This window comes from Erythrolamprus reginae, chromosome 5, assembly GCF_031021105.1.
Source record: "Erythrolamprus reginae isolate rEryReg1 chromosome 5, rEryReg1.hap1, whole genome shotgun sequence".
NCBI classification, from domain to species: Eukaryota; Metazoa; Chordata; class Lepidosauria; order Squamata; family Dipsadidae; genus Erythrolamprus; species Erythrolamprus reginae.
In genome coordinates, this window is record NC_091954.1 from 18,364,308 (window position 1) to 18,508,486 (window position 144,179).

Consider the following 144,179-nt stretch of genomic DNA (forward strand, 5'->3'; position numbering starts at 1 on the left):
TATTTAGAATATATTGATAAACATGGTCTGAATCTTCACTTTGTTTCCTTGGCATTTAAAGTTTGGGATCAGTTTTTAATAGATATTATATGAGAATGATATGGGAGAAAAGCAGAAAGCTATAGACTATGATAACATTGATAGAGAAGTAACCATTACAGTTGTTAAAACACAAAACAATTGACTTGAAAGATGCCAGTTCTGTTGCTGAAGATACCAATGTAAGGATTTGTAGCCAAACTGACAACCAACATTTCCACCTAAAAGTCTGATGGATTATATAATAGTCCTCTTGCTTTGCATTTTTAACATGTAAGATTGGATGAAATACTGTTTAGCCACATAAAGCATTTTCTGTGTTTATAAGAAAAGGTATTAATAATATTCAAGATTTTTTGTTTTAATTGCTTGTCCACCAGATTCTTCTGAATAATTTGTCAAATGTGATAAATTGAAAGTTTGTTGCCTGTTTTTGCTAGTAAATGTTATGTATGTAATAAATGTCTTGTGGGAGATAGCAAAATAGATTTCATTCTAGGACATGTGTTGTGTCAGTTTATCTAATTGAAGGGCAAATAATGCTGGTAATCTTTTCTACTTTGTACAAAATTTTGTATAGAGAAGCACTTTTTTAGGTTTATATTAAAAATGGAAGTAATTTAGATCCATGAAGAGAGCTGTTTTTTGGTTGAGCATATTTGCATCAAGGCTTGATGCTCAATACTATAGAGAATTAATTATGAGAATTGAATGGATCATAGAAAAATAGAAAAGACACAAATTTATATTCAATACTATGATTCCACAGCTAAAAATGTTGATTTGTAGATAAGCTTTATTCTCAGTAAAGTTTGTACAGACAGCAGCCAGGTGTGTCATAATAGACATATTTGATTCTGAAGATACACTTTCCTGTTTGAAAATCTTAGGTTCCTTAACAGTTTTACAGAATAAATGAAATAGGAAAAACAAAGATCAGATCTTTAATTTCTGTTTGATTTTCTCCATGCACTGTCTTCCAAAAAGAATATTAGAAGGTGGTTTAGCAAAATTAATTTAAAGTTTTTAAAACACTAATTTCAGGGAGGCAATTTATTGAAGTAATGTAGTTCTTACTTGGTATTGTAGTTCTTACATGGTAGTTCTTACATTACTAGTTCTACCATAAAGACTAAATTATGCCTTTTTTCCTCTATAGCAGGGCTGTCAAACGCATGTGGCGATGTAACATACTGGGACTTTCCCCACCTTAAATAAACTGGATGTGGGCGTGGCCAGCTCATGATGCATCCAGCCCGCAAGTTTGACAGCCTTGATATACTGTGTATTATTGGATCAAAGGGAGGGTTAAAACAGCTTTGTTTGAATACAGTGAGTAAATAGGAGCCTTAATAAGGAGCCTCCCTTAGTAATAGGTTCCAGTGTTGAACACTCAAGTATTAGAAACAATCCTAGCTTTCAAGTGGCATCTGCCTCAGAATTACTAAGCTTGTCACACTCTCCGAGGCACTTGAAAAGCTCTCTTGACAACCCCTAAGGCTTCCTCAGTCTCTAATCATCCCCATTGTCCTGTCATTCCAGTTTTCTGCAAACTTTTTCAAGTGTACCCCAAAATAGACACTGTTCAAGACATTTGTTACTACAAGGAACTTACAGAGGGTAATGTATATTAACAGTCACACCAGTCAGATTCAGAATGATGTGGCCGTCAAAGCAAGGACTTCATTATGTAAGCCTCTGATAACCAATATATTGATTCTTTGGCTCCAAAGAGGCAAGTGGCATGGATCATTCTAGCATCAGTTTCATTCTAAATAAGAGTGCATTCTAAGATTAATGCAATTGAATCAGGTTCCCGCACATTCAGAGTATCAATATCTGTATGAAAAACTATTATTTTCTACATCAAGATTTCTTAACATGTGGCATTAGCATGATTCATAACAATCTACCAGTCCCTTAATGAGATTACTTTTTGTAAACATTAGTGCTATACACTGGGACCAGTAAATCTGTTATAAATGTTTCCCAAATTTACCAGAAAGAAGTGGGTTTTTTTTAAAAAAAAAATTAATGGCCATATGTGTGTATCAACTGCTATTGCACAAGCAGTTTACATAACAAAGTGAATGATTTGAGCACCAGGACAAGCTGAAATTGTTGAATATTTTTTCCAATGTTTGCAAGCACTTGTATTTTAAATTAATCAAATTTTATTTATGGTCATTGATCAAAATTTTATGTAAAATACTGAATATTGAACACATAATAAAGTAAAATGCTAAAAGACAAAAACTTTGCTGACATGGAACGATATCAGAATAGATATAATTATATAGTTACTCAGTGTTTGTTTCAGCAATTGTGACCGAACACTACTTTCTTTTGAGATTTCTAAGAATTTAGTAGCTGATAGTATAATACATTTCACTGTACAATTAAGAGTAAATTACAAGAAAGGGTGGTATTAATTCAGAGCATCATGCACAATAGTAGGTGTGGTGGTGAGTGGATGGTACCCTCCAAGCAATTATTTAAGGGAAGAAAAGGTTGCTAGGCTTCCTTTCCAGAAATCTTTCAGACAATAAGCCTGGAAAACCTACAACTACCTGTAAAGACAGTTGAAAATGTGGTGTAAATAAAACACTTTTCCAAAGGCTAATGTTAAACACCAGTAAGAAATTCTGCTTCCTTCTGTAAGTCTAGACCCAGAATGCATTGCCTGATGTCTTTAAGAACTCCTCAGACCCAAGGAGTTCCAGTTATTGGTTTGAGAATCTGTAATAGCCAATCCTGAAGCTGTGCTTTATTTTTTTTTAAAAAAATATTAAAACCTTTCAAAATATTACAAAATAAATCTTGGTGTATTTCCACTATAGAAATTAAAAGCTTATTCTTAGACAATGTTTGTACATAAGCCAGTGTTTCCCAACCTTTTTTGAGCCGCGGCACATTATTCATATTTTCAAAATCCTGGGGAACACTGAAAGGGGGGGGGCGGGGCGGGGGGCGGGCTAAAGAAAAGTTTGGACAAAAAAACCCTCTCTTCCTCCCTTTCGCTCTATTTCTCCCTCTTTCTCTCTTTTCCTTCCTTCCCTTCTTTCTCTCCATCCCTCTTTCTTTCTTCCTCTTTTTTGCTCTCTTTCTCTCCCTCCTTCCCTTCCTCTGTCTTTCTCCCTTTCTCTCTCTCTCTGTCTCTTGCTATCTCTTTCTTGCTTTTTTCTCTCTCTCTTGCTCTCTCTCTCTCTTTCACTGTCTTGCTATATGTCTCTTTCTCTTTGCCTCTCTTGCTATCTCTCTTTCTCTCTTTTTCTCTCTCTCTTGCTATGTCTCTCTTTCTTTCTCTCTCTCTCTCTCTTTGCCTCTCTTGCTAAGTCTCTCTTTTTCTCTTGCTATGTCTCTTTCTTTTTCTCTCTCTGCCTCTCTTGCTATGTCTCTCTTTCTCTCTCTATCTCTCTTTCTCTGCCTCTCTTTCTTGCTCTGTCTCTCTTTCTCTGCCTCTCTTGCTATGTCTCTCTCTCTCTCTGCCTCTCTTATATGTCTCTCTTTCTTTCTCTCTCTCTCAGCTGACTGCAAGTGGGAGCCCTGACGGCGGCAGCTGGACGTGCTGCTGGACACCGTATATGGCAGGCCCGCAGCGCCAGCATGTATGACGTCTAGCAGCACGTCCAACCGCCACCGTCAGGGCTCCCGCTTGCAGTCAGCTGAGAGAGAGAGAGCGCTCCCTCTCGCCGCCGCCATCTCCTTACGACTGCCTGCGGCCACTGCGCCCTCCCCCCCCCGCTCCCATCGCCAGTGCCCTCCCGCCGGGCCACAAAGGACACTTGCCGTTGACGCCAGAGAAGCTCCAGCTGGGCGGGGCGCTGCCGGTACTTCCGTCCTGGGGCTCCCGCTCGCAGGAGAGCGCCGAAAACTGCGGCATCGAGCAGGAGCCGGGGGACAGCTGCGAGCGGGAGCCCCAGGACGGAAGTACCGGCAGCGCCCCGCCCAGCTGGAGCTTGGCGGCACACCTGGCCATGTCTCTGCCGCGGCACACCGGTTGGGAAACGCTGACATAAGCAATGGATAATCAAATGAAATTTGATGAAGATTCTAAGCTCATATTCCTTCAAAGGCTGTGTGGTTTGGAGTTTGGTCCAAATTTATCACCTGATATAAAAGAGCTGATTTTACAGCCAATAAAATTACTTACTTGGAATCAGTTGCCCAAGTATTTCAGAGCCTGTCTGCAATTATTCAATATATGTGTGTCTTTTTCTCAGAATTGTACCTTTCTTGCAAACCCAAGTGTCATGTCGAAAGCATGATTTGGGAACTGAATCTGAACCACTTCACAGCCCTGCTGATTAAGCAATAAAATGTAACCATCTCACAACTGATGGGGAGGGGAGAGTGATGAACGATAAAGTTAAGCTTGTAATTATTAGAACATTTATTAGAAAAATGGTTATATGGTTGTTAAGGCTTACTTTGACATTTTGATACAAGAATTTCAGAATTATCAAGTTGGAAATGACCTTTCTCCCTTAAAAGTGTCCTCACTGAATGATCCAGTAGAGTTTCTTGGCTTCAGCAGCTTGGATGGGTGGCCTTCAACTCTCAGAATTCCCCAGCCAGTGGTACGAATCCAGATTCTCATAACTGAGAACTCACCCATTCATGTGGTTGCCTGGTTCTATGCCAACAGCTTTTTACAGACAGGGAGTTTCCCAGTAATTTCTTGTACTAACTCAAACCTATAAAAGGGTTATCGATGTTTTAGATAGTATCGCTTAAATACTGAAAACTACTTAAAATTGCAGAACACAACATCACTGCACCACATTTTATTGACCTTAGTTTTATTGACCTCATATTTGCCTTTCATGGATCCTATACTGATCTTATAATGCAACTCCATATTTTTTAATACATCTGGAAGGCACCCAGTTGTGAAAGAGGAATCAAAAAGAGGAAGATTCAAAAAGGGGTGGTTGGTTTAGATCGATCCAACAGAAAAAAACCGCATTGTTGTTTTTCAATAGGCAATGCTTTTTTTACATTAAAAACTTTTTTAACATCTATTAGAAACAACCCATCAGTACAACAAGACTACCATTTTTTTAAATTACACAATTTTTCAAGTAAAATTGTTAATTACATATAGTGGTTTTACAAAAAAAATGACTAGACTAAGGAATCTTTTTTTCACTTTCCTACGAGCAACACTATCCTGGCCTGTTCTGTTAACAGCTTCATTTGGCAATTGGCTATTTTGTAATTTATATTCCCTATAGATCATTTTGAATAAGTTAAGTTTACAAAGAAGTGCAAATAGTTTGTGCATAAGTATAAAAGCTCTATTTATACAAAAAGTCCAGCTAGGCTTGTCTCTAAATCTTGGAGACAAATTTTAAGATACATTCTTTTTGCAAGTCTACCCCAACCAGTCTTATACAATATATGAAGAATTGTACAGTTGCTACACTGCCAAACGTTTTATGTGGCATCACTTGTCTGAAAACCACTGCAAAGGAAAGAGACATCCTTCAAGTGGGCCTACTACCCTTCCTTGATATATAAAGGATTATTTTGCAACTATTGTAAGGGCTGCATGTTAACCAGTTGGGGAAGTTGACCATGGATTTTGATGCCAGAGATTTAACACTAAGAGACCCTTCTCTCCCTAACCTTTCTCATCTGAACCTCCAAATGGAAATCATTCAGCCCTCAGCTGTCTGATCTAGACGGATCCTGAACGTGAATTTCCACATGAGAAGCAAATCTTTCCATCTTGATAAACTAGATTCTCCAACCTAATGCATTCAATATAAACCTGCATAAACTGTTGCCCAGAAGCTGGAATTGGAGGCCAACTTGTGTAGAGACACCGGAGAGAAAATAACCAAGTTCTGCCACCATATACATTTGTTTATAATTTGTCTAATTCATCTTTGCCCACACTTAGGCAACAATGCTTTTTCAGTGGAAGTGTCAGGGAGGATAACAAACTACACAAATAGTGCCGTTGATGTTAACGTTATCCAGCTCCAATGTCAGCTTCTCGGCTTCCCTGTTCTCAGCATAAAGCTTTCATTATAAGGTCAATTCTGTACCACATACTAGAATAGCCCTCTGGCAACATAAAATAGCAGAAACAGAACTGCAGAGCAGATGCATTTCAATAATTGCCACAGCACAACTGTAAAAAAACAAGACTTTGATTCTGGTATGGCAAGATGGCACAAAGATGTAGTGACAAAGTGTTTCCATTATTTTGACATTAAAGGCATTAATTGCAGTAATACATATATATACATAAGCAGCCAACACGACAGCACTCATTCTCATAGTGAGAATCTGATAACTTCTGCAGAAGACTTAGGGCATATTGGAAGAACACCTTTGTATGAGTAGTGCATGACAGGAGTCACAGACACGAACCGGCTTTGGTGAAGATGGCAAAGGCAACTCGTTGTCAGAGCAGGCATTGCAGAAAATTTCACCACAGTTTCTACAATGATGCTAAATTTAAAAAAAAAAAAAGATTTTTATGCCAATATAATTTGTGTACTAAGCAAAAACCAATGATAACTTTGGTCTACCAGCCTAGCTACATTTTTTGTGGGTGAAAAATGTTCTGTACCAAAACTTGAAGACATATTATTTGGAAAATCATTACAGGAATTCTCCCAATTTATTGATTGCAATGGTAAAACAGCTACTCTAAAATTTCTACATCATATTTTCAGAGAGAACAGAGCCAGCTAGATGGTTGATAAAAAATGCCTATTTAGTGCAGGGGTGTCAAACTCGATTTCATGGAGGGCTGCATTAGGGTTTGACCTCGGGCTGGGGTGGGCGTGGCTAGCTCGCCATTACTCATGCCAGGGCGCCTGTGGAGCCTGAGCGCTTTCCCAGCAAAAATGGCCTCCCATGGCCTGTGTTTGCTCTTCCTGAGCTCCATTTTTGCTGGCAGACACCACAGGCTGTTAGTTGCTTTGCTGTTTCTAGGATAGCCCCCGGGCCTTGAGTTTGACACCCCTGATCTAATGAGTGAAAATATGTATTTAATTCATAGCAATTGATGACATTTACTGCATGTAATGAGCAGTACGTCTCCTGGCACTTTTCCAGGTTTTAATCATTTTTAATTAATGAAAGAAAAGACAAATTTTAATATAAACTCACCTTCCTCTTGGAAAGAGAAAATTCTTTTTCACATAATTTGCAGTGCGTAGCTTCTTTGTCCTTCAACCAGACCAGGCCCTGGTGAGGAGAAAAGACACTGTCTGAACCGAACCACGGCAGGTGCAAAACTATTGTTTTATTACACGCCATATTGGATTTACCGAAGGGCAACATTCGCAGAGTAAGCCTTTCCAAAATAGGGCAGAAATCTTCCAGTAGAAATTGTACTCTTTAAAACCAGAGTTCAAATTAAGTTCAGAGAAAGGAAGTGGACTTAACTGCAAAAGTCATGTGTGAATTTGTTGACCCTTATCTAAATTATATTGAAATAGCATTTTTAAAAAAATAAAAAATAAAGCAGAATAAAGATATACCAAAACATTTAAAATTTGAAATAGGTATTCCCATTTTAATTAAAAGTTAAGATACTCTTCTAGAAAAATTGAAACAACGGTGTAACCTTCTAATGCATTTGGAGTAGCACAGGAATATTCTGGTAGCATCAGGCCAATATATCTCAAATTGAAAATATTTTATATGTGCTGGAATAGAACCCAAATGCACAGTGACAATTGTCATATAACAATTTATGCTCCGATTTACAAAGTAAGCATAAGGCAGAAAAACTAATATTTTAATGAAACAACCAACTCAGGTTATCAGTTATCATCCCAAATATTACTAACCTGAAGTGTTTTGTTTGCTTCTTTTATGTCTTCTATTTTAAGCTTTGATCTAAAGAGAAGACGCAATTTAGAAATTATGGGTTTTTGGAATGTTTATGTTCATTATTCCTATATTTGCTTTTCCCCGTTTTGTTATTTAAATAAGTACTTGTTCATTTTTGTGATGACAAACTGCTGGAGGTTCTGGTCACTTTAATATTTAAATTGTAATTCAGACACACGAAATAATTCAAAATGAAAGCTCAGTAACATCAAGATATGAAATAAAAGTATATTATTGTCTGTTTTAGAGGCCAATCTTAATTGTGGGACCATTCAGAAGTAAATCTCACTTGGACATTAATCTTGCAAGTACAAAAAAAATAAGTAAAGGTGGTTTGGTGTTTTCAAAGTAATTTTTCCTTAGATCATCTTATTTTTACTGTTTCTTTATATGTATCAATAAACTAATTCAGTTCTGAAATTCTGAGGCTGAATTCTTTGTTACAGAAATCACACTACTATTTTGCTTAGGGTTAGGTGGTCTGTATAAAACTATACATTATAGGCTTATCTTGAATTAAATTCATGGAAGGTCTAATAATACTTGGGAAACGTACTTCCTTCTCCACACAAAGAGGTCAGGGATGCGTTCCCCCTGGTTCACCTAAACCAGTAGGGACCTGCTGGTGACAACATGATGACGTCGCCAAACCAGATCGGTTAGTGCCTGTCCATGGACGCTGCCATTTTTAAAAAAAAATTCCTTCCTTTTTTTAAAAACTTTTTTCCTTCTGAGCATGTGCAGAAGCCGAGTTTCAGCACTGCATGCAGTTGCCATCTTTTTTTGGCTTTTTTCCCTCTCGATTTTTTTGTTATTGCGCATGTGCCCGTGAGGCATGCCCATGCGGCATAGAAGGGAGCAAAACGGCAGCGAGGTAAGTTGAAACCCACCCCTGAAGTAGGTGTACATGTGACATCTGCTACCTATGGAAGCTTCTGAAAATCTGGATACTTAGCAAGCTGACTTGGCTGTTAACATACACAATGGTCTCAATACGTGTAGTATGTCGATGGAGCAGGAGTGGACAACTATGCTGGCTCAAGAATCTGGGAATCCAGAGGTCATTATTTATTTATTTATTATTTGGATTTGTATGCCGCCCCTCTTCGCAGACTCGGGGCGGCTAACAACAGCAGTAAACAGTAAATAACAAAATCCAATATTAAAAAACAGTTAAAAACCCATTATATAAAAAAACAATCATACGTACAAACATACCATGCATACAATTGTAAAGGCCTAGGGGGAGAGTGTATCTCAGTTCCCCCATGCCTAGCGGCAGAAGTGGGTTTTAAGCAGTTTACGAATGTTGCCCAACCTTGCAACAGAATATGAAATACTTAAATTATAAATATGATTCCTAATTAATCCATTCAGCATTGGGATACTGGATAATGATGCCCCTTCCCTTTAAAAAAAGAAAAAAGAAAGAAAATTACTCGCTAAGTTTGCCGGCTAATTCTTGGAGAGCTTCTTCTTGATCATGACAAAGGTTTCTCAACTGCTTGTTTTTCCCCTGTAATTTTAGGAATTCCTTAAATAGAAACAAATATAATTACTTGATATGTAAAAAATGACAATAATGGACATTGAGAAATGTATATCAGGCATTTCTTTGGTTCAAACACAGGCTCAATGAAAGCCGGATTATCACATTGATACCTACAAACTTATTCAGAGGCAGTGAATGAATAAGGATTCGTTTTATGTCAGAACAGGATAGATCATGTTTCTCAACCTTGACAAGTTTAAGATGTGGGGACTTCAACTCCCCAAATTCCCCAGCCCAGCAATGCTGACTGCAAAATTCTGGGAACTGAAATTCATGTACTGTATCTTATTTTTGCCAAGGTTGAAAAGCACTGAGATAAAAGAAAACAGAAAAAGTGTCTGAACTGAAGCACAATTGTTTCTAGAGAGTAATGTGAAACAATATATCTTCAGCCGGCACCCTGAGACTTCAAATCCACACAAAAAGCAAGTGATTTCTCTTCATTCCAAAACAGAATGATTCTGACTTATCAAATGGCTGGCTGGATGACCATAATTTTCATGCAACTCAACAGAAATATTTACATTGTGGGCAGCTAAACATAAGATACGTCTTTGAATAAGACCAATCTCCCACGAGGCTTTTCACACATGTTCCTTGTGTGGTACACACCTCTTCTTGTGCGGATCTAATCAACTGAGCCAAGGACAGCATTAACAATATTGGAGAAATACTGTACTCTTTAGTCATAACAGGTAAAAAGGTGGGTGGAGCAAAAGACAAATGGAAAAACTTTTTTAAAAAAGAAAAGAAATATAAAATGATGACCATTTGCTCAAGCTAAGTAATGTGAGGAATAGAACATGAAATTTTTTAGAGATAAATACAGCAATAAAATAAGACATTCCAAGTATGTCCCAATTGAGAGCACACTCGTTTGTGTAAATTTGGAACTTCTGTGAATCACAGCCCCAAAGTAATGAACAGATAGCAGACTACAGTATACAGTGATCCCTCGATTTTCGCGATCTCGTTCTTCGCGAAACGCTATATTGCGATTTTTCCACCCGATGACGTCACTCTCTTCCTTTCTCATCTTCCTTTCTCTCTCTCTTTCTCTATCTTGCTTCTTCCTCTCACACTCTCTTCCTCCCTCTCTCATCTCTTTCTTTCCTTCTCTCTCTCTATCTCTCCCCCTCTTACTGGCGGGCGGCGGGCGGGCAAGCGGGGGCATCAGCGAGGAAGACCCAGGGAAGGTTCCTTCGGCCGCCCAGCAGCTGATCTGCTGGGCGGCCGCAGCAGCAGCGAGCAGATGAAGATTGGGGTTTCCCCGCCGCCCACGCAAAGGGGAAACCCCGATCTTCGTCTGCTCGCTGCTGCTGCGCTGCCGAGCAGATCAGCTGCTTGGCGGCCGAAGGAACCTTCCCTGGGTCTTCCCCGCCGCCCACGCAAACTCCACCATCTGCGCATGCGCGGCCATGAAAAAAAGGGCGCGCATGCGCAGATGGTGTTTTTACTTCCGCAACCCTACATCGCGAAAAATCGATTATCACGAGGGTTCTTGGAACGGAACCCTCGCAATAATCGAGAGATCACTGTATGCAGAGATTGTCAAAAAAAAAGTCAAGATGGCTCTCATCCCCTGACTGGCTTTCAATCATAAGTTAAGGCCATCTTTGTTTTTAATGGCCCCCTGCGTGATGCCAAATTATAAAAAATAAGAATTCTACATTAATTCTGTAAAATATCTAAAACCAGAAGGAAATGCTAGTAAGCACTGATCCTTAATGTGAAGGTTGATAGGCTTAGAAATAAGCTTAGTATATCATTTCTGAATTCACATTTGTTGAAAGCAATTTCATTCCCACTTCTTGGTGAAACAAAGGCCCCGACTTCTAAACAAAATTTATCAGCTCGCCTTATAAAATGGACATTGAGTGAATATTAGACATTTTTAATATATGTTTGGAAATACTGATCAGGATCAGGATTCTGATCAGGATTCCCCTCTTCCCCATCTATGTACAAATGGTTAAAAATAACATTTTTGTTTGCCATCGCAAAGACTCAGTTTTCTACATCTTCCAGTTTTCCATGTCTGCAAACTCTGTCAAGGAAATTTCAGGCAAAAAAGCTCTTAATAATAATAACAACAACAGTTGGAAGGGACCTTGGAGGTTCTCTAGTCCAGCCCCCTGCTTGGGCAGGAGACCCTGCACTACTTCAGACAAATGGTTATCCAACATCTTTTTAAAAACTTCCAGTGTTGGAGCATTCACGACTTCTGGAGGCAAGCTGTTCCATTGATCAATTGTTCTAACTGTCAGGAATCTTCTCCTTAATTCTAAGTTGTTTCTCTCCTTGTTTAGTTTCCACCCATTGCTTCTTGTCCTACCCTCAGGTGCTTTGGAGCATAGCCTGACTCTTCTTTGTGGCAATCCCTGAGATATTAGAACACTGCTATCACGTCTCTCCGGTCCTTCTTTTCATTAAACTAGACATGCCCAGTTCCTTCAACCATTCTTCATATATTTTAGCCTCCAGTCCCCTAATCATCTTTGTTGCGCTTGTCTGCACTCTTGCTAGAATCTCAACATCCTTTTTACATCATGGTGACCAAAACTGAATGCAGTACTCCCAAGTGTGGCCTTACCAAGGCATTGTAAAGTGGTATTAACACTTCACAAGGTCTTGATTCTATCCCTCTGTTAATGCAGCCTAGAACTGTGTTGGCTTTTTTGGCAGCTGCTGCACATTGCTGGCTCATAGAAACATAGAAGACTGACGGCAGAAAAAGACCTCATGGTCCATCTAGTCTGCCCTTATACTATTTCCTGTATTTTATCTTACAATGGATATATGTTTATCCCAGGCATGTTTAAATTCAGTTACTGTGGATTTATCTACCACGTCTGCTGGAAGTTTGTTCCAAGGATCTACTACTCTTTCAGTGAAATAATATTTTCTCACGTTGCTTTTTATCTTTCCCCCAATTAAAACTTCAGATTGTGTCCCCTTGTTCTTGTGTTCACTTTCCTATTAAAAACACTTCCCTCCTGGACCTTATTTAACCCTTTAACATATTTAAATGTTTCGATCATGTCCCCTTTTCCTTCTGTCCTCCAGACTATACAGATTGAGTTTTTAAGTCTTTCCTGATACGTTTTACAGTGATCCCTCGAGTTTCGCGATCTTGATCTTCGCGAAACGCTATATCGCGATTTTTCCACCCGATGACGTCACTCTCTTCCTTCCTTTCTCATCTTTCTTTCTCTCTCTCTTTCTCTATCTTGCTTCTTCCTCTCTCTCACTCTCTTCCTCCCTCTCTCATCTCTTTCTTTCCTTCTCTCTCTTTCTCTATCTCTCCCCCTCTTGCTGGCGGGCGGCGGGCAGGCGAGCGGGGGCATCAGCGAGGAGCTGGGGTTTCCCCTTTGCGTGGGCGGCTGGGAAACCCCGATCTTCGTCTGCTCGCTGCTGCTGCGCCGAGCAGATCAGCTGCTGGGCGGCCGAAGGAACCTTCCCTGGGTCTTCCCGGCCACCCACGCAAAGGGGAAACCCCGGCTCCTCGCTGATGCCCGCCGCTCGCCCGCCCGCCAGCAAGAGGGGGAAGACCCAGGGAAGGTTCCTTCAGCCGCCCAGCAGCTGATCTGCTTGGTAGCGCAGCAGCAGCGAGGAGCCGAATCGGGGTTTCCCCTTTGCGTGGGCGGCGGGGAATGCAAACTCCACCATCTACGCATGCGCGGCCATAGAAAAAAGGGCGCGCATGCGCAGATGGTGTTTTTACTTCCGCAACCCTACATCGCGAAAAATCGATTATCGCGAGGGGTCTTGGAACGGAACCCTTGCGATAATAGAGGGATCACTGTATGCTTAAGACCTTCCACCATTCTTGTAGCCCGTCTTTGGACCCGTTCAATTTTGTCAATATCTTTTTGTAGGTGAGGTCTCCAGAACTGAACACAGTATTCCAAATGTGGTCTCACCAGCGCTCTATATAAGGGGATCACAATCTCCCTCTTCCTGCTTGTTATACCTCTAGCTATGCAGCCAAGCATCCTACTTGCTTTTCCTACTGCCCGACCACACTGCTCACCCATTTTGAGACTGTCAGAAATCACTACCCCTAAATCCTTCTCTTCTGAAGTTTTTGCTAACACAGAACTGCCAATGCAATACTCAGATTGAGGATTCCTTTTCCCCAAGTGCATTATTTTACATTTGGAAACATTAAACTGCAGTTTCCATTGCTTTGACCATTTATCTAGTAAAGCTAAATCATTTACCATATTAAATGGTTGTCCACTAGGACTCCAAGATCCCTCTCACAGTTACTACTGTTGAGCAAGGTACCTCATATACTTACCTGTGCATTTTGTTTTTGTTGCCTAAATATAGAACCTTTCTTTTTTCACTTCCGCCTTACCTTTTTCATTTCTTCTCTTCTGCCAGCTGCCACCTTGGAAGCCTCCCACAGCCCACCTGTTTGTGGCCCCTCACACAAATCTCTCATGAAGCATGCAAAGGCACTTTCTGGTCTACCCAGTCCCTCTATTGTTTTTAATCAGAATTCAAGTTTTGAGAAATTACTTTTTTAAATGTAACGATTTGCTGAGCCTCTGTTTGTAGAAAACAAGTCGTTTCTTTTTCCTTCTTAAGGTCATCTTCCATGGTTTGTCTCCATTCTCTTTCTATTTTCAAATCTGTCTCCAACTGACACCTAAAAATATAGAATATTTTAAAATTCATTCAAGTTAGAAGAATATTTTTTTAAATTTATTTTTATTTTATTTAACATACAAACATTTAAACATCATACAAAACGACATTAAACATTTACGATTTATATATATACAAGATTTATCTTTTACAATTCTATTTGCTATACCTTTTTCTTAACTTCCACCCAGTTGTATATTTTCTCCCACACTCTGTAATAGTCCTTATTTTGTTGGTTTTGTATCTTGTATGTTAATTTGCTAAATTTGGCGCAGTCTAATTTTTTTTTAAATCACAATTTCTTCATTTGGAGTCTTTTCTTGTTTCCATACTTGTGCATATGCTAATCTTGCAGCTGTGAGTAAGTGATGTATTAAGTAGTAGTTTTCTTTACTATGTTTGCCTCTGATTATGCCTAATAAATACATTTCCGGTTTTATCTCAAGTTTATAATCCAATATTTCTTCCATCCATGTCTGAATTTGGGTCCAAAATTTTTTTGCTTCCTTACATTGCCACCAAATGTGGTAGTATGTTACAAAGCACTAACTTCATTTTAAATTTATTTAATCTTTTCATCAGTGCCATAAACTACACGATAAAATATTTCATCTCCTTTATATCACAGCATAAGTCTAATTGTAGATACTTGATATGATCAATAGAATTCAATCTGATGGAGACATGACAGCCCTTTTCCTGTGCTTCCCAGGCTGTCACAGGAAAGAAGTTGTGGGTTTATTCTCTGTAAGGACCCAAAGTAGGACAGGAACCACTGTGTGGGAGTTGAAATAACTTGAAATAAGGAGGATTTTCTTGGCCACGAGAGTTATGAAACGGTGGAACATCCTGATTCCTGGAATCATGGTGTTTTATTTATTTAATTTGTTTTTATTTGTTTGTTTGTTTTGTCCAATACACAATAATACACAATGAGGGTTATAGAGGATATATTCAGGTAGAATGCATATTAAAGGGAGAATAGAGGAGAAAATATAGGAGTAAAATATAACTGAGAGAATAGCAGAAAAAGATATATATATATTTTTATTTTATTTATTTATTTTGCCCAATACATAATACACATTGAAGAGAAAGATATGTAATAATATAAGTAAAGAAAAGAATAGAAGAAAAGATATAAAAGTATAGGTGAATATATTTGAAAGGAAGAAAAGATAAATGAGATAAGGAGAGACAATTGGACAGGGGACGGAAGGCACACTGGTGCACTTATGCACGCCCCTTATGTTCTATCCCCAGAAGTTTTTAAACCAAGTAGGGCAACAATTTGCCTGGGATAATCCAAAATTCTTATTCTGAGTAGAGGCTGAACTAGAATTAGAAGACACTGAAAGTCTGTTCACCATTTAATCATAAATGACTGTTCAACTCAACATACATTACTGATGTACTGTTGGAGAGTCAGTCTGCTGTAGTGATGAAAGTGCTGGCTTGGAAATTCTTGAAAGCCAGTGAAGTGACTTTGGGCTATTCTCTCTATCTCTCAGTCTAACTCACTTCACAGGTTATTGAGTAGGGAAAATAGGAGGATGGGTTATTAGGTAGGTCTAGAATAGAATAAGAATAGAAATAGAACAAAACAGAATAGAATTCTTTATTGGCCACGTCCTTCAGAATTGGGCGGGACAGAAGTCGAATTAATAATAAATAAATAGAGTGTGACTGGACACACAAGGAATTTGTCATTGGTACATATGCTCTCAGTGTACATAAAAGAAGAGACACATTTGTCAAGAATCAGGAGGTACAATGCTTAATGATTGTCATAGGGTACAAATAAGCAATCGGGAAACAATATTAATATAAATCGTAAGGATACAAGCAGCAAGCTATAAGTCTAATATCCTGAGTTACTTATAAAGTAATAAAGGATGGACAAAACTGAATAAATAATTCATTGAGGCAGGGTCTCCAAGCTTGTCAACTTTAAGACTTGTGGACTTCAATTGAAGTCCATGTCATATCATAGTGTATGTTGGGGAATTCATTTCAGAAGGCAAAGGGTTAAAAGGCAATGGTTGAAATACACATGTGGGGGTATTTATTTGATGTTACCTGACCTTGAATTAATGTTATTTTTCCAATAACAACCCTGAGAGGTAGGTTGGGCTGGGGGAGAGAGACCAACCTAGAAATATTCTATGGGGTGACTAGACCTCACTGTCTCCTGGTTCCTAATCCTGTACCTTAATCATCCATGAAATAATATCTTAAAAGTCTGTACAAATTTCAGTACAGAAAAATACTGCACACCCAGGACAGGGTATTGTTTTAAATGATTAATCCAGTAAAAGTATATACTGACCAGGGGTGAAATTTATTTATTTTTATTTATTTATTCGATTTTTATGCCACCCTTCTCCTTAGACTCAGGGCGGCTTACAACATGTTAGCAATAGCACTTTTTTAACAGAGCTAGGCTATTGCCCCCACAATCCGGGTCCTCATTTTATCCACCTCGGAAGGATGGAAGGATGAGTCAACCTTGAGCCGGTGATGAGATTTGAACCGCTGACCTTCAGCTCTACAAGTCAGCTTCAGTGGCCTGCAGTACAGCACTCTACCTGCTGCGCCACCCCGGCTCAAATGCTACTGGTCGGCCTGGTACAGGCATACTGATAGCAGCGGCCACTGGTGGTTCAGAGAACTGGTAGCGGTGGCAGTGTGAGGCTCCGCCCACCCGCCCGGACATTGCCATTTTCTTTTTTTTAACCCTCTGCGCATGCACCATGACTTCTGCGCATGCACAGAGGGTGAGAAAGCACATGCTTCTGAACTAGTAGGGAGGGTAAGTAGATTTTACCACTGATGCTGACCATATAAATATTAAAATGTTGAGAATAAAATATTAAAAGTACTCCAGTTTCCCCAAAATAAATGTTACTTACACTTGATTTTCCTTTTGGACAATTTCTTTCTGAAGACTTTCAGATTTATTCATAAAATCTTGTTTAACTTTCTTGTCCTCACTGTCTGCTCCCATGTGAGCCTTCTCTGCTTGCTGCAATCTGGTGTAATTCAAATCAACTTTGGGTAAAACTGAAGCTAGAATTTGGATGTAAAGGATGAAGACAAATAAAAGGAAAAAAATGGGGAAATAGAACATTTCTAAATGAAAACAAAGTTTGGGGATAAACTCACTAACTCAAATGAGAGACGCAGACAATGCCTACAAATTCAAATTATGAATCTCACTATCACCACAAAACATCCATAAATTTTTCTATTTTATTTTATTTGGGATCCATGATAAACAGGTGCCATTATAGCAGAGTGATACATATTTTAGGTTTCATACAAACAGAGTGCTGAGTATATAAGCTCTTATGGATATGATTTCTCTTTTTGAAAAGGAAAAACCAAACTTCAAATAGCCCTGCCAAGTGGCTTCACAAAAGAAAGGCCACAGGGACATCCTCAAAGGCAGTGAAAAGAACCGTAATGGTGCCCCTGTCCATATGGTCGCAGCCACCATCTTGACTGTTTTTTGACTTTCATCTCGAACTGATGTAAAAATATGGATGATTTAACTTAGGACACAGTGCATTTGAGGCTGAACAACAATACTGTTGTGGTTCAGCCTGAGCCAGATCAAAGACCAGCTGCGTCTCTGCTGGCTCCATGCCCAGGGATGGCTGAGAGCGGAGAGGAGAGTTCTTGGCAGTCAGACAGTGCAAATAGCAGTCACTAAAATGATGCTGATGCAAGGCCTGGGAGCCCTGGGGAGGGGCTCTCTCCAGCAAGTAGCTTTGATTCTCTGGAGTCCCTGGATGACGACGCACAAGCTATCATTAATATGCGGCAGAGACGCATAGCTCAAAGGAGGAATCAACTGCGTAGATATTATCAGCATTGAATGAGAAACACCAGGGGATTGGGTGTGGTCCTCATTAGCAGGGAAGGAGTTGGTGTTATCTGCATTTTCTCTCAGCGTTTTTGTTCCTGGCTCGTGGCCCAGCAGCCTTGAAGACTGGTGGGAGGAGTGTGTCTGTTAGCTCAACAGCCTCGTCTGCATTAAGGATCCTGTGTTTCTGTATGAACAATTGCCTTCGTGTATCTATTTGCAGTTCCAGTGTTTTCCTGATCTGTAAAGACATTTTCTGTTGGCTTCTTTTCTCTTTACCATTATAAAACTGTGTTTGGATTCAACCGGTGTGTCTGGCTTATCTTTATGGGTTGGTCCTAGCTTCCGGAGTGACCCAGACAGAACAAATACATGCCAAGGAAAGGCCCCAACTATCTAATGCAGTATTTCTCAATCTTAGCAAGATAAAGATGAGCGGACTTCAATTCCCAGAATTCCTCAGCCACAATTCCTTACAGGGGAATTCTGGGAGTTGAAGTCCACGCATCTTCAAGTTACCAAAGATGAGAAACACTGGCCTGATGTGCCTTGTCTGGCATCAGTTCTGTGATCATTAATACTGGTATAATGTAATATCTATGCTGTTATGTAAATAGTTGGGATTCCCATCCAGGTTTGAGAGCGGATAAGAAAGCAGATATAAATACTGCCTGGCAGAGCAGTCCGCCTAGACCAGTGATGGCAAAACATTTGGTTTACATGCCAAAAAGTGGGTGTGTGCATGTGCTAGCACGCTCGCACATGCCCATACCCATTCCCTTCCAGTTTGTCTGTTGCACTGTTTTGCCTGTTGGACAATTTTTCACCCTCTGGGCTTCAGGGAAGTTTGTCTGAAGCCTCGGGAGGGCAAAACTGCCTTCCCCAAGGCCGAAAATTAGCTGGTTAGTGGACGCATGCAAGTGTTCGTAGGTTCGTCATTACTGACCTACACTTCCTTGTCACTGCTCTCATAGGCAACTTGCTCCAAAATTTATTTCTAAGGAAAAAGGAAGCAGGTCGTCTACATTCCAAGGGCAATTGAAGTGTGAGCTTTTTCCGGCATGGCACTAGCCTCACTTTGGGGTGGGGGAAATAATTGCTTTTGAAAACACTGTCTATCCCTAGAGAAATTTGTAAAAAATCATCGCGTAAACCTTCAGTAAAGAAGGTTAAAAGGGGATTTATCTTGTGTTCTAATGTTACAAGGAGGGGGAAAGGGGGAGTTAGTTAAAACCCCCAAATGCCAGCAGCCACTTGTGCCATCAAAGTCCTGCTCCCATGCCATGCATTCTGCGTACAAAGGGGGCAGGGGCTTCTGTTGCATGGCTGTTGCTGAGCCATCTTGACTTTTTGGGGCCCTAACACTGCTACTCGAATGCTAATATGTTCCTAAAACTCCTTCATCTGTAAGGATGATTTCCCCCATAGCCTTAAGGGCAGGGGCGTGGGAGAAAGCCCCTTTCCAAAAAAATAATAATAATCGTAAAGCCTCTCTATCCAGGGAGACATCCAAGCACAAACAAATAATTTCCGTTCTATGATTGAATGCTATCAACTACCGTGTTTCCCTGAAAATAAGACACCCCCTGCTAATAAGCCCAATCGAGCTTTTGAGTGCATCCCCTGAAAATAAGCCTCCCCACCAAAAATAAACCCCCTGAAAATACTTAACCCCATGAGGAGCTGGTCACCACCCACCCTGTGGTTAGGGTTAGGGAGACAGAGTTGGAAATCAGGTAAAACAGCAACAGGAGCCCATCTTGGCTCCACGTGCCCCAAAATAATAAAACCTCCCCCAAAATGAGGCCAAGTGCTTATTTTGTGGTTTAAAAATTGTAAGACAGGGTCTTATTTCCAGGGAAATACAGTATAAATAGAAAGTATTTCCATAGTCCCTCTTTCTTCTGTATGGCAAACTAGATGCACATATACGTTCCGCTAAAAGAGGTTTTATCCTTCACCAATGTCCACCAATTAATTTTAATTACACGACTTCTTGGGATCAAAGCATGGTGGATTTCCAATTGAATTCCTCTTTTTAAAGCAAAATATAATTCTCCCAGCACAATTGTGGGGGCCGTCTACAATTCTTAAAAACAACACTGTGCAAGGATTAATATATTTAAAGTTAATCCGGAAGACCATGTTTAACTCTTGTCCTTATCAAAACGCCAAGAAAAGATCTATGTAAACAGAGGTTGAATTACAATCCCCCCTACCAGCTTCACTGTGATAAAAATGGTGCTAGCAGAAGTTGAAGTCAGTCTCTGTTTATCATTTGCTAAGTAATAATAGTGTGATTTTGAAAAGATCGATTCCAACTGGAAACTCTTAAATTGAAATTTCTATTCTCACTTCCTTTCGGAAAAACAAAGCAGGTAATCGGTGTCAGAAACACGGTCTGATGAGAAATACTACACTGACATCCCAAGTAAACGAAATACATGGACAAGAGACTCCATTCTAAGCTCAATTCCCTTGAGTAAGCGCTGTTGACTGTTTGCTCCATTGCAAATTGCTTTGCAAGATCTATGGCTTCAAAACGATATGTCTTTAACCAGCTTGTACTGGGGTTGCCCTTCACGACCGGAACATTTCACCAAAGTCATAGCAATAGTTCTAGTCTGCGTTAACAATTCCTTGTCACTTCAGATGTGCAATGGATAGAAATCAAAGACAAAGGCAATAAAAAAACATCCAAAAATATGTGGGATAAAGGAGAAAAGAAAAAGAAAGAGGAAAAACGATGTCAATAAAAGAATATTCATGCTTACTAACGTTTTAATACACAATCATGTCTTTTGTTCAATAGACTGGATTGAAAAAGAAAGAATGATGAGACTATGGATGTTTACATTTTTAAATATCAAAATCAACCATTTTTAAGAATAAAAATCAACCATTTTTAAGAATAAAAATCAACCATTTTTAAGAATAAAAATCAACCATTTTTAACACACTTCTGGGATTGTGATTTGACAACTGCTCTAGTGTCTAAATTCAAAGGCCAGGAATTGAGGAGAAAAAGGAATAAGCATTTTTGTGTACCCTGTTCTAGACCTCCTCCTCACTTTCTTTCTCACAGAAATATGAATGACTAACTTCTGCGCAAACTGGAAAGCATACTCTATGATACATTTAGCATTACAATTCAATCAGAACACAAGTGTCAACAGGGAGGGGTTGGTCAAAAATTTGTAATCAAAGCCCTATTCTTTTTTCTGTGCAAGACAGTGAAAAAGATGTAAGTCAGTTTGTAGTCCAACTTTGAGACATGTGGACTTCAATCCATGACTGGCTGGGATAATTGTGAGAGTTGGACACCCTTGGTGTCAGGGTATTGATCAAGGCTGATAATCTTTTTGACACAAACCTGCAGACCTCTCCAATCAGGATAGATGATTTATTTCACCATAAACCTAAATTTACTCATGGCTTATTTATTTATTTATTATTTATTAATCAGATTTGTATGCCGCCCCTCTCCGCAGACTCGGGGCGGCTCACAGCAATAATAATACAATGTAAACAAATCTAATATTTAAGTTAATTTAAAACCCCAATTTAGAAACCAATCATACATACTAACATACCATGCATAAATTTTATAAGCCTAGGGGGAGGGAAAGTCTCAATTCCCCCATGCCTGACGACAGAGGTGGGCTTTAAGGAGCTTACGAAAGGCAAGGAGGGTGGGGGCAACTCTGATATCTGGGGGGAGTTGGTTCCAAAGGGTCGGGGCCGCCACAGAGTAGGCTCTTCCCCTGGGTCCCGCCAAACGACATTGTTTAGTTGACGGGACCCAGAGAAGGCCAACTCTGTGGGACCTAACTGGTCGCTGGGCTTCTTAAGGGAGAAATAAGATTGGCTTAGATCTGAGGCTGAATCAACCATGGTTTCTAGCCATGGTTGGTTCAGCCTCAGATTGAAGCCAATCTTATTTCAACTTCTTTATTAGAAATTTCTGCTAACAAGTGAAAGCAAGTCAGAAATAAAAGGTAATGTACCAATTCTCTAATTTTAACATCTAGACCAGGGATGTCAAACTCACGTCGTCATAGCGGTGTCACATGACATAGCTAAATCAGGCCTGGGTGTGGGCAGCGCATGATGTATCTGGCCTGCGGCCCGGGAGTTTGCCAGCCCTGATCTAGAGCCTCAATTCTAGGGTTATTTTAAAAGGACTTAAACTCTTATGTATATCTTGCCTTATATTTAATCTCTTTTCATGGAACTAATATCAACAAAAATATAGCCTGCTTCCGAAACTTCTTCTTTTTACATGCAACCTGCTGCATGGATGAGAAAACCAGTTAACAAAACAAAAAAGTCTTTGAAAATTTGAATTCAATATCAATCAGTATAGCAGGTCATGTGCAATCTGAGCCTCCCAGAGTTTTCTGTCAGTCTCATAGCTGCTGGTATTAGAAGGCTGTGCAGGTCACATCTACCCCCCCCCCAAAAAGGGGGGGGGAGAAGAGCCCCTGGATTGGACTGAAAACATTCCCTATGGCTTTTCTACCTTTCAACTCATCCTTCAATGCATCATCAGTCTACAGCTGTGTTTGAGAGGAGATCCAAGTCTTATCCTATATTTGCCACTCAGTTTGTTGCCCCCAGCACAGCATATATTTAGGTCAAAGGGAGCTTGGAAGAATTGCTAATGGTATGGAAAATTTAAACGGGAGAAAAGTTTTGGAATAGCTAACTGCAATCTGCACAAAATGGGCTATATTGTGATTTAGAACAGAAAGGAAGAGTGGATTCCTCGGGGAGGTATATTCTGTATTTACAGAAGTAGGTGAAAGCAGATAAGTTTGAATTCTAGCTATTTTTATTTATTTTATTTAATTTTATTTTATTTTATTTTATTTTAATTTTGTTTGTTTGTTTGTTTGTTTTTTGTTTGATTTTTATGCCGCCCTTCTCCTTAGACTCAGGGCGGCTTACAACATGTTAGCAATAGCACTTCTTAACAGAGCCAGCATATTGCCCCCACAATCCAGGTCCTCATTTTACCCACCTCGGAAGGATGGAAGGCTGAGTCAACCTTGAGCCAGTGCTGAGATTTGAACCACTGACCTTCAGATCTACAGTCAGCTTCAGTGGCCTGCAATACAGCACTCTACCTGCTGCGCCACCCCAGCTCTTGCATGAACATGTACAGTATTTAAAGTGAAGAGCAAGTTATGTCCTTTTGGCTTAATATGAAGGTAACTGGGTCTATAACCTGCCAAACTAGCATGTAGCGCTAAGCCATGGTCTGTGCCATGTTACATCTTAAGTTGTAATGTAAGCTGGATCAAACCGAATTTCTGCTTTTCCTCCTGTCACCATCATCCTAAGTGAGCCAGACAGACTTTTGAAATGTTTATTTTGATTTTTTTGCAGACACTAAGTTTGTCAATGCATATGAAGTAAAGATAGTGTTTTTTTTAACAAGATCTCAAGCTATGGATTATGAATCTGGGCATTAATTAATGGTGATTACAGTGTTCCCTCGATTTTTGCGGGGGATGCGTTCCGAGACCGCCCGCGAAAGTTGAATTTCCGCAAAGTAGAGATGCGGAAGTAAATACACTATTTTTGGCTATGAACAGTATCATAAACCTTCCCTTAACACTTTAAACCCCTAAATTGCAATTTCCCATTCCCTTAGCAACCATTTAGATTATTACTCACCATGTTTCTTTATTAAAGTTTATTTAAAAAAATATTTATTAAAGGTGGACGAAAGTTTGGTGATGATATATGACGTCATTGGGCAGGAAAAACCGTGGTATAGGGGGGAAAACTGCAAAGTATTTTTTAATTAATGTTTTTGAAAAACCGTGGTATAGACTTTTCGCAAAGTTCGAACCCGCGAAAATCGAGGGAACACTGTATATAAAAATACAATTAAAATTTACCAAGGTTTGCACATGGGAGGAAGTTATAAGCCCAGGGTTTCTCTTGCACTAAACATGGGCAACAGAAAATGGGTAGGAAATTTTTTTTAAAGACTGTGATGTCGTACCTTTGTTCCAGGTGCTTCATAGTTGCGGTAATCTCACTAGTTTTATCCTCCAGACGACCAATTATTTCATTCTTTTCTTTCATGGCTTCATCTGAAAACTATTATTAGATATTATTCTATTACAGTGTGGTAATTATCATGCAGAATAGCTTTCCTTTCTTCTACTGCTGCTCTCTTCTCTCTGAACCAACTCTGATTGCTGAAATCTCTGCTAAAAGTACCAGCAGCGGCTCCAGCTGCTCCAATAATAACTCCAGCATTCATCAGGACAACCCCAGTCCTGCAAAACTACTACAAGTTTTTCAGTTCCAAACATACTTATTCAGCTGTGACGTGGAAGGACAAAGAAGAGGGGGAAATGTCACTGATGCCAGAATCAAATCTATATCCAATCAGATGGCAAAAATAAAAATAAAAAATTGCCTTCAAGACATGCAGTATCAACGTGTGTGAATAGAGAGGCCATGGACCAGTGCTTTTTAATTTTCCTTTAGTCTTTCTGGAAGAGAGAGTATAGAGGTCCTTCTTTAACTAACATATTTGGAACTATCTATGGAAGGGGTATCAAACCTAATTTCTTTGAGGACTACCTTAGGATTGTATTTGATCTCCGGATGGGTGGGGGCTAGGGGTGGGCGTGGCCAGTTTGACATCATTCCTGTTAGGGGCGCCTATGGTGGCCCAAGCACCCTGCCAGCAAAAACAGGCTCCTGAGGTCGCGGAGCTCCGTTTCCACTGGCAGAGGGTTGCAGGAGGCCATGGCAGCTGAAAATGAAGTTCAGGCATCTGTTTTCGCTGGCAGAAGCACCATGGGCTGGTCCTTCACGGTTTCCAGGGCAGCCCCATGGGTCAGATGTAAGTATCTGGCCCTCGGGCCTTGAGTTTGACTGGAGATTCTCAGTCATCCAGGTGATGGTTGTCCCAAAGGTGCTTTTTCAAGAGGCAACTGGACTTCCTTGTTTTTCTTTCACTTCTCATCCATGAAGCGTCTTCAGTTCTTCAGAACGGAAGAAGCTTCTCGGAAGAGAAACGAAATGTCTTCGAAGAAAAATTAGAAAGTCCAAGTGGCCTCTTGAAAAAGCATCTTTGGGATATTTGGAATTGGCAACTCCGTTCTAAATCAAACTTCTGGGAAATCAAACTGTCCACTTAGGAAGCAACACTGATGGACAATCAAGTGCACATTCAAATTTGTACAGAACAAAGTATTCAATGAGAATATTTCATTCATTCAGATCTAGGATGTGTTATTTGAGTGCTCCCTTTATTTTTTTGAGCAGTATATACACAGGGCCTGTAGCTGTGGCTAGATTTCGGTTAGTTTGCTCTGGTCTGACAAAGTTCCTGAACCTGAAGGAACAAGGAGAGGGAAATGCAGTCTGGATAGCTTCTGCCACCTCATTTTTTTATGCTCCTGGATTTGGTTTTTTTTCTTTTCCTGTTCCAACTACACAGGAAAGTATTTTAAGAAAGCTAAGGCGTTTAAGAAAGGATTCCCATCCTTAGCCCTACATGCAGAAGCTGATCAGCCACCGGAATCAAACCCCCAAACACCACTAGACACCACTGCATTACACTTATGTATTTTGGTTTCAAAATATAAATAATGAACTACCTGCAGTTTTTGATACATTTCTGTATTTATCACTTTGACTTCCTCCAGCTGTTGCCGCAAATTTATGAGAGTGTCTTGCTTTTCATGTATGTCTTTCTCCAATAACTTCATCGCAAGTTCTATCTCATGCTTCATACCAACCTGGACCATCAATTCATTCTCTATATCCTATAAAAGATAAAAACAAACAACCCAACATCTTCCCGAAACCTTGTGCTTAATTTTAGATTGAACAGTTCTAGCAAAAGCAGCATTACTGATGATTGACAGCTGCATGCGACCACCTAGGTACAGGCTGTCCTTGCAATGTAACTGTGATTGAGCCTGCCTATTGCAGTCATATGTCATAACAGTCGTAAAATGGGTCAGTCAACTTTCTTGCAATACTTATTAAGAAAATCATCATGGTCATTAAGTCATGATCTGAACCAGTTGTTTGTTATGGTCAGTTTTGCTGAAAGCGTGTCCTAAAAATACAGTCACATAACTGCAGGATACTGCGAATAGCTATATATACAATCGTGTTGCCAAGTTCAGTCATGTGCCCATGGAGGCTCAGCTGTCAAAACTTTAAATCTGAGTTGTAAGTCCCCTTTTTAGGTCAGTAGTATCTGAACAATCACCAGTAGTAAGTCAAGAACTACCTGTAAGAAACTGCAAGGAATATGCACAACCAACCTATCACAATTTATATAACATCCACTCACTTGTCTCAACTGTGATTCTTCTCGAAGCTGTCTATGCGCTTCATTGTACATTTCATCCAGGCTTTGTCGGGAATGTTTATAGGTCTGAAGTTCTGCTTCAGCGTCTACTTTATTCATCTACAAAGAAAATAAGGAAAATGATTGTACTTAAAAACGTCCTCTTCCTAGAGCAGATATGCCCAACCTTGCCCGTTTTAAGATTTGTGGATTCAGCTACTGGAACTCCCCAGCCAAGCATGCTGAATGAGGATTCTGGGAGTTGAAATCCACAACTCTTAAAAGTTATTTATTTAATTTAATTTAATTTAATTTAATTTAATTTTATTTATTTATTTATTTTATTTATTTTATTTTATTTTATTTATTTTTACTTACTTACTTACTTACTTACTTACTTACTTACTTACTTACTTACTTACTTACTTACTTACTTACTTACTTACTTAGGCTTACATGCTACCCCACTCCCAGAGGACTCTGGGCAGCTCACAGCCAAATAGAATACAATACAATATAAAACAGTACAAAACAATTAAAACCCCCAATGAACAACCAACAGCTAAAAAACCCACCATACATATCTTGCATATTGCAAAGGTGTGAAAGATACATAATCTAGGCAGCAAGAACACCTCCTAAGTTTCTTCACGTTTGTGATGAGCTTGGGACAATGAAAGGGTATTATGGGGAGCTATGCCATGTGTCAAAAATGATTTAAATCAAATGTAACCATGATGGTGAACCCATGGCAGAGGTGGCACGCAGAGCCCCTCTCTGCTGGCACGCGCATCGTTGCCCCAGATCAGATTTCCGTGGCATTTCTTTAGTGAGCTTGTGTTTCCCCGAAAACGACGAAACAGAAACTCATAAAAGAAAAAGATTTTACCTGCCGGTGTTGGGATGCCCCTCTTCCCACTGGCCAACTGGTCTTCAGGTCTCTGCTGCGCATGTGCGCATTTCAGCATATGCATGTCAACATATGTACAAATTTATGCATGTTGACGCATGTGTGGGTGGCATCTGCACCTTTCCATGTGGGCATTCGTTGTCTAAAAGATTCACCATCACTGATACATAAGCTACAAGCAGGGCACCCATTTTAAAAGTATGTAATATGTATAAATCTGCCATATTTGTTGCTCATAAAATGTTCCTTATGATAATGCTGTTATGAAAACTTCATATTCGATAAGCCAATGAAAAGTTCTGAAGAACACCAAGTGAACGTTTATGCTTTCAAAAATGGGGATCGGCAACAGATTCTTCTTCCAAAACCCCAGCCATAACTTGAGGTATGCAAAATTTAACCAGGCCTCATTAATTCAATGTGTAGTGTCCATCATTTATTTATTTATTTATTTATTTATTTATTTATTGGATTTATATGCCGCCCTTCTCCAACGACTCAGGGAGGCACATCATGAGTCTGGAACATCATGCCTCCACATTTCCCATGCACCAGTAGAATAGATGAGCAAAATTTGGGCCACTTCTTTTTTGCGGAGAACATTGCAAAAATTTAAGAGGTAGAAACATGTGCCTCAAGCCTTGCAGTATTATAACCCTTTATCAAATATAAGGCAAAAGTTTTCACCCTATTTACTCTAATGATATCACAACATGATAGAATTATCACTGTTGTTCCCGAAATTCCACTTTAATTCTTTTACTGACTCCACTTATACATATTATTTTATTTATTTATTTATTGGATTTACATGTGAAAGGCCACAGGCTATTCCTCTTCTGATCTGCTGTTCTGGTCTTGGAATAGGCCATTTGTGAAACTGGCCTACTAAAATAGCAAGTGGTATTCCCACTGTCTTTTGTCTCAGTTCCATGTCAGTTTTATTTGCCTGTCCTACTTTGTAAGGTCTATTTTTATCCCACATTTCAGCTGTTTCACCATTTTTCAGTTCTTTTCTTCAAACTCAAGTCATCCTGCTGACTTTTAAAAGACTCCCTCTCTGAATATTTTGTGGGTGATTACTTTGTCTTTCTAGATGCTTTTCTTCTCTGCTTACAAAATCTTTCTAATCTCACAGGGCAGAGGTGGGATCCAGCAGGTTCTGACTAATCCTGGAGAACCGGTAGCGGAAATTTTGAGTAGTTCGGAGAACTGGTAAATACCACCTCTGACTGGCCCTGCCCCCTCTATTCTCTGCCTCCTGAGTCTCAGCTGATTGGGAGGAATGGGGTTTTGCAGTATCCTTCCCCCGGTATGGGGAGGAAATGGAAATTTTGCAGTATCCTTCTCCTGCCACGCCCACCAAGCCACACCATGCCTAAGCCACGCCCACAGAACCAGTAGTGAAAATTTTTGAATCCCACTACAATAACTCAGCTTTAAAAAATGTTTTTCCTCTTATATCCTGACTATTGTGACAACGGGATGTAAATATATTTGGCAATGAATTAAATGCCTCTTCGTGGAATTGTACATTTACAAGTGATCGTCCATAAATATCCTCCTGAAGCTGCTACCTAGAGTCTTGAAGTACATAAAATTGTATTTATTTTATTTATTTATTTTATTTATTCGATTTTTATGCCGCCCTTCTCCTTAGACTCAGGGTGGCTTACAACATGTTAGCAACAGCACTTCTTAACAGAGCCAGCCTATTGCCCCCACAATCTGGGTCCTCGTTTTACCCACCTCGGAAGGATGGAAGGCTGAGTCAACCTTGAGCCGGTGATAAGATTTGAACCGCTGACCTACAGATCTACAGTCAGCTTCAGTGGCCTGCAGTACAGCACTCTACCTGTTGCGCCACCCCCGCTCAGTAGTTTAAATATTATACTGTATTTTAATAGAAAATTACATTAAAAATGGTAAATTCTGACATACAAATCATGAATTATTTTAAAATATCATACCTCCAGATGATGTTGTGTTTTCATTAAAATGAGTGTGTTTTCACTTCTTAAGTGATGGTTTTCTTCTTGTAGTTTAATTATGTTGTTTTTAGCTATAGCCAACTAAAAGATAGATAGAATGCAAAAAAACTTTAAAATCCAAAAGCTTTCAAACAGCAAAAAAACAAGTCCAGACCCAAAATGCTACATAAAAACACCAGTGTCCTAATCACATCACTGCACTACTTCAGGATACCTATCTAGGGCTTATTCATTCGGCATTTTCTGTTGCCAATAAACAAGGACTCATGGCAGTTGACATGCAGCAGAAATCCAAAATTTTCCACTGAAAATATTAATCTCAATTAAAATCCAACGTTAATAATAACTAAGAAATCATTTCCCCAGTTGCAATGTATGGCTGTGAAAGTTGGACCGTACGGAAGGCTGAGCGCCAAAGAATTGAGGCCGTTGAACCTGTGAGTCCCTTGGACAGCAAGGCAATCAAACCGGTCTGTCCTAGAGGAGATCAACCCTGACTGCCCTTTAGAAGGCCAGATCCTGAAGATGAAACTCAATACTTTGGGTAGTGATTTCTGACAGTCTCAAAATGGGTGAGCAGTGTGGTCGGGCGGTAGGAAAAGCAAGTAGGATGCTTGGCTGCATAGCTAGAGGTATAACAAGCAGGAAGAGGGACATTGTGATCCCCTTATATAGAGCGCTGGTGAGACCACATTTGGAATACTGTGTTCAGGTCTGGAGACCTCACCTACAAAAAGATATTGACAAAATTGAACGGGTCCAAAGACGGGCTACAAGAATGGTGGAAGGTCTTAAGCATAAAACGTATCAGGAAAGACTTAATGAACTCAATCTGTATAGTCTGGAGGACAAAAGGAAAAGGGGGGGACATGATCGAAACATTTAAATATGTTAAAGGGTTAAATAAGGTTCAGGAGGGAAGTGTTTTTAATAGGAAAGTGAACACAAGAACAAGGGGACACAATCTGAAGTTAGTTGGGGGAATGATCAAAGGCAACATGAGAAAATATTATTTTACTGAAAGAGTAGTAGATCCTTGGAACAAACTTCCAGCAGACGTGGTTGGTAAATCCACCGTAACTGAATTTAAACATGCCTGGGATAAACATATATCCATTGTAAGATAAAATACAGGAAATAGTATAAGGGCAGACTAGATGGACCATGAGGTCTTCTTCTGCCGTCAGTCTTCTATGTTTCTATGTTTCTAATAAGAAGGAAGGACTCACTGGAGAAGAGCCAAATGCTGGGAAAGATTGAGGGCAAAAGAAGAAGGGGACGACAGAGAATGAGGTGGCTGGATGGAGTCACTGAAGCAGTGTCATGACCTTAAATGGACTCCAGAGGATGGTGGAGAACAGGAAGTCCTAGAGGAACGTTATCTATGGGGTCACTGTGGGTCGGACATGACTTCGCAGCTAACAACAACATGGAATGTTTAATATGCAGAATGCCATGAGTTTTGAGCACTTGTAAAAGGCCATCTACCAGGAAGGGTTGTGGTGAAAGAGCTTGCCGCAAGGATTCCTGTAGTTAGCAATTTCCATAATTGCAAAGGAATTTATACACACCCACACACACGCATATACAAATCAGAATTAATACCTCACCACAGTTGTACACAATACTCTCAGCAGCTACAGAGAATTGTTCTTTCCAGCTGCTGAGAGACCGTTCTATGGGTGACCGGATCTGGATTCTCCATCCATACGGCTTTCATACACATTTTAGGTCCATTTTTCAGGTTGTCTGGGCTCAAAACGGTCAAAACAGCTCTGGCAAGATTTCCGTGTCATGGCCATGGCCATCTTGACATTTTGGGCACCCTTGCAGATGCTCATGTTTATATGGCCAAAAAAAAAAAGCAGGTTTGTGCAGATGGACTAGGACAGTGATGGCGAACCTATGGTACTGGTGCCACAGGTGGCACGCGGAGCCATGTCTGCTGGCACACGAGCCGTTGCCCTCGCTCAGTTCCGAGCCGGGGTGGCGCAGCAGGTAGAGTGCTGTACTGCAGGCCACTGAAGCTGACTTGTAGATCTGAAGGTCAGCGGTTCAAATCTCGTCACCGGCTCAAGGTTGACTCAGCCTTCCATCCTTCCGAGGTGGGTCAAATGAGGACCCGGATTGTGGGGGCAATAGCCTAGCTCTGTTAAAAAAGTGTTATTGCTAACATACTGTAAGCCGCCCTGAGTCTAAGGAGAAGGGCAGCATAAAAATTGAATGAATGAATGAATGAATGAATGAATGAATGAATAAATAAATGTGTGTGTGTGATGGCCAGATGATTTTTGGCTCACACAGAGGCTCTGGGAGGGCGTTTTTGGTTCCAGAGAGCCTCCAGAGGGATGGGGAGGACGTTTTAAGCCTTCCCCAGCTCCACGGAAGTCTTCGGAGTCAGGGGAGGGCAAAACACGAGCCTACTGCACCCACCAAAAGTTGGTAAACAAGGTGTTTCCGGCCTCCAGAGGACCTCTGGTGGAGAAGCTGTTTTTGCCCTCCCCAGGCTTTGAATTATGGATGGGGGCACTCGTTCATGTGCACTCCCTACCTAAGTGTAAACCTTGTATTCCAGCCACGCTTTTTTTGCACCTGAGGAATAAAAGGTTCGCCATCACTGGACTAGGATTTCATAGCTAACTGCAACTGAGCAAAAAAGGAGAACATCCAAGATATTAGGCCACCATCCAGCTCAGGTGTTCTTTGACACAGAGGCGCCTCTTGGCCCAGGAAAACGTCTTGGCTGAAACAAATCAAAACAAATCCCAAACTAAAATAAACCCCAAATTCAAATAAAGACTGCTCATTTCAACATATTAATGAAATTAAAGTATATATATATATACTGTATATATTGCTGAAAGACAATACCTCTTCGATTAATTTAGTGTTTGATTTCTCTAGTGAATCAACGCGGGTATGGAGGCTGCAGACCGTACTACTGGAAATGATAAAAATATATATATATATCAGAATTATTTCTACAATTATGCAATCGTACAAACTGATTTACAAAACCTCCGAGCAGCAGCTTGGTATCCAGCAACAAATGCAACAGAAGACACTTCCTGATAACACTCTCAAAATATACTATCAGTATTTTTAATATACTTTTATATCTAGCTTATAGATATACAGTGATCCCTCGAGTATCGCGAGGGTTACGTTCCAAGACCCCTCGCGATACTCGATTTTTCGCGATATAGTGGTGCGGAAGTAAAAACACCATCTGCGCATGCACGCCCTTTTTCCATGGCCGCGCATGCGCAGATGGTGGAGTTTGCGTGGGCGGCGGGGAAGACCCAGGGAAGGTTTCTTCGGCCGCCCAGCAGCTGATCTGCTCGGCAGCGCCGCAGCAGCGAGGAGCCGAAGATCGGGGTTTCCCCGCCGCCCACGCAAAGGGGAAACCCCGATCTTCGGCTCCTCGCTGCTGCGGCGCTGCCGAGCAGATCAGCTGCTGGGCAGCCGAAGAAACCTTCCCTGGGTCTTCCCCGCCACCCACGCAAAGGGGAAACCCCGATCTTTGGCTCCTCGCTGCTGCCCGCCCGCCGCTCGCCCCGCCGCCCGCCGCTCGAGAGCAAGAGGGGGAGAGATAGAGAAAGAGAGAGAAGGAAAGAAAGAGATGAGAGAGGGAGGAAGAGCGTGTGAGAGAGAAAGAAGCAAGATAGAGAAAGAGAGAGAGAAAGAAAGATGAGAAAGGAAGAGAGTGACGTCATCGGGTGGGAAAAATCGCGATATAGCGTTTCGCGAAGATCGAGATCGCGAAAATCGAGGGATCACTGTATCCCAATGGTCACTCTTCTTAAAATCAAAAAGGTCAGATCCAGCATAGCTTTTTGACATCAGCCAAAGATGGCTGCTGTTATCCAAAAGGATATTATGCAGGTAGTTCTCCACTTATGACGGATTGTTTTAATGATCACTGAAAATAATGATGGCCTTGGAAAGGATCCGCTACGGCCTGTAAAGCACTTCCTGCCATTATAATACATTTGACGGCCCACAGTCACATAAAATTGCACTTTATGCATTTGGCAATGAACTTACATTTACAACCAGTGTCAGCATTCAGAATCAGACTAGAGCTGGAAGGGACATTGGAGGTCTTCTAGTCCAACCCCCTGCTCAAGCAGGAGACCCTAAACCAGTCCGGACAAGTTTCTAGGTCCAGTCTGTCCAGTGTCTTCTTAAAAACTTTCATGATGAAGCACCCACAACTTTTGAGAGAAAGCTATTCCACTAATTAATTGTCCTCACTGTTAAGAAAGTTCTCCTTAGTTCCAGGTTGCTTCTCTTCTTGATTAGTTTTCATTCATTGCTTCTTGTCCTCCCCTCTGGTGCTCTGGAAAATCAGTTGATCTACTGTTCTTTGTGGCAACCTCTCAAATACTGGAGTACTGCTATTATGTCACCCCTAGTTCTTCTTTTCTCCTTTAGACTAACCAAACCAAAATCCTGCAACCCTTCCTCATAGGTTTTAGTCTCCAGGCCTTTAATCATCTTAGTTGCCCTTCTTTGCACTTAAAAGTCTCAACGTCTTTTTTGTAATGTGGTGAGCAAAATTGGATGCAGCGTTCCAGGTGTAGCCTTACTAAGTAAGGCTTTAGAAAGCAGTACTAATACGTGACATAATTTTGATTCTGTACCTTTGTTCATACAACCAAGAATTGTATTGGCCTTTATGGATGCTGCCACACACACTACTGGCTCATGTTTAAGTGATTGTCCACTAAGACTTCAAGGTCCCTCTCAAAGTTACTGTTTTTGAGCCAGATTTTGCCTAATCTGTACTTTTTTCCCCCACCTAAGTGTAAAACCTTGTATTCCAGTCAAACAGTAATTTGCAGTATTTTTTGCCAGTTTCCAGCAAGAAACTACTCATTCTGATAAATGAATTTGCTTAACGACCATGCAATTCATTTAATAATTAATAAGCATCAGATAACAATTAATAAGCACTATAAAACCAGTTGAAAAGTCGGGTCCAGTCTCATGGGTGCTTCAACCTACAGCTTCAATGACTTACAACTCTTACAACTCTCTATGATTGTTATATTTAATTTTTTCTCCTAATATTACTATTGACCTTCTTGATGGGTTCTCTTAAAGAATGCAAGAAAGTTCATATTACCTGAGCACAAAGTTGTACCACTGACATAGCCCTTACGCTTTTTATAATCCACACTTACTGCAGTGAGTAAGTCTGAAGTGAGATCTGAACTGGGGGCATTGCTTCTGTTTGACAACATAATGCCCAACACGCATAAACAACAACTTTAAACGGCCATGTCATATTATTTGGAAAGATACACAAGTCTTTTAAATATACCTTTAATATTTTAAAGCAGTGGTTCTCAACCTTTCTAATGTTGCGATCCCTTAATACAGCTCTTCAAGTTGTGGTGACCCCAACCATAAGTCAAGTGCTAATTCTCCCAACAGAGCTTTAATCTGATTGGCAGGAAGGTCAGAGGGACACCCCCACTGTAAACACTTGATTGGACAGATTGTAAAAATATGTTCCAAGGGGCCAGAATAGAAGCTTTAGTTCCTAACATCATGGGAAATTTGTCTTTTTCCCATGGTCTTAGGCGACCCCTGTGAAACAGTCATTCGACCCCCAAAGGGGTCCCGACCCCCAGGTCAAGAACCACTGCTTTAAAGAAATATATTTTACTTATTCATTTAACAGATGTCCTATGGAAAGTACATGCAGAACCAAATGCCATCTGTTCAGTATTAGCCTTACTCCTAAATCAATAGCATCAGGATTGTGCTGTTAGTCTACTTGATAAGAGTAAGATATTAAAAGGGAACTATCATGGCAATATTAACTCCTTGATATAATAGCCAATACATTCCTTTTAGAATCCCAGATTAGAAATATAACCACATTTTTAATGTAAACTACTCTAAGATATTTCTGACTGAGATCTATCAGGGTGGGGATTAAAACTCAAGGGAATGATTGTGACTGCAAGGTAGCTAGCTGGAAAGCAGGAGACCTTGAGTTTAAGCATGAAGCCAGCTGGAACAGGGTCTCCAACCTCGGCAACTTTAAGACTTGTGGATTTCAACTTCGACTTCAAATCCCAGAGTTCCTCAGCCAGCTTTGCTCTAAGTCTTATAATTGCCAAGGTAGGAGACCCCTGAAATGGAAGACTTTGGGCCAGCCTCTCTTTCTTAGTGGGAGGGAGGGAGGGGGCAAAAGCAAATCTCTTCTGAAAAAACTTGCCAAGGAAAACTGCAGGGACTAATCCAGGTAATTGCCAGGAGACCACACAAACACAAAATGTGACCAGGTATGCAATGGACTTGAAAAAGGGGCAGGCTTTGATCTTGTGGTTGTAGCCACCATCTTGATTTTTAACGCCTGCCCATCCCTGGATTCAAAGTGCATTTCACAGTCCTTCCCAATTTATCTTTTTTCTATTCATTATTCAATAAATACTAGGACACCTGATAATTATCAAAGTAATTGTTTTTAAAAGAGAAGACACCAGTCCCCAAGACAACTTATACTTACTTCAATTGCCGGTTTAACTCTTCAACATAATTCTTCTGATCCAATATTGCAGCAACATGATCATTTCTAAAAGAAATTTAGTTTCAGTTTTGAATATTTAACGTTTGATTAGACATCTGATCTGAGATCTGAGTGTCGAGAACTGCATATGAAAAATTTATATTTAGTATTCCGAGAATATGTTGTCTTAATAAATATTCTCCATAAATTAAAAAACAATACCTGAATTTCTTGACTTGGCTTGAAATTTATAACTTTCTGTGTAATTAGCACTAGTACTAACAAGATAACCACCATCAGCAGACTTGGAGTCTGTTAAAAAAAGGGTTATTTGATTTTTCTCAAAAATTGGAAATGGAACATAGCTCTAAGGCTAGGATGGGCAGCTATGACCCCTTCACGATTTGTGGACTTTAATTCCCAGAATTCCAGAGCCAGCATGTCTGCAGGTCATAAGGGAGCTATGGCTAACTCAGAAAATCTCGATGGTGAAGTCCACAGGTCTTTAAAGGGTCCATAGTTGCCCATCTCTCCTTTAAGGATTTACATATGACTTTGATTATCCATTTCTTCAGATTTGTGTTAGATACTGATAGGATGACTCTATACATCTGTTCTGCATTTCTGAATTAAACAATCTCCTTTCATTAAACAATGTTGGTTTTTTTTTTTTGTTCCATGAAATTTGTGGCTTTTTAAAACTTTTTTCATAGTAGACTAAAATGTTATTACTATTATTTTCTCCGACTCCTAGAGAATGTAGTAAAAGGAAACACAGATGAAAATACACACAGACACACACACAAATACAGTGAACCCTCGAGTTTCGCGAGGGTTCCGTTCCAAGACCCCTCGCGAAACTCGATTTGTCGCGATATAGCGGTGCGGAAGTAAAAAACACCATCTGCGCATGTGCGGCCATTTTTTCATGGCCGCACATGCGCAGATGGTGAAGTTTGCGTGTGGGCGGTGGGGAAGACCAAGGGAAAGTTCCTTCAGCCGCCCAACAGCTGATCTGCTCGGTTAGCGCGGCAGCAGCGAGTTGGGCGGCTGAAGGAACGTTCCCTGGGTCTTCCCCGCCGCCTCGGATCCTCGCTGATGCCCGCCCGCCGTTTGCCGCTCGTCTCGTTCGCCCACCGCTCGCCCCGTTCGCCCGCCGCTATCGAACTTGCTATCGAGCCTGCTAATGAAATCCAACCCGCAGCGGCCCTTTCCCTCTCCAGGCTGCGGGAGGGGTCCGAAGAACAATGCCTGGCGCCGCGCTCCCCCGGCTGGGCTTTTTTCCCCCATTTCCCCTCGGGTGGAATTTCAGACCCTCCGCCGGTTGGATTTCATTAGCAGGCTCGATAGCAAGTTCTTCCTCCCTTTAGAAAGCCCCGCAGCCTCCTCCGACCGGCGAGGCCGCCAGCGAGGACCCGCAAAGCCGCCGCTGCCGCAGCGAGGCCAAGCCGCCCGCTCCCACGGCAGGTTTACAAAGGCAGCGCGGCAACTTGGAGCACGGCACGCCCCGCAGCCCTCGCCTCGCCCGCCCCCCGCCTGGCCGGCGCTCCGGCTACCCTCCCCCCGGTCGCCGTTTGCTGCTCGCCCGTTCACCTGCCCGCCATCAGGACCGCCGCGCACTAACTTGATGACGGCCAAGCCGTCCCAGATCGTGGGGAGAGGAGCTCTTCTCCAGCCAGGGGACGGCGAGGCCCTCCCAATGCCCCACGCTTGGAGCCGGAGTGAGGCCACTTCCGCCTCGGATGAAGGCATCTCCTCAAACTCAAAGCCTGTATCCTGCCGCCCCGGTTTACCCAGGACACGAGCGGCGAAGTGAGCCACAGCCACCTCCGTTCGGGGCGAAGGAATCCCTGGGCAACGGGGGAAACCCCACTGAAACCGGGCGATTTGGACTTTCCATTCCTCCAAGTCACTTCGCCGCTCGTGTCCTGGGTAAACCGGGCGGCAGGATACAGGCTTTGAGTTTGAGGAGATGCCTTCATCCGGAGGCGGAAGTGGCCTCACTCCGGCTCCAAGCGTGGGGCATTGGGAGGGCCTCGCCGTCCCCTGGCTGGAGAAGAGCTCCTCTCCCCACGATCTGGGACGGCTTGGCCGTCATCAAGTTAGTGCGCGGCGGGTCCTGATGGCGGGCAGGTGAACGGGCGAGCAGCAAACGGCGACCGGGGGGAGGGTAGCCGGAGCGCCGGCCAGGCGGGGGGCGGGCGAGGCGAGGGCTGCGGGGCGTGCCGTGCTCCAAGTTGCCGCGCTGCCTTTGTAAACCTGCCGTGGGAGCGGGCGGCTTGGCCTCGCTGCGGCGGCGGCGGCTTTGCGGGGTCCTCGCTGGCGGCCTCGCCGGTCGGAGGAGGCTGCGGGGCTTTCTAAAGGGAGGAAGAACTTGCTATCGAGCCTGCTAATGAAATCCAACCGGCGGAGGGTCTGAAATTCCACCCGAGGGGAAATGGGGGAAAAAAGCCCAGCCGGGAGCGCGGCGCCAGGCATTGTTCTCCGGACCCCCTCCCGCAGCCTGGAGAGGGAAAGGGCCGCTGCGGGTTGGATTTCATTAGCAGGCTCGATAGCAAGTTCGATAGCGGCGGGCGAACGGGGCGAGCGGTGGGCGAACGAGGGGAGTGGGGGGCGAACGAGGGGAGCGGCGGGGCGAACGAGGGGAATGGGGGGCGAACGAGGGGAGCGGCGGGCGAACGAGGGGAGTGGGGGGGCGAACGAGGGGAGCGGCGGTGCGAACGAGGGGAGTGGGGGGCGAACGAGGCGAGCGGGCGGGCGAACGAGGGGAGTGGGGGGGCGAACGAGGGGAGCGGCGGGGCGAACGAGGGGAGTGGGGGGGCGAACGAGGCGAGCGGCGGGCGAACGAGGGGAGTGGGGGACGAACGAGGGGAGCGGCGGGCGAACGAGGGGAGTGGGGGGCGAACGAGGCGAGCGGCGGGGCGAACGAGGGGAGTGGGGGGCGAACGAGGGGAGCGGCGGGCGAACGAGGGGAGTGGGGGGCGAACGAGGCGAGCGGCGGGCGAACGAGGGGAGTGGGGGGGCGAACGAGGGGAGCGGCGGGCGAACGAGGGGAGTGGGGGGCGAACGAGGGGAGCGGCGGGGCGAACGAGGGGAGTGGGGGGCGAACGAGGGGAGCGGCGGGCGAATGAGGCGAGCGGCGGGCGAACGGGACGTGCGGCCGCCGAACGGGGCGAGCGGCAAAACGGCGGGCGGGCATCAGCGAGGATCCGAGGCCGCGGGGAAGACCCAGGAAAGGTTCCTTCGTCCGCCTAGCAGCTGATCTGCTCGGCAGCGCAGCACCAGCGAGGAGCCGAAGATCTTCGGCTCCTCGCTGCTGCTGCGCTGCCGAGCAGATCAGCTGCTAGGCGCCCGCTCGAGAGCAAGAGGGGGAGAGATAGAGAAAGAGAGAGAAGGAAAGAAAGATGAGAGAGGGAGGAAGAGAGTGTGAGAGAGGAAGAAGCAACATAGAGAAAGAGGGGGAAGACCCAGGGAAGCCTCTGCCCGGCGAAACTCCACCATCTACGCATAGGGCACGCATGCGTAGATGGTGGAGTTTACTTCCGGGTTGAAAACTCGCGATATAGCGTTTAGCGAACATCGAGATCGCGAAACTCGAGGGTTCACTGTACTTATATGTACTATCAATAAAATAAGCAAGGGCAAATAAGAGTCAACTTCTAAGGAAGATGGGGACATAAAGTTTCAATAAAAAAATTAATTGCTTCTGGACTTTGTGCTTGAGGTGGAAAAATAAAACTTTGTTGATTAGATACATAGAAACATAGAAACATAGAAGACTGACGGCAGAAAAAGACCTCATGGTCCATCTAGTCTGCCCTTATACTATTTCCTGTATTTTATTTTACAATGTATATATGTTTATCCCAGACATGTTTAAATTCAGTTACTGTGGATTTATCAACCACGTCTGCTGGAAGTTTGTTCCAAGGATCTACTACTCTTTCAGTGAAATAATATTTTCTCATGTTGCTTTTGATCTTTCCCCCAACTAACTTCAGATTGTGTCCCCTTGTTCTTGTGTTCACTTTCCTATTAAAAACACTTCCCTCCTGGACCTTATTTAACCCTTTAACATATTTAAATGTTTCGATCATGTCCCCCCTTTTCCTTCTGTCCTCCAGACTATACAGATTGAGTTCATTAAGTCTTTCCTGATACATTTTATGCTTAACACCTTCCACCATTCTTGTAGTCCGTCTTTGGACCCGTTCAGTTTTGTCAATATCTCTTTGTAGGTGAGGTCTCCAGAACTGAACACAGTATTCCAAATGTGGTCTCACCAGCACTCTATATAAGGGGATCACAATCTCCCTCTTCCTGCTTGTTATACCTCTAGCTATGCAGCCAAGCATCCTACTTGCTTTTCCTATTGCCCGACCACACTGCTTACCCATTTTGAGACTACGGTAGGTTTCTATAGAAATGACTATATTGCCATGTAAAAACAAAATGTTCAGACTATACATTATTAATAGAAAGGCAATGCTTTTCTTTCTTTTCCCCTTTTTCCCCTATGTCTTTTCCTCTTCCCCTTTTCACCTTCATTGTCATTTTCTTCGTGTTTTATATTTTGATAAACGTATTCCTTAAAAGTGTGGCCTTTGCTAATTTGAAGAGAGAGTCCATTTGAAGCTCGTGGTTATGATGCTGGACAAGAAGTGTGGAAAACTGAGTTGTAGACATGCTTTAAGCACAAAGCCATTTGGGGGACCTTGGGCCGGTCCAGGGTTGAAATGCTCCTGGTTTGTTTGTGCTTGTGAGTCGTCGGAGAGCAGGTCACGAAGGGAGCATGAGGGGAGCATGAGGCTCCGGCCGGCCGCCTGGACACCACTATTTGGGTTCTTTTACCCTCTGTGCCTGCACAAAGTGTTCTGTGCATGAACAGGTGGTAAAAGAAGCTAAATGGTGGCATCCGGGCAGGTAAGCAGAGCCTCACACTCCCTTCACGACTGGGTCTCCGACAGCGATGGGCGACGAGTTGGAATGCTAAATTGCGCTCGCCGCCGCGGCTCATAAGTTCTTGCAGGACCGGCGCAATTTTTCTGCTGCAACTTTGGAGGTAGCAAAATTGCTACCTCCAAATGTTTCGGCGAGGTTTTACCTGCGGCTCTGTGCGCGATTTTGCTACCTCCCACAGGTGCAGCAGAAAAAATTGCGCTAGTCCTGCAAGAACTTACGAGCTGCAACGACGAGTGGAATTTAGCATTCCAGCTCGTAGCCCACCGCTGGTCTCCGACGGCTCACAGACACAGAGCCGGGGTGGCGCAGTAGGTAGAGTGCTGTTCTGCAGGCCACTGAAGCTGACTGTAGATCTGTAGGTCAGCGGTTCAAATCTCATCACCGGCTCAAGGTTGACTCAGCCTTCCATCCTTCCGAGGTGGGTAAAATGAGGACCCGGATTGTGGGGGCAATAGGCTGGCTCTGTTAAAAAGTGCTATTGCTAACATGTTGTAAGCTGCCCAAAGTCTAAGGAGAAGGGCGGCATAAAAATCAAATAAATAAATAAACAAACAAACAAACAAACAAACAAACAAACAAACCGGGAGCATTTCACCGCTGAGCCAATTCCTCTCTTCTAGCCCTAGGAAGGAGGTACAGTGGTACCTCATCTTACGAACGCCTCTTCTAACGAACTTTTCAAGATACGAACCCGGTGTTTAAGATTTTTTTGCCTCTTCTTCCGAACTATTTTCACCTTACGAACCCAAGCAGCTGCTGCTGGGATGAAGGGGTTTCTTTTTTTCCCCTTTTTTGAAGAAAGAAAAGGGAGGGGCAGCTTGGAGGAGTAAAGATTTTGCATGCTTGCAAAGGCACTGAAACGGTGTCTTTTTAAGAAAGAAAAGAGAGGCGCGGCTTGGAGGAGGAAAGATTTTGCAGAGAACAGCTTGCTTGCAAAGGCACTGAAACTGTGTCTTTTGAAGAAAGAAAAGGGAGGGGCGGCTTGGAGGAGGAAAGATTTTGCAGAGAACAGCTTGCTTGCAAAGGCACTGAAACTGTGTCTTTTGAAGAAAGAAAAGGGAGGGGCGGCTTGGAGGAGGAAAGATTTTGCAGAGAACAGCTTGCTTGCAAAGGCACTGAAACTGTGTCTTTTGAAGAAAGAAAAGGGAGGGGCGGCTTGGAGGAGGAAAGATTTTGCAGAGAACAGCGTGCTTGCAGGGGCACTGAAACTGTGTCTTTTGAAGAAAGAAAAGGGAGGGGTGCCCCCCTTGCCTTTCTTCCTTCCCACTCACCCTTTAGCCTAGCCTTGCTTCTTCCACCCGCCCCCTTTAGCTGCTCCTCCCTGCCCTCTGTTCGCCTCCCTTCTAAAGTTTGGGATTTTCCTGAAGGATTTGCACGCATCATTTGCTTTTACATTGATTCCTGTGGGAAACATTGTTTCATCTTACGAACTTTTCACCTTACGAACCTCCTCCTGGAACCAATTAAGTTCGTATGATGAGGTACCACTGTAATAGCAAACCACCTCCAAACTTGTCAAGAAAACTACAAGGACTTGAAGGAATTGGGGGGGGGGGGGGGGGGAGTCCAACCAACTTCAAGAAAGCCAGCCCTGAGGGGCTAGATTACTATCTCCATGGCTGGTTCCTGCAAAGCATTATCCAGCCATTTCTGGCCTCAGTGCTGCTGCTTCATGAAATTAGGGGTAACAAAAACAATTCATGGACTGGTTGGAGTAGATGGTTCCATGGGCATGCAGCATGTGTGAAGCCTTAGAGGGCTTTGAAAGTCGGAACTAACCCACATTAGGTAAGGGGAAGGACATTTTTTATTTCCTTGCAGGATGATGGGGTCGTGTAACCATTTAGTTCAACATGCTAAAAGTTCTACTAAAACTCACCTTTCTTTATCTTCAGTGTCATCTTCGTTCTTTAGATACATGGAGAAATCAATTACGCCAACCTTCAAAAAAAATATTCAAATTTTGGAAAATGAAAGAAAGGAACAGCTAAGGGATATTTATTTATTTATCTATCTATCTATATTATTATTATTATTATTATTATTATTATTAATTAGATTTGTATGCCGCCCCTCTCCGTAGACTTGGGGCGGCTCACAACAATAACAAGAACAATGTAAGAACAAATCTAATAATTTTAAAAAACGCTAAAACCCCCATTATTAAAAGCAAACATACACACAAACATACCATGTATAAACTGTATAGGCCCGGGGGAGATGTCTCAGTTCCCCCATGCCTGACGGCAGAGATGGGTCTTAAGAACTTTACGAAAGGCAAGGAGGGTGGGGGCAGTTCTAATCTCCAGGGGGAGCTGGTTCCAGAGGGTCGGGGCCGCCACAGAGAAGGCTCTTCTCCGGGGTCCCGCCAAACAACATTGTTTAGTCTGTCTGTCTGTCTGTCTGTCTGTCTGTCTGTCTGTCTGTCTATCTATTAGATTTGTATGCCACTCCTCTCCAAACACTCTGAAGATAAGCTTCATTTTTCTGGATGCTTAATCCAATTCAACAGAATAGGAAATTCCAGGTTTGATAGTGATCACATTAATGGGTTGGATTATATTGACCAAGACCATTTTGCAACAAGCAGTCTCCCCTGCTCTCAGGAGTTAAAATCATCCAGATCCAACTGTGTCAGTAATGGACCAAGCTCATAATGGATCTAGAGGAGAGCAATGGGCAGAATCCACAAATGAGCGAAGGTGTGCTAGTTTAATTGTGAATATTCTATAGATCAGGGGTTTCCAACCTTGGCAATTTTAAGATTGTGGACTTCAATTCCCAGAATTTCTCAGCCAGCTGGCTGAAGAACTCTTCGAGTTGACATCCACAAGTCTTAAAATTACCAAGTTTGGAGACTCTTGTTATATATAGATAACCTTACATTATAATACGAGGGTCGCCCAGAAAGTAATGCACCACATTTCACCACATTTTTCAGCCTACAGTAATGGTACGAATGCGAAACTTAAGGTGACCAGAACAGGGAGAGGTATCGACAGGGCATACACGCTCTTCTGTCTCGCTGGAGGAAGGCCATAGAACGAGATGGGATTACATGGAAAAATAGGAGAGTAGAAGAAACATCATTCTTTCATTGTGTTCAATGAATAATTGTTGAAGAAAAAAAATGTGGTGCATTACTTTCTGGGCAACCCTTGTACAATACTCTCCCCCCCCCAATATTCAAATGTTTAAGCCAGTGGTTCTCAACCTGGGGGTCGGGATCCCTTTGGGAGTCGAACAACAATTTCACAAGGGTTGCCTAAGACCAATGTTCCCTCTAATTTTTTTTCGGTGTGGGCGGAAAAGTATAGTGTCTGAGCAGCAGTCCCTTCGGGACTGGGCGGCATAGAAGTATGTATGTATGTATGTATGTATGTATGTATGTATGTATGTATGTATGAATAAGTAAATCAATCAATCCTGGGAGCTAGGATGAGGAGGAGGAGAATCCGCAGCCACCACCGCCGCGGGAGAAGCCATGCCCCAAGGCGGGAGATGGAGGAGAAAGCCAGAGAGGGGTTGGATTGGGCGGGCAGGGGGCAGCGGCGAGAGGCCAGGGGCGCGAGGGGGCCGGAGACACCGTGGGGAGGCGGGGGCGGCCGCGGCTCCCTTTCCTTCCACCTATGTCTACTGCCTGTGCCTCCACGTACGTCCGTCCCCCCGCGGGCTGGCAGGGGATGGGGAGCGAGCGCGGCGCCTCCGCACTTTCGTCGCTCCTCGCCCCCAACTCCAATGCCTGGCTCCTTGCGCAGCCTTGGAAAAGGGTGCGCGGGGTGGTATTTTGGGGGGGGCGCCCGCGCACCTTAGACTAAACAGTGCCTAAGACCATGGGAAAAGACAAATTTCTCATGGTGTTAGAAACAAAAGCTTCTATTTTGGCAGTTTATAGTGGGGGTATACCTCTGATTTTCCTGCCAATCAGCTTAAAGCTCTGTTGAGAGAATTGGTACTAGATTTATGGTTGGGAGTCACCACAACATGAGGAACTGTATTAAGGAGTGATGGCAATAGAAAGGTTGAGAACCACTAGTTTAAGCTATCTCATCAAGTTTACAATATTCAGATCTATATAAGCCAAAACACATATTTCATACACATCCTGAAGAAATAACATAGAACAACTTTTTTACAAGGGGAAAAATAGCTACGCTATACTTGAAAGATCTTCCAGTCAAAAACCTTATTACTGTAAAGTCTTCCAGTGTTCTGCAGAAGCAGAATTACATGGATCTGCAATGTAGAGGTTTTCATGGTGCTTCAAAAGAAGAAAATTGTTTGCATATGAGAAAAACATTTCCTAAACAGACTAACTGAAATGAATTGTTCAAATTATTTTATTCAAAATCTTCAGATTTGCTCGAAATCTACAAATGCTATAATATTGTGTCATCTACGTACTTGCGAATCCAAATCTTCTCCTTTTATGCACAAGTTTGCATCAATGACATTTAACCCAACAAGCAATCCAACAATGACTGCTCCTTCTTCTTCCATCATCACCGCATGGTGCTCATAAAATTCCCTGTAAAAGCATAATTTGAAGGGCATTATCAATTTCACAGCGAATCAATATCAAAATGAATCAATGAATCAATGTGACAATTCAAAAAGAAGCAGACATCTTTATGAAAAAAAGGTGCCATTCTTATGGAATTTGTTTAAAAGGATGCAAAATAGCAAAATTGGGAGTTTAAAACTCGCCTAGGTCTATAGATTAGAATTAGACCTCCTGATTGTCAAAGGCCAAAACAAAGTACAGTGGTACCTCTACTTATGAACTTAATTCGTTCCATGACCAGGTTATTAAGTAGAAAAGTTTGTAAAAAGAATCAATTTTTCCCATAGGAATCAATGTAAAAGCAAATAATGTGTGCAATTGGGAAATCCACAGGGAGGGTGGAGGCCCTGTTTCCTCTGAGAAGATTCCTAGAGAGGCCCTATGGAGGCTTCTCCCTACCTTTTCCGGCCCTGTTTCCTACAAGGAGATTCCTAGAGAGGCCCCAAGGAGGCTTCTCCCTGCCTTTTCCGGTTACAGTTTTGGAGGCTCGGGTTTGTAAGTGGAAAATGGTTCTTTAGAAGAGGCAAAAAAATCTTGAACACCCAGTTCTTATCTACCGTGTTTCCCCGATAGTAAGGCAGTGTCTTACTATCTTTTTACCCCCAAAAGCCCCACTGTGTCTTACTTTGGGGGTATGTCTTACATTATCCCGGGCACCGGGGCCGGCTCGTCTTCGGGCGCGGGGAGCTGCCGGAAAGGAGGCGGGCGCCGACCTCGCGGGTTGCGGAGAGCATCCCCTCGCCGCTCCCGGCAATGTTTCTCGGCAGGGGAGGCCAACTCCGCGGGGACACGGACGCTCGGCTGGCTGGCTAAAGGCAGGTCAAGGGGTGGATGGGCAGTCAAAAAGGGTGAGCGGCCGCCGCTGTGCCCTCCTTCGCCCGCCTCCTTTCCGGCAGCTCCCTGCGCGCCCCTCGCCTTCACTCGCCGCGGTGCCACCGCCTCTTCCCCTGCCGAGGCTCAGCTGCAAGCGGCCAGCGAGGCCGATCGGCTCCGAGGCGAGCGGAAAGGAGGCGGGCGAAGGAGGGCGCAGCTCCGGCCGCTCGCCTCGGAGCCGAGCGGCCTCGCTGGCCGCTTGCAGCTGAGCCTCGGCAGGGGAAGAGGCGGTGGCGCCGCGGCGAGCGAAGGCGAGGGGCGCGCAGGGAGCTGCCGGAAAGGAGGCTGGTGAAGGAGGGCGCAGCTCCGGCCGCTCGCCTCGGAGCCGCTCGGCCTCACTGGCCGCTTGCAGCTGAGCCTCGGCAGGGGAAGCGGCCAGCGAGGCCGATCGGCTCCGAGGCGAGCGGCCGGAGCTGCGCCCTCCTTCACCAGCCTCCTTTCCGGCAGCTCCCTGCGCGCCCCTCGCCTTCGCTCGCCGCAGTGCCACCGCCTCTTCCCCTGCCGAGGCTCAGCTGCAAGCGGCCAGCGAGGCCGATCGGCTCAGAGGCGAGCGGAAAGGAGGCGGGCGAAGGAGGGCGCAGCTCCGGCCGCTCGCCTCGGAGCCGATCGGCCTTGCTGGCCGCTTGCAGCTGAGCCTCGGCAGGGGAAGAGGCGGTGGTGCCGCGGCGAGCGAAGGCGAGGGGCGCGCGGGGAGCTTGGAAGCAATGTCATCGCCCCCCCCGCAATACCGTTTATCTACCGTGTTTCCCCGAAAGTAAGACATATGTCTTACTTTCGGGGTATGGCTTATATAAGCCGACCCCCCTGAAACCCCCCATATGTCTTACAATCGGGGGGGTCTTACTATCGGGGAAACACGGTAGAAAAGTTCATAAGTAGAGGCGTTCTTAGGTAGAGGTACCACTGTATACTGCTCAAAAAAATAAAGGGAACACTCAAATAACACATCCTAGATCTGAATGAATGAAATATTCTCATTGAATACTTTGTTCTGTACAAAGTTGAATGTGCACAACAGCATGTGAAATTGATTGTCAATCTGTGTTGCTTCCTAAGTGGACAGCTTGATTTCACAGAAGTTTGATTTACTTGGAGTTATACTGTATTGTTTAAGTGTTCCTTTTATTTTTTGAGCAGTGTATATCATCTCTATACCCCTTCCACTCTATATAAGCTTATTGAACTACAGTGATCTCTCGATTATCGCGAGGGTTACGTTCCAAGACCTCTCGCGATAATCGATTTTTCGCGATATGGTGGAAACACCATCTGCGCATGCGCGCCCTTTTTTCCCCATGGCCGCGCATGTGCAGATGGTGGAGCCGGTGGCTGGGGAGGTGGATTCGCCGCCTCCACCAGCCCTTCCTGCTCTGGGTCAGAGCCGCGGAAACCTTCGGCTCGCCGAGGCTGCGTCTCCAAGCTCGCCTGCCGCCGCCGCCGCTACGCCTCCCCCGCCTCAGCCACCCCCTCTGCTCTGCAGGGACCTCGCATGCCACGATCTCCCTCTCTCGCCCTCCCCGCGCTTCTCCTCGGCGGCGACCAAGCGGCAAAGGCGAAAAAAGAAAAGAAAAAAAAATCCCCAAAAGAGAGGGACAAGAGGCAGGCACAAAGCGAGGGCACAAGGGGAGCTGCCCGGCAGAGGTTGCTTTTTTTCTTCTCGTGGGCAAGTGGAGGGGGGGAGAGAGAAGGAAAGAGAGAGAGAGAAGAGTAGAAGGAAGAGAGAGAGAAATGATAGAAAAAAGGGGAGAAAAAAAGAGAAATGAGAAAATGATTGAACCGTGGTGTGGAAAAAAACCCGGACGTATTTTTAATTTATTATTTTTTGAAAAATCGCGATATAGCGTTTCACGAAGATCGAGATCGCGAAAATCGAGGGATCACTGTATATACATATTTGTTCTGTCTGGGTTCCCCCAGACCTCAACACCAACTGGAAAAAACAGCCAGACACTCTGGTAAAAGCCAAAAGTATTTTATAACTGGAAAAACTAAGCACAGAGGAAAACCTGTTCTTCCCAACAGACAGGATATAAAACGGTACAGCAGGGTCCTGATGTCCAGACAATACAGCAAGCTTCTTGCTGGCACCCCCCCCCAAGGTTTCAATAGTCAAAGGCACAAACCAGGATTCCAAGACGCCAAAGTTCACAGCCAGGTCCCACGACTCTCAAAGATAAAACTCCACAAGCCAGGAAGGGTGGGTCTGCCTTTTAGCCTTTCCCAAGAGCACCACACCCAAACCCAGCTGCAGCCACTCTAATGCCTAAAGTATCTAGCCAATTGATTCCGTCTCTGATTAGCTCTTCGTTGTCGCATATCAATTATGGCTTGTGCACTTTCCTCCAAGGAATCCAGGCTGCTTGCTGGGGAGAGCTCCCCCTGGTGGGACTCTGGCTGTCCTCCCTCTTCTCCAGCCTGGGATTCCTCCTCCTCGTCTGTCTGCACCTCCTGTTCCTCAGCCTCTCCCTCTGAGCTGGAAACCGACAGAAGGTCAGCCGTTCCCGGAGGGGCCTCAGACGGAACCACAACACCATCCCCCCGCGGAAGGCCCCTCCCCACCTGCCAGCGGAGAGGACGCGGTCTCTGAGGGAACTGGGCGTGAAAATCCCGAATAAGGTCGGGAGCGTCCAACAACGCCGCTTCCACCCAGGAGCAATCATCAGGGTCCCCCTCCACCCATTGCACCTTGTACTGGAAGCAACCGTCCACCCAACGGGAATCCACAATGTCATGTACCATAGCTTCAGGGAGGTGGTCACGAACACACGGGGCAGGAAACACGGGAACATTGGGACGGAGCGGACAATCGGGAGGAACAGGGACTAACAGTGAACGGTGAAACACCGGGTGAACCCGCAAGTTGGCCGGCAGGGTGAGCCGATAAGCCACCGGATTGATCACCCGCTCAACGGGAAAAGGACCCAGGAACCGGGGATCTAATTTGTGTCGGGGTAATTCAGAGGCTACGTATTTCGTGGACAGCCACACCTGATCCCCCACCACCAAGGGGGGCACATCCCGTCTGGAGCGATCAGCCACCCTCTTGTAGTCCTCCTTGGCTTTATTCAGGTACCTCTTCACCATTTCGTGGACTGCCTGCAACTCCGAGAGAAAGTCCTCAGCAGCAGGCACCGGGGAATCTAGGAGGGTCAAGGGAAAGAAGCGAGGGTGGAAACCATAACTTGCGAAAAAGGGCGTGAGCCGGGTCGATGAGTGGCGGGAGTTGTTAAAAGCGAACTCCGCTACAGGGAGGAACCGGGACCAATCAGTCTGGCGATCCGCCACGACACACCTCAGGTATTGCTCCAGTATCCCTATAACTTTTTCTGTGCCTCCATCGGTCTGGGGGTGCTGCGTCGATGCGAGGCACACGGACACATTCAGGGCCGACATCAATTCCCGCCAAAACCGGGCTGTGAATTGTGTTCCCCTATCAGAGACCACTCAATCCGGAAGCCCATGTAACCTAAACACGTGGCTGATAAACATTTGAGCCGTGAGTTGGGCAGTGGGCACCCTAATGCATGGTACAAAATGGACCATCTTGGTGAGCATGTCCATCACCACCATGACAACCGTGAAGCGAGCAGAGGAAGGCAAATGAGTTACAAAGTCAATGGACACGGCACCCCAGGGTCTCTCAGGCGTGGGCAAAGGTTGCAGTAATCCCGGTGGGGCTCCAGTCACCCCCTTGGCCGTACGACACCGGACACAGGTGGCCACATAGGAACGCACATCATCTTGGATGCGTGGCCACCAGAATGTCCGAGAGACCAGCTCCAATGTTTTGAACAGGCCAAAATGCCCCGCCACTGGACAGTCATGACACTGGGTCATAATCAACCCTCTCATTGGCCCGGCGGGAACATACAGCTGCCCCCGGTACCGAAGCAGACCGTCTTGAAACGTCCAGGGGGAATTGGGTGTTAACTCCCGCACTCTCTGCGCTACAAACCCATCCTCCCGCTGCGCCTCCTGTAAACGGCGACGCAAGTCCACTGGGTCCTGAGTGGCAGCCAAAGCTGCAGGGGGTAAAACTGTCTGCAGAGGAGCCGGCTCCTTCGGGTGCGTGTACTCCGGCTTGCGCGACAAGGCATCTGCTCGAGGGTTCTGGGCACTGGGAGTGTACCTGATGCGGAAATTGAATCGCGCGAAAAAGAAGGACCAGCGGATCTGTCTCTGGTTTAACTTCCGAGCCGTCTGCAAATACTCGAGGTTCTGGTGATCCGTCCGTACCTCGATTTGATGACGGGCCCCCTCCAGGTAATGCCGCCAATGCTCAAAGGCGGCCTTCACCGCTAAGAGTTCCTTCTCCCAAATAGTATAATTCCTTTCCGAGGGAGACAATTTCCGGGAGAAGTAGGCACACGGAAACAACATGTCACCGGGACGATGGGCTTGGAGGAGCACTGCGCCAACCGCTACATCTGAAGCGTCTGTTTCTAACACAAACGGCCGAGCGGGATCAGGATGGCGCAGAAGCGGTTCCGCCATGAACGCCGCTTTCAGGGCATCAAAAGCCCGCTGTTCCGCCTCCCCCCAACCAAACGGGACTTGTTTTTGTAACAACCGAGTCAAGGGCGTGGTTAACGTGGCATACCCCGGAACAAAAGCCCGATAGTAGTTCGCAAACCCCAAAAGACGTTGTACGTCTTTCACCCGTCGTGGAGGTTGCCAAGACTGAAGTGCGGCCACTTTGCCCGGGTCCATGGAAATGCCACCTGGAGACAAAATGTGCCCAAGGAATTCGACGGTAGTCTGGAAGAATTGGCACTTCTCCAGCTTGGCATACAAATGCTGCTCCCGCAACCGGAGCAGGACCCGGCGCAAATGGTTCAAATGCAAGGCATGGTTCGGGGAATACACTAAAATGTCATCAAGGTAAATCACCACAAAATGGTCCAACATGTCCCGGAACACGTCGTTCATCAGATGTTGAAACACGGCCGGGGCGTTGGTGAGGCCAAATGGCATCACTGTATATTCAAAGTGGCCGTAACGCGTGCCAAACGCTGTCTTCCACTCATCCCCGGCCCGCATCCGGACCAAATTGTACGCACTGCGCAAATCGATTTTGGTGAATACCGTTGCCGTCCGCAACCGGTCCATGAGTTCAGGGATCAAGGGCAAGGGGTACCTATTCCGCACCGTGATGGCGTTAAGGCGGCGATAGTCACAGCAGAGGCGAAGATCGCCCGTTTTCTTTTTCACGAACAAAACAGGGGCAGACAAAGGGGATTTGGATGGCCGAATAAATCCCTTGGCCAAATTCTTCTCCACAAACTCCTTGAGGGCCACAAGCTCCGGCTCGGACATGGAGTACAAACGACCAGCCGGGAGCTTGGCGTCAGGGAGCAAGTCGATGGCACAGTCATACGTCCGATGCGGTGGTAGCCGATCCGCCTCCTTCTCGTTGAACACATCGGCGAATTCCTTGAGGCAACGGGGTAATTGGATCGCGGGAACTACTGGGCCGTGGGCTGCGCACACATGTCGGTGATGGTCTACGCACTGCAAACTGGAGAATGTGACCAGGTTCTGGGACCACACCACATGCGGGTCATGTGCACACAGCCATGACAACCCCAACACGAGGGGAAAATGAAGCCCCTTGGTAACATAAAACTGTAGGGCCTCCTCATGAGTTCCGATGCACATCCGCACCGGCAGGGTCTGGAAACGGATGGGACCAGCCAGCAAAACCCGCCCATCGATAGTCTCCACAGTTAATGGCGGGGTAACAGGACAAAGGGGCAAGGAATGACGTTGGGCAAAGGCTTCGTCCAAGAAGTTTGTCGTCGCCCCCGAATCCACGAGGGCCAACGCGGGATAAGTCCGAGTCCGTTGCGCGATATGCAGAGTCACCGCAAGCGTCAGGTGTCGAAACGGTCCGAATTCGGGAGTCGTGGAGTCAGAAGAAAGTGGGATCCCCGCCCGACCTAGTGTTGCCACCAAGCCGGGCCCCCCTCGTTTCCCGATCGTTCCGGCGATGGAGGACATCCAGACGAAGGCCCCGCCATCGGAGAGTTCAGGGCAGAGACGGGGACACAAGGGGTTGTCTCCTGTAACTGCACAGGGGACGCCATGGGAAGCACGGGAGAACTGTAGGGTACGGGAACGACGGCAGCCACCGTGCTCCGCCTCTTGTGGGGACAAACGACAGCAAAATGTCCCGGGGCCCCGCAATAGAAGCACAACCCAGCTGCCCGCCGACGCCCTCGTTCCTCCGGGGTCTGTCGGGGTTGGGCGTAACTCACGTCCATCAGCTCCCCGGCAGCAACACGATCCATCAGGCGTGGAGGCAGCGCTGGTGAAAAACGTTGGGGCGCAGGGACCGGAGCCGGGGTGCTTACGGTCGACAACCCCCGCCGCGGAACAGGTGTCGGCGGGACGCCTGACACACGGGGGTTGGACCGTCCCGCTCGACGGACTTCCCTGGCCAACAGCCTGGCCTCTATTGCCAAGCAATGCCGCTCCAAAGCATCCAACGTGCCGGGCATCACCTCATGCACCAGTTCGTCCAACATCGTGTCTGATAGTCCATCCTGAAAGGCCTCGATCAGGGCAGCCTCATTCCACTGGACTTGCCCGGCCAGAGACCGAAAGTCAGCCATATAGTCCGTCAGGGGGCGCGAACCCTGGCGTAATTGCTTCAGCGCCCGCGTGGCCGTCTGCTCCTGCACCGGGTCCGCAAATTGGTGACGCAGCAGGTCACAGAAAGCGTTGTAGTTCTGGAGTAGCGGGTCATCCCGGGCCAGGTAAGGTGCCACCCACGACGCTGCAGGGCCAGCCAACAAACTACACAGAAACGCCACCTTGTGGTCATCCCCTGGGAAGTGCATCATCTGGGCGTTGATAAAAAGCTGCACCTGGCTCTGGAACGCAGAAAACAGCCGCCGGTCCCCCCAGAACTTTTCCGGCATCGCCACAAAACATTTCCTTCTGGGCAAAGGTGCTGGAGGAGGTACCACAGGTGCCGCCTGGGGTGGGGCCGCCTGGGACAAAACCTCCACTTGGCGTTGTAATAACAGGACTGTCTGGGTCAACTGAGCAATGTCCCCTCGCAACTCTGCAAAGACAGCCTGCATGTCAGCTGCAGAAACATCCATGGTAGCAGGCAAAAACAGGAAGCCAAAAAGCAAAAGATGTCCAACAAGGAACCAGCAGCAGAGAGCAAGAAAAAAACAACAACCAAACCACCCCTCCAAAATGAGCACCAGGTGTCTGGTGGTTGGTGGAGTTTTATACTGTTCTGTCTGGGTTCCCCCAGACCTCAACACCAACTGGAAAAAACAGCCAGACACTCTGGTAAAAGCCAAAAGTATTTTATAACTGGAAAAACTAAGCACAGAGGAAAACCTGTTCTTCCCAACAGACAGGATATAAAACGGTACAGCAGGGTCCTGATGTCCAGACAATACAGCAAGCTTCTTGCTGGCACACCCCCCCAAGGTTTCAATAGTCAAAGGCACAAACCAGGATTCCAAGACGCCAAAGTTCACAGCCAGGTCCCACGACTCTCAAAGATAAAACTCCACAAGCCAGGAAGGGTGGGTCTGCCTTTTAGCCTTTCCCAAGAGCACCACACCCAAACCCAGCTGCAGCCACTCTAATGCCTAAAGTATCTAGCCAATTGATTCCGTCTCTGATTAGCTCTTCGTTGTCGCATATCAATTATGGCTTGTGCACTTTCCTCCAAGGAATCCAGGCTGCTTGCTGGGGAGAGCTCCCCCTGGTGGGACTCTGGCTGTCCTCCCTCTTCTCCAGCCTGGGATTCCTCCTCCTCGTCTGTCTGCACCTCCTGTTCCTCAGCCTCTCCCTCTGAGCTGGAAACCGACAGAAGGTCAGCCGTTCCCGGAGGGGCCTCAGACGGAACCACAACACATATTTCTTCAACTTTGATGGTACGACAGAATCCTTCACAATTTCTAAAAAAAAAAAACCTGCACAGTCCACAGAGATCTCATCTAACATCTTTCTTTCTTCTTGCCTCCTAATTCTAATGATACACATATATGTATCTCCTGATTCTAACCATCTTGACTCTGTCACCAAAGATCAAGCAGAGGCAGGTCACAAGCTGTGTCCAATGACAACACAAGTAGAAAAAATAAACCTGTAAATGGTTGCACACCCTATTATGCAACCAAATGCAGGTGCTTGATCAACTAGCATCGGCAACATTTTAGGTAATAGTACATTGAGAAAGAACATCCTCAAACAGCATCAAATACTGGATTTAATATTTGCACAAGGATGGAAAAGATTCTCCAAACAACAGAGGGTTTGCGTGAGGAGAGTAACATAAATAACATTCCTTGCCTAAAATTTTTGTAAAAAACAGAGAAAACTGCTTTTAAAACTGCCTACTTTCTGCAAGTATGAAAGTAAATACAGTGATACCTCGTCTTACAAACCCCTCGTCATACAAACTTTTTGAGATACAAACCCGGGGTTTAAGATTTTTTTGCCTCTTCTTCCAAACTATTTTCACCTTACAAACCCAAGCCGCCGCCACTAAGATGCCCCACCTCCAGACTTCCGTTGGCAGCAAAGCACCCATTTTTGCACTGCTTGGATTCCCCTACTGGGATTCTCCTGCAGCATCACAAAAACACGGAAGTCTGGAGGTGGGGTTTCCCATGGAGGGGAGTCTCAGGGAAATCTCAGCAGCGCAAAAACGGGCGCTTCGGCTGGCAAAAGGGGTGAGTTTTGGGCTTGCACGCATTAATCGCTTTTCCATTGATTCCTATGGGAAACATTGTTTCGTCTTACAAACTTTTCACCTTGCAAACCTCATCCCGGAACCAATTAAGTTCGTAAGACGAAGTATCACTGTTGTGTGCAATTGCATTTTGTACATTTTATGCCCTTTTTCAACAGCTGGCAGCATGATGTAAATTTGCAGAATATATTAAACATCAGAAGAGAAGGAATACATTATTGCCATTGTTGTGGTAAGCGCTGCTTGGGAAGGTCACAGGCAAGGCATTACATTGTTGACTTCTGGTTTATACTGTCTAGTGTCTACACTACATTGTTGTCTTCTGGTTTATACTGTCTACACTACTGTCAAAACCTGAATAATCATTAGAATGTCCCCTTTCTTTTTTGTTCTACCAAAACTTTTTAAAATAAAGATGCCAGGTCAATCAATTACAACACCTTACTGAAATTTATAATTCAGAAGATAAGTGAAACGCTCCTGCTAGAAGCAACGTAATGTAAGCTGTTTTATTTAGCTAAGAAAATAAATATTTAGCTAAATTCGAATTACAATACAATGCAATCAATGTGTAAAGTTCTGTTCTCAATCAAAGCACTGTTTTTTAAGTAAGAGTCTGGTTAAGGGCTCACCCAAGGAGATCTTTCCGAAGGATGAGACATCGGAGATAGTCAGCCATCTTTTTCTGCATCAGTGCCAAACGTAACCAAGCCCGAGCGCGTCCTAATGAAGTCCTGGTTTAAAAACAGGAACAGTTCACAGCACAGAGACACATTAGGCAGAGTTGTCATTTCTAACACTAGTCCACAGGCTTTCCAATAGAGACAGGGATTAAGCCATTTTTCATCTTTATTTGGAACCGTGTTCTTAACCATTCTCTAACAAACTTTAGCCAATTTACACTCTCAACAAAAAGTTGTTTTTATTTTTAAAAAAACCTCCTCATATCAACATTTACGGTACTTGACAATCTCTTAAGACACAAAATACAGTGGTACCTCTACCTAAGAACGCCTCTACTTATGAACTTTTCTAAATAAGAAACAGGTGTTCAAGATTTTTTTGCCTCTTCTCAAAAACCATTTTCCACTTACAAAACTGAGCCTCCCAAACTGTAACCGGAAAAGGCGGGGAGAAGCCACCGTGGAGCCTCTCTAGGAATCTTCTGGGAGGAAACAGGTCCGGAAAAGGCAGGAAGAAGCCTGTCTGGCCTCTCTAGGAATCTCCTGGGAGGAAACAGGGCCAGAAAAGGTGGGGAGAAGCCTCCGTGGGGTCTCTCTAGGAATCTCCTGGGGAGGAAACAGGGCCGGAAAAGGCGGAGAGAAGCCTCTGTGGGGCCTCTCTAGGAATCTCCTGGGAGGAAACAGGGCCTCCACCCTCCCTGTGGTCTCCCCAATTGCATGCATTATTTGCTTTTACATTGATTTCTATGGGAAAAATTGCTTCTTATAAACTTTTCTCCTTAAGAACCTGGTCACGGAACAAATTAAGTTCATAAGTAGGGGTACCACTGTAAAAGATAATATCCTCTTTCTACATTTGTCTTGAGCAAACATCATCCCATTTTTGTCTTTTCCAAGGGAGAAGAGATTAATGAATACTCTGCAGTTTCTGCAATGGTCAGTTAATGTAAGATCAAAGACAGGGTCATTCCACCTAGGGATGAGTCACTGAGATTTGGAGGGGCACATCAGGGATGCGTTCTGGATCCCTTTGCTGCCAGTTTGCTCAGGATTGTGCTGTGCGCCCACGCCCACAACAATAAAAAATATAGCTTCTGCACATGCGCAGAAGTAAAATCCAAGATGACGGTGCCCATGGAGACACTGACAGAACCAGCCCCATAAGGTCATTGCTGAACTACTAACAGTTTTAAAGAACCGGTTAGAACCAGTAGGAACCCACATCTGGGACACATCCAGAGGAGACCATACTCCATAGGACTCTATTCTACTGAAAGCTTCAAAAAGGTTAACCCTGGTATTCTCCTCGGGTCTAAAAGGACCCGAAATGAAGTTTGAGACCCTGTAAATAATTTCCCCTGCATATCTGAAACTTGAAATTCCATGACTTTTTCTTATTTGAGGGGTTCTTTCTAAGGGTGCTGTGGGGGTTTTTTTTGGGGGGGGGGGGGGGGTGTATAGTTTTTGCTGGGCAAAAAAAGTTACCAAATTACCTTCCGGGTCCTTTTAGACCCGGAGTATAAAAGGGTTGGTTCTAGCTACTGGAATGGTCTTTTTGAATACTTTTTTCACTAGTATACTAATTTGAACATTTCTGAACACAAGTCTGCGGAGAGGGGCGGCATACAAATCTAAATAAATAAAATAAATAAATAAATAGATATGAAAATTGAAATGAAAAAAAATGCTTATTTGTTTATTTTGCTCAGAAAAGCCCCATTTTTGTGAAATTTTGTTCATTTTCATCTAGATTAGGCTGCAAAATCTTACTTTTTTGACCATCTTTGCCATTGAAATACTAATTTGAACATTTCTGAATACAATATGAAAATTGAAAAGAAACTTATTGATGCTTATTTGTCTATTTTGCTCATAAAAGGGCCTCCCCACCACCACATCTGTATGCACTTTTTTCAATTTATAGATAGAATAGCCTGCCAAATCAGAATTTTTTGACCATCTTTGGCATTGGCATACTAATTTCAACATTTCTGAACATAATGAAATGGGAAAAAAATGTTTTGAACACTTGTAGTCCTCCGGGTCAAATGTGACCCGGAATAAAAAAGGTTGGTTCTAGTTACTGGAATGGTTTTTTTAAATACTTTTTTTGCTAGTATACTAATTTGAACATTTCTGAACACAATGAAATGAAAAAATTAATGCTTATTTGTTTATTTTGCTGAGAAAAGCCTGCCCCCCCCCCCCGGCTGTGTGCAATTATTTCAATTTATAGATAGATTAGCCTGCAAAATCCTTTTTTTTTCATTTTTCAATTGTTTGTGATCAGGGATGTTCAAATTAGTGTACTAGTGAAAAAGGTATTCAAAAAAACCATTCCAGTAGCTAGAACCAACCTTTTTATACTCTGGGTCTAAAAGGACCCGGAGGAGCACAGGTGTATAATCTTTGCGAACATCATTTTTTCTCATTTCAATTTTCATTTCATTATATTCAGAATGTTCAAATTAGTATGCCAATGCCAAAGATGGTCAAAAAATTCTGTTTTTGCAGGCTAATCGAGATAAAAATGAACAAAATTGCACAAAAATGGGAGGACGAGCTTTTATGAGCAAAACAAACAAATATTCCCATCGGCGGGTCTCCTTTTGAATACTGGCAGTTGCAAAGGAATACAGTTCAATAGGAGAATAGACCTCTGGATGAATAAGATCCCAGCTTCAATTTTTGTCACTCCATGGTATTAACTTACAATTTTGAATAATATTATTTCACCTAAAGAATATTCTACAAGGTTAAGAAAAGTTACATACATTTTAACTGTGGAAGATGGATTTTTGTTCATTTCATTCTCATGATTTATGCATGCAAAGCAAGTGAAGAAAATAATTCAGTATAACAACTTACTTGAGACCAGGTAAATCTCTAACACTAGCAGCAATCTCCTCGGCTTCTGGATACAATTTCTCTACAAGTTCCAGAGGGCCCCATATTGTTTTATTATAACTTAGGAAAGATTTCTTTACTAGAAGAGAAAAAATAAACACATTTTGACTTTTTACACTCTATTTTACTTTCTTGGAACATTTAATATATTTGGTTCCCCAGGCACCTGAGATATTTAATGGACAGATACATACAAATACAGGTGGCCCTCAAGTGATCTCAAAATTTCCATTGTTAAGCCTAAAACACTTGTGAGATAAGTTTTGCCCCATTTTTATGACCTTTCTTGCTTCATTAGTCAAGTGAATCACTGCAGCTTTTAAATTAGCAACACGGTTGTTAAGTGAATTTGGGTTTCCCATTAACTTTGCTTGTCAGAAGGTCACAAAATATGATCACATGACACTGCAACTAAATGCATGCCAGGTGGCCCATGTCTGAGGTTTGACCATGTGACCACGGGTTCTGCAATGGTCATTGTGTGAAAAACTGTCATAAGTCACTTTTTTTCAGTGCCTTTGTAACTTCAATCATTAAACAAATGATTTTAAATTGAGGACTACCTGTTTCTGGGATGTTTGTTAATATTTTCTATTCAGAGAGCATCAACAAGTTTAATTTAATGACATATCAGTGTTTTTTTTATTTACAGCCACTGCAGCCAGCCATGAAACTGCACCCAATAACAAGTGAAGAAAAAGTTAGAAAAACCCAAGATCACACTTTTAGACAGCCAAGAAATAATGGGAATTAGCTGGTCAAAACAAATTCAGAATCCAATAAAATAAAACTGGCAATGAAGTAAAAAAATCTCTCTGGAACACTAATGAACTCGAAGGAGGAAATCACAACATCCTTCTGAATTAATTTAGAAAAGAAAGTTTGCATTAGGTCTGCAGGACAAATGGAAGTAAACATGGGTAGCCTAGCACGCAGCAGTCTGTACCAGTGATTCTTACGTTCAGTAACTCTAAGATGTGTGGAATTCTGGGAGTTCAAGGCCACACATCTTAAAGTTGCTGAGACTGAGAAACACTGATATTTAAAACAATACTTATTTCTCATTCCAAATAAAGTAGCAGTCAAAGGTGAAGCCATTTTTCCCTGGCACCTCCCAGGGCTGCCACACTGGAGATGGGCCAAGCTGTGAGAACAGGAGGGAGAAGGTAAAGATAGCTGGGGACTGTAGCCAAAAGAAAATGATTTCCTCTGAGAACCAAGCATTTTCCCACCAGGTGTGAAGAGGTGGGATCTAAGACCAAGTGACCCTTGGACTGTGACTGATTGGGCCATGTGATGGACTGCATGGGCAGGAAAAAGAAAACTTTAATTTTAACTAGGGGGAAACCCAAGGGGGTTTAAGAGTTGGGTTTCCTCAGATGTCCAGATGTTTCCTCAGATGTCCAACTGTAACGCTCTCTACATGGGTCTACCTTTGAAAAGTGTTCGGAAACTTCAGATCGTGCAGAATGCAGCTGCGAGAGCTATCATGGGCTTTCCTAAATACGCCCATGTTACACCAACACTCCGCAGTCTGCATTGGTTGCCGATCAGTTTCTGGTCACAATTCAAAGTGTTGGTTATGACCTATAACGCCCTTCATGGCATCGGACCAGAATATCTCCGGGACCACCTTCTGCCGCACGAATCCCAGCGACCAGTTAGGTCTCACAGAGTTGGCCTTCTCCGGGTCCCGTCAACTAAACAATGTCATTTGGCGGGACCCAGGGGAAGAGCCTTCTCTGTGGTGGCCCCGACCCTTTGGAACCAACTCCCCCCAGATATCAGAGTTGCCCCCACTCACCTTGCATTTCATAAGCTCCTTAAAACCCACCTCTGTCATCAGGCATGGGGGAATTTGAGACTTTCCCTTCCCCCTAGGCTTATAAAATTTATGCATGGTATGTCAGTATGTATGATTGGTTTCTTAAATTGGGTTTTTTTAAATTAACTTAAATATTAGATTTGTTTACATTGTATTATTATTGCTGTTAGCCGCCCTGAGTCTACGGAGAGGGGCGGCATACAAATCTGATTAATAAATAAATAAATAAAATGACATGCCTAATAAATCTATAATTTGAATTTTGATTCTGTTGGGTGTGTTACTTGGAACCCCGACACTAGCCAGTCAAAGTTGGCCCTCTCAAATGGCCAAACATAGAACAAAAATGGGATGGAAAGACTCAACCATCCCAAAACACCACCCCAAAATAAATACCTTTCAGGCCGTGTTTGAGGCAATGTTCCATGACCACAAAAAACTGCTGGAGAGGTGGGTAATCAGAATCAAGAGTTCGCCCAAAGCTTAGAGCAGATTCAATGAGTCCCTTTATACTCAGTTTAGCCATGTTCAATAGATTGGTTCTTTCAATTGCCAGGGGGTCTTTCACAGCTTAAAGAGAGAGAAAGAGGGAGAAATAATTAAGCAACATATTTTATTGATTAAGGCACAACAGCTAAGTCCGAATATAAGAAAGTGAAAGCGGAAAAAACATCAAAGCAACAGAGGGCACTATGCTAAGCAATGTTTACAGCAAAGCCAGCAGTAAGACATTATATCATCAATGTTGCAATACAAATACTATTAGCTAAAGCCTATTCCAATGTAGTTCTGACAGGATTTTAACAATGACACATCATGTGACGCTTGTTATTTCTTGGAATAAATCCACTTCACAGAATGAAGACGCATGGTTATTTTTATTTACTAGTTTTATCTTTTTAGTTGATTAGTTAATGTGGACATCTCAGAGAAGAGGTTTACACTTGAATTGAGTGCTCTTTGTTAAGGTTTTAAACTAAAACAAACTGGCTATAATGTATTTACCTTGTGGCTCAGTTAACCTAATCATTATGTTTGTAATGAAGGAAAGAGGGAATGTTTATCTGCCTACTGAGTCCTTCCCAAGAACTGGGATAGGCAGATATTATCTGATGGCATTGAAGATATTGCAGGATGTAAGCTGTTCTAAGTAAAGCTGCCTTTTGCAATTGACTGATGGTGAATTTGTCAACAAAGATGACATTTTAGTAATGTTCCAGATGTCTTGAATTTCTTTTGCCATAGCCATTCTGCTTCTATCCACAGACCTTTCTATTTTATTATTATTCTCCAGTTCATTCTTTTCTATTCTCCTGTCTCTGTACACTGTTCAAACTTTTTATTATTATTCCTATAATTGTTTACCATTTGCTGCTATCACCAATATGTTTATCATTGTTGTTTCTGGAAATAACTCTGGTCCAGGGGTCCTGCGGCTCTGGAGCCGTATGTGGCTCTATGATCCCTCTCCCACGCTCCCTGTCGCTCAAAATATGAATCACAACCGCCAATGCGCAACACCAGCCAGCAGCAATTTATTGAGCTTTTCGACTCATCTTTTTTTTCCAGAGTTCAAAACGTTATTGCATGCAGAAATTTTTTAAAAAATGTTTTCTCTGTAGCAGTTTCATTGATTTCACAAATGCAACACACTATAATTTTTGTATACTTAGCATAAAGGTTTTTTAAAAAACCATGATATATGCAGTGTCATCTTCATTTTAGATGTTAAAAGGGTTTTGTGGCTCCCTGTGTTGTTGTTGTTTTGTGGGAAACAGGTCCAAATGGCTTTTTGAGTGTTTAAGGTTGCCAACCCTTGCCCTGCCCTAACCAGAACAAGGAGACTTGGGTGGTGGGAATATTCTTTCCCATCCAAGCAGCATTCCTTGGAAGCCAGTAATCCACCAAATGTGATGGAAAGGAAAAGGGTGACTCCCTAGCAAATGGCAATTTAATGCTGTTTGGGGTTTAAGGGACAATTACAACCACATAAAAGTAGAGCCAGCAATAAGCAAATAAATTGGCCCCAATGTCCTCTCAACCCTGCGCCCTGCATCAGATCACATCAGATCCATTTCACAGTACTGTATGGAGAAGCAGGATTATTGTTATTTATTTACACTGCTCAAAAAAGAATAAAGGGAACATTTAAAAACCAGACTATAATTTCAAGTAAATCAAACTTCTGTGAAATCAAACTATCCACTTAAGAGGCAACACTCATTGGCAGTCAATTTCACATGTTGTTCTGCTAATGGAATAGTTGTGCAAATGAAATATTCAGGGAGAATGTTTCATTCATTCAGATCTAGGATGTGTTATTTGAGCGTTGCCTTTATTTATTTTTTTGAGGAGCATATTTTTTTTGCCTTTTCAGTTGGTTTATGAATTTTAAACGTTGACATCTCAGAGAAAAGGTTTACACGTTTGGGATCAGGTCGTTTTTTTCCCTTGGCAGGACACACCTGCCTGATCTTTTAAAAAATCCCGTGGATTTGGTCTCCAGAATGACAGTCGTGGGGACAGGAAAAAACAAACAAACACTGCAACAATATCACCAAAAAGGCTTCTAGAGTTGTTAACCTGATCCTACGTAGCTTCGCTCCGGCAATCTCACACTACTCACAAGAGCCTACAAAACTTTTGCCAGACCCATCCTTGAATACAGCTCATCTGTCTGGATCCCATACCACATCTCGGACATTAACACCCTTGAAAACGTCCAAAGATATTTCACCAGAAGAGCCCTTCACTCCTCCACTCGAAACAGAATACCCTACGAAAATAGACTAACAATCCTGGGTCTAGAAAGCTTAGAACTATGGCGCCTAAAACACGATTTAAGTATTGCCCACAAGATCATATGCTGCAACGTCCTACCGGTCAATGACTACTTCAGCTTCAACCACAACAACACAAGAGCACGCAACAGATTCAAACTTAATATTAACCGCTCCAAACTTGACTGTAAAAAATGACTTTAACAATCGAGTTGTCGAAGCGTGGAACTCATTACCGGACTCAATAGTGACAACCCCTAACCCCCAACATTTCCCCTTAGATTATCCACGACTGACCTATCCAGATTCCTAAGAGGTTAGTAAGGGGCGTACATAAGTGCACTAGTATGCCTTTCGTCCCCTGTCCAATTGTCTTTCCTTTATCTCATATATCATATATATTTTCTTCCTTTCCTATATCTTCTCCTCTATTTTTACATATTATCTTTACATATATTACTTCATGTCTATTCTCTTCCATATGTATTGTGTATTGGACAAATGAATAAATAAATAAAATAAATAAAATCTTCCCCTCTTTCCAAATCAGCATGCTAACCGGCTCAGAGCCGCCTCGTTTGTTTCCACGGTGTGTTTTAAGCCCGGGGAAGAGTGCGGGGGATTCGAGTTCTCTCATCCCGGACCGACGGGGCGCACCGCTCTTTGCAAAGCCCCAGGCTTTGGGGAACCAAACAACCAACCACCGCCCCGGGCAAAAGCGACTTCTGTGGCTGCCGAGGGAGCCGCCCTTCTTCCGAACTCCCGGCAACGCCTCAGGCTCTGGGAAAGGCAAAAGGGACCGCGATTCACCTCATCCCACCCTGCCCGCGCCTCCTCTTTTTCGCCCGGGGAAAACCCGGGGTCCCCCTCCCTCTCCGGCCTGGAAGCCGCGGGGCGAAATGTAGGGCAGGGCTCGATGCCTGGACAGACGTTGCCGGCGGCCTCCGGGGACTGTGGGCTTTGACCCTCGCCATGCAACCGCAGAATTAACGCCGGTGCAGAGGCTGCGGCCGACTGGCTGTTGGCACCCGAAAGGCGCCCCTCGGTTGCAGCCCCTCTCCAGCCATTTTGGGACATTACACACACCCACACGCCCTCCCCAGTCAGCGGGGGTAAAAGCAGCACCGGCGCCTCGGGAATGCCGGTCGACTCAGAAGGTTCCCTCAGCTTGCCGGCCTGCCCCCCACCCCTCCCTGGTCGCCGCCCTTGCGCATTTATTCACCCATGGCCGGCGAGGAGGAGCGGCAGTTGCCCGAGCGGTTCAGCGCGGATCCAGCCCTGGCTGCTTTCACGGCTTTTTTCCAGCCTTCTTCATCGCCCATCTCCGCCTCCTCCTCTTCCTCCTCCCCGCTTCCCTCAGCCTGAGTGGCGGCGCCTCCCGCGGCCGGAGGACCGAGATGGCGCCGTGCCCAAAAGGACCGAGGCGACATTTTGGCGCGGCGCTGGAATGGGCCGCCCGAGGTAGTTCGGTCCCGGTCTCAGGTGGGTGCCGCCTGAAGGCCCGCCCTCCGATTTGGAACCTAAATAAAACCAACACAGACTTCAGAGGAGAATCAGTACTGCAGAAAAAAACATTGCTGCCAACCTGCCTTCCATTGAGGACCTGCACACTGCACGAGTCAAAAAGAGAGCGGGGAAAAATATTTACTGACCCCTCGCATCCTGGACACAAACTGTTTCAACTCCTACCCTCAAAAGGTCGCTACAGAGCACTGCACACCAAGACAACTAGACACAAGAAGTTTTTTCCCCGAACGCCATTACTCTACTAAACAAATAATTCCCTCAACACTGTCAAACTTTTTACTAAGTCTGCACTTCCATTTCTAATTTTTTCTCATCATTCCTATCATGTTTCCTCCCACTTAGGACTGTATGACTGTAACTTGTTGCTTGTATCCTAAGATTTTTATTAATATTGTTTCTTCATTGCTTATTTGATCCCTATGACAATCATTAAATGTTGTACCTCATGATTCTTGACAAATCTATATTTTCTTTTACCTATTGAGAGTATATGCACCAAGACAAATTCCTTGTGTGTCCAATCACACTCTATTTATTTACTATTAATTCGACTTCTATGTGTAGGATATATTTCCATAAACATAAAATTGAATTAATAAACTGATTCTGTAAATGGCATTAAACATGGAATGAGCTCAAGGTGCAGTTCTATTTCCCAAAAAAATATACTAGTATTTATTTACTATTAATTCGACTTCTGTGCCGCCCAATCCTGAAGGACTTGGCCAATAAAGAATTCTATTGTTTTGTTCTATTTGCAGGAAACAACTTCATTCATATTCCTTCATGTCTTGACTCCAGAACCATCTGATCAGCTCTTGTTCTCTCTTGGCATTTTTCCTGCAAATTTCTTCTGGGCATTTTGCTAACCACCATCAGATTGCTGTTATCTACAGCACTGTCTACTCAGAATTTAATTATTTCGTGGACTCGTGCTGGCTGTTAATGAAGTTGAATTAACAGCCTGTGTTCAGAAAAGACTGCTTTAAACTATTTCTGTTTGGTGACTACTAAGAAAGCTCATTAGTAGTCCTTAATTAGTAAACTAAGGTTTGTACAGACTTTGCGTGTGCTATGTTCTTTGTGGTCCATATCTGGGACAGAACAGCACCTTGAATCGTACCCTACAAGCCCTACATGGCATCAGACCAGAATACCTCTGGGACTGCCTTCTGTCACACAAATCCCAGCGACCAACTAGGTCCTACAGAGTTGGCCTTCTCCGGGTCCGTCAACTAAACAATGTCGTCTGGCGGGACCCAGGGGAAGAGCCTTCTCTGTGGTGGCCCCAGCCCTCTGGAACCAACTCTCCCTGGAGATTAGGACTGCCCCCACCCTCCTTGCCGTTCGTAAACTTCTGAAAACTCATCTGTTGCCAGGCATGGGGAAATTAATATACCCCTTAGCTATTATAATTTATGTATGGTCTGTTTGAGCTGTATGACTATTTTATAAGGGTTTTTGAAATTGTTTTTAGCTATTAGATTTATATATTGTGTATTGTCTTGTTGCAAGCCGCTCCGAGAACTCGGAGAGGGGTGGCATACAAATCTAATAAATTATTATTATTATTAGGAGTGGATGTTTTTTATCTTGTTTGGAAGGCTGCTACAATTTAATGGCAGATGAGATTTATAATATAAGATACACATAAGGCAAATGTTACGTGTCTACTTCACATTAATTTTATTACAGGTACTACAAAAACAGATGCAAACTTAAGAATGAGGTAAAAAACATTACAAAAATATATGTAGAAAATAATTTGATTGTAGTGCAGTTTGGAGTTTGACACAATAATCAAATCCAAAGGAAAGTTAAACGTATCATCCAAGAGGTAGCTTTAGTGTAGGATATATTTCCATAAGCATAAAATTGAATTAATAAACTGATTCTGTAAATGGCATTAAAACATGGAATGAGCTCAAGGTGCACAGTTCTATTTCCCCAAAAAATATACTAGTATTAGAGAAGAGTATTTCAAATATCCTTACTAAATTGTCACTGCAATGACAATAAATATTTCTCTTAAAATGTTTAATTGGGTTGGGATCATAGTTAAGTGGGGATCAGGCTTTGAAACAATGTTTAAAAAGTTTCTTTAAAAGTTATATGCATACAGGAAGAAAAATACTACAAACAAACTAATTTTAACAATAGAGGTTTGGGTCCAAAATGGAAAGTGAATTTTTTTATGATTTTTGTATAAAAAGCTAAAGCTACTCACACTTGTGAGCACAAAATCTTGATCAAAGGAATTCAAAATACTCAACTGATACTGTTTTTCAAAATGGGATCAATACAAAGAGACATACTATGATAATCCTTTTAAGCTCTATTTTTTAAAATGTCCAAAAAGCTATTTAAGGCATCTTTCGTGTATTAAAACAAGAAGCTGGAACAATCCGGTTTAGCATCTTCTGGTAGAATTCAGTGTACCGGCTTCATATTAGTAAAGATTTTCTCCTCGGTGTTTGTCTGTCATAAGAGTTTACAATGTAAAGTGTGTTCATACGCTCCTAAAGGAATACTGAAAATGTAAGAAACATTAAGGAAAACATGGTTTTGGTTTCAAGTACTATGAAAACTGTGTCAGGTTTTAGTGCTTAACCCATGTTATATTTAGGCATCTTATATTAACACCATCTCATATTTTGAATCATTGCAAATACAGGTAACCCACAGTAACGGACCATTCCTTCAGTGATCATTCAAAGTTATAGTGTCCCTGCAGTCACGTAACTATGATTCACGCACTTGGAAACTGGTGTGCATTTATGACCATCACAGCAAACTTCACAACTGACTTCTAACAAGTAAAACCGATAGGGAAGCAGGAAATTGCAAGACACGGGGTTGCATTTAAGAACAGTTGCATTAAAGAACACAGCCTGGGAAATTTTTCTAGGCTTGGGTTCTTAAGTAGAAAATGGTTCTTAAGAAGAGGCAAAAAAAATCTTTTTGCCTCTTATCTAGAAACTGCTGGCTGGGGAATTCTGGGAGTTGAAGTCCAGATATCTTCAAGTTGCCAAGGTTGGGAAACACTGTTCCAGTCCAACCTTCTAGTTAGGCAGAAAACCCTACACCACTTTCATCCTATCTTTTACACCCAGTAATACTGGAAGCTTTCTAGTTAATGGGGCATTCTTGGTTCCTCCCATAAGCATTTTATACTATTTCTGTGCTAGGTGGATGGCTTGGTCAGCAATAATCCCCCACTAATAATTCCCTACTTGCTCACCAACTGAAGTAGTGTCCTAAGAATAGTGTGCTCTAGGGCAAGTGATGTGATGGCACATAACTGCATACATTTGGACACTGATTTGGTAGAGAATTTTGTCTCAAAATCAAATTATTCCTGCTAGCTAGACTAATAGCTTAGCCTTTCTGTCAGCTCCTGGAGCACCAGCAGCTCGAGATGAATGTTGTTTAAAAAGAATTTTATCCTTTTAGCTAATGTTTGTGTAGGGAGATAGCAGACAATATTCAAAACAATCATTTTATCTTCAGTGCTTTTGAGGCTCTCAGACAGAGCCTCTAATAAGGAATCAAGGGATAAAATTTCCATTACTTTCCAAAAGTAGAGTCCCATTGCTCCTGTCAGCTAAATATTTTTAATTTTGCCTAACCAGAACACAATTCACTTCAAATGTTCTGGGAAAGTAATCCAAAATCTGGTTTCATTTTCTTTAAATGAAAGTGATTAAGAAGCAACCTTGTCTTTCAGACTAGATTTAACAGTTGATTAACATTTTACATTTTTATTTCATTCTCATTTAGGAGGCCTGAAAAGTAGTGATGGGCAAACTGAACCCGCACAATTCGGGTCCGTACCGAATTTTGTGGTGTTCGGTATGCCAAACACGAACCCAATTTTTTTTCAAACTTCGGGCAAAGTTTGGGGTCGTGTTTGGCGTTCGGAGCTTTGACGTCACCGGCAGGTTGCTAAGGACGCCAAGGTGATCACTTCCTGGATTCCATGGAATCCAGGAAGTGATCACCTTGGCGTCCTAAGCAACCTGCCGGTGATGTCAAATCTCCGCTCCTGGAATCTCTTCGTGGGAGGGATTCCCTGTTCGGGTTCGAACAGGTTCGGGTTCGAATTCGGGTTCGAATTTTGCGTAAAGTTCGTCCGAACTTGCCGAACCCGAACACCGTTAGGTTCGCCCATCACTACTGAAGTCTTCATCTAAGCAGCCTGGCCAAAAAAAACCCAATATATGTAAATGAAAAAGAAAGGATATCATAGCTTCATTCTTCAGATGATGAAGTAATTTCTTTAGAGGAGGATAGAGACAAAGGGATGGCACACAGCCCAGCATAACTAACTTATGTTTGGCTCTTGTAATGGCAACATTAAGACGTCTCCAGTCCTTCAGAAGTTCTCCAACCTATTTTTTTTTTAAAAAGGAAACACAAAATATGTTTACAAGTTCTCAACTAAATTCAAATAATAATCATTCCTTTCCGTTGGTTACATCAGAGGTCTCCAAACTTAGCAACTTTAAGACTTGCGGACTTCAATTCCTAGAATTCTCCAGCCACCTGTGCTGGAGAATTCTGGGAGTTGAAGTCCACAAGTCTTAAAGTTGCCAGGTTTGGGGACCCCTGGGTTCTATAGAACTCATCAATAACCATTACCCTAACCCCAGAAGAATGGTGACCTTCTGTTTCACTGAAAATCAGTACGATTTCTTTCATATAATTTAAAATTCTTGTCTTAAGCACTCCACTCCTTTAAAACAACATTACAAATTGCAGTCTTTATAGACCTGATCAAAGGTAAGCATTTTTTTTACACATTGTCAATTTTTGATACTGAAGATGATAAGCTTTGTTACTGAAAAGTTGTAAAGAAATCAGGAAAAATCGAACAATTTTAGTTGGATCAATCTTGTAGAAAAAATGTTGAAAAATAGATAGACAATATTTTTAAAATTATTTTAATTCAATATATATATATACATATTCAAATCTGGTCACTTTTTATAATGTATTAACATTTTTCTATTAATTATTGTTATTTGTACAAATGTTAATCGGGGTAAGAATACCAGGAATTTATAATTTTAAATGATTGTATTTCTCATTTTATCACATACATATGTGCATAAATAAAATATGTAATTCATTCCTTTTTTCAGTTTGCTTTTGGTTTTTTTCTTTCTTAACCCTGAATTTTATTTTTTTTTCATCTATCTTATTGTGCCTATTCTTATTAGTTTTATATCAAGCTGTTATTTATATCTTTTATTTCTAAGTTCAAGTACCACTGCAGATGAAAGTGGCATGCCGAATTTTTGGTTTGGCCACTTACAACTAAAAGACAGCATCTGTGATACCCAGAGCATTAATAAAAAAACCCAAGACTATTAGGGTTAAACTTATTTGCCCCACTTTTTTATCTGTAGTGCATTTAGTTAGCATGCAGAACAGCCTTATATACATATGGACTCTTCGAACAAAGAAGAAAGCTGAGAATCTTAGCTACAAGAAAATATCCAGAATGGAAAATAGTCACTCATACTAAGATCCATAATAGATTTCTCCTACAAAGAAAAAAAGAATAATCTTATGTTCCTACATCTTTGCCCTTTATCCTACCTGCTAGCACATGAACCTTTTAAAATACTGTACTACACTGTACCTAAATTAAATGCTAGACAACAAACTTGGAACTATGAACAGATGTATGATAATGTTTACTCACATTTCCATCCACATTGTTTCTTACAAAGGATACTATAATTATACTCTTGTCTCTCCCCTGGTATCTGTCCACCGTATTTACTTCTACATCAGTGAGGCACGAGTCTGCCATTAAATCTGTAATGATCTTCAGTTGATGTCTATATGGAGATATGACTCCGATATCCGAAGGCTTACAACCAGCCTAAAAAAAAATACCAGTGTTAAAACTATGGAATCCCAGATGGCTGTGACAGAATGCATTCCAATACTCATCCTTTTAGGAGATTTAGGAAAATAACGTATAGAAATGTCTTAAAAGAATCATATCCAATTTGTGCTACCCACTGATGGCATTATAGGCTAAATAAACTTCTCCTTCGCCTCCTGTAATGCCCTCTTAATCTGATGTTAGCTACTAATTACTTTTGATTTTAATGCAACTTTATTCCGAGGTATCTTCAGTCCACCTTCTGCTTTTACCTTCTCCTAAGCCTAGGGTAAGCAATCTGAGGTCCACAAGAACTCATTTCCTTCTCTGACATTGCTCTCTCGTTCCTAGTAACTGAAACAAATTAAGGAAATCAAATGTGACCTCTGGCTGCAAAAACTATGTCCACACACATTAATTAACATTAATTATTGGCATATTTTTCTCCCACACACTTTTAAAGGTTATTCACGCCAGAAATATATTTTTGTTGATAACTATGCCAAATCTGGGTCATTATAGGAACAGATATAAGTTCTTTGGCAATCATGTGGAATGTGTGTTTTGTATCTCAGATAAGAACACAACATCTATCTGCCATTCATTAAAGCGCATTGACCTACACAAGTTGGGAAAAAACCCCAAGATTCTGCTGCTTTGAAGAATCCAACCATTGAAGTAAATGCAACTCTTGAAGCAGCAGCACTTTGTCTTGTTGTGTTTTGCCAATAAAAACAAACAAAAAAAACCCCCAGAAGTTGTTCTTTCAAATCAGGGATGTCAAACTCACACCATCACAGTGGTGTCAAGAGACATATTTGTTTGTTTGTTTGTTTGTTTGTTTGTTTGCTTGTTTCTTTGTTTGTTTGTTTGATTTGATTTGATTTGTATGCCGCTCCTCTCCATGGACTTGGGGCGGCTAACAACAACGATAAAAACAGAATGTCAAAATCCAATACTAAAATAGCTAAAAACCCTTGTTATAAAACCAATCATACATACAGACAAACCATATATAAATTGTAGAAGCCTAGGGGGAAAGATTATCTTAGTTCCCCCATGCCTGACAGCAGAGGTGGGTTTTGAGGAGCATACGAAAGGCAAGGTAGGTGGGGGCTATTCTAATCTCTGGGGGGAGTTGGTTCCAGAGGGCTGGGGCCACCACAGAGAAGGCTCTTCCCCTGGGTCCCGCCAAACGGCATTGTTTAGTTGACGGGACCCGGAGAAGGCCCACTCTGTGAGACCTAACTGGTCGCTGGGATTCGTGCGGCAGAAGGCGGTCCCTGAGATAATCTGGCCCGGTGCCATGAAGGGCTTTATAGGTCATAACCAACACTTTGAATTGTGACTGGAAACTGATCGGCAACCAATGCAGATTGCAGAGTGTTGGTGTGACATGGGCATATTTAGGGAAGCCCATGATTGCTCTTGCAGCTGCATTCTGCACGATATGAAGTTTCCGAACACTTTTCAAAGGTAGCCCCATGTAGAGAGCGTTACAGTAGTTGAGCCTCGAGGTGATGAGGGCATGAGTGACTGTGAGCAGTGACTCCCGATCCATATCGGGACCTTTTCCCCCTTTGCTAAACTGGGCAGCCAGTAACGCATCCAGCCCGCAGGCAGGGGAGTTTGACAGCCCTGTTCCAAATCTTTTTTAACTCAGTGCAGTGTTTTCTGCTCAGAACAAAATCCATTGGAAGCTTTGCACTCTGCGAACATTAAATTCCCAGTTACTACAATTATAGCCTACAGTGATTTCTGCTTTAATTCTGGATACATGTCAAGATTGATCTATTGCGCATTAAACCAGAGGTAAAGCCCTTTTCCTACCCTGAAGGCTCCCAAAAGGAGGATTTCAGGTGCTTTATCCACATCTACATGTAAATCCTGCTACTTCCTATTTTTAATAGGAAGAAATAAGAAAAACAGATCTGCTTTCCTACAGGGAAAGAAGGAAAACTGCATTCTACCTCACCCCAGAAAACAATAACAAATTGCCAAGTTTTTTTTTTCTCAAAATGAAATGAATTTTCAACAACTTGTGATTAGAGGAAATTAGAAGCTTGGTCTTCAAGTGTTGTGAATTCCAAGGGGACATGAATCACCAATCTCATTGCAGCTGCAAAACATATTGAGGCCAGGCTATCTGAAGCAGTGTTTCCCAAACTTGGCAACTTGAAGATATTTGGACTTCAACTCCCAGAATTCCCCAGCCAGCATTCAAGTTGCCAAGGTTGGGAAACACAACACATTCGCTGGCTAGGGAATTCTGGGATTTGAAGTCCAAATATCTTCAAGTTGCCAAGGTTGGGAAACACTGATCTGAAGGACTGAAATACCATATTTTTGGGAGTATCCTCCTCTCCTCCCCCCCCCCCCCCAAAAAAAAAGAGGCTGGATTTTTTTTCTGGCAGGGTCTTTTGATTGCTACTACAAAGAATTTTTTTTCCAGCCCTAAATCTTTGCAGGCTTGTTTTCAATGGTATTCCCTCCGGATATTTTCCCCCCGGCCCTAACCAGGGGATAAAATAATGTACCGAAGCTGACCAGACTAAGGACACTAGCCAGATGAATACCTGATAGGTGGATCTTTTCCCCCCTATTTTCCTCCCCAAAATGAAGGTGTATCTTATATTCTGGTGCATGTTATACAGTGATCCCCCGGTTATTGCGTCCCCGACCATTGCGAACAGGGTAATTCGCGATTTTTCAACCCGGAAGTCAAAACACCATCTGCGCATACGTGCCCTTTTTTTCTATGGGCACGCATGCGTAGATGGCGCCCGGCAGATCAGCTGCTGGGCGGCTTCCCTGGGTCTTCCCCCTCTTGCTGGCGGGAGGGCGAAGCCCCCCCCAGCACCCACTCGCCCGCCCTTCGCCCTTCGCCCAGGAAGTTCGCCAGGAGTCAGCGGAGAACGGCGTGCCTGCTTTAAAACGATCGGAGCTTTCCAATGAGTCCCGAAGACAAACGTCAAACTTCCGCGTTTGTCTTCGGGACTCATTGGAAAGCCGCGCGGGTGTTTTAAAACGTCCCCGCCGACATGGGGGGCTCGCTAGCACACCCCCAAACCCGGGTTGGGGGTTCGGGGGGGTGCTAGCGAGCCCCCCATGTCGGCGAGGACGTTTTAAAACACCCGCGCCGCCCCCAATCTTCGGCTCCTCGCTAGCGCTGCGGAAGTAAAAACACCATCTGCACATGCGCAGATGTTGTTTTTACTTCCGCAGCGCTACTTCGCGAAAACCCGCTCGTTGCGGGGGGTCCTGGAACGGAACCCTCGCAACGAGCAGGGGATCACTGTACTACGGAAAATACGGTAATAGATACGGACTACTAGTATCTCAACATACTCCGGGACCACCTTCTGCCGCACGAATCCCAGCGACCAGTTAGGTCCCACAGAGTTGGCCTTCTCTAGGTCCCGTCGACTAAACAATGTTGTTTGGCGGGACCCAGGGGAAGACCCTTCTCTGTGGCGGCCCCGGCCCTCTGGAACCAACTCCCCCCAGAGATCAGATTTGCCCCCACCCTCCTCGCCTTTCGTAAGCTCCTTAAAACCCACCTCTGTCATCAGGCATGGGGGAATTGAGATATTCCCTTCCCCCTAGGCCTATAAAATTTATGCATGGTATGTCTGTGTGTATGTTTGGTTTCTTAAATAAGGGTCTTTTAAATTAATTTAAATATTAGATTTGTTACATATTGTTTCATTATTGTTGTTAGCCGCCCCAAGTCTACGGAGAGGGGCGGCATACAAATCAAATAAATAAATAAACATAAATGCATGAATAAAATCTCTATAGTGTTAAATAAAAGAGAAATACCTTTAAAAACATGGATGTGAGGAAGAACACCAGTCTGGCTTCAGTCATGTTACTTATACAACCTTTTTCTGTCTGTTCTGGGGCTTCAATCTAAATTAAAGACCAACATTGTATACCTGAATCCATTGTAATGAAAATCTCCAGCTGTTTGTTAGTTTAGGAATACAGTGGTACCTCTACCTAAGAACGCCTCTACTTAAGAACTTTTCTAGATAAGAACCGGGTGTTCAAGATTTTTTGGCCTCTTTTTAAGAACCATTTTCTATTTAAGAACCAGAGCCTGGAAAAATTTCCCAGGAAATTTGAGAGCAGCACAAAGGCCCAGCCAGTTTCCTGCCATTCCCCCTGGGTTTCTCTCTCTGGCGCAGAGTCTATGGAGTCTACGCAGAGTCTATGGAGAGGGGCGGCATACAAATCTAATAAATAGAATAAATAGAATAGTATGCGAGGCAGATTTGCGCCGGGTGTATGGGAGGCACGTGCTCCTCCTTGCTGCCTCTTTTTTTTTTTAAAGCCTTAAAGTTTTGGATTTTTTTGATTCCCCTCCCCTCACCTTCTTCCTTCGGCAGCGACTGTCCTCCTCCTCTTCTTCCTCCTTCTCCGCCCACCCAAATTCCGAGCTTTTATTTCCTTCCTAATGGGTTTGCATGCATTGTTTGCTTTTACATTGATTCCTATGGGAAAAATTGCTTCTACTTACAAACCTTTCTACTTTAAGAACCTGGTCACGGAATGAATTAAGTTCTTAAGTAGAGGTACCACTGTGCTCTATTGAGCTATAGCAAAAACTGCTGCAAGTAGATTATATAATTATGCTGAAAGGGACAAATTTTACATCAATACCAGTCTTATTGGAGTTGAACCCTTCCCCAAAGCAATTTGCTTTTAATCGAACCATTTTCAACTAAGATAAAGAGAATAAATAATATTTAATTACTACATCAAGGGAAATAGAAAAAAAACAGGATAGAGGATAGAAAGAAGAGAGCAAAAATAACTGATAAGACTGTTGGGATAAGAGAGGGATTTGCACTGGATGAAACAGAAAGGCCACTTTATCTTGCTCAAAGATGCAATACTACATAGTCCCTGCCCTTATTTTCTTGATGGAAGTTAAAGCCAACTGTCAGGGACCCTCCTCATATTAATTCTGCACCTTTAATTTCCTGAGAAACAGAACAAAAACCCAACATCAAACTGCCTTGGGCATGAGAAGAGAAGCAAAATAAAAATTGCCTTCTCTGATTCTTATCCCAAATAAATTAACAATGTCAACCAACGTTCCCTCTAATTTTTTTTCGGTGTGGGCGGAAAAGTATAGTGTCTGAGCGGCAGTCCTTTTGGGACTAGGCGGCATAGAAGTATAAATAAGTAAGTAAGTAAGTAAGTAAGTAAGAAAGTAAGAAAGAAAGAAAGAAAGAAAGAAAGAAAGAAAGAAAGAAAGAAAGAAAATAAATAAATAAATTCTTCTTTTTTTATTAAAAGAAATTAATAATAAAACAAAACCAAAATCTATTACTATTATTACTATCTTCTCTTTTTCCATTCCTGTCTCCTCCCCCCGTGTGTGTGTGTGTGAAGTCTTGAACCATTTCCAATAACAGGTGAGCTATTGGAAATGGTTCAAGAGTTCACACACACACACAAACAGCTGGGGGGGGGGTTCTGTTATTATTTGGGTGCTTTTTACCATATGCTTTAAATCAAGAGTCATTTCTCTCTCTTTCTCTCTCCCCCTCTTGCTCTCGCTCTCTCTTTCTTGTTTTCTTTCTCTCTCTATTGCTTTCTTCTCTCTCTTGCTATCTCTCTCTCCGCCCCTTTCTCTCTCTCTCTCTGTCACTTACTTTCTCTCTCCCCCCTCCTCTCTCTCTGTGTCAGCGAGGGGGCTGCGAGAGCGCTTTCTCCGAGCGCTTCAGGAACGCCTGCCCTGCCTCTACTGCAGCCCCCTTGCTGAAAGTCCGGGACGAAAGCGCTCCCAGCAAAGGGGCTGCGAGAGGGGCGGGGCAGGCATTCCCGAAGCACACGGAGAGGAGGAGAATCTGCGGCCATGGCCGCGGAAGAAGTCGCACCCCAAGGCAGGAGGCGGCGGAGGAGGGGGCGGATCGGGTGGGAGGGGGGCAGGGCCGAGAGGGGGCCAGAGGCACCGTGGGGAGGCAGGGGTGGCCGCAGCTCCTTTTCTTTCTTTCTACTGCCGGCCTCCCCCCCCCCCCCGCGAGCTGGCAGGGGCATGGGGAGCGCGCGCCCGTGGAAAAGGGTGCGCGGGGGGTATTTTGGGGGGGCGCACGCGTGCAGCTTACAGGAAACAGTGATGTCATCTGCATATAGAAACAGAAATAACAAGAGTTGGAAGGGATCTTGGAGGTCTTCTAGTCCAACCCCCTGCTTAGGAAGGAAACTCTACACCACTTCAGACAAATGGTTACCCAACATCTTCTTTAAAACTTCCAATGTTGGAGTATTCACAACTTCTGGAGGCAAGTTGTTACACTGCTTAATTATTCTAACCATCAGAAAGTTTCTCCTTAATTCTAAGTTGCTTCTCTTCTTGTATAAATTTCCACCCCTGCTTCTGGTCCTACCCTCAGGAGTTTTGGAGAATAACTTGACTCCCTCTTCTTTGTGGCAGCCCCTGAGATATTGGGACCCCAGAGACATGATAGCATAGCATGTTTATATAAAGAGAACTTGTATAAGATGTTTTATACATAGCACCTAGATGGCAAAATTATTGGTCCGGTGAGGTTGGCAAAGATGTTTAAAGTCAGCTAAATGTTGGAAGTGCCAAATACATGGATCTTGCTATCGGTATCATATGTGGTGGATATGTGTAGAAGCAAAACAAATTGGACTATTTTACTGAAAGAGTAGTAGATCCTTGGAACAAACTTCCAGCAGACGTGGTAGGTAAATCCACAGTAACTGAATTTAAACATGCCTGGGATAAACATATATCCATCCTAAGATAAAATACAGAAAATAGTATAAGGGCAGACTAGATGGACCATGAGGTCTTTTTCTGCCGTCACACTTCTATGTTTCTATGTTTCTATGGACAAAAGATGACAAAACAACACATTGACCTAAAATCAGAAATATTTTTGCTGGGGTATTACCCAAAAGTTATAATAAAGAGAATACCTATTTAATTATCCATATTTTAACTGCAGCTAGAATTGTATTTGCACAACATTGGAAAAGTTTAAAAAATCCAATTGATTAGAAGGTGATTGGGAAAATATTAGAGTATGAAGAAATGAACAGTTTAGCACTAGCAATTAAAAAGAAAGAACGAGCTGAATATTATATGATATGGGAAGTATTTTATCAATGGCTAGAGAGTAAAAAGAACTGGAAATAAAATGAGAAGATTAAAGAATTATACAAAATAGGTTACGATAGAGGTATAAATAAGATGATAATTGTCAGAATTATAATGATGAAGATAATTAATGTTGTTATTATTATGGTATTTTTAATTAGAAGATATGTTAAGAGGAAAATTAATAGGATTATAATGTTTCACTGTTTAATATTATGCTGAATGTTTATGCCGCCCCGAGTCTTCGGAGAGGGGCGGAATACAAATCTAATAAATTATTATTATTAAATTATTATAATGTTTCCAAATGTAAAATAATGCACTTGGGGAAAAGGAATCCTCAATCTGAGTATTGCATTGGCAGTTCTGTGTTAGCAAAAACTTCAGAAGAGAAGGATTTAGGGGTAGTGATTTCTGACAGTCTCAAAATGGGTGAGCAATGTGGTCGGACAGTAGGGAAAGCAAGTAGGATGCTTGGCTGCATAGGTAGAGGTATAACAAGCAGGAAGAGGGAGATTGTGATCCCCTTATATAGAGCGCAGGTGAGACCACATTTGGAATACTGTGTTCAGTTCTGGAGACCTCACCTACAAAAAGATATTGACAAAATTGAACGGGTCCAAAGACGGGCTACAAAAATGGTGGAAGGTCTTAAGCATAAAACGTATCAGGAAAGACTTCATGAACTCAATCTGTATAGTCTGGAGGACAGAAGGAAAAGGGGGGACATGATCGAAACATTTAAATATGTTAAAGGGTTAAATAAGGTCCAGGAGGGAAGTGTTTTTAATAGGAAAGTGAACACAAGAACAAGGGGACACAATCTGAAGTTAGTTGGGGGAAAGATCAAAAGCAACATGAGAAAATATTATTTCACTGAAAGAGTAGTAGATCCTTGGCACAAACTTCCAGCAGACGTGGTTGGTAAATCCACAGTAACTGAATTTAAACATGCCTGGGATAAACATATATCCATTGTAAGATGAAATGCAGGAAATAGTATAAGGGCAGACTAGATGGACCATGAGGTCTTTTTCTGCCGTCAGTCTTCTGTGTTTCTATGTTTCTATATACTATAATTTTAAGATTGGAAAACTACATTAAAGTGAATGTTGTTGTAAATATAGAAGAGTGGTACACAGATATTTGAACCCAGATGACATGAAAGATGGAATGTTTACATTTTGAAGAAAAATACATAGTTTTTTTTTTAAGTTACCTTTTCTGTGTTAAGGAAACAAACAGGATTATTTGGATCAAGTGTTTCTTTTAGCCAAGTTTCTGAAGACGACTCTTCCAATTGTAGTTTTTTTAAGTTAGGCAAGTCAATGATAGCTCTGGACACCTTTTCAGAGCCACATTCCAGTTTACCATCATACACCAGCTTGTTGCTCAATGACATAATTTTACTACACAGATTTAAAATGGGAAAAAAAGGAAAGTTAGGTTTTTACCAGTCTTGTGGTGCGGTGAAACAACACGCTTCACGCTTACATACCTATTCATTCGGTACTGGACAGTTAGATGCACAATAGCATTCTTATTTTGTTCCAGCCTTTTGAATAAACTTTCACTCATGCCAAGTTCTCTGCAATAAAAATTCAATTGGTGATTTGCACATGAGCATGGCTAACAGTAAATATAAATTCCTATTACATGACATGCTGCCTACCTTGCTTCCGGGTTTTGCACAAGGGGAGGCAATTGCTGATGGTCTCCCACCAGCACAAACCGGAGTGAATAGAAAAGAGGGCCAAGGCAGATGGGCTGGCTAATCTGAGAAGCCTCGTCCACGATGCAGAAGTCAAAAAGTTTACGAGTGAAGATTGGATGGTTAATTCCCATGCATGTTGTGGCAATGACTGGCTGGGGAAAAAAATGAGAAATTATTATGATGGCCCCTCTTTTAATAGCACCCTCTTTTTAATCCTAAATCAGAAATCAAGAGCCAGGGTGGTGCAGTGGTTAGAGTGTAGCACTGCAGGCTACTGCAGCTAACTGCTAGTTGTAGTTCAGCTGTTCAAATCTCACCATCGGCTCTAGGTTGACTCAGTCTTCCAGCCTTCCAAGGTGGGTAAAATGAGGGCCCAGATTGTTGGGGGCAAGATGCTGACACTTAAAGAAGGCTGTAAAACACCTTGAAGTGGTATATCAGTCTAAAAAAATGCATTCAAGTTCGAACAATACTGGATTGCATTCTCTGCACAAATGAATAGAATAGCCTAGAGTACCTAGGGAGTTGGGTGGCATAGAAATTGAATGAATGAATGAATGAATGAATGAATGAATGAATGAATGAATGAATGAATGAATGAATGCATACAGTACATATATACATACATACATACACACATACAGAACAGAATAGAATAACAGAGTTGGAAGGGTCCTTTAAGGTCTTCTAATCCAACCCACTGCTCAGGCAGGAAACCCCACACCATTTTCAATGCAGTTCTTTGTCTCTCTGCTGTCAGAATTTGAGATGCAGCTTAGTATAGTTTATTATACCAGCTGTCTATGGAGATTCTCAGTCATCCAGGTCATGGTTATCGGTTGTCCCAAGGGTGTTTTTTAAAATGTGTGTGTGGGTATTGTTCATTTTGATACCAAATAATTTTCAAAAATTGACATGCTCGTACCATAATGATAACATTGTACATAATACAATCATCTTCCAAATTCCAATCCTTTTGTCTGTATACTAATTTTACATCTTACATAAAAATACTCATAGTAATATTGTGCTATTCCCACCCACCCACTCCTTCTAGTTTCTGCCTGTTTCATATCTTTGTTAGATGCTTTTTCTGCATGCGCAGAAGTAAAATCTTGCTGGGACGCCCACACGTGCACCCAGGACACCCAGAGCTGCGTTCACAACTCTATTTTTACTACCAGTGCGGCGTACTCAAACGTACCGTTAGGAACCCGATACTGGTCTTATACTCCAAAAAATATAGTAGTTTATGAGTGGGTGAATCCATTTTCTTTTGCACATGTGTGAAGCAAGAAAAAGCAGTCCCCAAACTGCAGATTTGCCAACCTCTGAACCACGGATACTGCGATCTATTCTCTTAAGCAGGGAAACCATGCAGAATGGAGATGCAAAATTAAAGATACAATATCTTCGTTGTAGATATGAATGTACCTTTGTTATTCATTGGATTTAAACCTGTATCAGTGATGGTGAACCTTTTTTTCCCTCGGGTGCCAAAAGAGCATGGATGCACACTATCGCATATGCACGAATGTCCACACCCATAATTCAATGCCTGGGGAGGGCGAAAACAGCGTCCCCACCTCCTGGAGGCCCTCTGAAGGCTGGAACAGACTGTTTCCCAACTTCTGGGAAGCCTTTGGAGCCGGGGAAGGGTAAAAATGCCCTCTCCCATCTCCCTGAAGACTCTCTGGAAGCCAAAAATGCCCTCTCGGAGCCTCTGCGTGAGCCAAAAATCAGCTGGCCGGCGCACACATGCATGTTGGAGCTGAGCTAGGGCAATGGCCCGTGTGCCAGCAGATATGGCTCCAGGTGCCACCTGTGTTCTGGTTTCTGGTAGAAGTTTAGCAATTACAAATAACTCTTATTAAATGCACCATTTCATGAATAAAGAAACTCCATTTATTTCTCTGCTCTCCTGTAATTCAAACACATTCCATACAGCACTCGGTCCGTTATCTCTCTCTTAGCTGCATTTCTCACATTCCTCCTTCTGCTTCACTTAAACAAGATTTATTTTCCTAACAGCATAACTTTGAAAAACAGCAGCACTGACTGATAACAATACAAAATACAGTGATCCCTCGAGTTTCGCGATCTCGATCTTCGCGAAACGCTATATCGCGATTTTTAACAAAATATTAATTAAAAAAAAAACCACTTCCGCGTTTGGCTTCGGGAGTCAGCTGGGAAGTGGCACGGCTGTTTTAAAAGGTCGCAGCCGGCCTGAGGGGCTTCCCAGCACCCCCCCGAGCCCCCAACCTGGGTCTTCCCGGCCGCCCACGCAAAGGGGAAACCCCGGCTCCTCGCTGATGCCCGCCGCTCGCCCGCCCGCCAGCAAGAGGGGGAAGACCCAGGGAAGGTTCCTTCGGCCACCCAGTAGCTGATCTGCTCGGTAGCGCAGCAGCAGCGAGGAGCCGAATCGGGGTTTCCCCTTTGCGTGGGCGGCGGGGAACGCAAACTCCACCATCTACGCATGCACGGCCATAGAAAAAAAAGGGCGCGCATGCGCAGATGGTGTTTTTACTTCCGCAACCCTACATCGCGAAAAATCGATTATCGCGAGGGGTCTTGGAACGGAACCCTCGCGATAATAGAGGGATCACTGTACTTTGGCTTACTTTAGCGTGGCAAAAACACATTCATTTTCCTTTCGGCAACGTTGAAACTCCACCCTTCTTCTCCACTGACCCCCAGACGTGCCAAATACATCACTACAATATTTAACCCATTCCTCTCCTTAATATCTTCTTCCAGACCTCTGCTCTCTACGTTTTTGAACCCTTCTGAATTTAGGGTTAATCCAGCGAGCATCTGATTCTCCCTCACTAGATCCTGAACTCATAGCCCCATCCTGTGGCTGGCCTCCCACCTGTTCTACTACCTGTAACCCCGGGCCCCCCACTAATTCATGAACACTATCTGAATCCTCAATATCTTCATCATCCTCCAACTGATCAGGAGTATGTACAACAACCTGTGGCACCCGTGCCATGGGTTCGCCATCACTGACCTATATAATCTCAGGACATACATGTTATGAAATTAAAACAACATAATATCACCAACATAAACGTCCCAGTGGAGATTCTTTTTAGGAACCCTAGACTCCTGGAAGACATTTTCCTTACCTGACTTTGATAAAGTTCCTCCAACTGTGCCACCGTTTTGATGCATTTTGATCTACAGATCTCTTCTTCTGTAAACCTCCTTATGTCTGGATGAACTTTCTGAACTCTTCCCAGCCTCAAAAATCCTACTTTGAACTTGGCTAATTTAAGAAGGATATTGTCAACTGCTGTATGGGTGAAACTAGTTAAGAGGACACTGAAGCCACAAGCGTAAAGAATCCGAACCTAAAACATGGGAAAGACAATCAAGGGGAAAGTAAGTTTAGCCCGAAACATAGAAGTCTGACGGCAGAAAAAGACCTCATGGTCCATCTAGTCTGCCCTTATACTATTTTCTGTATTTTATCTTACAATGGATATATGTTTATCCCAGGCATGTTTAAATTCAGTTATTGTGGATTTATCTACCACGTCTGCTGGACGTTTGTTCCAAGGATCTACTACTCTTTCAGTAAAATAATATTTTCTCATGTTGCTTTTGATCTTTCCCCCAACTAACTTCAGATTGTGTCCCCTTGTTCTTGTGTTCACTTTCCTATTAAAAACACTTCCCTCCTGGACCTTATTTAACCCTTTAATATATTTAAATGTTTCGATCATGTCCCCCCTTTTCCTTCTGTCCTCCAGACTATACAGATTGAGTTAGAAACATAGAAACATAGAAGACTGACGGCAGAAAAAGACCCCATGGTCCATCTAGTCTGCCCTTTTACTATTTCCTGTATTTTATCTTACAATGGATATATGTTTATCCCAGGCATGTTTAAATTCGGTTACTGTGGATTTACCAACCACGTCTGCTGGAAGTTTGTTCCAAGGATCTACTACTCTTTCAGTAAAATAATACTTTCTCATGTTGCCTTTGATCTTTCCCCCAACTAACTTCAGATTGTGTCCCCTTGTTCTTGTGTTCACTTTCCTGTTAAAAACACTTCCCTCCTGAACCCTATTTAACCCTTTAACATATTTAAATGTTTCGATCATGTCCCCCCTTTTCCTTCTGTCTTCCAGACTATACAGATTGAGTTCATTAAGTCTTTCCTGATACGTTTTATACTTCAGACCTTCCACCATTCTTGTAGCCCGTCTTTGGACCCGTTCAATTTTGTCAATATCTTTTTGTAGGTGAGGTCTCCAGAACTGAACACAGTACTCCAAATGTGGTCTCACCAGCGCTCTATATAAGGGGATCACAATCTCCCTCTTCCTGCTTGTTATACCTCTAGCTATGCAGCCAAGCATCCTACTTGCCTTTCCTACTGCCCGGCCACACTGCTCACCCATTTTGAGACTGTCAGAAATCACTACCCCTAAATCCTTCTCTTCTGAAGTTTTTGCTAACACAGAACTGCCAATGCAATACTCAGATTTAGGATTCCTTTTCCCCAAGTGCATTATTTTACATTTGGAAACATTAAACTGCAGTTTCCATTGCTTTGACCATTTATCTAGTAACGCTAAATCATTTACCATATTACAGACCCCTCCAGGAATATCAACCCTATTGCACACTTTAGAGTCATCGGCAAATAGGCAAACCTTCCCTACCAAACCTTCCCCTATGTCACTCACAAACATATTAAAAAGAATAGGACCCAGAACAGACCCTTGTGGCACACCGCTTGTAACCTGTCTCTGCTCAGAATACTCGCCATTAACAATAACTCTCTGATGTCTATGCTTCAGCCAGCTTGAAATCCACTGAACTATCCAGGGATTAAGCCCAATCTTCACTAATTTATCTATCATAAATAGAGTGTGATTGGACACACAAGGAATTTGTCATTGGTACATATGCTCTCAGTGTATCAAAGGCTTTGCTGAAGTCCAGATAGGCAATATCCACGGCACCACCTTGATCCAACACCTTTGTGACATAGTCAAAGAACTCAATGAGATTAGTCTGACACGATTTGCCTTCAGTAAAGCCATGCTGATTTGGGTCCAATAAGTTATTGTTTTTTAGATGCTGATTTATCCTCTTTTTGAGTAGAGTCTCCATCATTTTAACTACAACTGATGTCAAGCTAACTGGCCTGTAGTTTCCAGCTTCTTCTCTACTGCCCTTCTTGTGGATAGGCACAACACTGGCCATTCTCCAATCCTCAGGAACATCTCCTGTTAACAGGGATTGGTTAAACAAATCAGTCAGGGGGGTAGCAATGACAGATCTGAGTTCTTTAAGAACTCTGGGATGGATGCCATCTGGACCCATTGCCTTATTTATCTTTAATCTTTCAAGTTCTTCTAAGACATCGGCTTCTAAGATCACTGGAGCTGAATCCGTACAGCTGGAAGCAATGCTATATCCCTCTATAGTATTATTTTGTAAGGTGTCCTTTGAGAAAACTGAACAGAAGTAGCTATTGAAATGGTCAGCGATCTCCTTATTACCATTAATGCATGTATTATTCCCGGTACTAAGCTTTGTGATGCTGCAGTTTTTCTTCTTCCTATCACTAATATATCTGAAGAAGGTTTTATCCCCCTTCTTTACAGATTTTGCTATTTCTTCCTCTTTTGAGGCTTTAGCAGCATATATTATCTGTTTCGCCTCCTTCTGTCTCATTTTATACACCTCTCTATCAGCTATACTTCCAGACTCTTTATACCTCCTATAGGCAGCCTTTTTTTCATTGACTATAGCCCTTACATCATTGCTAAACCATAGCGGTTTCTTCTTCCTTTTACCTTTAGTTACTTGCTTTACATAAAGTCTTGTGGCTTTTAAGATGGCCTTTTTTAATACAGTCCACTGGGTGCTCGCTCCTGCCATTTTATCCCTCCCCTTTAATTCATTATTTAAATATTCCCCCATTGCATTAAAATTTGTTTTTCTGAAATCCAATACTTTGGTTGCAGTATAGGATTGCTCACAATCAGTTTTTACATCAAACCACAAACATAGATGGTCGCTGCAACCTAAATTTTCTCCCACCTTGACCTCTGAAACCCGATTCCCATTTGTAAAAACTAAATCTAGAATATTCTCCCCTCTAGTTGGTGTCTTAACTAGCTGTGCCATAGCTGCTCCTGTAAAGGCCTCTACTATATTCTTACTTTTGCATGTAAGGGCACTGGGGATATTCCAGTCAACATCAGGCATGTTGAAATCACCCATAACCACAATATCTCCCTTTACTGCCATTAGGGTAATCTCATCCACCATCTTGTTGTCATGTTCCTCAGATTGCCCTGGAGGCCTATAGATCACCCCAATTCTAATGACAGAACCGTCTTTATTTTGCATGCAAATCCAGAGGGTCTCCAGATCTTTACATGTATTTTGAATTAGTATTGTTTTTAGACTTTCTTTAACATAAATGGCTACTCCACCTCCCCTTCTCTCTATTCTATCCTTCCTATACAGTGTATATCCTGGTATGGATATTTCCCATTCATTGGAATCCTTAAACCATGTCTCAGTTATGGCAACCAGATCCAAATTATCTCTAGATATTATGGCCATTAACTCACAGAGCTTGTTGCTCAAGCTTCGAGCATTCGTGCACATTACCCGAAGAACATTATTTTCATTATTAGTTTGCCCCTTATCATCAACAACTACATCTATTTTATAGTTTATTAAGTCTTTCCTGATACGTTTTATGCTTAAGACCTTCCACCATTCTTGTAGCCCGTTTTTGGACCCATTCAATTTTGTCAATATCTTTTTGTAGGTGAGGTCTCCAGAACTGAACACAGTATTCCAAATGTGGTCTCACCAGCACTCTATATAGCGGGATCATAATCTCCCTCTTCCTGCTTGTTATATCTCTAGCTATGCAGCCAAGCATCCTACTTGCTTTCCCTACCGCCTGACTGTACTGTTCACCCATTTTTAATAAAACCCGTGTTTTATTTAGTTCCCCTGGGCTGATTTCTATCCCACCCCACCCCAAGTAATATGAGAGCAGATCAGAAGGCATCAACTCTTACATTCAGAAAATGTTTTAGGAAAGTCTACAGAACTATTGAAGGGACACAGCAGCTAAGATGATGAGCTTGTCGAATCAGAAAGATCAGCAATTCAGCGGTTACAGGGTGTTGGGACAAGTAACGGGTTTCCTTCATGGCACCGGACCTTCTGCTGCATGAATCCCAGCAACCAGTTAGGTCCCACAGAGTGGGTCTTCTCCAGGTCCCGTCAACTAAACAATGTCGCTTGGCAGGACTCAGGGGAAGAGCCTTCTCTGTGGCGGCCCCGGCCCTCTGGAACCAACTCCCCCCAGAGATTAGAATCGCCCCCACCCTCCTTGCCTTTCGTAAGCTGCTTAAAACCCACTTCTGCCGCCAGGCATGGGGGAATTGAGATACTCTTTCCCCCTAGGCCTTTACAATTTTATGCATGTTATATCTGTATGTATGTTTGGTTTTTATAATAATGGGTTTTTAACTGTTTTTAGTATTGGATTATTATTATATGCTGTTTTATTACTGTTGTTAGCCGCCACGAGTCTGCGGAGAGGGGCGGCATACAAATCAAATCAAATCAAATCAAATCAAATAAATAATAAATAATAAATACATACATACATACATACCTACTTGTTCTAGGTTCTGCCAACCTAGCAGATTGAAAGCACATAAAAAATGCAAGTAGAAAAATAGGGACCACCTTTGGTGGGAAGATAACAGCGTTCCGTGCGCCTTCAGTCATAATAATTTAATAATAATAATTTATTAGATTTGTATGCTGCCCCTCTCCAAGGACTCATTACTCATGACGACCACATGACCACGGAGATGTCTTCACACAGCGCTGGCTCTTCGGTTATGAAACGAAGATGAGTACTGCCCTCTAGAGTCAGGAACGATTAGCACACATGTGCAAGGGGAACCTTAACCTTACAGAACTGTAAAGGCCAATCTCACCCTAGTCCATTCGCGGACATTTTTCACTAGCTGCCATGCACATATTCAAATTGTATATAATTTTTTTTAAAAAAAATTAAAATTTATTTTAGAAAATTTATATAGCCATTTATTTGCTCACAGAAGTTCTAGGCGAATCGCAGACAATATATACACAAAAACACAATGTAGAAAAATAAAATGAAAAATAAAATAAAATAATTTAAAAAGCCCCACCCACCCCACTCGGCAACAACATACACTCAAATCACCCCTTTTAATGGGCTCCATCCCGTTCTATGTTCCTCTGGCTCGCTGGCAAAACCACATCTTCAGGGCCTTATAAAAGAGTGTCAGAATGGGAGGCAGTCTAATTTCTGAAGGGATGATGTTCCAGAGGGAGGGAGCTACTATGGAGTAGGTCCTTCTTCTAGGTTCCACCAGATGTACCTCCTTAAGGGACAGTACCCACAATATTCCTTGCTTCCCCACTCTAGTGGATCAGGCGGATCATGTGACAGCAACTGACCGTCCATCAGAAAACCTGGCCCCAAGCCATGAACGTCTTGAAAGGTGATAACCAGCATCTTGTTACATCTGGAAGCAAATTGCCAATGCTGTTCCCACAGGAGAGGTGACACATGTGCATGCTGGGGTCTGTACAAAACCATGTGGGGTGTTGCATTTTGAACCAAATGGAGCTTCCAGATGTATTTCAAGGGAAGCCCCATGTAGAGTGTGTTGCAATAATCAAGATGGGAGGTGACTAGGGCAGTGTTTTTCAACCAGTGTGCCGTGGCACACTAGTGTGCCGCGAGACATGGTCAGGTGTGCCGCGAAAAAGGGAGCTCAGGTTTCGGTCTCGCAACTTTTTGCTGAGAGAGAGAGAGAGAGAAAGAAAGCAAGAGAGAGAGAGAAAGAGAGAGAAAGAAAGAGAGAAAGAAAGCAAGAGAGAGAGAGAAAGAAAGCAAGAGAGAGAGAAAGAGAAAGCAAGAGAGAGAGAAAGAGAAAGAAAGAGAGAAAGAAAGCAAGAGAGAGAGAGAAAGAGAGAGAAAGAAAGAGAGAAAGAAAGCAAGAGAGAAAGAGAGAAAAGGGGAGGAAAAAAAGAGAAATGAGAAAATGATTGAGACAGAGAATGAGAGGAAAGAGAGAGAAACAAAAGAGAGAAAGAAGTGACTCTTGATTTAAAGCAGATGATAAAAAGCACCCAAAGAATAAGAGAGGAAAACCCCCCCAGCCCTCACCTGTTTTTGGAAATGGTTCAAGAATGTGCACACACACACACACAAGGGGGGAGGAAGGAGACAGGGATGGAAAAAGAGAGGAGAGTGTCTTAGAGTGTCATTTTGGTTGGCGGTGTGCCCCAGGATTTTGTAAATGTAAAAAATGTGCCGCGGCTCAAGAAAGGTTGAAAATCACTGGACTAGAGCATAAGTGTATCAAGCCTTGAAGCGCAGACTTCCTCCACACTGTAGGAAATCTGAGTGGCAGCACAAGGGAACTCTATTCTCATGTTTCTGGCATGCAAGGGTCTATACACTATGTAAATTCAGGGGTGAGGAATAGCGATCTGAGTGCAACAAGCAGATTACAATGCAACACAGATGGCATGTAGGAGAATGTGATTTAAATACCGGTAATCCTTGCTTAGCAATTGCCTCATTTAGCAACTGTGCACAGTAATGATGGAAAAAATAACTTTATGAGTTGAGCTGCCAGCCCTAATTGTGGTTACTAAATGAGGATTATTAACCCTATTTCATCTTTATTTCTTCCCATCTTAAAGTGACAAAAGGCTGTCAATATTTTTCAGCAACTATAGTCAGAGGTGGCTCTGCAGGCAAAGAAACACAGGAATTGAAGGCCACCTGATACTCTAAGATTGGAGTGTTCCAATATTTGAGAGGCTCCTACAAAGAGGAGGTCAAACTATTTTCCCAAGCACTAAAAGGCAAAATAAGAAAAAATTGGATGGATACAAACTAAGGAGAGACGCACCCTAGAATGAAGGAGAAATTTCCTACAGTGGAGAGCTTCTTTTTAATACAGTGGTACCTCGGTACTCGACCACAATTCGTTCCAGAAGTGTGGTTGAGAACCGATTTGGTCGAGTACCGAATTTATTTATCCCATAGGAAATAATGGAAATGGATTTAATTGGTTCCCAGCCCGTTAACTCGCTGGGAACCAATTAAATCTATTTTCTTTATTTCCAATGGGATAAATAAATTTGGTACTCCAAGCTGCAGGAAGGGTGGGGGCTGCTGCAATCCCAGTAGCTTCAGGGGGCTCCTTTCTTCATTGCTTCCTCTTATTACCTGTAAGTAGCTGCAAAAACTTTCTCCTTCCCGGTGGCTGCTTCCCTTCGAGGAGCAACAGCGCCGGGAACGTCACGTAATGAAGAGAAGCTGCTGGAGTGACGGCAACTGCTGAGATGGCTCCGGCGGCTTCCCTTCATCACGTGACGTTCCCAGCGCTGTTGCTACTCGAAGGGAAGCCGCCACCAGGAAGGAGAAAGTTTTTGCAGCTGCTTACAGGTAATAAGAAGAAGCAATGAGGAAAGGAGCCCCCCGAAGCTGCCGGGATTGCAGCAGCCCTCACCCTTCCTGCAGCTTGGAGGAATTATAGAACTCCTCAGCCCACTGAAGCTGCTGGGATTGCAGCAGCCCCCGGCGGTAACATTTCGGATAATGAACAAAATTTTCTCTGGCTGTTCGGTATCTGAATTTTTGTTCAGATACCGAAGCAAATTTTGCCGAAAATTTTGTTCGTTATCCGAAATGTACGAGAACCAAAGCGTTCGAGTACCGAGGTATCACTGTATTAGATTTGTTTCGCTATAATATTGTTTTTTATTACTGTTGTGAGCCGCCCCGAGTCTTCGGAGAGGAGCGGCATACAAATCTAATAAATTGAATTGAACTGAATTGAATCAACCAGTGGAATAGCTTGCCTTCAGAAGTTGTGGGTGCTTCGTCACCAAAGACTTTCAAAAAGTAGACAACCATTTGTCTGAAATGATACAGGGTCTCCTGCTCAGGAGGAGTTGGACTATAAGACCTCCAAGAGGCCTTCCAATTCTATTATTCTATGATTAACAATGAAGTGGAGGGCTGGCACATTTATTCACAATCAGAAGCAGCTACCCAATGTGCTCTGACATATTTTTTGCCATATTGGAGAGGATTCTAATTAATTAATTAAATGTGAAACAGCTACCGAATTTATACATGCTGCAGGTTTACAGATCTGAGATTTTCACTGACTTAACTGTCAACAATTCATTGTTTCAATAGGTATCATAAATAATGTCCACATTAAGAATATAGTCATATCCTGGGTTGCTTTGTTAAAAATTCTTTACATTTTGGACGTTACAATTTGAGTCTCAAAATTATCATATTCACCTTAGCATTAGGTCAAACTTTTAAACAAAGGGGCAGTTGCTAATCCTTTTTTAAAGTCAGAGGCTTATTCAAGACCTTACCAAAGCACAAATCGTCGTAGTCTTTCCCGTTCCAGGCATGCCAACAATAAGGGTGTAATCCTTTGAAAGGAGAACTTGTTTCATTGCTTGTTTCTGGGGTTTGTTCAAGCCTAGGATTTACCAAACAAAGAGAAAAAAATTATTAACCTCCATGTTAACTAAAACCATACTCTATTTCTTCTCTGTAAATAGCATTAAGAGAGAAAGTACAGTGATACCTCTACCTAAGAACACCTTTGCTTACAAACTTTTCTGGATAAGAACCAGGTGTTCAATATTCTTTTTGCCTCTTCTCAAGAACCCATTTTCCACTTACAAACCCCAGCATCCGAAACTGTAGCCGGAAAAGGCAGGAAGAAGCCTCCGTGTGGCCTCTCTAGGAACCTCTTGGGAGGAAACAGGGCCGGAAAAGATGGGGAGAAGCCTCCATGGGGTCTCTCTAGGAATCTCCTGGGAGGAAACAGGGCCTCCACCCTCCCTGTGGTTTCCCCTATCGCACGCATTATTTACTTTTACATTGATTCCTAATTGGAAAAATTGCTTCCTCTTACAAACTTTTCTACTTAAGAACCTGGTCATGGAATGAATTAAGTTCGTAAGTAGAGGTACCACTGTATTTGAATACCCATGCTAGAATATTACCTTTAAAAGTCCATTTAGTCTTTGTTTCCTATACAGAGAAAATATACTTCCATCTAAGGTATTAATTTAATGCTCTGAAAACTGAACTCTTTTTCCCTCTATGAGGGAGATGGGCAGTTTTAAAAATGATAAATAAATTATAAGTAATAATATTTTGTCCGCTGTACCTTTCAGAATGTTTGCAACCGTGTCCTTCGCTTCTGAAGGAAGAACAGAACTCAAGTATTGAACAAATTGTGGCTTGTAGAAGTCTATTATTAAGCTACGAAGCTTTTCACTAAAAGAGAAGAGAGGGAAGATGAAATTGTCAAGTGTGGAAATATGTCTAAGAGTAATGTTACTTGTGTAGAAATAAAAGACCAGAAAAGTACCTGGCAGGAGAATTTTCCATTAATTTAGAAAGATTTGCTAAAGGAGCTTCCATGCCAAGCGCTCCTTCCTCATGATCTAATCTATATACAGTATCCCCAGGGAGATGAGATAAATTCCTGAAACACATTAAACAGAACCAGTAAAATTCCACAAGACGTTCAAATGCCCATACAAGATATGTATTTAAATACGTATTTAAATCTGCTGGCCATTTCAACTGTGGGCCAGATTATCTCAGAGACCGCCTTCTGCCGCACGAATCCCAGTGACCAGTTAGGTCCCACAGAGTGGGCCTTCTCCGGGTCCCGTCAACTAAACAATGTCGGTTGGCGGGGCCTAGGGGAAGAGCCTTCTCTGTGGTGGCCCCGACCCTCTGGAACCAACTCCCCCCCAGAGATTAGAATAGCCCCCACCCTCCTTGCCTTTCGTAAGCTCCTCAAAACCCACCTCTGCCGTCAGGCATGGGGGAATTAAGATAATCTTTCCCCTTAGGCTTCTACAATTTATGCATGGTATGTTTGTATGTATGATTGGTTTTATAACAAGGGTTTTTAGCTGTTATGGTATTGGTTTTTTACATTCTGTTTTTTGTCACTGTTGTTAGCCGCCCCAAGTCCACGGAGAGGGGCGGCATACACATCCAATAAATAATAATAATAATAATAATAATAATAATAATAATAATAATAATAATAATAATAGATATAGTGGCTTCTATTCAAGTTCCATTTCTCACCAGGAACACACCTCATCCTGACATTCACACATCTCAAGAGAAAAGCATTTTGCTAATACTGCATAAAATCCAAAGTACACACAGTATTGATACTTAACAAAGCACCTTCAATAAGGCAGACACGCAAGAATCTTTATACAGATCTGACCACATCGGAGGAAATAGAAATATTGCTGTTTATAATGTGGTTTGCCAGCAGCCAGTACAGTGGTACCTCGACATACGAGTTTAATTCGTTCCAGACCCGAGCTCGTAAGTCGATCAACTCGCATCTCGAACGAATGCCTTTAGACTTTGTTTTTCGCGCCGAGATAACTGGAAGCAAGGAGATTCTTCCGCCACCTAGTGGAAGCTCGGCTCGTATCCCGAATTTGAGCTCGGGTGTCGAACAGAAATTTTGCTCGCGTCGCGGCTCGTAACTTGGAATACTCGCACGTGGAGCAGCTCGTATCTAGAGGTACTACTGTAGATCTGGACAGTGAGGAAGTTGGGGAGGCACATGGGCCAATCCTGGAATCTGGGGGCGACTCTTGGCGGAGGCAAAGATAGGGCCAGGGCAGGCCGACAGTTATCAGCTGCCTTTAGAATCAGATAGCAGTGAAGCAGATGAACAACTGGAGCCTGTTCCCAGTATGGACATGCGCAGAGCTGCCAGACAAAGGGAACAGCTAAGGAACAAAGGTCGTCTTGGGAGTAAGGCCACTGGTGGACGATGAATGACCCCTTCCATAGGGAATAAAAGAGGAGTGAAAGGAGATAGGAGTTGGTCGGAGACAATTAGTTCGGTTAATTGGTTCATGACTCTTAGAGACTCATTGCCAAGTTTTGAAGATATCGGCCTGGCAGCTCTCCAAGCCAGATAAGGTCTGTGACTGTAAATTTACCCTTGAAAGTGTTCGTTGGATGTGAATGAGAAGAATTCACAGTAACCTAATAAAAGGGGGTTGTTATTAGGACAAAGAGTATGCTTCGTTGGATGTGAATGACAAGAATTCACAGTAACCTAATAAAAGGGGGTTGTTGTTAGGACAAGGAGTATGCTTCGTGGTTTGTGGAATCCTAGGTCAGAACAGTTTATTAGCGGGCACATGTAATCTTATTCTGCAATTAGAAAATATATGTTTTTTTAATTCTCAGCAAGCGAAATATAAAATGCAAGCAATACAATGCAATCAATACCTATCCAATAAGCAGGAAACTTTGGTTCTATTGACCTCCTGAATGTAGCCAGTAGATAAGCCAAGCAAACTCCTGTCTTCATCACTTAGAACCACTCTGTCTCCAACCATCAAAGTTGTGATTGGCACACAATCATCCCTACGCTGGAACCAATGTAGATACTGTCCATCCGAAACTTCTACTACATTTTCCATCCTGACCATATTTCCAATGCAGTCCCCATGTTTCTCTCTGCAAACATCAAGAATAAAGAATAAACTGGGTTTGGATTTCTTCCATTAGAAAAAAAAACCTATGCCATTTCTTTTTTCTTATTGTAGTGTGTAGATTGAAGTTTACAAATGAGCTTGCAAAAATCACCGTTAATTCTCGCTTTAAGTCTTTCTCTTACCTTTCTGCAGCCGACAGCATCCATATATTTTTACGCCCTTTTTTCCCATCTTTATACTGCGACTCCAAAGTTAGCATTAGATACCAGAGGTGAAAATATTCCAAGTGAGAAGGCTTTAGATGACAGATCTCCTTTTCAATAGCAGCCACCATATCTGGAGGTATTAAGACATCTTCCTGGTCTTCTACAGCCCTGAAACACAACTGAATATGAATCCATCTGAAAAAAAATCTAGAATGTATGATTCCTGTTTTCCTGTTCAACCCTCTATTACATGGTTCCTTATACCAGTGATTTTCAACCTTTTTTGAGCCGCGGCACATTGTTTACATTTACAAAATCCTGGGGCACGCCACCAACCAAAATGACACAAAATGACACTCTAAGACAATACATAGTACAGTGGTCCCCCGATTATCGCGAGGGTTCCGTTCCAGGACCCCTCGCGATGATCGGTTTTTCGTGAAGTAGCGGTGCGGAAGTAAAAACACCATCTGCGCATGCGCAGATGGTGTTTTTACTTCCGCCGCAGCAGCGAGGAGACGAAGATTGGGGTTTCCCCGCCGCCCACGCAAACTCCTCGCTGCTGCCGCGCCCGCCACTTGTCCACCCGCCGCTTGTCCGCTGCCTGCCCGCCCGCGCGCCCGCCCTTCGCCCGCCCACGCCGTTCACTCGTGCCGCTTCCCAGCTGAGTCCTGAAGCGAACTTCCGCGTTTGGCTTCAGGACTCAGCTGGGAAGCGGCGCTGGGGTTTCCCCGCCGCCCACGCAAACTCCTTGCTGATGCCGCGCCCGCCGCTTGTCCGCCCGCCGCTTGTCCGCCACCTGCCTGCCCGCGTGCCCGCCCTTCGCCCGCCCACGCCGTTCGCTCGCGCCGCTTCCCAGCTGAGTCCTGAAGCGAACTTCCGCGTTTGGCTTCAGGACTCAGCTGGGAAGCGGCGCTGGGGTTTCCCCGCCGCCCACGCAAACTCCTCGCTGATGCCCGCCGCTCGCCCTCCCGCCAGCAAGAGGGGGAAGACCCAGGGAAGCCGCCCAGCAGCTGATCTGCCCGGCGCCATCTATGCATGCATGGCCATAGAAAAAAGGGCGCGCACGCGCAGATGGTGTTTTTACTTCCGGGTTGAAAAATCGCGATATAGCGTTTCGCAATGATCGAGATCGCGAAACTCGGGGGACCACTGTATACATATTATCTCCCCCTTGTGTGTGTGTGTGTGTGTGTGTGTATACACACTCTTGAACCATTTCCAAAAACAGGTGAGGGCTGTGTTTTTTCCTCTCTTATTCTTTCCAAAAACAGGTGAGGGCTGGGAGTTTTCCTCTCTTATTCTTTGGATGCTTTTTATCATATGCTTTAAATCAGAGTCACTTTTCTCTCTCTTTTGTTTCTCTCTCTTTCCTCTCATTCTCCGCCTCAGTCATTTTCTCATTTATTTATTTTCTCTCATTTCTCTCACCCTTCCTCTCCTCTCTCTTTCTTGCTTTCTCTCTCTCTCACTCACTCTTTCTCTCTCTTGCTTTCTCTCTCACACTCTTTCTTTCTCTCTATTTCTCTCTCTTGCTTTCTTTCTTTCTCTTGCTTTCTCTCTCTCTCACTCACTCTTTCTGTCTCTTGCTTTCTCTCTCACACTTTCTTTCTCTCTATTTCTCTCTCTCTTGCTTTCTTTCTTTCTCTTGCTTTCTCTCTCTCTCTCTCACTCACTCTTTCTCTCTCTTGCTTTCTCTCTCACACTCTTTCTTTCTCTCTATTTCTCTCTCTCTTGCTTTCTTGCTTTCTCTCTCTCTCTCCCTCCCCCCTCTCTCTCTTGCTCTCTCTCCCTCAGTGTCTCTCTCTCTCTCTCTCTCTCTTGCTCTTTCACTTTCTCTCTCCTAACCATGTTCCGCGGTACACTAGTGTGCCACGGCACACTGGTTGAAAAACACTGCCTTATACCAAACGAAGAATGATTCTTGAAGTTATGGTATCAGCCATTCTAAGCCACTTTCATATAAATGCTTTAAAAGAAACTTACCTACTATAAAGTACACAGTTCTGCTTCTGAGAGCAATAGCTACATGCTTGGCTATCATTAATCAAAGGAGGCAGAGGAGCAAGCTGTGTTTGCTTTTTTCCTATAGATTTATGAGTGTTGTGAATACAATAGAAGGCCAACTGATTTCTCAGCTTAATCAGTTCTGCAAAGGAGAAAAAGAGAAACAAGTTCAGATACTTTTTTTTTAATATAGTTTATTTATAAATACAGAAAAAAAGGGGGAGGGAGGGGAAGTATGAACAGAAGAATAAAAAGGGTAGGGAAACAGAATACAAAATCAAAGAATTTGGAAAAATAATAACATTATACATCATGCTACGTAAATTTCTTAGTGTCATTATAATATTTCTCAAACTATATAAATAAACAGTATCCTTATTATTACCAGTTATATCTTAAATTGTACTAGTAAATCTTATGTCCCGTTTCCAATGGAATATCAATTTCTAATACATGTATATACCTATATGTATTGGGTAATAATAGATAAATAAGGGTGATTTATAAAAGAGGAAAGTAAGAAGAAAGGAGTAAGAAGATTTTAAAGTTTATTTACAAGTAGAAAGATACTTTTTTAGAGCCCTAACCAGGGGATAAAATAATGTGCTGAAGTGGACCAGACTAAGGATGCTAGCCAGATGAATATCTCGTAAGCAGATTCTTTCCCCTATTTTCCTCCCGCAAAACTAAGGTGCATCTTATACTCCAGTGCGTCTTATGCTCCAAAAATACAGTAATTTGTATTAGGTTTCTCTTATGGCTTTATTCACCACCCAAGGTTCATTAGGATGTGGGCAGCCTACAAATACCGCTAAACAATTTGAGAAATAAGTTCTTTATGTTACCCACAAAATTATATTTGTTTTTGATCAAAATGATTTGCAACTGTAATGATGGGCAACATGTTAAAGAGGACAACATCAAGCAGTAAAGGAGGGAAAAGAGGATTCTCAGAAATGTCTTTGCCAAATGGGGCCGCAGCTTTAGATATTTCCAGCTGCCACATAACATAATTCAACCTTTTTGACACAGAATAGGGAATGTAGTGAATATACAGTGTTCCCTCGATTTCCGCGGGGGATGCGTTCTGAGACCGCCCGTGAAAGTCGAATTTCCACGAAGTAGAGATGCGGAAGCAAATACACCATTTTTGGCCATGGACAGTATCACAAGCCTTCCCTTAACACTTTAAACCCCTAAATTACCATTTCCCATTCCCTTAACAACCATTTACTCACCATTATTACTGGTACTCACCATTGAATAAGGCACTTAGTGATCCTGATATTTATAAACATAAATATTTATTAACAATAATTATTATTTTTTGTTATTTATTTGTTTGGCAATGACATATGATGTCATTGGGTGGGAAAAACCGTGGTATAGGAAAAAAAGCCGCAAAGTATTTTTTAATTAATATTTTTTGAAAAACCGTGGCTATTCGCGAAGTTCGAACCTGCAAAAATCGAGGGAACACTGTACGCCAACTGAGCTTGTAAAATAAGAAAAAGTGCAGGTTGTCCTGCAATGCTTTTAGAACCCTCTCCAATCGTGCCCATTTAAGCTTTAAAAAGTGTCTACTCCTACTTCTCTATACAGTAGTCCCTCACCTATCGCTGGTGTTACGTTCCAGACCTGGCCGCGATAGGTGAAATCCGTGATGGGGAATTTATCGACTGATAGTACTTATTTAAGTATTTATATTGTAATTGTTTGGTAAGTTTTCATTGTTTTAAGTGTTTATAAACCCTTCCCACACAGTATTTATTTTAGATACAGTATTTAAATACAGTATTTACAATTTTAGATTTCTTTTTTTTAAAAAAAACCTGCCGATCGAGTTTGGCGGGCTGTTTAAATCTGCCGATTGACTTCCTCAGAAACCCGCGATCAAGTGAAGCCGCAGTAGGTGAAGCGCGGTATAGCGAGGGACTACTGTATTATGTGTGTTTCAAATTTATATATATATTGGGGTTTCTTGTTTTTTAGACTTTTTAAATGTATTATTGTTATGTTAGATTCTAACTATTAGATTTGTCATTATATATTGTTTTTATCATTGCTGTAAGCCGCCCCAAGTCTACGGAGAGGGGCGGCATACAAATCTAATAAATAAATAAATAAATATGTATTTTTTACAAGGTTGTTTTTTGCCATAAAATGCACAGAGTGAGAGAGAGAGAGAGAGAGAGAGACAGACAGACAGACAGAGAGGCCACCATGAAAACAGTACAACAGAAAGATGGAGGAGAAAATAGTGTAACTCCTCTTTTCCTCAAAGATATTTTTGCTATCACAAAAGTTACCTCTCCTATCCATACGGCTTCCATCTACAGGAATCATATTGCCTGTTTTCAAATATACAAGAAATCCACCTTCGGGATCAACTCGCCTTTCTTGACACAGTAAGGAATACAAAATTACCTAAAAAGGTATTTAAAACAAAATCAAAAATTAAACATTAAAAAAAATTGAAGATATTTGCAGCATTTTAGTTTACTGAGAAAAATCATTAAAACTATTCAATATTTTATGGCATGTGACCACCCTAAGATAATCAATGCAGAGTAAGGGCTATGTAAATTCTAACCCCAGAAACAATCTCATATAATTGCATCAGATGATGGCTTGCCTTTGCTTAAATGAAAACATTCCTCCCTCAAAAATATTCTAACCATTATATTAAACAGACTTCGGTAGCTGGCTGTTACAAATGATAAGTCTTCTCCTAACTTGCCAGGAATGTCAAATGAGATATTCCTGGCACCTTTCAACTATGAAGACCAAAAAGGCAGTATCAGGGAATCATAGAAAGTAAGTGTCATTCAACCCAGCATAGCATAGCATAATACAGTTGAAAGGGACCTCGGAGGTCTTCTAGTCCAACCCCCTGCTTAGACAGGAAACCCTACACCACTTCAGATAAATGGTTATCCAACATCTTCTTTAAAACTTTCAGTGTTAGAGCATTCACAACTTCTTGAGGCAAGCTGTTCCATTGATTAATTGTTCTAAGTGTAAGGAAATTTCTTAATTCTAAGTTGCTTCTCTCCTTGATTAGTTTCCGCCCATTGCTACTTGTTCTACCATCAGGTGCTTTGGAGAATAGCCTGCTTCCCTCTTCTTTGTAGCATCCCCTGAGATATTGGAACACTGCTATCAAGTCTCCCCAGTGCTTCTTTTCATCAAACTGCACATACCCAGTTCCTGCGACCGTTCTTCATGTTTTAGCTTCCAGTCCCCTAACCATCTTTGTTGCTCTTCTCTGCACTCTTTCTAGAGTCTCAACATCCTTTTTGCATCGCGGTGACCAAAACTAAATGCAATACAGTGTTCCCTCAATTTTCGCGGGGAATGCATTCTGAGACCACCCGCGAAAGTCGAATTTCCGCGAAGTAGAGATGCAGAAGTAAATACACCATTTTTGGCTATGGACAGTATCACAAACCATCCCTTAACACTTGAAACCCCTAAATTACCATTTCTCATTCCCTTAACAATAATTTACTCACCATTATTACTGGTACAGTAGAACCTCGACTTACGAATTTAACTGGTGCCGGAAGGAGGCTCGTAAGTCGAAAAGCTCGTATGACGAAACATTGTTTCCCATAGGAAACAATGGAAAAGCGATTAATGCGTGCAAGCCCAATACTGGATACTACTTCCAGGTGGAAGGCTGGAAACCGCCCCAAGGCAGGCGGGGGGGGGGGAGCGGCGCGGAGGGCGCCTTCTCCAAGGGCCCCCTGGACGAGCGGCTCCGCTACGGACTCCGCTGCTGCCGCCGCCTAGAACGCCAACTGGCCGGTGGCCAAAGCTGCAGGAGCCAAAGAGCCCGGACGGCTGCGCTGCCTCCTCCGGTCGCTCCGTTTCTTGGCAGCCTCGCGGCGGCGGCAGCACCAAACTGGAACAACAGCGACTGGCAGGCGGCGGGCAGCGGCGGGGGTGGCGCTGCTCTTCAACTCCCAGGATTCCCGGTAAGCGGGAGGATCGACCATCAGGACACCGGGGGCGGGGTGTCGGCCCAGCCGGAGCGGCCGAGGCACTTTTGCCGCCTTTGCTCCGCCTGCGTCCCGGGAAAGCGGTCGCCCGGGCCGAGTGGATGGAAGGAGCCTGGCGGCGGGCGGGGCTTGGCGGCAGGCAGGACGCGCAAGGGAGCGAGCGATCCGGAGTGTCGGGCTGCCCGGGAAGGCGAGCGGTGCGCGGTAGGCGCGGGGACGGGGGGGTCCGGTCCCACGGTGTGTGGCCAGAGGCGGGAGGAGCACGGCGGGCGCTTGACCTCCGGCTCCGCCTGCCTTCCCGGTCTGCGTCCCCGCCGGAGGTGGAGCCCGGAGATGCCGCGGAGGAGCCGGGCAAGAGCGGGAGGCAAAGGGGGCTGCCAGGAGAGCCGCTCGGAGCCCCGGGCGCCCGCCCCAATTCCCCCCTCCCTCGGGCGAGGCCGTCGGTGGGAAGCCGGTCTTGCCGTGGCTCGCCCGGGCGGCTGGCTTAGCTTGGCGAGGGCGGCCCCGCTCGGAACCGGCCGGGGAAGTCGGGCTGGCGGGACTGGCGCGGCGTCTGCGACGGAGGGAGGGAGCTCGGCCCGGCGGCATTGCTGGCGTTCCAGGCAGGCCGCCCGGCATAAGCGGCGGGTTTGTGCCTCTCGGGCCGGGCAGACAAGAGGTGCGGCACTCTCACGGGGAAGGGAGAAGGCGGCGGCTCAAGCCCTTCCCCGTGCGGCCCTCCGGAGGAGCCCCTCTGGCGGTTGTCCGGGCGGGTGAAGGTGGCTGGGCCGCTGACAGGGACAGGCGGTGAGCGCTCATATCCCGAATTTGGGCTCGTAAGTAGAACAGAAATATCCCTCCCCTCCTAGCTCGCATCTCGAAATGCTCGTATATAGAGCAGCTCGTATGTCGAGGTTCTACTGTACTTACCATTGAATAAGACACTTAGTGATCCTGATATTTATAAACATAATTATTTATTAACAATAATTATTTTTTTGTTATTTATTTGGAAAAATTATTAGTTTGGCGATGACGTATGACATCATCAGGCGGGAAAAACCATGGTATAGGGAAAAAAACAGAAGTATTTTTTAATTAATATTTTTTGAAAAACCGTGGTATAGGATAGTCGCGAAGTTCAAACCCGCGAAAATCGAGGGAACATTGTATTTCAAGTGTGGCCTTACCAAGGCAGAAGATTATCTACAAAATGTTTTGCAATTATGTCCATCAGGATGCTCTTATACTGTAGATGCTTTCAATAATCTTATATTCTTCATGTAATTAAGCTTAACATTCCATATACATGTACCTGACTTCTATGCTCTACAGAGTTAGACTGTTTTCCACTTTTAAGCTCCAGTGGCATTATTCTGGTCTGAGTTTTAGATCTTTCATGAATGGTTACTTCTGCTGTAACATCAATCTTTCCCTTTAAGCCAAATCTGGGGCACCAGATATTCTCTTCAACGTCCAGGAATTTGGTAACCTTGACACTATAACAGGACTTAGCTCCTAGCCTGTCACAAAACAATTTGTATATGTTAATTTGAACTGTTAACTATGCATTTCCTGAAAGACACAAGGAAGAACAATTAAAATTCTTCACTCCTCTTGAATAGAAGACTGAAATAGTAAGAGAAAACTTCTAAACAACTTAGGCTGTTATTTGTCTGTGTTTAGCTCCTGTACTAAAGAACACATCAGCACAAATATTCAGCACATTCATAAACATAACCAGCCTTTTGCAAAGATCACAGCAAAAATTGGACATTTTCTGTAAAAAATGCAACCAAACTGCTTCTTGTTTCTGACTACTAAATATAGCCCGCCTACAACATCAGCAAAGCTATGAATAATACAAGCTTGAAAATGTGTTGTCACTGGGTAGTTCAGGTGACATAATAAAAATTTAACAATTTGTACTGAGGAAGGGAGCCAAGGAATTTGAAAACGTATATACAAATTTGTGCTGGGGTGATTTGCTTACATAATTTATGAATAAAACACAGTAGGATGGGTTTATGATCCACTAAACCATAATAGAAACATAGAAGTCTGACGGCAGAAAAAGACCTCATGGTCCATCTAGTCTGCCCTTATACTATTTTCTGTATTTTATCTTAGGACGGATATATGTTTATCCCAGGCATGTTTAAATTCAGTTACTGTGGATTTATCTACCACGTCTGCAGGAAGTTTGTTCCAAGGATCTACTACTCTTTCAGTAAAATAATATTTTCTCATGTTGCCAGCTGCAAATCCATTGAACTATCCAGGGATTAAGTCCAATCTTCACCAATTTATCTATCAGCTCTTTATGTGGAACCGTATCAAAGGCTTTGCTGAAGTCCAGGTAGGCAATATCCATGGCACCACCTTGATCCAACACCTTTGTGACATAGTCAAAGAAATCAATGAGATTAGTCTGACATAGGGATGTCCTTTATCTCCAAAATTATTTGTAATAGCAATAGAGATCTTAGCTAATAAGATAAGACAAGATAACACTTGGGCAGGATATAGAATAGGGGAATTAGAAATGAAAATAAATTTATTTGCAGATGATGCAATTATACTGACCCAGACCCCGATGGAGATGATTAAAGGTATAATAAACATTTTACAAGAGTTTAAACAGGAATCGGGACTGTCGGTTAATATGGAAAAATCAGAGATTATGTGTTTAAATACAGGTCCGAGAGAACAGATAGAAATCAGGAAAGAATCAGGGTTGAAATTAGGACTTAAAAAAATAAAATACTTGGGAGATTAGTCTGACATGATTTGCCTTCAGTAGTAAAGCCATGCTGATTTGGGTCCAATAAGTTCTTGTTTTTTAGGTGCTGATTTTTCCTCTTTCTGAGAAGAATCTCCATCATTTTAACTACAACTGATGTCAAGCTAACTGGCCTGTAGTTACCAGCTTCTTCTCTACTGCCCTTCTTGTGGATAGGCACAACACTGGCCATTCTCCAATCCTCAGGAACATCTCCTGTTAACAGGGATTGGTTAAACAAATCAGTCAGGGGGGTAGCAATGACAGATCTGAGTTTTTTAAGAACTCTGGGGTGGATGCCATCTGGACCCATTGCCTTATTTGTCTTTAATCGTGTAAGTTCTTCTAAGACATGGGCTTCTAAGATCACTGGAGCTGAATCCGTACAGCTGGAAGCTGTAATAGAAACATAGAAGTCTGACGGCAGAAAAAGACCTCATGGTCCATCTAGTCTGCCCTTATACTATTTTCTATATTTTATCTTAGGATGGATATATGTTTATCCCATATATTTAATAATAATACATGCAGGACATAGTATGCCTTTTGATATAAAACCAAACTGCAGGATAGCTATGTGCAGCTTCCACCAAGACACCAAAAAAAATCAAAATTATTTGCCAAATAATATTTGCAAAAATGTAAAACATGCATTATTTATCGTTTAAAATGTTTAATGAGAAATATTTGTGTTAATATCTAAAGGTTTAATATTTTTACATGATTCAATAATCAAATGTTATGAATGCATTCCTTTTAATTTTAAATGTAGTAAATATTAAGGCTGGGAAACATTGCACTAAAGCGTGTTAATTTTGTTCGCATTCAATTAACAATTACTTACTGTTTTAGCTGCACATTGTTTTGGCTGGGTTTGCATGTGTAGACTTCTGCCCATTTAATAAAAGATGGTAAGTATTCCTCAACCTCATGCATTATATCCTTTTGCTCCAGATTTAACTGATACCTTCAGGAGTGAAAGAAGAATCTTAGAAACTGGATAAGAAAGTTTCTTGGGCTTTTCCAACTAGCAAAATGTCAGCTATAAGAAATTGATGATACTTTTATTAATAAAATGGTAACTTATTCAATGGTTGATTGATTGATATGCCATCTTTATTATTTTTATGAACAATTCAAGGCAGAAAACATATCCAAACACACCTTCCTCCCATTTTAACCCTGTTATGCTGAGAATTACTGACATCCAGCTAATGAAACAGATTTCACATAGCCAACAACAGTAGAGATCTACAACAACACTACACAAACCAGTCTCCACTAAGTATTAAAACTAAGAAAATATAATTCTTAAAAAATATTTATTGATAACACTTACAGTTCTTTTAGATACTTTGGTCCATGAACAGCCGAGAAAGCAATTTCTCTCAGTTTCTCCTGTGTAAAATTTATTCCCACTTTCTGGAAAATTTCATGTAGAATTGTGCCTAACAGCATTGCACGTGAAGTACGTTCACATTTCTATAAAACAAAGCAACCACTTTCAAAATATTTGCATAAATGTGTTCTGTATATAATTAATCTGCAACATTCCGTGCTTCTCTTACTATGAGTAAGAGAACCATCTTTCAGCTGTGGCGAAGGGGGCGTTTGCCCAGGTTCACCTGGTGCACCAGTTGCGGCCCTATTTGGACCGGGACTCACTGCTCACAGTCACTTATACCCTCATCACCTCGAGGTTCGACTACTGTAATGCTCTCTACATGGGGCTACCTTTGAAAAGTGTTCGGAAACTCCAGATCATGCAGAATGCAGCCGCGAGAGCTATTGTGGGGCTTCCAAGATCTGCCCACGTTTTGTCAACTCTCCGCAGCCTGCACTGGTTGCCGATCAGTTTCCGGTCACAATTCAAAGTGCTGGTAATGACCTATAAAGCCCTACATGGCATCGGACCAGAATACCTCCGGGACCGCCTTTTGCCACACGAATCCCAGCAGCCAATCAGGTCCCACAGAGTTGGCCTTCTCCGGGTCCCGTCGACTAAGCAATGCTGTCTGGTGGGACCCAGAGGAAAGGCCTTCTCTGTGGCGGCCCCGGCCCTCTGGAACCAACTCCCCCCGGAGATTCGAATTGCCCCTACTCTTTCCGCCTTCCGCAAGATGTTGAAGACCTATCTATGTCGCCAGGCATGGGGGGAATAATTATCTCTTCCGCCTACTACCACCTTTTTTTTCTGACTGTAATACATGAGAATGGTATGATTGTGCAGTAATGATTGTTTTTAATATTTATGGGTTTTAAATTTCGTTTTTAATTTATATTGGATTTGTACTCTGTATATTGTATTGTTGTTGTTGTGAGCCGCCCCGAGTCTTCGGAGAGGGGCGGCATACAAATCTAATAAATAAATAAATGCTCCCACTAATACATACACTTATTATGTCACTGAACTCAGGAAGAACTATATAGAAAAACATATGACGTATAGCAAAAATAATATTAAAAAACTAAGGAGTGAATGTGCTGTCTTAAATTACAAGATTATAAAGACTGTTTCTTAGTTAAGTACTATCTTTCTACAATTTTTCTATTATTCTAATTATAAATCTTTCTCAATATAAATAACAGATACCGGTAACTGAAGTCTGAATATACATTTTTACTAATGAAACTATGTGTAGTCTGCAAGTGCAATACTGTTGTTTTTGTTATATTTTCAAAAAATAAAGAAAAACCTGTAAAGATGTCTTATTTTGTTTCCATGCAAAGATTAAATGTCTCCTGGCTAATGACTGGAGCATAAAGTGTTTCTGCTAAACCAACCATATTGAAAAATAAACTCCCTTGTATTATGATCTTTTCAAACAAATAATGTGGGAGAGCCATATCACAAAGTTATCAAGACAAAGCAAACTGCCACATGCATTAATCCACGAGTGCCAAACCAGCCACCCGCCGGCCAATTGGCTCATGTGTAGGCCATGCCCACCCCAGCTCCGTGAATGGGAAAAACGTCACGACACATCATGTGACAGCAAGGTGAGACTGCATGTTTGACACTTGTGCTTTAATCCAACAAAACCACAGCTGTCATGGCAGATGAAACTGATAAAACACAGGCAAGCATTACCTCTATTACTGCATTATTAAAGAATCAGGGTCCATCACCTCCAATATACATATGGAAGTAACAAAAGCATTCAGAAGACCTCTATCTGTATAGGTTTACTTGTAAAGTAATAATATATTCCCACCCAGGCGGGACCCAGGGGAAGAGCCTTCTCTGTGGCGGCCCCGACCCCCTGGAACCAGCTCCCCCCAGATATCAGAGTTGCCCCCACCCTCCTTGCCTTTTGCAAGCTCCTTAAAACCCACCTCTGTCGTCAGGCATGGGGGAATTGAAATTTTTTGCCTTCCCCCTAGGCTTATAGAATTTATACATGGTATGCTTGTTTGTATAATTGGTCTCTTAAATTGGGGTTTTTTAGATTATTTTTAAATATTAGATTTGTTACACTGCCTTTTTTATTGTTGTTAGCCGCCCCGAGTCTTCGGAGAGGGGCGGCATACAAATCTAATAAATAAATAAATAAATAAATAAATATGAAGCACCCATTTAATTAAATTCTATTTGAAAAAGAAAATGAATCCACCCAATAATCCAGCTAAAGTATATTGTGATTTTATAGAAGATAAAAATTACCGACATGACAGCTGTTTAAAACATTTAAAACATTTCCGGTCACAATTCAAAGTGTTGGTTATGACCTTTAAAGCCCTTCATGGCATCGGACCAGAATATGTCCGAGACCGCCTCCTGCCGCACGAATCCCAGCGACCGATTAGGTCCCACAGAGTGGGCCTTCTCCGGGTCCCGTCAACTAAACAATGTTGGTTGGCGGGCCCCAGGGGAAGAGCCTTCTCTGTGGCGGCACCGGCCCTCTGGAACCAACTCCCCCCGGAGATTAGGACTGCCCCTACTCTTCCTGCCTTCCGTAAACTCCTTAAAACCCACCTTTGCCGTCAGGCATGGGGAAACTGAAACATCTCCCCCTGGGCACGTTTAATTTATGCATGGTATGTCTGTGTGTGTGTCTGTTAGCATATGGGTTTTTTTAAATATTTAAATATTTTAAATTTGTCTGATTGCTTATGATTTGTTTCTACATGTTGTGAGCCGCCCCGAGTCTTCGGAGAGGGGCGGCATACAAATCTAAATAATAAATAAATAAATAAATAAAATAAATTTAGGAATCCAGGTGAATTATTTTTTAACTTACCCGGAATTTTTCACCCAGTACAGCTCTTCTCATGCACTGAATGCTCTTTGATACAGTTGTGCCAGAAAGTAATACATCTGGATACAGAATTAAGAATCCTGAATCTGCATTTATTATCCAGATACCAGAATTGCACTCTCCTTCTAAGTGAATGATATCTCCAGGCTGGACTGGAACAGAAATCCTTTTTAAAAAGATAGATTAAAGGGGGGAAATGTTTGGACATTGGAGATAAAATAAGGAAAATAAACAATGATTTCTGTAAACGACCCACCTCTTCTCTGTGTGTGGGCACATTTAAATCCCGACATAAACAGGAAAAAATATTTTTGTTTGTTTCCCCACGTAATGGTTATGTGGATTTTTGAAGCACAAATCTGTTATCCTAACAAAAATGGATAGTTCATTGGATAAAACACTTAAATTTACCTGCATTCAAAATTGCTTAGGTTAGAGCCATTTTAATTATGATTTAATTTATTTAATTAACTTCAATTAATTGTATTAAGTAATACAAGTAGTGATGTTTTCTATTGCGACACCTGCCATTTGAAATATCATCCCCATCAGAGACCCAAATGGCCTCAACCCGGCTGATCTAAAACCTAAAGACATTTTTATCACAGGTATTTGTGATACAAATGGGTAGCGCAGTCTGCGCATTAGTTATGTTAATTTGTTGGTGCTGGTGCTGGGTTTTTTTTTTACCTCAACTGCTTATAACTGTGCACTGTTTTTAATATTATATATTTTATTATGTGTTTAATTGTGGTTAGTCACCCAGTATCATGAATTGGAGACGGGCAACTATGTAAGTTAAAATAATAAAATAGGACATAGGTGAGTGGCTATAAGGAAAATTTGTTTATGAGTTATGTTCACAAGATGTACTGAATCATAAAACAGTGCCCATTATGTGGATCCAGCCCTTGTGCTCAGCTTTGGTGCAACACACTACAAAAATATAGTTTATTAGGTAACAGGAGGGTTTCACCAAGGGTAAGTACGTAGTAAGAGCAACTATGAGAAAGTTTCCTTAAAATACACTGCTCAAAAAAATAAAGGGAAAACTTAAAAAACAGAATATAACTTCAAGTAAATCAAATTTCTGTGAAATCAAACTGTCCACTTAGGAAGCAACACCGATTGACAGTCAATTTCACATGCTGTTGTGCAAATGGAATATTCAATGAGAATATTTCATTCATTCAGATCTAGGATGTGTTATTTGAGTGCTCCCTTTATTTTTTTGAGCAGTATATTTTCCTAACCTCTCATAAATTTATCACAAAATTAATTTTTCATGAAAATTTTAGTATTGGATGGGTGTCAACAGACTCAAACTCAACCCTGATAAGACGGAGTGGCTGTGGGTTTTGCCTCCCAAGGACAATTCTGTCCGTCCATCACCCTGGGGGGGAAGTCATTGACCCCCTCAGAGAGGGTCCACAACATGGGCGTCCGCCTCAATCCACAGCTCACATTAGAGAAACATCTTTCAGCTGTGGCGAGGGGGGTGTTTGCCCAGGTTCGCCTGGTGCACCAGTTGCGGCCCTATCTGGACCAGGACTCACTGCTCACAGTTACTCATGCCCTCATCACCTCGAGGCTCGACTACTGTAATGCTCTCTACATGGGGCTACCTTTGAAAAGGGTTTGGAAACTTCAGATCGTGCAGAATGCAGCTGCGAGAGCAGTCATGGGCTTCCCCAGATATGCCCATGTTACACCAACACTCCGCAGTTTGCACTGGTTGCTGATCAGTTTCCGGTCACAATTCAAAGTGTTGGTTATGACCTATAAAGCCCTTCATGGCACCGGATCAGATTATCTCCGGGACCGCCTTCTGCTACACGAATCCCAGCACCAGTTAGGTCCCACAGAGTGGGCCTTCTCCGGGTCCCGTCAAATAAACAAAGAGCCTTCTCTGTGGTCGCCCTGGCCCTTTGGACCCAACTCCCCCCAGAGATTAGAACTGCCCCCACCCTCCTCGCTTTTCGTAAGCTTCTTAAAACCCACTTCTGCCGTCAGGCATGGGGGAACTGAGATATCCTTTCCCCCTAGGCCTTTTCAATTTACGCATGGTATGTTTGTATGCATGTTTGGTTTTATAATAAGGGTTTTTTTAGTTGTTTTAGTATTGGATTGTTACATGCTGTTTTTTTATCACTGTTGTTAGCTGCCCCGAGTCTATGGAGAGGGGCGGCATACAAATCCAATAAATAAAGAAATAAATGATAGGAATGTAATTAGAAATCTGCCAGGCAAGTGCCCATTCCAATTGCCCAAGAATTACCAGTCATCCTGAAGGATGCACAACTCTCTCTCTGAATCTTCAAGCAGAGAAGAAATGATTGTCAGACGCTTCTCCACTTCTTCATTATCCTGAACATGTACAACACAGTATCTGTTGTTCAAACCTCTTTGGAGTACAGTATCCGGGAAGCCGGTCATTTTCTTTGGAAACCTAAATTAATTAAAACTGATAATTATTTTAGTTGGTAAAATAATAATTACAGCCACAATCAAATAATCATACAATCATATTGTATTGGCAGTTCTGTGTTAGCAAAAACTTCAAAAGAGAAGGATTTAGGGGTAGTGACTTCTGACAGTCTCAAACTGGGTGAACAGTGCAGTCAGGTGATAGGGAAAGTAAGTAGAATGCTTGGCTGCAAGCAGGAAGAGGGAGATTGTGATCCCACTGTATAGAATGCTGGTGAGACCCCATTTGGAATACTGTGTTCAGTTCTGGAGACCTCACCTACAAAAACATATTGATAAAATTGAATGGGTCCAAAGACGGGCTACAAAAATGGTGGAAGGTCTTAAGCATAAAACTTATCAGGAAAGACTGTATAGTCTGGAGGACAGAAGGAAAAGCGGGGACATGATCAAAACATTTAAATATGTTAAAAGGGTTAAATAAGGTTCAGGAGAGTGTTTTTAATAGGAAAGTGAACACAAGAACAAGGGGGCACAAGCTGACATTAGTTGGGGGAAAGATCACAAGCAACATGAGAAAATATTATTTTACTGAGAGTAGTAGATGCTTGGAACAAACTTTCAGCAGATGTGGTTGGTAAATCCACAGTAACTGAATTTAAACATGCCTGGAATAAACATTCATCCTAAGATAAAATACAGGAAATAGTATAAGGGCAGACTAGATGGATCATGAGGTCTTTTTCTGCAGTCAATCTTCTAGGTTTGTATGTTTCTATGAATATTTTCCAGCTGAAGGTCCAGGGTTTGTGTGGGATGTCCCTGCATATTAAAAGGGGGCAAGATTTCAATGCTGTGGTTGTGGCTGCCCCTCTTACCTTCTTTTGTTTCCCTCTCAAAAGAGATTTCAAGTGAGAACCATTATCTGCATCCAAAAAAAAGCCCAGGATGGAACCATTGCATTGCCTATTTTCCATCTTCAAAAAAAAATCTTTGCCCCGCCCCCCCTTTGTTTAACTTTCACCTTATGGGGGGGGGGGGGAATTGTAACCGTCTTGATGATCCCATGGGGTCCCTTCCTAACTGGAAAGCAGCAGAACCGAGTCGCTTCTCTGAGGGTACTTATAGGATACCATGAACCACATTCCCATAAACCACGATCAAACCAGGTTGCGTTTAAGGTTTGGGGCCGGGGGAATCCCTCGGTCTTCTCCCACCACTCCCCCCGGAGCTCTCAAGCCTCCGCTTTAGCCCCGGCCGAGACGACCACCTTTCCTCCGGCGGTTCTTCCACAAAGCTCCTTTCCATCAGTTCCTCAAGCGTGGCTCCGTCCAGCCCCTCCAGGGCTTCCTCCCCTGCCGCCATGCTGAAGACCGGCGCCGCAGCCGGCAGAGCCCGCCAAACCCACCGATCGCCCGGCCGGGGAGGAGCCTTCGCGCGCTTTTTGGAGAGGAAGAGGCGAGGCTGCTGCGGTTCCCTCAGCACAGGCGGGACCGCTGTTTACTTGGAAGGGCCTTCCTCCGGCCCCTGACAGAAAGTGGCTTTCACCGGCAGGCCCCCAAAATCATCATCACCATCAATAAATCAATCATTAACCAGAGTTGGGAGGGACCTTGGAGGTCTGGCTGGGGAATTCTGGGAGTTGAAGTCCAAATATCTTCAATTTGCCAAGGTTGGGAACACTGTTCTAGTCCAATGTTTCCCAATCTTGGCAACTTAAAGATATCTGGACTTATTTTTATTTTATTTATTTTATTTATTTATTTTGTCCAATACATAATAATACACAATGAAGGTTATAGAGGATATAGGAGAGAAGAAATAGGAGATATAGGAGAGACTATAGGGCAGGGGACAGAAGGCACTCTAGTGCGCTTATATACGCCCCTTACTGACCTCTGGAGAGGTCAACCGTGGAGAGCCTAAGGGTAAAATGTTGGGAGTTAGGGGATGATACTACGGAGTCCGGTAATGAGTTCCACGCTTCAACAACCTGATTACTAAAGTCTTAGTTTTTTACAGTCAAGTTTGGAGCAGTTAATGTTAACGCTCTTGTGTTGTTGTGGTTGAAGCTAAAGTAATCTGACAGGCAGGACATTGCAGCGTATGATCTTGTGGGCAATACTTAGATCCAATGTACCCTCTAATTTTTTTTCGGTGTGGGCGGAAAAGTATAGTATCTGAGTGACAGTCCCTTTGGGACTGGGCGGCATAGAAGAATAAATAAATAAATAAATAAGGAAAAAATCCCTTCTTTTTTATTAAAAGAAATTAATAATTTTAAAAAAACCAAAATCCATTACTATTAAAACTAAATCAACCAGCAAAACCAAAAACATAACTATTAATAAAAACAGGTGAGGGCTGGGTTTTTTTACTGTTATTATTTAAGTGCTTTTACCATATGCTTTAAATCAAGAGTCACTTCTCTCTCTGTTTTTCTCTCTTTCCTGTCATTCTCTGCCTCAATCATTTTCTCATTTCTCTTTTCTCCCCTTTTTTCTATCATTTCGCTCTATCTCTTCCTTCCACTCTTCTCTCTTTCTCTTCCTTCCTCTCATCTCTCTCTTGCTTTCTCTCTCTCTTTCCCTCTCTCCCCCCTCTTTCTCTCTCTTTTTCTCACTTTCCCTCTCGTTTTCTTTCTCTCTCTCTCACTCTTTCTCTCTTGTTTTCTTTCTCACACTCTTTCTCTTGTTCTCTCTCTCTTGCTATCTCTTTCTCTCCCCCCTTTCTCTCTCTCTCTCTCTTTCTCACTTTCTATCTTGCTGTCTGTTGCTCTCACTGTCTCTCGTTCTCTCTCCGTTCTTCTCAGTGGAGGCCGGCGAAGGTGATATTCAATGTCGGGGGGGCGCGGGCGTTTGCACGCGCTCCAAATCCCCCTGCTAGCCCCCCGGAACATTCAAAATAAGAAAAGCCTTCGCCAGCGAAGGCTTTTCTTATTCTGAATATTCCGAGCAGGCTAGCAGGGGGATAGGGAGCGCGCGCAACCGCTCGCGCGCCCCCGACATTGAATATCACCTTCGGTGGCCTCCGCTGAGAGAATGCCTGCTCCGCCTCTCCTGCAATCCCCTTGCCGAGAGCCCGGGATGAAAGTGCTCTCGGCAAAGGTGAGACGGGCAGAGTGTGTGTTCCGGGTGTAGGAGGAGCCGTGCTGAAAGGCAGGAGACGGCGGAGGAGCAGAGGGGGCGGGCGGGGGGCAGCGCCGAAAGGCCGAGGGGCCGGAGGAACTGTGGGGAGGCAGGGGCGGCCGCGGCTCCCTTCCCTTCTGCTGCCGGCGCCTCCCGCCCCCCCCGCGGGCTGGCATGGGGATGGGGAGCACGCGGCCGTGAAAAAGGCTGCGCGGGGGTGTGTTTTGGGTGTGCGCGGGTGCACGCGGGCGCAGCTTTCGGGGAACGGTGCTTAGATCATGTTTAATGTGTTGTAATTCTAAGCTTTCAAGACCCAGGATTGTAAGTCTAGTTTCGTAGGGTATTCTGTTTCGAGTGGAGGAATGAAGGGCTCTTCTGTTGAAGTATCTTTGAACATTTTCAAGGGTGTTAATGTCTGAGATGTGATATGGGTTCCAAACAGATGAGCTGTATTCGAGGATGGGTCTGGCGAAAGTTTTGTAAGCTCTGGTAAGGAGTGTGAGATTTCCAGAGCAGAAGCTACCTAGGATTAGATTAACAACTCTTGAGGCCTTCTTAGCAATGTTGTTGCAGTGGGCTTTGGCACTTAGATCTTTAGTTCGCTGGCTGGGGAATTCTGGGAGTTAAAGTCCAGATATCTTCAAGTTGCCACGGTTGGGAAACACAACCTCCTGCTTGTGTAGGAAACCCTACACCACTATTTCTCTTTCCTTCCTGCCAGTTCGCAAACCAGCTGTGACAACTCAGATATATTAAGCCAGATGGGGAAAATAGAAAAGGAGGTCACAGGTTAGGGATGCCTCTGCATTGATAGCCATTTAGTGTACAGTGTTCCCTCGATCTTCGCGGGTTCGAACTTCGCGAATAGCCTATATACCACGGTTTTTAAAAAAATATTAATTAAAAAATATTTCGTGGGTTTTTTTCTATACCATGGTTTTCCCCGCCCGATTACATCATATGTCATCGCCAAACTAATAATTTTTACAAATAAATAACAAAAAAATAATTATTGTTAATAAATAATTATGTTTATAAATATCAAGATCACTAAGTGTCTTATTCAATGGTGAGTACCAGTAATAATGGTGAGTAAATGGTTGTTAAGGGAATGGGAAATGGTAATTTAGGGGTTTAAAGTCTTAAGGGATGGCTTGTGATACTGTCCATAGCCACAAATGGTGTATTTACTTCCGCATCTCTACTTCATGGAAATTCGACTTTCGCGGGTTGTCTCGGAACGCATCCCCCGCGAAAATCGAGGGAACACTGTATTTGTTATATTTTTGCCCCATTTTATTACTTTGTAAGGAAATAATTGGTTGATTCTTTTTTTGGTTTATTATGGTTTTTAAAAACTGTTATTACTAATTACTTGTCTTGTTTATTGTTATGTACAGTACTATTTTCGTTGTAAGGGATTGGGCGGCATAGAAGTCAATTAAATTAAATTCTGCAAGCGTACATCATAGTCCTCCTATTTTCCCCACAATAACCACCCTGTGAATTGAGAAAGTCACTAAAAAAGTGACCCAACCTCTGCTTTCATGGCTAAACTGAACTCAATTTATTTATATTTATTTTATTTATATTTATTTGTCAAAAACATGTACAAGATTGTGCATTGGCATCCTTCAGTCTCGAAAGACCATTGTATCATGCTCTAGGTATTGGTATACAGTGTTCCCTCGATTTTCACGGGTTCGAACTTCGCGAAACGTCTATACCACGGTGTTTCAAAAATATTAATTAAAAAATACTTCGTGGTTTTTCCCCTATACCATGGTTTTTCCTGCCCGATGATGTCATATGTCATCACCAAACTTTTGTCCGCCTTTAATAAATATTTTTTAATAAACTTTAATAAATAAACATGGTGAGTAATAATCTAAATGGTTGCTAAGGGAATGGGAAATTGTAATTTAGGGGTTTAAAGTGTTAAGGGAAGGCTTCAGATACTGTTCATAGCCAAAAATAGTGTATTTACTTCCGCATCTCTACTTCGCGGAAATTCGACTTTCGCGGGCGGTCTCGGAACGCATCCCCCACGAAAATCAAGGGAACACTGTAAACCGAAACATAAGCAAAGAAGTTACATGTAAATTTGGACATGTAAGTGTAAGACAGGGATGGTAGGCACAATGGTGTGCTCATGTATGCCCCTTACAGACCTCTTAGGAATGGGGTGAGGTGAACTATAGACAGTCTAAGGTTAAAGTTTTTGGGGTTTGGGGAAGAAACTATAGTCACGCAGTTCATTCCAGGGATTGATCACTCTATTGCTAAAGTCATATTTTCTGCAGTGAAGTTTGCAGCGGTTTATATTGAGTTTGAATCTACTGTGTGCTCGGCAGTGAAGGAGTACCAAAATTTTTACTACCACACTGTAGGCACGGCTTATGCATTTTCTTTCAATATCTTTCAGTGCAAATTGGGTGCTCTCGAGCTCCATTTTCGCTACCCAACTGCTGTCCCCCCCCCCCAATCCAGGCAGTAGCCCACCCCTGGTGCTCAAGTATTATTGCAGTTGAAGGTAAAGTATTCATTGACAGGTAGGACATTGTGCTAGATAGATGATTGTATGAACTACACTTAGATCATAACAAACGCGAAGTAGCTCTAAGCCAGGGGTAGGCAAAATTGGCTCTTCTATGACTTGTGGACTTCAACTCCCAGAATTCCTAAGCCAATCATGCTAGCTCAGGAATTCTGGGAGTTGAAGTCCACATTTCATAGAAGAGCCAACTTTGCCTACCCCTGATCTAAGCTATAAGCCCAAAATTTCAAGTCTGGTAGAATAAAGTATTCTGTTGCGCGTGGAGGAGTGGAGGACTCTTTTTGTGAAATATTTCTGGACTATTAATGTCCAAAATGCAGTGTAGGTTCCATACAGGTGAGCTGTATTTGAGAATTAGTCTAGCAATTTCCAGTTTCTAGGCCAGCATCTTCCTGTTATAGCAAATTGGCTCATATATCTTTGCATTAAGCCAGTATTCCTTACAATGTTTTGATTTCAGGATTCCTTCCCACTTTTAAAAATTCTGGAGGCATCCAAAACAGCTTTTGTTCATATGGGTCATATTATATTAAAAATTAAGATTGATGCATTTATTGATATTTATCAGTTCAGTTTATTGTGGTCATAAACCAGTACAGATTATAACATGAAGTTTAAGACAGAATTAAAATACATTTGTAAAACTAACATTAAGTGAGGTCTAGGACACAATCTATATTAAATTATGTTGTAAGTATTATGAAATCATGTAAAATAACTACTAAATCAATTAGATATTAATATATTAATGAAGAAAACCTATATTTTTAACAAAGACAAGAAAAAATTAGTTTTAATGTTTTGCTAAGATACCTGGCAAATAATTTTTATTTTGATGATTCCCCCAGAGACTTTCTTTAAGAAAAGCTGTACAAGCTTTTTATATTCTTGCTATTATTCTGTTGTGTAAGTCCCCAGAATCATTCCAATCATAAGATGTACAGCAAATAAATTTCATAAATAAATATTAAAAAATCATGGCTTAGTATTACAAACCCACTCAGTTGTGCTTTATTCAATAAATTATGTACAGTAAGTAAATTGCTACAATTGCAGCAAAAGGGAACCAATTGCACAGAACATAAACAGACTAAGCACTTGTTTTTACAGGTATCCAGAAAGTACCAATTAGGTGGGGACAATTGAATTTAATTCCTGAGAAATTGTAAATCCTTTTTTCAAACTACATCAAACAAGATATAGGGCAGAATTTCTTGACCCTGGCCATCTGAAGATGTGTGAATCTAAACTCCCAGTGCTGGCTGGGGAATTGGAAGTCTACATTTTAAGGCCAAGTCTGAGAAACTCTGATGTAAACAATATCTTTTACTTCTACAAATTTGACCCTTCCCTAGAATTTCCCCCAAAGGATAGCATGATTTTTCATCCACACCTCTTGATTCTCAAAGGCAGATATATAGATACCAATCTATAAGGTTTGATCATACAGTACTTTTTGGCAAATGGATAGCTAGCTACTTTGTGACTTAATGGTGTTGTGGTTAGCTCTGGCCCAGCTCCTGCCCCAAGGAATGTGGAGGTGGGAGACATCCACATGCCGCAGGCCTGTTTTGCTCTCAGTAGAATCTGCCGACGAAGTCTCCTCTTACCAAGGAAGCGTGAGTGACAGGGAAGAGGGGAGTTTGGCAGACAGCCCAGGAGGAGATCAGTCATCTGTATCACCCCTGGATTCTGAACAAGAATTAATGACACATCCACGCATGTATAGATGCATAGGAGACAACAACTGAAGGATTATTACAAGAGAAAATGAGGCCACCTGTGGTTGGGTGGGGCTGCTGTAATTAGTGCTACAGATAAAAGTGCAGCCTGGTGTTTTAGCCTCATGGCAGTTTATCTGATTCATTATTTCTTTAAGATCTTGGTTTTTGCTCTTCAGGACTGTGTGTGTGGACTCTCTGGACTTTAGAATTGGACTCAATTACCCAGTTATTGGGTGAGCAATTGGATTGCATTTAACCTGTGCCTTGTGTGTACCAGAAAATCCCTTTGACATTTAAAAAGGGAGCTGTTTCTGCTTTTCTGTTTATAAAAACTTTTGGGTTTTCCTTTTATCGTGTGGTGTGTGTCTTCCTGGACTAATTACCCTGTAATGACAGGTGGTTGAGACACACCGGCAGAACAAATGGGTTACTATGAATCAGAACAGCTGGATTAATTAATTCATTCAGTGTACACATCTGGAAAGCAATTTCATAAGGCAGCAGCTATTAGAAGAATACTACTGCATAGAAACTATAACTGCATAGAACTGTAATTTTTAAAAATAGTTTTGCATTAATCAGGGTGTCCAGCAAATCTGGAAAACAGGAAAATCAGGGAATCGGGGAAATTGGCTATTCGGGAAATAGTGAAAAACAAACTGTATTAAAATATTTAAAAGTCATGGAAAAATATAAAAAAATACAGAATAAATAAATAAAAATATAGAGCCGGGGTGGCGCAGCAGGCAGAGTGCTGTACTGCAGGCCACTTAAGCTGACTGTAGATTTCCGGTCAGCGGTTCAAATCTCATCACCGGCTCAAGGTTGACTCAGCCTTCCATCCTTCCGAGGTGGGTAAAATGAGGACCCGGATTGTGGGGGCAATATGCTGGCTCTGTTAGAAAGTGCTATTGCTAACATGTTGTAAGCCACCCTGAGTCAAAGGAGAAGGGCGGCGTAAAAACCGAATGAATAAATAAATAAAAACCATGTTAGGAAAAAAAACAGATCATGCTACCTGGCAGAGTCAAGCAAAAATTAGCATAATTGTGGCAACAACTTGCTTCCTCAGCTACTGATATTCCTCCACAGCTTAGCCATTTGGTATGACGTCATCTACGACTGCACCTTAACTAGATCACAAGTTACAGGGAAATGTCAGGGAATTTCCAGATGCTTTCTCCCTGGAACTCTGATTAATGTGTGTATTAACACAACAGCAACATAAGAATGGGATGATACCATCTCTTCACCCAATGAGGACTGAGTCTGTCAAATTGTATATCTTTGCCCTCCTGCCTTAATTCCCCTCTTTAATAAAGGACGATGGGCAGACTTGGCATATATAACTCCCAAAGTCAAAACAAGTAGAAAGTAACAATTCGATGTTGTAAAGTCCAGACCAGACAAACTTTGGGTGGGGTTGGAGGTTAGATCCATTCTACGAGAAGAGGCATATCAGGAAAGGCCAATACCTTTTTTCCATAGTGGGTGGAGCTAACCTCCAAGAATGGGACATACCAAAGCACGAATCCCAGCAACCGGTTAGGTCCCACAGAGTCGGCCTTCTCCGGGTCCCATCGACTAAACAATGTCGTTTGGCGGGACCCAGGGGAAGAGCCTTCTCTGTGGCGGCCCCAACCCTCTGGAACCAGCTCCCTCTGGAGATTAGAATTGCCCCCACCCTCCTTGCCTTTTGTAAACTCCTTAAAACCCACCTTTGTCGTCAGGCATGGGGGAACTGAGCCATCTCCCCCAGGCCTATACAGTTTATGCATGGTATGTTTGCTTTTAATAATGGGTTTTTTAGTGTTTTTTAAATTATTAGATTTGTTGTACATTGTTTTATTGTTGCTGTGAGCCACCCCGAGTCTACGGAGAGGGGCGGCATACAAATCTAATAAGTAAGTAAGTAAGTAAGTAAGTAAGTAAGTAAGTAAGTAAGTAAGTAAGTAAATAAATAAAAGCAAGTCTGTCCATTGGGAGGGCTAAGTCTTAATCTGCGGCACCACGCATTGGAGAACTCTGTGGCTAAATGCCGCCTCAGCAGACTCAAAAGCGTCTTATTTTTGTAGTGGCAGATAAAGGGAGTTGGTGAAACCCAAGTGTCCACCCAGCAGATTTCCTTGATGGACGCTTGAGTGGACCGCACCACTGTTGTTGCAGCACTACTGGTTGAGTGTGCAGTCACTCCAGTCAGCCATGGCAAGGACTGCAGGTCATAAGCCTTCAGAATTGCGCTACACAGCCAATGCCCACGATAGAGGAAGACGCCTTTTGGCCCAATGACGTAAGTTGGGAGAGGGTTGGTAGTTTCAAATTTCTGGGCACTTATATCTCAGAGGACCTCTCATGGACTATGAATGCTAATATGCTTGTGAAGAAGGCACAAAAGAGGCTGTACTTCCTGAGAACGCTCAGGAAGATAAATTTATCTCAGCATCTACTGTTGTCCTACTATCGCAGCACCATTGAGAGTGTCCTGACATACGGCATTCTAGCTTGGCCTGGGAGCAGCTCTGTAGCGAACAAAAAAGCTCTACAGAGAATTATTAAAACTGCCCAGAACATCATTGGGCTCTAGCTACCCGCCCTGGATGACATCTTCACATCTCGCTGTTCTAGGAAGGTGCATTCCATTCTCAAAGACTCTTCTCATCCTGCTTACAATCTGTTTGAACTGTTGCCTTCTGGCAGAAGATGCAGAACAACTAGAACTCGGACCACACGTTTCCTGAATAGTTTTTATCCCAGAGCTATACTTGCACTTAACAATGAACTAAAGGGTCACCATCAGTGAACTGTTGGACAATATTGCTCAGTTTGTCATGTAGATGGTTGAGTGGTTCAGGGTGGGGAATTTGTAGTGGGTGGGACATTTTATTCTATTTTTTATTCTTATTATTTACCTATTCTAATTTTATGTATGGTGGGACTGGTCTCTGGGTGTCACACGACTTTCGTTGCCAATGACAATTCGTTGTTTTGACAATGACAATAATTTTATTATTATTATTATATTATAATTATTATTATTATTATTATTATTATTATTATTATTGAAGAGATAAAAAGCGCCACCGTTCTACACAGGGTGGAAGGGCACTTGAGATAGATCTTCAAGGCCCTCCTAACATCGAGTGTGTGCCACTGTCTCTCTAATATGTGCAAAGGATTTGGGCAAAAATTGGGTAGGATAATTTCCTGGGCTCTGTGAAAATAAGAGTTTAATTTAGTGACAAATGTGGTGTCCAATCAGAGGATCACTCAATCAGAATATACAGGGATTCTCCCCCCTTCCCCCAACAGACAAGGCAGCAAGCTCAGAGATTCTCTAAGCGGAATAATCACCACTAGGAATGCCATCTTATAGGTAAGGTGGTAGAGTGGTCCTCATGGGTTCGTTGGGGGCTCATGTCAGTGAAATGAGAACTTTTGAAATGTCCTAAGTCGCGTACCAATGAATGACAGGAGGCCATAAATTTACAGCCCCCTTAAAGAACCTGCGCAACAGAGAGTGATGTGATAAGAGTCCAGGGAACCACAGGACAAAACGGAAGACAGCGCCGCTACCTGACGGTGAATCATGTTGGCCGAAAGACCCTTGTTTAGTCCATGTTGCAAAAACTCAATGGACAGATCAACAGAGGAAATACCCCATTGTTGAGCATCAGGAGTAAACATTTTTCCAGGTGGCCGAATAATTTTTTTCTGTGAACGGCTACCTGGAGTGTCCGAATGACTCAGACCAACGACCCCTGGTTGAACGACGACCTTCTAGGCAGGCTCCTCCAGGTCTGGCAGATTGACAGGGCTTTGAGATTTGCAAATGAGATCCTCCTGGGCCAGTGAGGGCAAAGAGTAGTACTTTGGCCCTCTCCTCCAAGATCTTCCTGATGACCTTGGGGAGGGGAGGCGGCGGGGGGGACCAATACAGCAGCCCGGGTGGTGGTTTCATAGGTGGTGGTGGGGAATGGTTTCACAAGTGCAATCTGAACCACACACCTACCTAAATGAAACTTCGGAAGCTCTCCCACCATTTCAGCAGCCCCATTCCCAACAGGCTATGGCCCAATAGTGAGCCGTGGCCCTGGGGACCCCTGCTGTATTTCTTTAGAAACATAAACATAGAAGTCTGACGGCAGAAAAAGACCTCATGGTCCATCTAGTCTGCCCTTATACTATTTTCTGTATTTTTTCTTAGGATGGATATATGTTTATCCCAGGCATGTTTAAATTCAGTTACTGTGGATTTATCTACCACGTCTGCTGGAAGTTTGTTCCAAGGATCTACTACTCTTTCAGTAAAATAATATTTTCTCATGTTGCTTTTGATCTTTCCCCCAACTAACTTCAGATTGTGTCCCCTTGTTCTTGTGTTCACTTTCCTATTAAAAACACTTCCCTCCTGGACCTTATTTAACCCTTTAACATATTTAAATGTTTCGATCATGTCCCCCCTTTTCCTTCTGTCCTCCAGACTATACAGATTGAGTTCATGAAGTCTTTCCTGATACGTTTTATGCTTAAGACCTTCCACCATTCTTGTAGCCCGTCTTTGGACCCGTTCAATTTTGTCAATATCTTTTTGTAGGTGAGGTCTCCAGAACTGAACACAGTATTCCAAATGTGGTCTCACCAGCACTCTATATAGCGGGATCATAATCTCCCTCTTCCTGCTTGTTATACCTCTAGCTATGCAGCCAAGCATCCTACTTGCTTTCCCTACCGCCTGACTGCACTGTTCACCCATTTTGAGACTGTCAGAAATCACTACCCCTAAATCCTTTTCTTCTGAAGTTTTTGCTAACACAGAACTGCCAATACAATACTCAGATTGAGGATTCCTTTTCCCCAAGTGCATTATTTTACTTTATTTTACATTTTTGATTGATACTTTCAGAGTGCTAGCCTTCCAAATTGCAGCAAAGTGTAGAACCAACATTCAGAAGTTACAGAACTATATATCAGCATCTAAAAATTGCCCAGGAAGGCCACCAGTTAACTGCATTTATCATTCACCAGTATCTTAAATCTGCACAAAGTGAAGCATGTAATGCTAAAGAAATATATTGATATACTTTCGATATTCAGTCATATTCTTATTCAAGTCATTTTATTAAAAAAATAGTACATGTTTCTGCCCAGAAATATATCAAATTACATACTTAAAAGTATATGCCTTCAATTATTATTCAAGTCAAACCACACAATTTAAGATTATATGTCCTAGGTACAGGCCATGAGCAATACCCATTTCACAGCTACTTTTTTGGTAACATAGCCATTTTCAATTCATAATCAATATATACTATTTACAATAAATAAATAAAATTGCTTTATATTAAAATTTTGAGAAGGATGCTAATTTTATAATTTTAAGGGCGATCTCATTAGATTTCTACTTTTATATAAAATCCATGGATCAAATAAATCCTTAAAAGACATTCTCAATTCACTATGGGCAAGAGGAAAAGAAAATTGGAGGAATGAGGAATCTGGTGAAAATGGCTTGTTCAGGAACACACTTTATCCATGACATCATCCAAGCCAAAAGGGTAGGATTGATTACTAATATAAGCAAGTCCCCCTGAAAATGAAATAACATCCAGATGTGGGCGGTCAACTTGCAATTCGTCATCACAGTATAATTTGGAATTAACATGACTGAAACGCTCGAGTTGCAGTCTTGTTGCAGGCTCATTTAAAAAGGGAGAAGGAAGGTTTAATAACACAACAGACCCCAATCAGAGAAGTCGTAAAGTCATACATAAATCACTCAAAGGGGACAGAATGAGCTATCTACTTACAAACTGCATCTATGCAGATACTGAAAACAAGCAGCAAAAACAAATGGATTGTAATAGCTTGAAAACTTTTAGGACAGTATTTGAGCATTATTTTTGCTTCAGTTATCTTCTCTCTTATAAATGGATGTACATCTTGATTCCTGTGCAATTCACATACACTATTTTATCTAGCCAAACTAAATACCCCCAAAAACATATACCTTAATTTATCTAATACTACAAAGTTGCAAAAACTTTCAGCATTATCCTACATTGCTCATAGTACAGGGAGCAGTTTCTTCTGCTTATCTTTATTTTTTAATTTCAGTCGAAATCTGTAATGAAATCCAAACAGTAGCTTTGTGAAGTCAAACAATTTTCCTTTTTAAAATGAGTTTCTTAATAACTTCATTTATAAAATATGGAAGGTTAAATACTTTAGGCTGAGTAGACACGTACAATATTCATTTTAGTGTTATTGAAAACCTCAAGTCCTAATACCCAAGGATCATTTAATTATTTTTGTACTGTTTTATTCCCTAAATGTAGGGACCAACATGAAGTGGGTTGAGAGCATTATCAATTCTATCCAAGGATTGCATTTCATTTTAGAATGCTATGTTACTACAACTTTGAAAGAAGTTCAAAAGCTATTTATAATACAGCATGATTCAGCGTAAAAACATCCAATAGTTAACAGGACTAAACTAAATTATATAAGAACCTAAGCACCACTTTTGATTCTCGTTAAGGAACAGTATATCATAGATAAAGTATGAGCCATTTTCTAATTAATACAAAAATCTGAAAGTAATGTTACTCACACTAATTCATGAATGGGCTCTCAAAAGTAGGCTCTGAATTGAGTTTTTACAATGATACATCATCCCTAACCACATTAGCAAACAATGTGGTATTTTCAATTCAATTACATGGAATGTAATTTGAAGTGTGCCTACAACTTATATTTTAGCTAAGGCATACGGACATCTAAAACAAAATTTCCTAAATTTAAAAAAGAGATCAAATCTTTAAAGTTGGACACAAACGTACAATATTTTGGAATCACATAGATTTCTGTTAAGTAAACTTCTTGCAAAATATATACATAGTAAACTTTGTCAAGTTTCATTGAGCTCCTTCAATTTTTTTACTGTGTTTTCATATTTCATATTCATACTGTATTTCATACATTAAAGAAAACACTTTAAATACTAGTGGCTTCTCAATTATATTCTGAAACTTACTGTTCAATACATTATAAACTGGGAAAAAAAAAACCCAGTCTTTAATTAAGGTGTAAAAACTGCCTCATAAATTCGTAAGTGGTGAAGGCAACAGCTTGAGAAGGTATACAACGGATGTAATTCAATGATAATCCACGGTACAATCCCCTTCGTATTCCATGGTTTCCATAAACATACTTCAACGTTTGGATCATTGTGCTGGAAAGAGAGCAGAGTAAGTCTTTGTAAAACAAGATCTTTTTCCAACACGTTACTTGAAACAACTTTTTAAAAAGCATGAACTTTTGTAGTACCTAATGGGAAAATATATAGGTCCCCCGTACTCTTATTCAAATAGAGGACAGAAGCAATTTATTATATACTGTACTTTTCCGAGTATAGGACGTACTTTGCCCCGCCACAAAAAGTTTTGCATGCATGTTAAGTTTATGTTCTCGTTGTTTTGTACTGTTTATTTACTTGATCAGTACTATGTAAAATTATGTAATCAATTATCATTAAAATGGGTCTTCTCCGGGTCCTGTCAACTAAACAATGTCGCTTGGCGGGACCCAGGGGAAGAACCTTCTCTGTGGCGGCCCCAGCCCTCTGGAACCAACTCCCCCCAGAGATTAGAATTGCCCCCACCCTCCTTGACTTTCGTAAGCTTCTTAAAACCCACCTCTGTCGCCAGGCATGGGGGAATTGAGATACTCTTTCCCCCTGGGCCCTTACAATTTTATGCATGGTATGTCTGTATGTATGTTTGCTTTTTATAATAATGGGTTTTTAACTGTTTTTACTATTGGGTTATTATTACTATATGCTGTTTTATTATTGCTGTTAGCCGCCCCGAGTCTCCGGAGAGGGGCGGCATACAAATCCAATAAATAAATAAATAAAACATTCTTCCTAATAAAATAAAGCATTTGAGGCAATTAGCCTACAATCAGGCTGCACATGGAACAGCTAGATTGTTAACTCTACATAAAATGTGAAATTAGGGCTGCCCAGTATTAATATGCAGTGTGGTTTGCTGACATCACATGCTGAAATAATATCCCTTTATCAGGGATAAGGAGCCTGATGTCAGTGAGTACCAATGCTCAAAATCTCACATGTATTATTTTTTTTTTAAACCCTTTTAAGAATCTGGCTTGCTACAAATCACAGCATCTGTCTGTTTGTGCTTTTATTTGCATCCATGATTTTAATCTCAGAAGAGAGCCATAGGGTCAACAGAGATTTTGGGGAGAAGGAGCTGCAATTCAACTTCTGACAGAAAGGGAAATTGTGGTTGACAATGTTACTGTGTGTTGTGGTTCAGCCTGAGGCAGATGAAAGACCAGCTGCGTCTCTGCTGGCTCCATGCCCGGGGGAGGATGAGAGCGAAGAGGAATGTGACGAGGAAGAGGGGCCTGGGAGCCCTGGCGAGGGGCTCTCTTCAGCAAGTAGCTTGGAGTCTCTAGAGTCATTGGATGATGAAGCACAAGCTGTCATTGATATGCGACAGAGACGCACAGATCAAAGGAGGCAGAAACTGAAGAGATATTATCAGCATTGAATAAGGAACACTAGGGCTTGGGCGTGGTCCTCATTAGCAGGGAAGGGTTTATAAGGCAGGCAAACTCTTGTAACAGTGTGGAGTGTTATCTGAGTGGAATTGCTGTAATCTGCGTTGTCTCTCAGCATTTCTGTTCCTGGCTCGTGGCCCAGCAGTCTTGAAGACCCGTGGGAGGTGTACGTCTGTTATCTCCAGCCTCGTCTTGGCATCAAGAATCCTGTGTTTTTGTATGGACAATTGCCTCTGTGTATCTGTTTGGAGTTCCAGTGTTTTCTGACTTGTAAGGACATTTTCTGTTGGTTATTTTTCTCTTTCTCATTATAAAACTGTGTTTGGATTCTACCGGTGTGTCTGGCTTATCTTTTTGGGTTGGTCATAGCTTCCGGAGTGACCCAGACAGAACACTGTGACAGCCGCTTTACGAGTGTAGACACCACACAATCTCAACATTCCCAATCTAACTTCCCTCCAAAGATGTCTGATGCTAATGCCAGCTTAATATTGCAACTTCTGTCCGATGAAATCCTGTACCTGTAACCTCAAAAATGACTTGACCTACTAGACATCGATATTTAACCTGAATGAATTCATCTTGCTTTGAAGCTTATTATAACTTATCATGCGAACCAAAGACCAAAAAAGACATTGTAATGTTTTAGAGCCAATATGATACAGTGGGTAGATTTTTGGGCATACTGTATGTTTAGTCCAAGAGATGAAACTCACCAACATTTTTCAGAATCAGGAAGTATGGCTCCCAACTGCATTCGTCTACGAGTGACATCTAGAGGGTATCTGGGAAAGTGAAGAAGCATTTTCTTTCATTGCAATTTACAAATACAGCAGTGCAACTATTCGTACTACAAAATAACAATTAAAAGCCATTTATTTATTCATTCATTCATTTATTAGATTTGTATGCCACCCCTCTCCGTAGACTCGGGGCGGCTAACAACAGTAATAAACAGCATGTAACAAATCTAATGTTTAAAATAATTTAAAAACCCTTATTAAAACCAAATATACACACAAACATACCATGCATAAATTGTATAGGCCTAGGGGGAAAAGGGTAGTTCAGTTCCCCCAAGCCTGACGACAAAGGTGGGTTTTGAGGAGCTTACGAAAGGCAAGGAGGGTGGGGGCAATTCTGATCTCTGGGGGGAACTGGTTCCAGAGGGTCGTGGCCACCACAGAGAAGGCTTTTCCCCTGGGTCCTGTCAGACGACATTGTTTAGTTGACGGGACCCGAAGAAGACCGACTCTGTGGGACCTAACCGGTCGCTGGGATTCATGCGGCAGAAGGCGGTCTCGGATGTATTCTGGTCCGATGCCATGAAGGGCTTTATAGGTCATAATCAACACTTTGAATTGTGACCGGAAACTGATCGGCAACCAATGCAGACTGCGGAGTGTTGGCGTGATATGGGCATATTTAGAGAAGCCCATGATTGCTCTCGCAGCTGCATTCTGCACGATCTGAAGTTTCCGAACACTTTTCAGAGGTAGCCCCATGTAGAGAGCATTACAGTAGTCGAGCCTCGAGGTGATGAGGGCATGAGAGACTGTGAGCAGTGACTCCCGGTCCAAATAGGGCCGCAACTGGTGCACCAGGCGAACCTGGGCAAACGCCCCCCTCGCCACAGCTGAAAGGTGTTTCTCTAATGTGAGCTGTGGACCGAGGAGGACACCCAAGTTGCAGACCCTCTCTGAGGGGGTCAATGTTCCCCCCCCCCCCAGGGTAATGGACAGACAGATGGAATTGTCCTTGGGAGGCAAAACCCACAGGCACTTATCAGGGTTTACAGAAGGAGCATGTTGAAAACACAAAGCTTCCTTATATTGGATCAAATTAGGGGCTGAATTATCTATCTTCTCTGTCTGGTAGCAGAAATGCCCTGCCAAAGCCTACTATCCAACACTTGCATTTACTCTTTCTTTTAAGCCAGGCTGACATATTTGCGACTTCAGAAAGATAAAATTGTCTGCATATCAAGAATATAACTCACTGGAGAACAATGGAACAATGCTTTATGAGAAAAATGAAAGCAGTCCCAATTATTTCATTTTTTAATAAGCACATAGCTCACATTTCTACCAAAAGCAGTGCTAAAGTGAATATCGTAATGGATAGAACACCAAGCTGCAACTGAAAAGAAATTAGGAGAATCTATTAAATAAGGTGTAAGATTTTAGAAAAGGATATGTTCACTATATTCAAAATGAATCAGATGCTTTAGCACAGTGGTTTTCAACCTTTTTTGAGCCGCAGCACATTTTTTACATTTATGAAACCCTGGGGCACATTGAGCGGTGGGGGCGGTGGGGGGGGATAAAAAAAGTTTGGACAAAAAAATTATCTCTCTCTCTTCCTCTCCTTCGCTCTATTTCCTTCTCCCTCCCTCTTCCTCTCCCTTCCTTCCTCTTTCTTTCTCTCTATCTCCATCCCTTTCTTTCTCTTCCTTCCTCTCTTTTTTGCTCTCTTTCTCTCTCCCTCCCTCCCTCCCTCCCTCTATGTCTTTCTCTCTCTCCTTCCCCCCTCTCTTGCTCTCTCTCTCTTGTTTTCTTTCTCTCTCTCTTGTTCTCTCTCTCTCGCTCATTCTCTCTCTCGCTTTCTTTCTCTCTTGCTTTCTTTCTCTCTGAGCTTTGCGGCACACCTGACCATGTCTCACGGCACACTGGTTGAAAAACACTGCTTTAGCACATCTTTATTTTGTGAGGCAGTTTTAGAATACATGAGGTTTAACACTGGAAAATCAGGTACCAGGCTCCTTATTTGAATTGCCAGAAATAATTTCTTCAGGCAATATCACATATTTTGATATGAAACTTTAAATTTTTAAAAATGGTAAAGAAGATGAAAAACTTCAATTCTCAAGAAATGTTATACAGTAGTCCCTCGCTATACCGCGCTTCACCTACTGCGGCTTCACTTCATCGCGGGTTTCTGAGGAAGTCGATCGGCAGATTTAAACAGCCTGCCAAACTCGATCGGCAGGTTTTTTAAAAAATATATATATCTAAAATTGTAAATACTGTATTTAAATACTATATCTAAAATAAATACTGTGTGGGAAGGGTTTATAAACACTTAAAACAATGAAAACTTACCAAACAATTACAATATAAATACTTAAATAAGTACTATCAGTTGATAAATTCCCCATCGCGGATTTCACCTATCGCGGCCGGGTCTGGAACGTAACACCAGCGATAGGTGAGGGACTACTGTATAACAGCCCAATTTTGGGAGGCCGGAGGGGAGGGAAATTTGGCTATCGTGTAAGAATGACATAGTAGTAATACTAATTCTGGATGGATGCCACCAACCCCCAAAATTGTATGAATCAGTTGAAGTAAACCCCAAAAGATCGCAATCCAGAAACCAAAAAGCATTTCCTTTGCTTTGATTTCAATAACAATTAAAAAGGCATGGTTTTTTCAGTGATATCAGAATACTAAATGTAGATATTTAAAAGACACATAAACATTTAGCCTAACTACTAAGTGCAAATTGAATTATTTACATCTGAAAACCAAGAAAAAATGGAGATTACATGCTAAAGCTGTATGAAAGAGAAGTAACTTGTGATATTTTATATTAAATGTATAATTCTAATCTATTTCTATTTCTGCTCAATCATGCACCTTAATAAGTGGTCAGAGCCACTCATACATTTCATTTTTAAATTTATCTGAATGTTGTCTTACAAAACGAGAAGAAGTAAATAGCCATGCCAGCTTTAGCAGAAAAGAGCCAAGGTATAACTGAATTGGCACAATATGCACTATATGTATTTTCCGCTAGTACTTTTATGTAAAGCAATCCATGTTACATCATAATTTATGATAAATATGTATATATATATTTTTACCATAGCCTTCTACTGTAACCTTTGGGGTTCTGGTGGCATTCAAATGTTCTCTGCCCATTTATTAGTTTGACAAATGTAACCCTATCCTGCACTATAGCTGACTTAAGGCTACAATTTTTCAAACTGCATCTGGATATATTAGTTTATTTACACACAAATCTCATATAAACTGACAAGGAGAACAGAAGGTTGGGGGATTTGTTACACATAAGCAAAATTATCCCTTCAATTGAATTGAGAGAAATGGCTGGGGCAGAACCTAAGAGCCTATATATTGTTTTCTGTTGCTGTTGTGAGCCGCCCCGAGTCTGCGGAGAGGGGCGGCATACAAATGTAATAAATGAATGAATGAATGAATGAATGAATGAATAAATAAATAAATAAATAGCAACAGCTTTTCTACTGAGGATATTGAAGACAGAAACTGAAAATTTGTTGAGCTTTGGAGTTCTGCTAGTGAGCTTTCTTTGCTGATGGAAAATTAAATGATGTTTACATTTCATGACTTCTAAAGGTGGAGGGAAATAAAATTCCTAATGCGAGCTACCCTGACATTTCTTCATTAAGTGCAGTAAAATACTAGAATAACTTACGATATTGTTTGTGCTATGGCTCCAGCTATGCCACCACACAGCAAATTTACATGAGTTTTCAAAACTAAGACATCAGGATTATCTAAGCAAGGCCTCCCGAGCAGGGTAGGCGCTTGAGCAAGTCCCACACTCTTTAAGGTACCAAAGGTAAAAAATGAGAAACCTGAAAGGAAAAAAAATATCTTTAAACGAAACAATACCTCAACAACAAACTGCATAGATGCTATAGGCACAATTCAACCAGAGATTGAACTCATTTAAATCTACTAGCAGTAGTGCATGTGCCAAGCTCTGTTCCATTATACAGTGTTCCCCCGATTTTCACGGGGGATGCGTTCCGAGACCGCCCGCGAAAGTCGAATTTCCGCGAAGTAGAGATGCGGAAGTAAATACACCATTTTTGGCTATGAACAGTATCACAAGCCTTCCCTTAACACTTTGAACCCCTAAATTGCAATTTCCCATTCCCTTAGCAACCATTTAGATTATTACTCACCATGTTTATTTATTAAAGTCTATTAAAAAAAATATTTATTAAAGGCAGATGAAAGTTTGGCGATGACATATGATGTCATCAGGCGGGAAAAACCGTGGTATAGGGGGGGGAACCCGTGAAGTATTTTTAATTAATATTTTTGAAAATCCGTGGTGTAGACTTTTCGCGAAGTTCGAACCCACGAAAATCGAGGGAACACTGTATATCGATTAATTTTAAGTCCTAAATTTTAACTTGATCATCAAATATACCATGACATTGTCTCCATTTTTTCAAACCTCATTTTTATTGATCACTTACAGCTAACCGTCTTGATATATACCTGACATACCTTGATATAAGGACAACAAAATTACTTGAATGTTACAGAATACCAGAAAGACATAACAATCCTTACAAATGAAAGTTATCAGAAAGATTCTCTTTGAAAAATCTTTTAAATTCTTTTAAAAGAGCTCCTTACTTTACCATTATCTTGGACATTGAGTTCTTACAATAAAGGAACTTTTGTTTTACAGAGTACTGTACTAAAATACAGCTGCAATAAAATAATAATAATAATAATAATAATAATAATAATAATAATAATATATTAGATTTGTATGCCGCCCCTCTCCGAAGACTCGGGGCGGCATACATAGGATTTTTTTTTAAAAATGAAATAGCATTTATGATTAAAACCAAAGAAACAGAATAATCTAAGCAACAGTAAACCAAGAAGACTTAAGAAGCTTAGAAATACTAAAAGCATTAACAACTTAGTGCTGAATTAAACTTCTGGGATTTAATTAGTCTAGATTACAAGCAAAGTTGAAAAAAAGGACATATATACACCCCTCAATCATAACAGGGGATTCAAAGCGCAACCCCAAACCAGAATTTCAACATTTCAACTAATTAAAAAACATATACAGAGGTAGAACCTAAATTGAAAATTAACATTTTGTTTAGTAATTTGTGTTGTGACTTCTACTGCGACTGACAAAAAATCCAACTAAGAACAACAAGCCATATGCCAAATGATATTGTATTGTGGGAATTCTGAAGATTGTGTGCACAAAAGGAATATGAAGTCCTTTAAGGAAAAAGGAAAGAAAAATAAAAAATGACATAATTCCCAGCCAACAGTTTTCAGTCTATCTTTTACATTAGACAGACTTTGCTCCTTTAGTGGAGGGAGAAAGCAGATAAGGAAATATTTAGAAATCATAGTTTAGATTAAATATTTTTTTTATACCAAAGATCGACACCATATATCAGAATAGCATTACGGATGCAGACAACGAGATTAGCTCTATAAATATCTAGAATCATGGATCTCAAAAAGCAAACAGCATATGTCAGAACTTTAATGCTGTGATTTAATTGTTTATGCAAATGTTGGGACATAAGTATCGTATTTTTCAGAGTATAAGATGCACCATTTTCCTCCCTAAAAGAGGCTGAAAATTTGGGTACGTCTTATACTACAAATGTAACTTTTTCGGAGCTTATTTTTTCAGCCCTAACTAGGTGCTAACCATCTTCCCAGCGTCCTACTCCCTCCGAAGGTTTTTTCTTGCCCTAAGTCTTTGCAGGCTTGTTCTCATTCCTCCCTTTGAAAAAGGCTTTTTCAGCCCTAAGGCTGTGCTAACACTCTTCCTGGCTTGCAGCATTTATTTTTATTCCTACCAAAGCAGTTTTTCCTGCTTAGCTCTTTGCAGGTGTGTTTTCATTCCTATTCCCTTTGAAAAAAGCTTTTTTCAGTCCTAACCAGGGGATAAAATACAGTGGTACCTCTACTAAAGAACTTAATTCATTCCGTGACCAGGTTCTTAAGTAGAAAAGCTTGTAAGTACAGTGTTTCCTCGATTTTCGCGGGTTCGAACTTCGCAAAAAGTCTACACCACGGTTTTTCAAAAATATTAATTAAAAAATACTTTGCGGGGTTTTTCCCTATACTGTACCACGGTTTTTCCTGCATCATATGTCATCACCAAACTTTCATCTGCCTTTAATAAATATTTTTTTTAATAAACTTTAATAAATAAACATGGTGAGTAATGATCTAAATGGTTGCTAAGGGAATGGGAAATTGCACTTTAGGGGTTTAAAGTGTTAAGGGAAGGCTTGTGATACTGTTCATAGCCAAAAATAGTGTATTTATTTCCGCATCTCTACTTCGCGGAAATTCAACTTTCGCGGGCTGTCTCGGAACGCATCCCCCGCGAAAATCGAGGGAACACTGTAGAAGCAATTTTTCCCATAGGAATCAATGTAAAAGCAAATAATGCGTGCAAACCCATTAGGAAAGAAATAAAAGCTCGGAATTTGGGTGGGAGGAGGAGGAGGAAGAAGAGGAGGAGGACAGTCACTGCGGAAGAAAGGTGAGGAGAATTTTAAAAAAGCCAAAACATTAAGACTTAAAAAAAAAAAGGAACTCTGAGGCAGCGAGGAGGAGCACACGCCTCCCTCCGTTCGCTCTGGGCTGCCAAAGCCTCCTTAAGCGCCACTGAAAGGCTCCTCTGGCAGCCGAGAAAAGCCCGAGATGGCCAGGATTAAAGGGGGAATGGAAGGAAACTGGCCGGGCCTTTATGCCGCTCTCAAATTTCCTGAGAAATTTTTCCGGGCTTGGGTTCTTAAGTAGAAAATGGTTCTTGAGAAGGGGCAAAAAAAATCTTGAAAACACGGTTCTTATCTAGAAAAGTTCTTAAGTAGAGGCGTTCTTAGGTAGAGGGGCGGCATTCAAATCCAATAAATAATAATAATAATAATAATAGAGGTACCACTGTAATGTGCTGAAGCTGAGCAGACTAAGGACGGTAGCCAGACCAATATCTGGTAGGTAGATTTTTTTAACCTATTTTTCTCCCCCCAAAATAAGGTGCATCTTATACTCCGATGTGTATAACTTCGGTGTGTACTCTGAAAAATGCAGTATATAATGGAGACAATTGCAATGATGGCACCACACCATTGTAACATCATTACAGTATGTTGCAAAAACTACTCTGTTCAGTAAGGATAAGTAATATGTTAAGTTTATCGCTAAAAATCAAAGATATGCATGTAGTTATTTTAAATGTCATTTTTATTTTTGATTTTAAAAATACAGACCTCTGCGATTAGAGTCAGCAGTAGAAAATGTTTTAGGAGATGTCTTTCAATTAATGGAAATGCCTGAATTGAGAGCATATCCAATAAATTTAAAAATATTGAAAAAGACAACAGAAAAGTAAATCATCATGCATTGTGATAAAACTTCATTTCTAGCAGTTCTTTCCTTTAATTGGTCATATGCAAAAAGTATTTTTTATCTTAAAGGAAGCAAGGAAAATAGTTTTCAAATCAAAATTAAGCCTAAAGTGGTTCAGCAAAAAACCCAATAATGTTCAAGTTGTACTCACCCGCATATGGAGCCATTCCGACTATTGTTGGCATAAGTCCCCGATAAAATCCTTGCATGCCACCTTCCTTTGGCAAAAGCCAATAACAGCAAGAAAACAAAAATAAATTTAGGAGAATTTTACAAATGAACACAGGAAAGTTTTGAGAAGAAAGCTTTCATATCCATTTTTATATATATATAAAAATAGAAATAGATCTATCCTAGTCTCCCTTAATTTTCAAATTCAGCAAAAAACGTGTGACCACATATAGATAGAATTGTTGGCTATCAATAAAATTAACTGCCTTGGAAATGGCCCTGGGTTGGGCCGAGAGGCAAATAAGGAGCTGTGATGTTCCTTCAATAGACCAGGGTGATTCGACACAAAAATATGTAACCCTTCCCTGGTGCAGAGCTGAAGGGATTGGATACTGTAGCCTAGAGCAGTGTTTTTCAACCAGTGTGCCGCGGCACACTAGTGTGCCGTGAGACATGGTCAGATGTGCCGCGAAGCTCAGAGAGAAAGAAAGAAAGAGAAAGAGAAAGAAAGCAAGAGAGAAAGAAAGCAAGAGAGAGAGAGAGAAAGGAATGGAAGGGGAGAGAGAGAAAGACATAGAGGGAGGAAGGGAGAGAGAAAGAGAGCAAAAAAGAGAGGAAGGAAGGAAGAAAAAGAAAGGGATGGAGAGAGAGAAAGAAAGAGGAAGGGAGAGGGAGAGAGAAATAGAAAGGGAGGGAGGAAGAGAGAGAGAGCGAATTTTTTTGTCCAAACCTTTTTTAGCCCCCAATGTGCCCCAGGGTTTCGTAAATGTAAAAAATGTGCCGCGGCTCAAAAAAGGTTGAAAATCACTGGCCTAGAGGATAATTCTCTGCCTTACAAGGCAAAGGTTGCAGGTTCAAGTCCCAGTGGATATGGCTAGCTGATGAGGCCAAAATAAGGCCGAAATAGATCTATCCTAGTCTCCCTTAATTTTCAAATTCAGCAAAAAAACATGTAACATATGTATTCCAGAACTATGCATATTTTTTGAAAGACATGTCCTACAATGAAGCTTGAATTACTAAAGCAGTCACAACTTTTTTCACAACTGCCTTGGGCTATCTGCACATGTATGTGTATGCACAGCAACATAGCTTTGAAGGCACACGCGAGCACAAAAATGCCATAAAATCAGAACCTGACCTGACTTGACCACAGAAGTTATAATAAACTGGCTACTTCAATTTCTGAATTTCTCAATTCACATGGCATTCATTGGTTCTATCCTGTATTTTTCAACACATCCTGTTAAGCTACCATAACAATTGCACCATATCAGTACAAGGTTGCAAGATCTGTAAGATATTCTTTTACTCTTAAGTCTAATTGTATTAAGTCTAATTGTACATGTCAAGTTGGATAATGTGAGATAAACCAACAGGATAGTCCATCCTTCCCTCCCCCCATCCTGACATGTATGTATACATATGGTTAAAACACTCCTCATTTTCACAAATCATGACCAATGTGTGCTGAAAGTATGGACATCCAATGAATCTGTTGGGCAGACTTGGTTAAAAGCAGTCAATTCATAGACTTTCACAAAGACATTTTTGGCTCAAAACATCTTTCATCCCTGATTTAATTCGGGCAGCTTTATTATTCTTATTTGCTACCCTTGTTGAGTCTGTCATCTGTACCTCTTTAATTGTCTGGCTGGGTTCTGCAACCCAAGAAGACAGACACAGACTTCAGAGGATAACCACAACTGTAGAATAAACTGTTGCTACCAACTTGAGGACCTGTTCACTGCACGAATCAAAAAGAGGGCTAAGAAAATATCTACAGACTCCTCACCTGCTGGACACAAACTGCTTCAACTCCTATCATCAAAACGACACTATATAGCATTGCACACCAGAACAAGTAGACACAAGAACAGGTTTTTCCCTCAAACGACATCCCTCTGCTAAACAAATAATTCCCTCAACACCATCAAACTATTTACTAAGTCTGCACTACTATTAAGGCTGTCGACGACTACTTCAGCTTCAACAGCAACAACACAAGAGCACGCAACAAATTCAAACTTAATGTTAATCGCTCCAGGCTCGACTGTAAAAAATATGACTTTAGCAATCGGGTTGTCGAAGCGTGGAACTCACTACCAGACTCAGTAGTGTCAACCCCTAACCCCCAGCATTTCACCCTAAGACTATCCACGATTGACCTCGCCAGATTCCTGAAAAGTCAGTAAGGGGCGTACATAAGTGCACCAGTGTGCCTTTCGTCCCCTGTCCAATTTGTCTCCCCTTATCCCATATGTCACATATCCTTCCTCCCTTCATATATCTCCTCCTCCATTTCCATATCTTTTCCTTGTATGTAATACTCCATGCCCATTCCCCTTGATGTGTTTTGTGTATTGGACAAATAAATAAATAAAAATAAAAATAAATAAATCTTCTCATTGTTCCCATCACCCATCTCCTCCCACAAGTGACTGCATGACTGTAACTTGTGGCTTGTATCCTTACAATTTATACTGACTGGTTCCTAATATGATTTGACTGCTAATTTGTACCTGGACTATCATTAAGTGTTTGCTCCTTATGATTCTTGATGAATCTATCTTTTCTTTTATGTACACTGAGAGCATATGTACCAAGACAAATTCCTTGTTTGCCCAATCACACTTGGCCAATAAAATTCTATTCTGTTCTATTATAAACATACACTGAGCTTACAGATTCATTTTTCTTGCTCAGTTTTCAATTGTCTGCTGAGAACTCTTACAGAAAATTAAGAGGTATTTATAAAGCCAGAACAAAGACAATTACCTTGGTGTAAATGGTCTTGAATGCATGAATAATTCCCCTGTACTTATGATGATCCCCTTTTACTTGGAATGCCAGCCGGGCTCTCACCATATCAAGGGGGTACGTACAGATCACTGCTGTTATACCTTCCAAAAATTAATAATTTAAAATATCAGCATTCACCAGCAAGTCTAAAAAGGCTTTAGAAATTTGATTGTTATTTCTATTTATTGCAGACACAAGAATGATGGAAGCAATACATTAAAATTTAGATAGTCCACCACATGGGAACAGTGAAGGATTAGGTGATTTAGATTGTTCTCAAATACTCCATGTTGCTTAAATCAGTAGACCTACAAAAGCATGATCATTTTAAAAGTTTTATTTCGTAAACATACTTTTAAAAAAAAAATTAAAGCTAGCATAAGGAAGGGGGGAGGATAGTTCAATACTTTTTTTCTCTTTCGCATTCGGAAAGCTTAAATTCTTCTTAAAATGCCTTTAGAAAGTGCTGGGGGATAAAGAACTTACTTTTTAAATAATTGAAATTAAGCTTCCACCCCCTCTGCTTCAACCTTTTTTATTTCCTTAAAGGAAACCGAAAGGCAATTATCTACCAATGGAGTGTTACTACTCAGATTTGAATTACACAAGGCACAGGAAATCCAAAGTTGAAAGTTCACACCATAAAGTTTTACCTTTGCCAATCCCAACAGCCGCATTACAATAGACTTTTCAAGGCATTTTCCTCCGACAATTCTTAAACTCAGTGCCTTCAATATGTTTGGTCTTGCAAGCACTTACTGTAGAAAGCTAATTTCCAACATTTCCAACTCCTTTAAAGTGCAAAATTACACCAGCACCACAAATCAAATTCATTGCAGAAAAAGGGATTTCAATGGATTTTCATTCTACGTGCAATGGTGCTCCATTGGTTCTTACACTGTACTTACAAATATGGAGACACCCCATATATTTATGTGGCATGATAGTTATCATTTATCATTCTAGATATATTTTGTCATCACTTTATTAGGTCAATCGCTGCGGTATTGGCAATTAAACTTTCTTTTAGAGTAATTTCCATTTCTTTCCCCACTCTTGCCTTTTTAAATTTCTTTTTTGATCCAGTCCATACACTCCAATAAGCATAAGCGCTGTAACTTTTTATAAAACTATTCTTTTGTGTTAGATTTCCACACGTTGTAAAACAGTCACTATGGCCAACAATTTCCATCCAAAGTATGGAAGTATAATCGCAACATATGTGGTTCATCTGAAGATTGTTCACACATCGAACATGTTCACCTTTCTCATTTTTAATATAAGAATTTGTATACTGGACTAAATAAATCACTTGATAAGCTTAGAATAAACAAGCTTAAAATAGAATAGCTTAGAATAAAAGAGGTATTTCTTCATTGACAATGTGGCAATGAGATATAGGCATGCATTGCGAGCACTATATTTTTAAAAAAATCAAACCAGGATTCTAGTTTGATCACTATAGTAGCTACAGTAATCAGATGAAATCTGCTTAAATAAATGCAATCTATTTCTAGACAAAAATAAAATTAAAATTAAGGTTACGAAAATTGCATGAATATATTAAAATGTTATTGAATTTTTTTTCTTTTTGTTGTTGGTTTTTCCTTTTTTTTATTAACTTAACCCTATGTTTATTAGAATATGTAAACAAAATTCTTCTTTTCACTTAGAATACTATGTTGACTTAAAGACTTAAGAATTTATCCTTTTTTCTGTATTAAAAATTGACTTCAAGAAAAGAGGGGTAATTGTAACCCCTACTATGTGTTTAAATGTTTGTGAGTTTGTATGTCCTTTTATGGAAAAATTAATAAAGTATATTATTTTTTTTAAAAAATGCAATCTATCTCTGATTAGAACACGAAAATCTTTAACTCAGTTCCATTTTGTTCGAGCTTCAATAGGTCTGCAAGTAGCCACTAATGAAAACAATTTCATTTTTTATAAAACCACAGGTAGTCCTTGAGTGATGACAACAATTGGGACCAGAACTCCCACTAAGCAATGCAGTTGTACAGCGCAACATCAAGTGACCACTTCACTTATCAATGGCAATCTGAACTGTCCCCCCTGCCACAGGACTATGTTATAGCCACAGGACTATGAAGGTTGTTAAGCAAGAACAGGTAGGTGGGTGATCCCAGACAAGGAGTGCAGGTGGGACACATACCCAATAGAACAGTGTTTCCCAACCTTGGCAACTTGAAGATATCTGGACTTCAACTCCCAGAATTCCCCAGCCAGCATTCGCTGGCTGGGGAATTCTGGGAGTTGAAGTCCAAATATCTTCAAGTTGCCAAGGTTGGGAAACACTGCAATAGAATATGAGATCATGTAGAGTATAGGGGTGAAATGCTCCTGGTTCGCTCGTGCCTCTCAGTTGTTAGAGAGCCGGTCGCAAAAGGAGCACAAGGCTCCACCCACCTACCCAGATTTGGGTTCTTTTACCCCCTGTGCATGCACAAAGCAAAGGGTAAATAAAGGGTAAAAGAACCCAAATGGCAGCGTTGGTGTGGGTGGGCGGGGCCTCAAACTCCGTTTGCAACTGGCTCTCAGATGACTGACAGGCACCAGCAAACTGGGAGCGTTTTACTTCTGATTGAGAGGTGCTATGGAGTATTAGAGCCCTGGATCTTACGCTCCAAAGCGAAGCTCCTCAAGGGACACCACAACCATCCTAAATACCAAGTGGTTCATTGCAATCACATGACCACGGGGAGGTGTGACAGCCAGAATTTTGAGGACCGGTTACAAGTTCTACTCATTCTATAGCATCCTCAATTTGAAAGGTCTATGAACTACAGTGTTCCCTTGATTTTTGCGGGTTCGAACGTCGCGAAAAGTCTATACCACGGTTTTTCAAAAATATTAATTAAAAAACTTTGCGGGTTTTTTCCCTATACCACGGTTTTTCCCGCCTGATGACGCCGTATGTCATCGCCAAACTTTCACCTGCCTTTAATAAATATTTTTTTAATAAACTTTAATAAATAAACATGGTGAGTAATAATCTGATTGGTTGCTAAGGGAGTGGAAAATTGCAATTTAGGGGTTTAAAGCGTTAAGGGAAGGCTTGTGATACTGTTCATAGCCAAAAATAGTGTATTTACTTCCGCATCCCTACTTCGCGGAAATTCGACTTTCGCGGGGTGTCTCGGAACGCATCCCCAGCGAAAAGCGAGGGAACACTGTAGTCATAATTTGAAAATATTTGCCCCCCTCCTGGCTGTAGTAAGAAACCAGAAACTCCCAAGCCCTAGTATCAGTCTTCAAAACCTTTTACAATAGCTCCTTTACCTGCAATTTTGGATGTTTCTGGAGATCTTTTTTAAATCCGATTAAAACAAACTATAAGGCTGGGTTTTAATTAATTAAAAAACCCACAATTGTAGAAATTATAGAAAAGGACATACATATACTGAGAGAAAAGGAAAATGAAGAATAAGAAGAGGAATACCTGCTAAGGATCCAGCCATTAACCGATGAATATGACTAGAAATGCCAAGCTTGTTCTTTATCACCTACAAAATGATTTACATTTGAAGTGTGGAAAAAGCTCTTAATATACCAAAGATAAAGTTCATTACTCCTCACCATATGCCATAACAATTTTTAAAAAAATACAGTAATCAAACTACTCCCAACTTTGTGTTAGCTGTTCTGGGGCATAATTTTACTGAAAAGTAAGTGAAGGTCCTGTATACAATATTAAACAACAAAATCATGATTACACACTAACAAATCAATAAGAAACCAATCATACTATGGCTTGGTCTTAGAAATATCATGAAATTATATAATTGGAAGTTTCAATATGAGTGGCTATTAAATGCATGACACAAATACATAACTGGAAATAAAACCATATTGACTTTCATTTAATGTCAATGAAGATAAAGGAAAATGAAATAATATCTGATTGTGTGCTGCACCTCCTGCCGATTTAAAAAAAAGATTGTTCTCTTTTGATACATAAATACCGATCAAGAAATTGTGACTTATTTCGAGACATTAAAGGAGCTTGCTGTTGGGTTTTCTTCTTCAAAAGAAAGGTACTCTGGAAAGGATTTGTCTTCTGACCATCCCCAGTAAAAGTTATGATGTTGGTCTAGGACAGGAGTGGGCAAAGCTGGCTCTTCTATGACATGTGGACTTCAACTCCCAGAATTCCTGAGGTATCATGATTGGCTCAGGAATTCTGGGAGTTGAAGTCCACATGTCATAGAAGAGTCAATTTTGCCTACCCTGGGGCTAGGATGTCAGCTGAAAACAAGTACAGTGGTACCTTTAACCTAAGAATGCCTCGTCTTATGAACTTTTCTAGATAAGAACCGGGTGTTCAATATTTTTTTGCCTCTTCTCAAGAGCCATTTTCCACTTACAAACCCAAGCCTCTGAAACTGTAACCGGAAAAGGCAGGGAGAAGCCTCCATGGGGCCTCTCTAGGAATCTCCCGGGAGGAAACAGGACCGGAAAAGGTGGGGAGAAGCCTCTGTGGGGCCTCTCTAGGAATCTCCTGGGAGGAAATAAGGCCAGAAAAGGCGGGGAGAAGCATCCGTGGTGCTTCTCTAGGAATCTCCCAGGAGGAAACAGGGCCGGAAAAGGTGGGGAGAAGCCTCTGTGGGGCCTCTCTAGGAATCTCCCGGGAGGAAACAGGGCCGGAAAAGGTGGGGAGAAGCCTCTGTGGGGCCTCTCTAGCAATCTCCTAGGAGGAAACAAGGCCAGAAAAGATGGGGAGAAGCATCCGTGGGGCCTCTCTAGGAATCTCCTGGGAGGAAACAGGGCCTCCACCCTCCCTGTGGTTTCCCCAATCGCAAGCATTATTTGCTTTTACATTGACTCCTATGGGAAAAATTGCTTATTCTTACAAACTTTTCTACTTAAGAACCTGGTCACGGAACAATTTAAGTTCGTAAGTAGAGGTACCACTGTAGTTCTGAAATATCCTGCCACAGAATTAATGAAACACAGTTGGCCCATAGCCTGACATCATTTTCTGTGGAATAATGTTCTAAATTTACCTATCTAAATAAACTCATAATCATTGCTCCCCTATTCTTCGTCTTAATTGAGTTCAGCAAGGTAAACTACACAGAATCTACAAATACAAAAATATGTATTTACAAGTATTTAGATTAATAATAACAAGGAGGTTTTAAATCTTTTTTAGCAGCAAAAGCAATGGCATTTTCCTTCCTATGTACATAAAGAATCTGGCTGCTTAATTCTGTCAAAAAAGGGTGATAATGATAGAATCTTTTGTCAATTTTAAAGTTTGAAGCCTCTTCATACTACACATATGAAGCAACAAGACACAAGCTATTTACCTTTTTATACTGGCCAAATGCTGTAAACTGAATGGCACCGTATGGAAAGATTCGAATCATCATTGCTCCATTTCCTTTATAGTATCCTAAGAAGCCTTCTTTCTTCGGTACAGCACAAAGTGTAGAGATCACACCTGTCAGCATTACAGAGCAGACTAACATGTTACCATTTTCATCTCAGCATTTTAAATTGTCACTTATGAGAACTATTCTACAAAATCCTGTCTTATATAACTTGAAAAGAAGGGTAACTTCTATATGGGCTACTGAAATACTTCCCCTTTAATCAATACTTTTGCAATAAGCCCCTTCATGTATTGTTAGATTTAATTAAAGACCAATTTGGCATTCCACAGAAGTGTCATCACAATTTTTATAATGGTTATAATAAAAAAAGGTAGAATAGCAAGGGCGAAATAAACCTCTCGCATCCATATTTCAGGAACATTTTGACTTACGGTAATCTTAATTTTAGAATCTGTTGTGATTTTAATGGCTTATATTTACTGTTATTTCCGAGCTATTGTGAATAATAGCTGCTCTATACTAAAGTACAGGTAGAAAAATGGATATAAAGGACTACACCCACAAATCACAACTGAACTAAATCATACCCAAAGCATCAAAAGACTGAACACTATTGTTATGTGTTTCTATTTTATGTGTTTGTTTTTTCACTATTTTCTATTACAATATTTCAGAACTACTATGTATTCAAAGTTCCAACTAACAATATTTAAATAATCATTTTTATCTATTCAAAAAATCAGAGAAATAACTTAATCATAATTTTTGTTCCAATGTAGCTTTCAATTTAAAATTTAGTTTTCAAATCTTTAAAGTCCAAACACATTAATAACCAGGCAGCCAACACTGACTTGAAGGGACCAATTAATATATTCAATTATTTCCATAACACAAATTGAACAAATCTATTTTCTTTACCAATTATAAAAAATCACACATTATAAGCAATATTAGACCCCCCCATAATATGAATTTTCTTACCTAGATGTTTATAATGATGATTGTGAGCTTGCAACAAAATCTTTACTCGGTCTAATGGTGCAATGGTTGACTTGGCACAACATCCAGCAACACCTTTCCAACAAGCAAAAATGGCACTATTTACTAACTGCCAGGTATTTGGCAAGAGTTATTTTTAAACTTTTATCTTTTCAAGGTTCATCCTGCAACAGGTTAGCATTATTTTCTCAGTCAACAATTATAATCTCTGCTAAAAAAAGTACTCGTTATTTCTCAATTTTTGATAAAATAGAAGTTACATTGAGAAAAGTATAACATTGTTAAGAACGCATTTGGTGTATCTAAAATCTAAAAGGGCCTTTCATAGACAATAGTTTTCTAAAGATGCCTATGGAGATTTTCATTCATCCAGGCCATGGTTCAGGCCAAAACTGATGAAGCTTCTTGGATGACAAGTGAAAGATTTACAGGGGTGGGGGGGGGGGGGGAACCAAGGAAGTTGCCTTTGGGGAAGTTTTCTAAAGAGATGTTAGAAGTTGACTCAGAGTTGTTAAGAGTTAGGCAGCATACAAATTAATATATTATGACTACCAGAAAATATGAGAAATTGACATCTAACATTTTGTATTTAACATTTAAAGAGTTTCATTCAGAAAATTCCTAATTCAAGCCTCATCTCTAATAAATTAGTCATCATCTTTCACATCTGTTTTTAACAATTTATTAATCCACAGAAAGCAAATCTGCAGTGCTATTTTTTTTAAAAATCATAGCCATGTTTTGCTAACATAGCTGTTAGAAGTGAAGAAGCAAAGCAGGAGAGGGGACCTTTAATAGCTTTATAGTAAAAAAAATCCTGAGTTTACCTTCCTGCACTTGTAAAGCAAGTACATAAGTAGTCTGCCTAATAGGAGTGTTATTACATGCACAGTTCTTTGGGACTACAGCCACACAGCCTTGCTAAACATAGTAAATACTAAAACAGCTATTAGCCGAGTCTGTCAGCTGTGTAGAAACTCTTGAAAATCAGTTCCTTAAAGCCATAAAATCCTATAATTCATGAACTTGTACGACCTGGCAGCCCTCCT

General features: G+C 42.1%; 3 protein-coding genes across 7 annotated transcripts in view; all 3 read right to left on the reverse strand.

Annotated features, from left to right (window-relative positions):
- Positions 1-4,414: 4,414 nt before the first annotated feature.
- On the reverse strand, positions 4,415-64,697 carry RUFY2 (RUN and FYVE domain containing 2). Of its 4 annotated transcripts, none has more exons than XM_070752127.1 (18): positions 64,279-64,697; positions 60,673-60,846; positions 58,413-58,530; positions 55,494-55,595; positions 45,104-45,227; positions 42,579-42,640; positions 35,738-35,803; positions 32,083-32,152; positions 29,191-29,292; positions 26,314-26,430; positions 25,607-25,774; positions 23,992-24,089; positions 17,020-17,139; positions 13,979-14,108; positions 9,339-9,433; positions 7,857-7,905; positions 7,171-7,248; positions 4,415-6,504 (listed from the first exon to the last, which is right to left on the reverse strand). In XM_070752127.1, exons 1-18 carry the CDS (start codon positions 64,484-64,486, stop codon positions 6,361-6,363), a joined length of 2,025 nt encoding a protein of 674 aa, XP_070608228.1. In that variant the 5' UTR covers positions 64,487-64,697; the 3' UTR covers positions 4,415-6,360. The 4 variants fall into 4 exon arrangements, with proteins under 4 accessions (XP_070608228.1, XP_070608229.1, XP_070608230.1 ...); XM_070752128.1 differs by having other exon boundaries at positions 4,669-4,736; XM_070752129.1 differs by lacking the exons at positions 4,415-6,504; positions 7,171-7,248; positions 7,857-7,905; positions 9,339-9,433 and adding an exon at positions 9,228-9,307.
- A 1,548-nt stretch (positions 64,698-66,245) lies between these two features.
- On the reverse strand, positions 66,246-111,211 carry DNA2 (DNA replication helicase/nuclease 2). 2 transcript variants are annotated; one of them, XM_070752125.1, is made up of 21 exons: positions 110,885-111,211; positions 109,466-109,636; positions 107,170-107,353; positions 104,268-104,410; positions 103,773-103,895; positions 101,462-101,669; positions 98,473-98,590; positions 96,143-96,305; positions 94,133-94,324; positions 93,742-93,972; positions 91,826-91,942; positions 91,622-91,731; positions 90,813-90,922; positions 82,472-82,696; positions 79,296-79,489; positions 79,122-79,211; positions 78,843-79,032; positions 74,305-74,394; positions 70,294-70,476; positions 68,828-68,974; positions 66,246-67,121 (listed from the first exon to the last, which is right to left on the reverse strand). In XM_070752125.1, exons 1-21 carry the CDS (start codon positions 110,977-110,979, stop codon positions 67,065-67,067), a joined length of 3,141 nt encoding a protein of 1,046 aa, XP_070608226.1. In that variant the 5' UTR covers positions 110,980-111,211; the 3' UTR covers positions 66,246-67,064. The 2 variants fall into 2 exon arrangements, with proteins under 2 accessions (XP_070608226.1, XP_070608227.1); XM_070752126.1 differs by lacking the exon at positions 74,305-74,394 and having other exon boundaries at positions 110,885-111,183.
- A 10,911-nt stretch (positions 111,212-122,122) lies between these two features.
- The window catches only part of SLC25A16 (solute carrier family 25 member 16), a 24,218-nt gene continuing 2,161 nt past the window's right edge, over positions 122,123-144,179 (reverse strand). Inside the window, exons 2-9 of the mRNA XM_070752124.1 lie at positions 143,113-143,205; positions 142,105-142,238; positions 140,235-140,298; positions 136,751-136,875; positions 133,953-134,019; positions 130,071-130,233; positions 126,329-126,397; positions 122,123-124,257 (exon numbers count right to left, since the gene is read on the reverse strand). Of these exons, the coding sequence (XP_070608225.1) occupies positions 124,101-124,257; positions 126,329-126,397; positions 130,071-130,233; positions 133,953-134,019; positions 136,751-136,875; positions 140,235-140,298; positions 142,105-142,238; positions 143,113-143,205 (872 nt within the window). The 3' untranslated portion in view covers positions 122,123-124,100. The remainder of the gene's footprint in view (positions 124,258-126,328; positions 126,398-130,070; positions 130,234-133,952; positions 134,020-136,750; positions 136,876-140,234; positions 140,299-142,104; positions 142,239-143,112; positions 143,206-144,179) is intronic.

Coding starts and splice junctions, on each gene's coding strand:
- RUFY2 (XM_070752127.1), bottom strand. CDS start 64,486: ATGTCGCCTCGGTCCTTTTGGGCACGGCGCCATCTCGGTCCTCCGGCC. Junction 60,847..64,278: donor CTCCTCCTCGCCGGCCATGG/GTGAATAAATGC, acceptor TCTCTCTTTAAG/CTGTGAAAGACCCCCTGGCA. Junction 42,641..45,103: donor GAGAAGATTTGGATTCGCAA/GTACGTAGATGA, acceptor TTTTTTTTGAAG/GTTGGCGTAATTGATTTCTC.
- DNA2 (XM_070752125.1), bottom strand. CDS start 110,979: ATGGCGGCAGGGGAGGAAGCCCTGGAGGGGCTGGACGGAGCCACGCTT. Junction 79,033..79,121: donor GTCCAGTACCGAATGAATAG/GTATGTAAGCGT, acceptor AAATCTGTGTAG/TAAAATTATGTCATTGAGCA. Junction 74,395..78,842: donor GTTTCCTTAACACAGAAAAG/GTAACTTAAAAA, acceptor TCTTTAATTTAG/ATTGAAGCCCCAGAACAGAC.